Source organism: Procambarus clarkii, chromosome 8 (assembly GCF_040958095.1).
Source record: "Procambarus clarkii isolate CNS0578487 chromosome 8, FALCON_Pclarkii_2.0, whole genome shotgun sequence".
Lineage (NCBI taxonomy): Eukaryota > Metazoa > Arthropoda > Malacostraca > Decapoda > Cambaridae > Procambarus > Procambarus clarkii.
The window spans coordinates 40703574-40847752 of NC_091157.1; the positions used below are offsets into that span (position 1 = coordinate 40703574).

Sequence of the window (144179 nt, forward strand, 5' to 3'; positions counted from 1 at the left end):
CTACTAAATAACATCATTCCCACCTTACTACTCACTATCACTACCACACTACTCACCAACATCATCACTATCACGCAACTCACTAACATCATCATTACCACACTACTCTCCATCATCATCACTACACTACTCACAATCATCACTACCACACTATTTACCATCAACGTTACTTCCACACTATTCACCATCACGACCGCAGTCCTCATCATCACTTCCACACTACTCACTCTCACTACCACACTGCTCATCACTACCACACTACTCACCAACATCATCACTACTCACAATCATCACTACCTCACTACTCTTAATCATCATCCCTACCTCACTACTCACAATCATCATTACCTCACTACTCACCATAATTATCATTACCTCACTACTCACCATCATCACTACCACACTACACACCATTATCATCACTACCACACTACTCACCAACATCCTCACTACCACACTACTCGCAATCATCACTCTAACAGTAGTCACCATCATCATCACTACTACAGTAGTCACCATCATCACTACCACACTACTCAGCATCATCATCACTACAACACTATTCACAATCATCAATACCACACTACTCATCATCATCACTACCACAAAACTCACCAGCATCATCACTACCACACTACTCATCTTCATCATCACTACCACACTACTAACCATCATCATCACTTCCACACTACTCACCATCATCCTCACTACTTACCATCATCCTCACTACTCACTAACACCTCACTACTCACTATCATTACTACCACATTATGAACAATTATCATCACTACCACACTACTCACCATCATCACTACCTCACTACTCACTATCATCGTCACTACCACACTATTCACTATCATCATCACTACCACACTATTCACTATCATCATCACTACCACACTATTCACTATCATCATCACTACCACACTATTCACTATCATCACCACTACCACAGTACTCAATATCATCACTACCACCTCGCTACTCACCATCATCATCACTACCTCTTTATTCACTAACATTATCACTACCTCACTTCTCACCATCATCACTACCTCACAATCATCATCATTACCTCACTATCCTCATCACTACCACACTACTTACCATCATCACTACCACACTACTTACCATCATCACTACCACACTACTTACCATCATCACTACCACACTACTTACCATCATCACTACCTCACTACTCACTATCATCACTACCTCTCTACTCAACATCATCATCATTACCTCACTACTCACAATCATCACTACCTTACTACCCACCATCATCATCACTACCACACTACTCATAATCATCATCACTACCTCACTACTCACCAACATCACTACCTCACTACTCACCATCATCACTACCACACTGCTCACCATCATCACTACCTCACTACTCACCATCATCACTACTTCTCTACACACCATCATCATCACTACCTCACTACTCACAATCATCACCACTACTTCACTAATCATCATCACCTCACTACTCACCATCACCACTACACTAATCATCATCACCTCACTACTCACCATCATCATCACTACCACACTACTCACCATCATCATCACTACCACACTACTCACCATCATCACTACCTCACTACTCACCATCATCATCACTACCTCACTACTCACCATCAGCATCACTACCACACTACTCACTATCATCACTTCTCACCGTCATCATCACCACCACACTACTCACCATTATCATTACCACACTATTCACCATCACTATCATCATCACTAGCTCACTACTCACCATCATCATCACTACCTCACTACTCACTATCATCATCACTACCTCACTACTCACAATCATCATCCCTACCTCACTACTCACAATCATCATCCCTACCTCACTACTCACAATCATCATCATTACCTCACTATTCACCATAATTATCACTACTTAACTACTCACCATCATCATCACTACCACACTACTTACCATCATCACTACCTCACTACTCACCATCACCACCTCACTACTCACCATCATCATCACTACCTCTCTACTCACCATTATCATCATTACCTCACTACTCGCCATCATCAATACATCACTACCCACCATCATCATAACTACCACACTACTCATAAACATCATCACTTCCTCACTACTCACCATCATCATCACTACCACACTACTCACCATCATCCCTACCACACTACTTACCATCATCATCACTACTTCTCTACTCACCATCATCATCACTTCCTCACTACTCACTAACATCATTACTACCTCACTATCACCATCATCACTACTTCACTACGTCATCATCATTACCTCATCACTCACCATCATCACTACCTCACTACTCACCATCATCATCACTACCACACTACTCACCATAATCATCACTACCACACTACTCACCATCATCATCACTACCACACTACTTAGCAACACCATCACTACCACACTACTCACCATCATCCTCATCAATACCACACCAATCAACATCATCATCACTACCAAACTACTCGCCAACACTACCTCACTACTCGCCATCACTACCAATCTAATCATCATAACTACCACATTTCTCACAATCATCACTACCACACTACTCACCATCATCATCACTACCACACTACTCATCATCATCATCACTACCACACTACTCATCATCATCATCACTACCACACTACTCATCATCACTACCACACTACTCACCATCATCACTACTACACTACTCACCATCATCACTACTACACTACTCACTAACATCACTACCTCACTACTCACCATCATCATCACTACCTCACTACTCAATATCATAATCACTACTCACCATCACTACCACATTACTTACCATCATCATCCCTACCACACAACTCTCCATCACTACCACACTCCTCACCATCAGTACCACACAACTCACCATCATCATCACTACCACACCTACTCACCATTATCACTACCACACTGCTCACCATCATCACTACCACACTACTCACTATCATCACTACCACAATACTCACCATCATCATCACTACCACACTATACACCAACAGCATCACTACCACACTGCTCACCATCATCACTACCACACTACTCACCTTCATCGCCAATACCACATTACTCACGATCATCATCGCTTCGTCACTACTCACCAATATCATCACTACAACACTTCTCACCATCATCATCATTACCTCACTACTCACCATCATCACTACCACACTACTCACCATCATCACTACCACACTACTCACCATCATCACTACCACACTACTCACCATCATCACTACCACACTACTCACCAACATTATCACTACCACACTACTCACCAATATCATCACTGCCACTCTACTCACTATCATCACAACTACCTCACTACTCACCATCATCATCACTACAACACTACTCACCAACATTATCTTTACCACACTACTCAGCAACATCATCACTACAACACTTCTCACCATCACTACCACTTTACTCACCATCATCACAAGTACCACACTACTCACCGTCATCATCACTGCCACTCTACTCACTATCATCACAACTACCACACTACTCACTATCATCCCTACAACACTACTCACCAACATCATCAATATCACGCAACTCACTATCATCATCACTACCACACTACTCACCATCATCACTACAGCACTACTCACAATCATCACTACCACACTATTCACCATGAACGTTACATCCACACTATTCACCACGACTGCAGTCCTCACCATCACTTCCACACTACTCACTCTCACTACCACACTACTCACCAACATCATCACTACCACACTACTCACTATTATCATCACTACCACACTACTCACTATTATCATCACTACCACACTACTCACTAACTTCATCACTACCACACTACTCACTAACTTCATCACTACCACACTACTCACTAACTTCATCACTACCACACTACTCACTATTATCATCACTACCACACTACTCACTAACATCATCACTACCTAACTACTCACTAACATCATCACTACCTTACTACTCACCATCATCATCACTACCTCACTACTCAATATCATTATCACTACCACATTTCTTACAATCATCATCACTACCCCACTACTCACACTCACCAACATCATCCCTACCACACTACTCACCATCACAACCTCCCTACCCATCATCATCATCACTACCACACTACTCACCATCACTACCACACTACTCACCATCACTACCACACTTCTCACCATCACTACCACACTACTCACCATCACTACCACACTACTCACCATCACTACCACACTACTCACCATCACTACCACACTACTCACCATCACTACCACACTACTCACCATCACTACCACACTACTCACCATCACTACCACACTACTCACCATCACTACCACACTACTCACCATCACTACCACACTACTCACCATCACTACCACACTACTCACCATTACTACCTGACTACTCATCATCACTACCACACTACTCACCATTACTACCACACTACTCAATATCACTACCTCACTACTCACCATTACTACCTCGCTACTCACCATCACTACCACACTACTCACTATTAATACCACACTGCTCACCATTATTACCTCACTACTCACCATTACTACCACACTATTCACTCACTACTCACTATCACTACCACACTATTCACTATCACTACCACACTATTCACTATCACTAGCACACTACTCACCATCATTGCCACACTACTCAGTATCACTACCGCACTACTCACCATCATTACCACACTTCTCACTATCACTACCACACTACTCACTATCACTACTAACCATCATTACCACACTACTCACTATCACTACCACGTTACTCACCATCGTCATCATTACCACACTACTTCACAGTTGCCGTCAAACTGCACTTGACAACTTGAGGATAAAGTCCTGTCAATGATGTGTACGGTGTTGGTAAGACAAGTTGACGGGTGATCAAAATGGTGTGACGACCATGAGCATTTTCCTTTGCCTGCCTCTCTGGCCAGCCCTGGTGATCCTCTTGACTATATTGTCTGGCATCTAGGATATTAACACCTGCTGGACTAGCTGGACATCTAGGACTGGAGCAGGGAACATGGAGCGTCTTGGGGCTCACGACGTGGCGCAGCTCCTGAGGAACGAGATAAAAACTCTGGGGTCTGGCGGCTACGGTACAGTGACCCTTGTTAACTGGCACGGAGAGCAGGCCGCACTTAAAGTGGCCAACTGTGCTGACCCCGCTAACAGCTTCAAGCGCGAAGCCCAAGTGCTGTCGGCGCTGAAGGGGGCTGGCGGCGCGCCCCTCCTACTGGGGGTGTCCCACGACTCCCCAGCTCTTCTCACGACATATAAAGGGGATACCAACCTGGACAACGTTATATGCGACCCACGATACGACGTAGTGCAGATTGGGTTCAAGATTGGACTAAAATTACTACATATCCACACAAAAGGCTATATCCACAATGATATAAAACCGGATAATGTTATGATTTAAGGATCACACGATCACCCAAAAATTAGCCTAATCGATTTCGGCTTGTCATGTAAGAGTGGTAAAACGATCATTGCGGAAGGTGATCCCGAGGATAAACCGACCTACGCCCCTGAAGTCCTGGCTGGTGAACCCAGCACCTTCGCCTCAGACGTGTTCCAATACGGGCGTCTGATGCAGGAGATCCTGGAGGTGACAGGTACCAAACATCCAGCACTAGTGAACTTGTTCCAGGAAGCGACACTGTCCAACCAAGACTGGCGGCCGTCCCTACCCAACCTGCTCCACCGCCTACAGGACCACATCAGAGACACCACCACGGACTCCACCTACCACCGAGACCGCAAGAGGATTGATCGGTATGAAGCAAAGTGCGCCAAGTGGAGGCTTGAGAGTGGCGGACTGAGGATGCCTAAGGAGCAGGTTATGAGGGACAAGGCACGGACGGAGGACTATTTGCTCAGTATAAGGGAGTTCCATGGTATGCTCGCCCTGTGAGAAGGATATGTATGGTATCCCCGCCCTGTGAGAAGGATATGTATGGTATCCCCGCCCTGTGAGAAGGATATGTATGGTATCCTCGTCCTGTGAGAAGGAAGTTTTTCAAAACATCATTAAGTTTAAATTAAAAGAGGGCTTCTTTTTTCTACATTTATTTAAATTTTTACTTTAATCTTATTGTAATTTTGTACAAGAATCTTTATTGTCAATTGTATATAAAAACCTTCGCTGTACATTTATTTTTGTAAATAAATTGTTATTAATATGTGTGTGTGTGTGTGTGTGTTGATAATTGTTTAATATTGTAATTTTGAGAGAGAGACGACCATCCACAGAGCCACACCAACGACCATCCACAGAGCCACACACTACTTGATAATGGTCTAGAACGGACCTAAACGTGGTCGTCTTCTGGTGTGTGTTTGGTCATCATATCTTCAGCCCCGTTATTGTGACTCATCGTCTGCGTACTCATGAAAGAGTCAAGCAATCCTTCGACTGTTTCAATTTTAGTCCAGGAGCACCTCGAGTTGTTTTTAAGGATGGTGTGTGAGGATGGTGTTTGAGGATGGTGTGTGAGGATGGTGTGTGGGGATGGTGTGTGGGGATGGTGTGTGGGGATGGTGTGTGGGGATGGTGTGTGGGGATGGGGTGTGAGGATGGGGTGTGAGGATGTTGTGTGAGGATGTTGTGTGAGGATGTTGTGTGAGGATGTTGTGTGAGGATGTTGTGTGAGGATGCATGGACAAAAACACTAACATCTTTGTCATTAACCTTTGCTATAAAATCTCTGGCCTACACCTACTTGACTCACCAGTAAACACAAACGTTTCAACAGGATCAACGACACTGGCAGAGGGTCGTGTAATAGTTTACTTGGTAGTTAGTTTCAACTGCATTACATCAAAGACAAAGAAGACAAAGAAGCCACAGCTTTGCTGTGTAACACTGGGGGGGGGGGGGGTTATCAGCTCTGCTCCGTCCTTACCTCTACCCGTATCTACCGTAGAGCTACTGCTCTAAGCCGAAGCCCACGCCACGTGGTCTTAAGCCGTGTGACCGGCTAGGATTCTACAGCCTCACGATGTGGCACTAGATTTCTAGAAAACTCACGGATCTCCCTTACGCCGCCACCACCAGACCATTAACACGGAGCAATAACCGGGGCCTGGACCGATTATGCTCTCAAAAAGCCTTGAGGCTTGATCCCCAGTTATTTGGAATAGGAGGGAAGAATCTGCGTTAAGTGTGGTAAATTAAAACAAACAAAGGGATAGCTGAACTCTTAATTGTTGTTGGGCTGGCGGCCCAACTAGACTCAGACTCGTGGGGACCACATGTCAAGGACAATGAGACAATGGAAAACATGAAATGGAAATAATAAAAATGCAAATTACTAACTAAATAATTTATTCAAAATCTAAAACAAAATCTAAATCAAAGCACTCCATATACTTAACACTCCCTGACTTAGGCATGAGATGAACTAATTTCCTGTACAAAACTACAGCAGACTCTACCTTTGACCGCAACTAGCTAGATGTAATGCTGATCTATATAGGGAGAGGGTGAGAGTGGAGGACTTCCCTCAGTTGATGACCGGTCTACACTGAATTCTCCTCCCTCTCCTCACCACAAGGTTGGATAGGAGGGGAGGGGGGGGGTTATTCCTGCGTCAGGTTCACTAAGTTTACTTACCGGGTTTAAGTTGAACAACTAATCTCTGTTGCACTGAACCCCCCAGATGGTTGACCTCTTTTAAACTGAAGGTAATTGCACAGGCATCTTAGGAAAAAGCTATTTCCAATTACAAAATGGCTATTTGACCCTTGAGAATTACCAAAATATGGAAGGCTTCGGTGACCCCTATGACCTAGGGTCGCGCAAATCGCTCCGCGACCGAGGCTAGTCCTGGCTAGTGACGTCACTGATGGTGACTTACTAAAGTATTACGACAATTGAGGATACTCTTGATACTTTAAACAGAATACTATTGAATACAATTTGAACGAAGACTTGAATTTCTCTAAATTACTGAATTCTTTAAAATTATTCATTATATGTTGTTTTAAGACAACGGTGGCGGCCATTTTGTGACCTAAGCCCTAATCCCAGATGCCTCGTGCTTCCAGAGTCAGGTCAACTACCCCTTGACACCAAACTTTCCAAACCCCCGTAGTCTATGAGAAACCATACTGAATAATTCCTACAACAAACCTAGTTTGTTACTGCTGGAGGCAGCAATAACCCCCAGTGATCGGGCACACCTCACAGCTGTGCAGGCTTCCCATGCAGGGGACTTCCATTTGGCAGTCCCTATGTCTGCTACAGGCACACATGTTGATCCGCAGGAGCTCCGTATTGCAGTCGCTCTCCGCCTTTCTGCCCCTATCCACACTTTCATAGGTGTATTTGCGGCGAGGCAGATGCTGAAGAATATGGATTGCATGGCCTGCACTGTGGAAAATCTGGTGGTTGGCACACTAGACACGACGAAGTCAATGACATCATTAAAAGAAGCCTTGCCTCTGCTCAGTGTCCAGCAGAGAGAGAGCCCTGCAACCTACTGAACCGTGACTCTGTTAGCTTTGCCGGCCGACCAGACGGAATCACACTGCGCCCGTGGAAGGGTGGCAGACAGTTGGCATGGGACTATACTTGCGTATCCACCCTGGCAACCACATACATCAACCTCTCTGCCGGCCAAGCAGGAGCCGCGGCGACACGCAGAGAAAGACACAAGTCAGCCAAGTACAGGCAATTAGATCATCGGTACAACTTTGTTCCAATAGGGTCTGAGACCCTAGGTCCATGGGGAGAGAGTGCAAGAAGGTTTCTTAAGGATCCTGGTTCCAAGCTCATTGACACTACAAGAGACCCTAGAGTAGCAAGTTTTCTCTTTCAGCGCCTCAGTGTTGCAATCCAGAGGGGGAATGCCCGCTGCATCCTCGGTTCCTGCCAGGCGTCGGAGGAGTTCGAGGAAATCTACAGCCTCTAGGAAGCGAACTTTTTCTTGTGTCCTCTTAATGTTAATTTTTTTTTTCATAAAATCAGATATGTAACTGTATAACCTTGCATAATAAAGTGTACACCATAAAAAGGGGGGGGGGGTAGGAGAAGCGAATACTCATACTTATTCAGAGTTAAATGACAAGTTTTTTCTGAATGCTTTGTGTTCCCTTCTTTGAGGCTGGTAGACAAATGAGGATGGTAGCCGAGGTTAATTCCCCATACCCCCGCCGGCACTCTGATGGTAATCTTGGGCATGGTATTTTATCAAATCACTTCATTCTTTGGGGCACACGTGAGGAACACAAATGCGAACAAGCCTGAACGGTCTTCAGGCATATATGCAACTGAAAACTCAGTTATATATATATACTTTTTTTTACCAAAAAGGGGTACCACCTCTGCTGCAAGTGTAGGGACTCATAGCCTCGAAGAAGAAAATAATGAGTACTCAGAGAAGACCTTGTGGATCCTCACTGAACACTTTGATATTTTCTTCCCCTACCACCCCTATTCTTTTAGTTTGTGTGTATATATATATCTAACTTTATTTTAAAATTTCATTACACAAAAAGGGTTACAACACTGGTTACATGCAAGGCACAAAACTACCTGTCACAAGTTGTACAGCTCCTCAGATGGCGGGCAGGAATCATGGATGCAGTGAGCATTTCCTCTCTGGATCGCCACACTAAGGCGCTGAAAGAGAGAGAAAACTGGCGGCTCTAGGGTCTCTAGTTGTTTCAATTAGCTTGGACCCCAAGCTAATTATATATATATATATATATATATATATATATATATATATATATATATATATATATATATATATATATATGTCGTACCTAGTAGCCAGAACTCACTTCTCAGCCTACTATTCAAGGCCCGATTTGCCTAATAAGCCAAGTTTTCCTGAATTAATATATTTACTATAATTTTTTTCTTATGAAATGATAAAGCAACCCTTTTCTCTATGTATGAGGTCAATTTTTTTTATTGCAGTTAAAATTAACGTAGATATATGACCGAACCTAACCAACCCTACCTAACCTAACCTAACCTATATTTATAGGTAAGGTTAGGTTAGGTAGCCAAAAAAAGCTAGGTTAGGTTAGGTTAGGTAGGTTAGGTAGACGAAAAAACATTAATTCATGAAAACTTGGCTTATTAGGCAAATCGGGCCTTGAATAGTAGGCTGAGAAGTGCGTTCTGGCTATTAGGTACGACATATATATATATATTATATATATATATATATATATATATATATATATATATATATATATATATATATATATAATATAATATATATAATATAATATGCAATTAACGATCACAAAACACTGATCATTTTATGCGGAAAATCCACAGAGAAATATGAAATGAGGTGAACGTTTCGGCTTGTTAAAGCCTTTGTCAACACCAGACTGACTAGAGGAGAAGGGAGAAGGGGGAGGATATACAGGCCGACACCTGACCAACCCATCCCTAGGGAAAGAATTAACCAGAAACAGGTATAGCTTAGCTTAGAATGGTCCAAGAGGATTAAGCGGTCAGAGAATAAGGATGAAAGATTAAAGAAAAGCCTCATGAACACACAATATATGAATATAAAATTATAATGAGACATTGTAAGCCTCTCTATCAGAGTTTTTTCTTAAACTGTTGTGCAATATTATAACTTAAAAATGGATCAAGTTTGTACATTCCAGTACTAACATTAAGAAGATTTGGACACTGACTGATTAGAGCAGACTCAATTAAATTCCGTTCCACGAAATTCACACAATTGGTAATACTTTTTGCCCCATTCCAGTTAATATTGTGATCGCATAAACTCGTATGTAGATACAATGCATTAGACGTTTGGGCAGTTCTAATACTATAAGCAGGTTGTGACAACCGCAATTGTAAAGACTTTCCTGTTTGTCCAAGGTACACAGAATCACAATCATTGCAGGGAATCGAATAACATGTCGGTGTGTGGTGTGGCAGTGATGACGGTAAGTAGTGTGATAGTGATGATGGTGAGTAGTGGAATCAAGACACACACGGAATCAAGACACACACGGAATCAAGACACACACGGAATCAAGACACACACGGAATCAAGACACACACGGAATCAAGACACACACGGAATCAAGACTCAAACGGAATCAAGACTCAAACGGAATCAAGACTCAAACGGAATCAAGACTCAAACGGAATCAAGACTCAAACGGAATCAAGACTCAAACGGAATCAAGACTCAAACGGAATCAAGACTCAAACGGAATCAAGACTCAAACGGAATCAAGACTCAAACGGAATCAAGACTCAAACGGAATCAAGACTCAAACGGAATCAAGACTCAAACGGAATCAAGACTCAAACGGAATCAAGACTCAAACGGAATCAAGACATGTACGGAATCAAGACACACACACGGACAGAGATAAAAAATTTAAACATCAAAGGAATGTGGCGTTTCTTGTTTGTCAAAAACTGTTTTAAATTTGTTAACGTGAGACCTGCCAGAAGGTCAATCATCCAGAGAATCTATCGAAAGTGATGCTGCTACAGGAGAGGGATCTGTGCCCTGTAATTGCAACCGTTTCGACAAGCTCGAACGCAGCCTGATCATCCGGATTAAGAACACGGCCTATCCGACTAGACCGAGTAGACTCTAGTCTTGTTACTAGTTCAAAGTAAGGACATTTCTAACTTGTATAAAGAAGAAGTAACCTTTTTAAGTAACCTATGGGAGACAAATCATTGAATATGCAGCCCCAGCCTTGTTTCCAACAGAGCTGAGAGTTATGAGTTCTATAACTTCTGGAAAAACTACTTGAGCAATTGAGATGGTTGAGAGGTGGGACCAAAGATCTGAAGGTCAAACCTAGCAAACACAATTAGGTGAATACAACTAGGTGAGAACAAACTTACAAAAACCCACAGTTGTAGATGCAAACTCCATTCATAATTTTAAAAGTTGATATGACAGAGAAATAGACCAGGAATCATTGCTTTAAACAACCGGCGGCTATAATGCCAACGTTCAAAAACTGTTGCTCGGTCCTGCAAGTAGAAATAGGTGAGTACAGTTAGGTGAGCTAGTTAGGTTAGGTTAGGTTAAGTTAGGTTAAGTTAAGTTAGGTTAGGTTAGTTAGGTTAGAACAGTTAGGTTAGATTAGTTAGGTTAGTATAGTTAGGTTTGGTTAGGTTAGTTTAGGTTAGGTTATGTTAGGTTTGGTTAGATTAGGTTATTTAGGTTAGGTTAGGTTTAGGTGTAGGTTAGGTTAGGTTTAGATTAGGTTAGGTTAGATTAGGTTTGGCTATAGATTGGGGTAGGTTATAGGTTAGGGATGTGGGAACCGACCTGTGAGATTTATATTTATTTAATTTATATGAATTTATATTTACGTTAATTTATATACTTCGATAGCAATTTGTATAATGATAAGTGGACTGTATTTCTGCAATAATCTCAATCTCACAAATCGATCCTCTACACATTAGGGGGGTTTATATTTATATATATGCAGCCAATCAAACTACAGTATTAACTACATACATTGAAAAGGTTCCTTATCTTATAGTACAGCAGGTTAGTCCACCAGGTATAACTAGGGTGTAGACACCAAATTATCCTCTTTGAGGTAGCTTCCATCACCCAGTAACTGGTGCACAAAATCTTGCTTCCTCGTCTTGACCTGTCAAAAGTGCGCTAGCTGTGAAGCCAGAATCCTATATATGACAAGCTATATCAGAGAAAACACTATACATGGAACAATAAAGACCTGGTTTAATTACCTTTAGTATGAGGCGATTTCGTGATCTAACTGGGTCACCCTACCCAATGACATTAATGGCCACTAATGATAGATAATGGGTTTCGGAAAGAACACTTAACTTGATTTGTAGACAGCGTGTTGATAATGGTACACTTCTGGTTTCCATAACACTACGTCCAAGTAAATTAACAGGAGCCGAATTTGCTCCCGTGTGAGCCTCTGGTCTAGTCTCAACAATGGCTGCGTCTAACACTCCATACTATTGACGCCTGGCCGACATTGTCCAGATATGATAGGAGCCGAATTTGCTCCACGCGTCTCGGATGTGACACAACAATGGCTGCCCTCCTTCCCCACTGACGCCTGGCCTACATTGTCCAAATTTCAGAAAGTGATAGAAGGGTCACATTTACTCTACTTTAATATTGATAATTAAGTTAATTTATATGAGATGTTTTATGATGGTAAAGTCCAAAGACTAATGTATTTAAGAATAATTCCCAGCAGAATAGCTGGTGAATTATAATAGTATGTGGTGATGATATCCCGTTTTCTTTAGACGGTAATTCCACTACAAGTTACGTTTTCTATGGGTAACTTGTTTATACAACACAGCTCTTATCTGTCTGTATTAAATGGTGTCGGATTTTCCGACAAGGGAAGGGTATAGGTTAGGCTTGGTTAGGTTAGGAAATAGGCCAGGAGTTATTGCTATAAACAACCGACGGCTTAAAAGGCAGACTCCAAGATTAATGCTCGATCCTCCTGACACAAATAGGTGAATACACATAGATACGTAACATGAATGATGTGTTCCTTCTCGACTCACAATATGGGATTCCAGGGTTCGAATCGCGGTCGGGCAGGGCTGTAATTGTTCGTAGCGTTTCCTATCACCTAATGCACCTGTTCACCTAGCAGTAAATAGGTATCCAGGAGTTGGTGACCCACTGGCATCCTGGTGAATGAGGGTTAGTTTGACCTTGTGAGGTGGGGTTTTCGAGACCACTATATAAGCCTAACATGTATATACATAGACTGCCTGTCTCCCGACTTAAAGAAGTTATAAGTACTGTCAATGAAGCCTAAGAGAGCATAAACCAAGGCCTAAGAGAAGTCATTCGTTCTCTGAAGAGGATTATTTAGGTTCTTTAAATACCAGCGTGTGGCATTTATGAGCAATTTGTGCGAGATCAATGGCATCCAAACATTTCCATGTTGGTGCAATAGTCCACTTTTGGTTGGTTTGTTTGACTAAATAGTTGCTATAAGTATTATCATTAATGGAGAATTGGCTGGTATGTGTGAGTATCCTCCGCCGCAGTTACCATTATCATCATCACTTGGTTTTATCAAAGGCAAAAGTACTGCGGATTGTCTCTTAAAGTGTTTGTCTAATGTGGATGACAATTGTAGAGTTTTTGTTGATCTACAAGGAGCATTTGATAAAGCCAATGGGGAAGTAATCTTATACGAATTAGCCAATCTGGGAATAACAGGGAGATTGCTACACTGGATAAGGGATTATCTACAAGGCAGAAAAGGTCAGATGTATTACCAGGGATACATGTCTGAGGAACGGAGGTTTCAGTTAGGTACCCCACAAGGGGGAGTATTAAGTCCCACCTTATTCAATGTATTAATGAACAGATTAGCATCAGAGATGTATCCTCCAGGGGTCATGACGATCATATATGCTGATGACATTCTTATACAAGGCACTTCTGGGAACAAAATTCAAACTGCTCTTAACATACTTGGTACAACCTGTCACAAGTTAGGCTTAGTTATAAATGCAGATAAAACCAAATACGAGTATAGGAAACGAAGAAATATAACACTTACTCTAAATGGTGTGGAACTGAGCCGTGTTCAGAAGTACAAGTATCTGGGCATGTATGTTGGATACACATGTGAGAGTAAAAATGCTGAAATAAATCATATCAGCACCTTACGTAAAGCCCGTCTGCATCCTCTGAAAGCACTGGCTTTTTCTGGTAAAGGTGTTGGGGTACCTATCTTGCGGATGTTATACATAAGCACTGTTCGGTCCCTGATAGACTACGCAGCACCCGTATTGTCTTACACAGGCCAAGGCAGAATTCAAAAAATAGAGCTGATACAGAACGAGGCTATGAGGATTATTCTTGGATGTCAAAGAAATGCAATGATTGAAATAATGAGAATGGAATTAAATTTACAGTGTGTGTGTGATAGAGTCCTTAAACAGTCGAAACCCAGTCTTCATGTCTATAGTTGAGGACTGTAAGAGAAAAATAACTGAGATACAGCTGAAAGGTTATAGTGTGAAATTCATGTGGATTCCATCTCATGTTGGAATAGTGCTCAACGAGGTGGCGGATGACTTGGCCAAACGTGCCACATCAAAACCACAAGTTGGCATTGAATGTGAATTCACAATGAGACAAATAAGAATCAAAATCAGAAATATTCAGGCACAGGCGGGAGTGGAGAGGAGAGATAATGTATGAGAGAAGTCAAACCATGCAACACTACATGTATGTGAGTCAAAACACCCATTTCACTTATGGTAAAAGGAGAAATGCTTGGAGTGACTCTGTGTACATGCGGCTCAGGCTTGGGTACAAATATTACTGGGAATATGGGATAGATGTTCATGATAATGACACGAAGTGTAAACTATGTGGTATGTTAAGGTCTCACACCCTTGCCCATTATGTTCTTGATTGTCCGTTGATTAATGTATATAGAAACACTGAGATAAGGACTGTTCCTGAACAAATAGCCTTGATGTGTCACAACGGAAAGGTTGATGATATTCTTGAGAGATATAAGAATTTTGCACCAAGATTGTAATATTTTGTTGAATTATCTGCAGGTGTCTTGCAAATTGTCTATACAGTATACCTAGGTCATAAAAGTATTTGTGTGTACGTCTGATACCATACTACTTGTGAAGGAGGAAATGTATATGTTTACCTCTCAGAATGTTTGGTAATATGTTTATTTGTGATGTGTGTCTATGTATATATTAACACGTTGTACATAATGGGGTGAGAATAGCTTGAGCTACCTCATCCCTTTGTGTGTATTTTACCTCAATAAACTTATTTCAATTTCAATTTCAAACCACATCACTTCACAATTCCATTTGTCAACCACTCTGACACTAAAAAAGTTCTTTCTAATAACTCTGTGGCTCATTTGGGCACTCAGTTTCCACCTGTGCCCCCTAGTGCGCGTTCCCCTTATGTTAAATAGCCTGTCTTTATCTACCCTATCAATTCCCTTGAGAATCTTGAATGTGGTGATCATGTGCCCCCTAACTCTTCTGTCTTCCAACGAAGTGAGGTTTGATTCCCGTAGTCGCTCCTCGTAGCTCATACCTTTTACCTCGGGTACAAGTATGGTAGCAAACCTTTGAATCTTTTCCAGTTTATTCTTATGCTTGACTAGATATGGACTCCATGCTGGAGCTGCATACTTCAGGATTGGTCTGACATATTTGGTATATAATGTTCTGAAAGATTCCTTTCAGTGTGTGTGTGTGTGTGTGTGTGTGTGTGTGTGTGTGTGTGTGTGTGTGTGTGTGTGTGAATATTTTGTAAGAAAGAGACAAATCAACATGTAAGTGAATGAATATGTACACCAATTAATAGTGAATGGGCTGGCATGTGTGAATATTAATGTATACTATGGGTCACACTCACTGAAATATGTTGTCTGTGTGTGTAGATACGTGTAAATGGAGTGACTTATCGACGTGAATTTTTCTGTGTGTATATATCCAATATGAGTGATCCTTGTCATAATTGTGACAGTTTCTGCAATTTGACTGTCGAGACTGTATGTATGTTAGTATATATGTGTGTGTGTGTGTGTGTGTGTGTGTGTGTGTGTGTGTGTGTGCGCGCGCGCGCAAGAATGTCGCACTTTGAAATATGTACCTATGATTATTAAAGTTTACCATTCGAGAAAAAAAATGTATACCTATTTATTAGTCCATTCTCTCTCTCTGCCTGCCTGCCTACTAAAACTTGTCCACTCAATATGATGTTGAATATCTATCTCCAATGGTCCTTTACCGTTAATTATAATAATAATAATAATAATAATAATAATAATAATAATTTTTATTTAGGTAAGGTACATACATAAAGAGATTTTACAAAGTTTGTTGGCTTTATAGATAGAGCTAGTACATACAATGCCTAAAGCCACTATTACGCAAAGCGTTTCGGGCAGAAATATATACTATAATTAACACATTATTAAGCAAATAAAGTCAACTACAAATCTCTACACCTTTTTAAGCACGTATCTTCCTTCTAACATGAATCACTATAACTCATATACTTACATCAGTTCGAAACACTTTTCTTATTCCTTCCTGAACACCTTTCCATATATAACCTATCTCCACAAATTAATATCTTAATCACTAAACTGGCAACCCCATGCCATTCAGTCCCCCAACCCCTCATTACCCCCACAAACAATCAGATGGAGTGGTTACAATCAGATGGAGTGGTTGGACCTTGTTGTTGGACTACCCCAATCAGATGGGATTGTTGGACGCTGTGCACGATGAATGTGTGTGTAGCACAAATTCCTTGTGCTACCCAATCCGTCAACTCAAACTTTGCTACAATGTACCTTTTAATATGTGTTACATACTCTCACAACCCAATGTACCTTCTTGTATATAAATAAATAGATTTCAATTGTAAGGGGTATGGTTTGCACCTTTTCTAATAATAGAAACCTCCCTCCCTTAACCTGACCCCTTCCACGTGCTATATAGTCTTAATGACTTGGCGCTCTCCCCCTGATAGTTCTCTTCCCTCCCCTTCTCTGATAAGAGTTCACTTTATTAACAAACACAGTAACTCAAACAGTGCGCTAAGCACTGTTAATGGAAGCGCTAATTATATAAGAATACATACATAGTATATTTGCAATCTTGTAAAGCTACTAAACGAAACCACTTGCCCGAAACGCTATGCGTACTAGTGGCTTTAGGAATTGTATGTACTAGCTACCTTTATTTTATTTTATTTTATTTATATATATACAAGAAGGTACATTGGGTTTGTGAGAATACATTGGATAGTACAGTATTTACATTCTTGTAAAGCCACTAGTACGCGCAGCGTTTCGGGCAGGTCCTTAATCTAGCAGATAATATTAAGTAGGTAAGTTCAATCAGAATTGATAAATGAAAGATACATTACAAGAGAAAAATGAGATGAGAGAGATAAGTAAGTATATTAAAGCACATTGTTATATTAAAGCTCTGATTACATTGACAGCTTGATTAGTAATTTAAACAAGATTAATAGACACCATACAGCAGATTGACAGCACATATAAGACAGCAATGATCACAATGGTAAAGATGTTCAGAATGGGTACATAAAGATTGGGAGACTGGGTAGCAAAAGATACAGATAAACAAGATTTATAAACACCATACAATAGAATGGCAGCACATATAAGAAAACAGCAATGATCTCAATGGTAAAGATGTTCAAATTGGGAACAAAAAGTTTGGGAGATTGGGTAGCAATAGATACAGTGCAATTTTAAGGCAATTATATCTACCTACTATCTACCTCCTCCTACTAATATCTACCTCTATCTTTAAATCTAACAGAATGTTTGTACTGTAACGCTGCAACTATGTATGTACTGTTCCTAAATAAATTATTATTATTATTATTATTACTATCAAATTACAATTAAATTTAAAAAAATAACAGGGTAAGATTATATATATGAGTAAAATTTTACTATGACACTGAAGTAGATTCTTACATAAATACTAAATCTGCTGTAATTAGAGAATTATATGATCAAGTGCCATGTATTTATTCAGACGAGAACACAGCAGCGAACACAAACCAGCGCATATACGAACGAAAGGGTATAAATGTATAAAATTCTCAGTGAATAAAGTTGTTATCCGAAACTGCAGTCGACGACTTGACCAGTCCCTCTGGATGCCTTCATAATTGAAAGCTTACTGAAAATCTTCACAACTTCATTAGAACCTTAAATATTTCCGTCTTAAAGTGTTTAAAATGAAGCTTATATTTCTATTTTTTACGAGACATATAAAACATCTATGTTTATTCAAGAATTTACGTGAAATATACATTGTTCTGAGTTGTTCCGTCGATCGATCTGTGCTGGGCCGATGCTCGGCGATTATAAAATACACGTATCTTCGCTTTAATTTCAAATATTCCCATGTTAAGGTATTTAAAATGAAGCTTATATTTCTATCTTTCTTGCAACATATAATACTATTACGTTTATTAACGAATCTGCGTGAAATAAGCATTGTTCTGAGATGGGCATTGCGGGTTACGAGCTCGACGAGCAATGAAAACTGTTACTTTTATACAACTACAAATATCTTCGGTTTTATTTTAACAATTGTCCTGGTAGAGGTTGGTCATATTGATCCCATTTCCGTCGTTCTTCTGACATATAAAGATTTTTTGTTTAATGAGTTATCAAGATGTTTTCAACAATATTTTTTGGACATTCGTCTATTCCAACTAGGTTGACCATTTTGAAAATCCAACATATGGGCTGACCCATGTGATACTTGGGTCAACTTCCAATATGGTTCAAAACACATCCACCAAGGGATGTGGATGTGCATGTGCATCTATTTTCTTCAAAAATTATATAACCGTGTGCTATTATATTTAAAGAAACAATTGAAAGAATATTTTCTAATTGAAAAACATGTGTTAAATAGAAAATCAATTATAAAGAAAAAGAAGTAGGAAAAATAAGATAAGGAACCAGAAAAATATTGGAATGCTTAGGTGATAAAAATGTAAGCACTTATCGCCATTTTATCAATAACTCTTACTAGTGAGTGTTTAGACATAAGCATAAACCTTCACACAAACTGCACTTATCATATAGAAGAAGCACCAACATTGATCGCCAAGTTCTCACATTAAGTCTAAGAAACTACATTCAAGCCTTGCCAAACCGTCAACATTGACGCTCCTGATCCGTCTCCCAAAATCACCATTCGTGCAGGCATCGAGAGGAGAAAACCTGTATACTGAAAACCTATCATTAAGAAGATGAAAACACGCCAGTGTCCAGAGTGTGGGAAGGAGTTGCGTGTTGGACGCGGTCGTGTTTGGGTGTGTGTTGAGTGAGCTCCCGCGGAGGTGGCCGGTGTCATGGCGGCGGCTGGAGGCGCACATGGCGTCTCTCGTACAACCATCGACGATACCTTAGAAGATGTTGGAAAACCACTACTGCATACCACAAAATTGAATCCTGAACGTCACCCGGTCATAGAAGAGGAGCCCGAAGGAGAATTCATAGACAGCAAACACCATAGTAAGGCAAACAGACTGGAGGCAAAGCGCCGCCATTTATCAGAGGTAAACAGAAATGAGGCCGACGCCACGCGGCCTCAATATCCACACCCACCGCTCAACCAAGGTAGGCCAAGCTCTTCTGAGTTACAAACCTTTATCATTGCTTTTGAAGGCGAAAATGAGAATATTTTCCGAAATAGTAGGGCACAAAGCATCCTATATAATGCCATTCCCCACAAATTCGGAATCGACGTGCACTATATCAGACCAAACAAACTAAAGAACCTGATCGCAGTGGATCACAATCACAGCGCGGAACTGGAGATTTCAAACATTACTGACATCTGTGGTTACAAAGTTAGGTGTTATAAACCACTAGGAGACAGATTAGTGAAATATGTAATCCGGCATGTTGTAGACATCAGCGCAGAAGACATTAAGGCACAACTCGACACAAATGGCATCCCACTCTATGAAATAAAAAAATTTATGCGACGCACGAACGGAGAACTGAGTGATACAGGCACCGCCCTGCTTACTTTTTCTGGACTACGTTCCCCCTGATAGGATTTGGTTAAACGGCTTCCTCCACAAACTAGAGGTGTATGTTCCGTGTCCCACCCAATGTTTCAAATGTAAGGGTTTTAACCATACCTCGAAGGGCTGCACTAAAGATATCAAATGTGGGAAATGCTCTGGTTCCCACTACACACAAACCTGTGCATCGGATACACTCACCTGCTCAAACTGTGGTGGCGAGCATGACATCACATTTAAACAATGTCCTTCTTACGTAGCAGCAGCAGCGAAAATGAAGGTTCCCCCTACCACCAACCTGCTATACAGCAGCGCATTAAAAAAAACCTTCCTCAGCCCATCACCAACCTCTACCTCACACTCAACCACAACCTTCGCTTGTACCGGATATCCCTGTCTCCGACAATCCCGCAACCCCAGGGTCCAACCATCTCTCACAAAACGCGCAACTGAATCCTGATTTAGTTGAAACTCTCGTCACTCGCCTCGAAAATGATCTTATTGAAACGATCGTCACTCGCATCGAAAATGCACTGGAAAAGACCCTGGACCGACTCCTAACAAAATTTTTTGCCCAAGTACCACAACCCACCCCTGAGGCTGACCCAACAGACCCCCCATCAACAGTTACGGACACTGACATCCGCCCAAATAAAGCTACCAATGCTGGACACACATTGTTTGATCAGATGATGGAAAAACTCCTAATTACCTCCTTAGCGCGCCTCACCAAAACCACTCCCCAGGCTGACGTGCCACAAACCCCAACCACCAGTACCAAGAGTAAGACACAGCCCCCATCCACATCTAGGTATCCAACTCGTACCACTATGAGCGCACCAAAGAAAACACACACATCCACAACCCAAACATCCTAAATGGCTCCCCTAACCTTCATGACTTGGAACGCAAAAAGCATCAAAACATCCCTCACAGAACTTAAACAATTCCTCTACTCATCCAAACCGGACTTGGCATTCATCACCGAATCCTGGCTCATTCCCAAACAAAATCCCGTATTTAAAAACTTTCAGATGCAGAGACTGGACAGACCCAACCGTATGGGGGGTGGTATTTTCCTTCTAACACGAAGTAATATGACATGTAAACCTGTAACACTAACGTATTTTGTGAACGGTAAATTAGAAGTTCTAGCATGCCTAATACCTTATAATGGTACACACATATCCTTTCTGGGTATATACAACCCTGGAGGCACCATAAACTCAAATGAACTGGAATTTTATCTTAACCAATTACGACACCCGATCATTGTTACAGGTGATCTCAATGCTAACCACCCCACATGGAGTAGAGGTACCCAAAATACTGCAGGCACCGATTTGTACAACTACTTGGACACTACACCATATGCTCTTCTTTCGCCGCCCTACCTTGCAACCTACTTTAACTACAGAACCAATTATGAAGCCTCACTGGACATCTGCTTTGGCTCTGCACACTTTCAACATGAACTACAGTTTCATACTGGACCAGATATTGGTAGTGACCACAAACCCCTCATTATAAAATTTACTAACTTTCACCCACCAACCCACCCGCTTACGCTTCCCAAGTGGAACATTAAGTACCTAGACAAGAAAAAATGGGCTGATATTGTCCGCCTCCCAGACACAGACGAAGTAGACCCTAACAAGCGCCTGTCCACAATCACCTCGGCCATAAATTCTGCAGCCACCCACATGCTTAAGAAAACTTCAGGACATAGGTCCAACAAACCACTTAAACCGTGGTGGAACGCGAAATGTGCACGAACAGTCGCTTTACGCCGACGAGCCATTCAAAAACAAAGACGTCAACCCTCCCTACAGAACTGGGTCAATCTCCGGCGGGCTACAGCAGCGGCCAAAAAACCAAACTATCAGCAAAACGAGCATCATGGGCAACATTCTGTGATAGCCTCACACCCACAACGCCGCACTCAAAAGTCTGGGCTACTTTTAACAGCATTAAAGGTCGCCCAACATTCCCCCTGATGATCAACGGTTCACTCTGTCAAACACCTCAGGAGCGTGCAAGTGTTCTCGCTGAATGCCTTAAAGTTACCCTCTCAACACCCTTCCTTCATGCCCAAGAACTCTCCCTCAGACAAGAAATTGACCGTGCCATACCGCTGCCCATGCTCGGCGTCGACAACGTGTACACCTTAAGCGAGCTACGATTGGCCTTAAACCGCCTACCTCTTGGCAAGGCACCTGGAGAGGATGGAATTCCATATGAGCTCATCAAATATCTTCCACCGACTGCACACAGCACTCTTCTAAACTATTACAATCTATGCTGGACTCACGGAAATATTCCTTCACGATGGCAGACCAGCATTATTCTTCCGTTCCTTAAACCAGGAAAAGACCCATCCCAACCTGCGTCATACAGACCTATCTCCCTACTATCATGCCTCAGTAAAGTCATGGAAAGGCTAGTACATACTCGCCTCCAATGGTACCTAGAGTATAACAATATTATACCGTCACTCCAAGCTGGATTTCGACCGCAATGCTCCACGCTAGATCAAATACTCTGTCTTGAACATGAAATCCGCACCTCTCTCAGAAGCAGTAAATATTGTCTTGTTGTCTACCTAGACCTCAAAGGAGCTTTTGATAGCATTCCTCATACTTGCCTCCTCGCAAAGCTTGCACGTTTAGGCGTACAGGGAAGATTACTTTTATGGTTACAGTCCTATCTCACAAACAGGACCTCCAAAGTCTTTATACAAGGCGAGTTTTCCGATGGCATCCCAATACAAACAGGTGTTCCACAAGGCTCCATACTAAGCCCAACCCTATTTGCCGCATTCTTAGCAGATTTGCCTAACACCCATCCTGTTCACCTCTCGGCGTACGCCGACGACTTAACATTGTATTATTCAGACAATGCCCTACCAAATACAGTCTCTACAATGCAAACAGCACTGGACCACCTCATAGATTGGACACAACAATGGGGCCTTCAAGTCAGTACTACCAAAACCTGCTATCAGATTTTCACTAAAAAAAGACTACTTCATCTACCCACCCTCACAATACACAACACTCCCATCAAACACGTACGAGAACATAAATATCTTGGCATGCGCTTAGACTCCCCCTTACTTACATGGAAAGCACACATTCAACACCTTAAACAGACGACACAACCCCGACTCGCCATACTTAAAGCCCTCACTGGCACCACCTGGGGAGCACACCATAAAATCTTGCTCCGTTTCTATACAACCTACATTCGCAGCCAACTAGATTATTGTTGCCAAGCATATGCGTCGGCGGCGCTCACTAACCTACAGAGCCTCGAGGTCATACAAAATAATGCCATGCGACTTATATGTGGCGCAATGCGTTCAACTCCAATCCACGGACTTTACGGGGAAACAGGCCTCACAAGCCTAGCCACCAGACGAGACATTATGTAATAATAATAATAATAATAATAATTTTTATTTAGGTAAGGTACATACATAGAGATTTTACAAAGTTTGTTGGCTTTATAGATAGAGCTAGTACATACAATGCCTAAAGCCACTATTACGCAAAGCGTTTCGGGCAGGAAAAACATTAATGACTAAAGCTTAAAACTAATGGGTAAAAAGAATAAGATGTGTTGAGTACAAATAAAAATAGAGGTAAAAGAGGGGGGAACATTGTTGAAAAAGTAGCACAAATACAATTACAAATTATTACAGAAAATTACATTCAAACAGCGTTGATTTGAAAAACAAAAAAAACAAAAAACATACATGGTTTGACAACAGAGGGGTAAGGTGAGTTACAGGGAATTTATTAGGTATAGCTTCGCTTTTAACTTAAACTGGTTGAGAGAGGTACAGTCTTTAACATGGTTGGGAAGGTCATTCCACATTCTGGGCCCCTTGATTTGTAGAGCATTTCTGGTTTGATTAAGTCGTACTCTAGGAATATCAAAACTGTATTTATTTCTGGTGTGGTGCTCATGGATTCTGTTACAACCTTCTATGAAGCTTTTGAGATCAGGATTGGCATTATAGTTTAGCGTTTTATATATGTATAATACACATGAGAGAATGTGCAGTGACTTAATGTCTAACATATTCAGAGATTTGAGTAGGGGTACCGAGTGATGTCTGGGGCCAGAATTGGATATTGTCCTAATAGCAGCTTTGTGTTGAGTAATTAGAGGACGTAAGTGATTTTGGGTAGTAGAGCCCCAAGCACAAATACCATAGTTGAGATATCCCCCAACTCATAGTTGGGGATATCATAGTTCTCATAGTTCTCATAGTTCTCATAGTTGAGAACACCCCACTGCTGTTAGCTTCCTCAACTGTATGAATTCCTGCTTCCTCATACCCTTAATCACTAGACCTACTAGAATCACTGATAGCACTGCCACGACGCTCGATCACATCTGGACAAACATAACCTCTCCGCTTACTTCAGGTATAATCACCGATAGCACTACAGATCATTACCCCACATTTCTCTTAACTAACATTAGCAAACCACCTCTTGAGTCAAGAGTGATACGTTTTAGACTACACAATGAAACTGCTATAGACAATTTTATAACTGCTGCTGATAATGTCAACTGGGAGTCCGAGTTAGGTAACATAGTGGACATCAACCTAGCAGTGCAATCTTTTCTTCAAAAAACTCTTAGCCTTTATAATACCCACTGTCCTATGCTTACAAAACAAGTCTCAACCAAAAGGCTTAACAATCCCTGGCTTACAAAGGGAATACTTAAATCTATTAATAAAAAACATGACCTTGAGAAGAAGTATAGGTTAGGAATTGTCTCCAAAGAATTCTCAAAGAATTACTCATTATTGCTGTCTAAGATAATTAGACGAGCCAAAACTAAATACTACGAAGATAAATTTACCCAAATAAAGAGCAACATTAAACAAACTTGGAGAACAATTTCTCAAATATTGGGATCAAAGAAGTCTTTAAATAACAAACCGACTCTCCTGTCTAATAACGATGGTCAGCTTTCAGCCTCTGATTTTGCTATTGAGTTCAATAGGTTCTTCTCTTCCATTGGTTCATCCCTTGCAAATGATATTCCATCTTCCAGTACAGACATTAATGACTATCTTTCAGGTAACTATCCACAGTCTCTGTACCTAAAGCCTATTAATTCCACTGACGTCAATGAGATAATCCTTTCCCTTAAAACCAAGTCTGGTGCCCTTGAGGAGATACCAACTTTAATTTACAAAAAAGCCTCCAAATCTTTAGCCCCTGCTATTGCTTTGCTCTTCAACAAGTCACTTGAACTCCAAACCTTCCCAGATATTCTAAAAAAAGCGAGAGTAACGCCTGTCCACAAATGTGGTAATCTCACAGATGTTAACAACTACAGACCTATATCTATCCTGCCAAACTTGTCAAAAAATTTTGAAAAACTAATCTATAAGCAGCTTTACTCATATCTAGCCAAACTCAATATACTTAGCCCTTGCCAATATGGCTTCAGACCCAAAAAAGCACTAACGATGCACTTATTAGTATGCTTAACTCGATTCATACAGCTCTTGATAAAAATGAGTTCCCTGTTGGGTTGTTTGTGGACCTGCGTAAAGCTTTTGATACTGTCAACCACCAAAACCTTCTTAAATTACATCATTATGGAGTCAGAGGACACTCCCTACAATACCTCAAATCCTACCTTACTGACAGGCTCCAATATTTTTCTGTGAATAATACAATTTCTCCCACCCTACCCATCAACATTGGTGTTCCCCAGGGCAGCATACTTGGCCCTCTCCTCTTTCTCATCTACATTAATGACCTTCCAAATGCCTCCCAACACCTCAAACCAATTCTATTTGCTGACGACACAACCTTCATTTACTCCAGTCCTGATCCCCTTGCTCTAAATGCCACAGTAAATACTGAGCTAAATAAAGTCCATCTGTGGCTAACTGCCAACAAACTCACCCTTAACATTGACAAAACCTTCTATATTCTGTTTGGCAATAAATCCTCTAATCAAATAAATCTCAAAATAAACAATACCCAAATTTGTAACAAATTAGATGGCAAATTCCTTGGCATTCTCATTGACCACAAGCTGAATTTCCAGGGACACATTCTAAACATATCAAAAAAAGTTGCAAAAACTGTGAGCATTCTTTCTAAGATCAGATATTATGTACCACGCCCTGCCCTGGTGACTCTCTATTACTCCCTTATCTATCCATATCTCAACTATGGTATTTGTGCTTGGGGCTCTACTACCCAAAATCACTTACGTCCTCTAATTACTCAACACAAAGCTGCAATTAGGACAATATCCAATTCTGGCCCCAGACATCACTCGGTACCCCTACTTAAATCTCTGAATATGTTAGACATTAAGTCTCTGCACATTCTCTCATGTGTATTATACATATATAAAACGCTAAACTATGATGCCAATCCTGATCTCAAAAGCTTCATAGAAGGTTGTATCAGAACCCATGAGCATCACACCAGAAATAAATACAGTTTTGATATTCCTAGAGTACGACTTAATCAAATTAGAAATGCTCTACAAATCAAGGGGCCCAGAATGTGGAATGACCTTCCCAACCATGTTAAAGACTGTACCTCTCTCAACCAGTTTAAGTTAAAAGCGAAGCTATACCTAATAAATTCCCTGTAACCTACCTTACCCTTCTATTGTCAACCAATGTCTGTTTTTTTCTTTAAAGAGCGCTGTTTGTCGACATAATTGTATTTGTGCTGCTTTTTCATCTATGTTTTCATTTCTTGTTTTCATTCTACTCATTATGCTCAATTAGTATTAAGCTTGTAATTTAAGTTTATCATGCCCGAAACGCTTTGCGTAATAGTGGCTTTAGGCATTGTATGTACTAGCTCTACCTATAAGTCAAACAATCCTTGTAAATATTTATTGTATGTATGTACCTTACCTAAATAAAATTGTATTGTATTGTATTGTATTGTATATGGATAGATAAGGGAGTATCATACCAACTATCTGTCACTCTGCACCACTGCTCACCAGACACACCCATACAGATCAAAAATTAACCCAACAGTTAACCCATATAACCCCCGCTCCCCAACCATTCACTCGCAACCTTTCCTCACACGGGCTACAAATAACCTCAATATAGACCTCTCCCTACTTCAAAACTGTGAAACCCAACCTCCTGTTCCCCCCATTCCACCTTGGCTTTATACAACTCCTAATACAGCAATACAACTCGAGGACAACATTCCAAAATCTGCACCAAACTCAGCCATAGCCTCAGTCTTTGTCTCAACAATGAAAAATTGCTACCCAAATACCACAGAGATTTACACAGATGGGTCTCGCATCTTCATGAACAACGTACCCTCGGTCACTTGCGCTGTATGGATACCGGAATACTATCTCAAGCAGGGATGGCGGTTACCAAACCAACTATCTATTTTCACAGCGGAATTATATGCCTTGTATCAAGCTCTCCAAATCATCACAACATTACCAGTTGGGATATATACAATCTGTAGTGACTCTAAGAGCGCGATTCAAGCAATTTCGTACTCTTCGAAAACATGCAAGGAGATTGTCTACCCATGCCTTCAACTTCTTCACAAACATCAATTGAACGGTTATGACACCTCTATCCAATGGGTCCCAGCACATTGTGGTATTCTCCATAATGAACTTGTAGACCAACTAGCCAAAGCAATGCACGACACGCCTCACCTCACCCGTCATCCAATTCCCCATGTTGCACGTAAAGGAGCCTTCAAAGATACCATCTCCCAGGATTTTGCAACAAACTGGAAAACGTTATGCTCACCTTTGCACTATGGGTCGATTAAAAAGAAATGGGAAACTAGGAAACATGTCCGATATAAAAGCAGAGAAATTGATGTAACGATGACCAGATTAAGGCTGGGACACACCAAACTAGCAGCACACAGCTCTAAGTACAGAACAGACATCAACGAACTCTGTACTCACTGTCAGGTGCCTGAAACAGTCGAACACTATCTCCTGCACTGCTTCCGACATTATAGTGCCAGAGTAAATTTCAAACAAGTCTTTATCGCACTTAAAATACCCTTCACCATCGAGCATATATTAGGAGGCGGTGACCACTCGTCACAAGAAAAATACCAAATAGTCAAAGCACTGGCTAAATATCTCCAATCGACCAACAAATTGGGTCACATCTGACCCGCGCCACATTTATACCTGGCGCCACCAACAGCTAAACACAGAAAACAACGGATACAAGACACTCCGTACATTGACAACATCGCACACTAATATTTTTACCACTTCGGACACCAGCTTTCGATGTTTCGCATATGTGTACGTGTTCCACATTAAAACGACAATATAATGTTATTAACAATTAAAATCTTCTATTTAACAGGCATATAGTTATTAAATGAAGTTTAGTGATGTAATGGACATAATCCGGAGTTGGTAAGGACGCCGCCCGCCAGCGTAAACACAACACACCCGAATGCCCACAAACACGATACAACGCACAAAACACAACACTTCTGTCAGTTTTTAGATAAACTCCTTTTATATTTATTATGTGAGAGTTATACTTGTATAAAATGATAACTATTATAGGTAAGCGCCTAATATTTAATATTAATCAATAAAAAAGAAGTCAGAATTAAGCCACACGCCTGTCTGTACATGTCTTTTGTGTAAAAGTATTTTGGGCGCTCATGTACTTGTGTGCTGGCTGGCGTTCACAACTGTTCTCGCCTACAAGCATTAGAATTAAACAAACGAATTTATTTTTTAATTTATATACAAGAAGAGAAGGCTACCCTTGAGTCTGTAATATTCATCTGATCACTGGTCTCCCATTTGGTCCTCATTGCTTTATCTTACTATTATTGAATGTCAATAACCGTATTATGCAATTTCAATTTCTTCTATTTCTTTCTTTATTATGCACCCCATACCCATCCCGTGGGCCGTGGTGTAAAGGATTACAGAGGCACATAATCGGTTCAGGAACTGAACCCTCTAGTTCGTTTAGCTAAGCAAATAACAATGTTTGACGCTAGTTACAAAATTATTAATGTTGTATACACATGTACACACACACTCATACATACATATATATATATATATATATATATATATATATATATATATATATATATATATATATATATATATATATATATATATGTCGTACCTAGTAGCCAGAACGCACTTGTCAGCCTACTATGCAAGGCCAAATTTGCCTAATAAGCCAAGTTTTCCTGAATTAATATATTTTCTCTAATTTTTTTCTTATGAAATGATAAAGCTACCCGTTTCATTATGTATGAGGTCAATTTTTTTTTATTTTAGTTAAAATCAACGTAGATATATTACCGAACCTAACCAACCCTACCTAACCTAACCTAACCTATCTTTATAGGTTAGGTTAGGTTAGGTAGCCGAAAAAGTTAGGTTAGGTTAGGTTAGGTAGGTTAGGTCGTCGAAAAACAATTAATTCATGAAAACTTGGCTTATTAGGCAAATCGGGCCTTGCATAGTAGGCCAAAAAGTGCGTTCTGGCTACTAGGTACGACATATGTCTATATATATATATATATATATATATATATATATATATATATATATATATATATATATGTCGTACCTAATAGCCAGAACGCACTTCTCAGCCAACTATGCATGGCCCAATTTGCCTAATAAGCCAAGTTTTCATGAATTAATGTTTTTTCGACTACCTAACCTACCTAACCTAACCTAACTTTTTCTGCTACCTAACCTAACCTAACTGATAGAGATAGGTTAGGTTAGGTTAGGTAGGGTTGGTTAGGTTCGGTCATATATCTACGTTAATTTTAACTCCAATAAAAAAAAATTGACCTCATACATAATGAAATGGGTAGCTTTATCATTTCATAAGAAAAAAATTAGAAAAAATATATTAATTCAGAAAAACTTGGCTTATTAGGCAAATCGGGCCTTGCATAGTAGGCTGAGAAGTGCATTCTGGCTATTAGGTACGACATATATATATATATATATATATATATATATATATATATATATATATATATATATATATATATATATAATTATACCAGTATAATCTAATAATATATACTGGTCTAATAAAATAATTAGACCAGTTAATACTATCACTCGTTGTGTTAGGATATGTTAGCTTGATAAAACTGACTGTTCATTGTTGAGAAATGTGTTAACAAACAATATATCTGACTTATCAAGACTGTAGCTTGCTTAGCAAAAGGAACTTTTTTTAAATTTGGGTTCAGTTTAACTACCGCTCAAGGGATGAGTAATTGGGGCATAATAAAGGAACTAAGCTGATAAAATGAAAGATGGGAAAACAACATTAGAAAGATAAACTCGAGAGACGTTTTCATGTTAACCCGAAAATTATTTGAGGAGCAAGACGGACTGCGGGTCAGGCAATTGGTCTTTATGCTATCGTGATGGGGGATCAGCCATTACACGTGTTAATGACTCTTGTATAGTTGTGTAGTTAAAGACATCAGGGTAAAGGGGTAATGGGCATTGTGGTTGATTGTTCTACCTGGGAATCCTCCACTGTTTTATATCTTATGTATGTATGTACTAACCTAGTTGTGGTTGCAAGGGTTGAACTTTGGCTCTTTGGTCCCGCCTCTCAACCGTCAATCAACTGATGTACAGATTCCTGAGCCTACTGGGCTCTGTCATATCTACACTTGAAACTGTGTATGGAGTCAGCCTCCACCACATTACTGCCTAATGAATTCCATTTATTAACTACCCTGACACTGAAAAGTTCTTTCTATAATCTCTCTGTGGCTCATTTGGGTACTCAGCTTCCACCTGTGTCCCCTTGTGCGTGTACCACATGTGTTAAATAAATGTATGTATGTATGTATGTATGTATGTATGTATGTATGTATGTATGTATGTATATATGTATGTAAGGAGAGAGAGAGAGAGAGAGAGAGAGAGAGAGAGAGAGAGAGAGAGAGGAGAGAGAAGGAGAGAGAGAGAGAGAGAGAGAAAGAGATGAAGATCGAGACAGAGAAATAGATATAGACAGTCAGGGAGAGAATGTTAGACACAGAGACGTATAGATAAGGATATGCAAAGTCAGTGAGAGAATGACAGAGATAGAGCGAGGAAAGAGACAGAGAGATAGGCTGACACAGAGAATGTCAGAAACGAGGAGAGGCAGAGACAGAGGGACAGGGACAGGAGCAGACGGACAGGGCCAGAGGAGGGACGGGGGAACAGAGGGGGGCAGTGGGACAGGGAGGGAGACAGGGACAGAGAGGGGGACATGGACAGAGACAGAGGGACAGGAACACAGGGACAGAGACAGAGGGACAGGGTCAGAGAGGGGGACCGGGGGACAGAGGGAGGAGAGGGGGGCAGGAGACCAAGAGAGAGGGGACAGAGGAGAGACAGGGGATAGAAAGAGTGGGCAGGGGGACAGAGGGAGGGACAGGGACAGACAGAGAAGGACAGGAACAGAGGGACAGAAAGGGCGGACAGAGAGAGGGACAGGGGGCAGAGATAGGAACAGGGGAAGAGAGACAGGGACAAGGGGACAGAGATGGATAGGGGGACTGGAGGAAAGGGAGGGGGGACAGATGATGGACAGCGGACAGAAAGAGTGGGCAGGGGGACAGAGAGGTACAGGGGACAGAGAGATGGACAGGGGGACATAGAGGAACAGGGGGACAGAGAGTGACAGGGGGACAGAGAGAGGAACAGGAGGACAGAGAAGAACAGGGGGATAGAGAGAGACAAGGGGGACAGAGAGAGGGACAATGGGATAGAGAGGGACAGGGGGACAGAGAGATGGAAAGGGGGGACAGGGGGACAGAGAGGGGGACAGGGGACAGAGAGGGGGAAAGGGATCTGGGACAGAGGACAGAAAATGTGGGCAAGGGGACAAAGATGGACAGGGGGACAAAGATGGACAGGGGGACAAAGATGGACAGGGGGACAGGAGGAAAGGGGGGAGATGTATGAGGGGAAATGTTTGCGGAAGATGGAGAAGGGGTATTTAGAACGGTAAGTTAGAGAGGGGGCAACTAAGGCCCATCATTGAAAAACAAATGAGCAGCATTGCAATAGCAGGAGCCACGCACATCTTTAGCCTGCGTTGTTGAGACATTGTCAATTAAGCGGTGTCCAATAGCAGTATCTTCGGTATTTAAGCGATACCTTAAAAAATACTGGAAATATTAAAAGATATTAATCCAGATATTAATCCCCTTGTGCAACGCACACAAGAGGCAACAGCTTCTAGCTCTACAAGCGGCAATATAAAATAGAATAGGCGATTGTTTTCACTCATAGTGTAATAAACCCACGGACCCGCCCACCCGCTGAAGCCGTAAATGCCAAGACATTACTTCCGTTTAAAATTAAGCCGGAATAATCCTCAGGTATGTGGAGGATGTGGGAGGCCTTTGATCAACCGCCGACTTCCTGCCCCGTCGACGGGGCCACCAGCCCTCAGTGTGCCCTCAGCCAAAATAATGTGAAACATGTATGTGGGTGTATTAAATATTTTAATTTATTATTTCCAAGATTTAGCTGTTAGCTCTTGGACCCCGCCTTTCTAAGCGTCGGTTGTCTAATGTACCGACTCTCGGCCTCTTTTCCTCCATCATATCTAAATAACATATATTTTTATCAAACACACTCACACATCCCCCAAGATGCAGCCTTTAGCAGCTTCCTGACTTTCAGGTTCCTATTTACTGCAAGGTGAATAGAGGCATTAGTGTGTGTATGTTTGTGTGTGTGTGTACGTGTGTACGTGTGTGTGTTTGTGTGTATACTCACCTAGTTGTGGTTGCGGGGGTTGTGTGGGAACCGACCTGTGAGATTTATATTTATTTAATTTATATGAATTTATATTTACGTTAATTTATATACTTCGATAGCAATTGTATAATGTTAAGTGGACTGTATTTCTGCAATAATCTCATAATCTCACAAATCGATCCTCTACACATTAGGGGGGGTTATTAAATTAATATATATGCAGCCATGTCAAACTACAGTAACTACATACATTGAAGAGGTTCCTTATCTTATAGTACAGCAGGTTAGTCCACCAGGTATAACTAGGGTGTAGACACCAAATTATCCTCTTTGAGGTAGCTTCCATATCACCCAGTAACTGGTGCACAAATCTTGCTTCCTCGTCTTGACCTGTCAAAAGTGCGCTAGCTGTGAAGCCAGAATCCTATATATGACAAGTATTTCAGAGAAAACTGTACATGGAACATGAAGACCTGGCTTAATTACCTTTAGTTTGAGGCTTCCACGTGATCTAACCGGGTCACCCTATATCCTGACATTAATGGCCATAAATGAATGATAAACGGGTTTCGGATAGACACTTAACTTGAATTTGTAGACAGCGTGTTGACAATGGTACACCTTTGGTTTCCATAACACTACGTCCAAGTAAATTAACAGGAGCCGAATTTGCTCCCGTGTGAGCCTCTGGTCTCAATAAACAAAGGCTGTTTAACACTCCATACTATTGACGTTACTGGCCGACATTGTCCAGATATGATAGGAGCTAAATTTGCTCCACACGTCTCGGAGGTGACACAACAATGGCTCCCTCCTTCCTCCCTGTAACTGGCCTACTTTGTCCAGATTTCAGAAAGTGATAGAAGGGTCACATTTACTCTACTTTAATATTGATAATTAAGTTAATTTATATAAGATGTTTTTATGATGGTAAAGTCCAAAGACTAATGTATTTAAGAATAATTCCCAGCAGAATAGCTGGTGAATTATAATGGTATGTGGTGATGATATCCCGTTTTCTTTAGATGGTAATTCCACTACAAGTTACGTTTTCTATGGGTAACTTGTTGGTAATACAGCTATTATCTGTATGATTATTAAATGGTGTCGGATTTTCCGACATAATTCCCCAGGGGGCTGCTCACGGGTCGAAGTCCTATTTAGAACAGACGAACACCGATACTCCTCCTTCGAATTATTTGATTAATTTGATGTTAGTAGTTAGTAATCACACATTTGTGTGTCTGTTCGTACAGGACGGATGTCCCGTACTAGAGTTGCAGGGGTTAGAAGTCTAATGCGATTTCATTTCCCTGTCAACTCTTGAAAGGCTAATATTCAAGCCTTATTACATATTATTTAACCCAGAAGACTGGATGTGATCAAGTACTACAGTCAAGTATGATTCAGGGACTGCAGTGAGATCAGTGACATTAGATATAACTTGAAGTTTCTTCAGGTAACTGGTCACTGATATATAAACACTGAGGCCCATGGAATACATCTTGATTAAATAATAAATGTATCAAATCAGTCATCAGATTTATTGGGGTTTAATTTAATTAATTGATTCAGAGGATTGAATAGCTCATCATTAAAGTAAAGTATGGTTCTGAGACTGCAGTGGGTTCAGTGACATTGGTCGCAGTGACTTGTAGCTGTTTTAGGCTACTGTTCACTGATTTGCCACTGAGGCCTCATGAACTCATCTCCAGCTTTAAATGATGATACTAACATCAACCTCTGTTACTATAGTCAGCTGTAATCTCCTTAGTATAATGCTACTGGAGAAATATAATCAGCTGACAAATTTAGGTTTCTACTGGTATTGTTTATCTGCAGGCATAGGTCTCCTCAGGCTTGATACTGGGCCTGAGAGTAATTTACCTCCTGCAGAGTTTAACATGGTTATGCCCTGATATTTAGTAGGGCTACCAATGAATTGATGGTAGTAGTCTGTCCCCACAAGGACAGCCATTTGGCATTTGATTTGCTCAAATTTACCTGCAGCTGCTTGATAATAGCTTTCCAGGTCAGCATAATCAACTTGAGATTGTTGTGACAAATCTTCACATTTCTTGATCTGTCTTGTTAAGTGGCCTTTAAGACCTGCAAGGGTTCTTTTCATTCTCCCTGCATTATCCATACTGGCTAGTTGGTGAAGCCTTGTGGGGCTTGTACTTGGGCTGCTCATAATACTGAACAAGCTCTAATGGTAGCCTAGGGTAAATTCTGCACTCACTAGGCAATAATCCTACCTCTACTAGAGGTTAGCACTTAAAATTAATACACATTATATATATATACAATCATACACACTAATGATTTGAGTGATAAACCAGTGTCACTGGAAGTACCTTTAGGTTAGCTCCTCTATATCACCCTAGGATGGAAGAGACACTAATTAATCACTCAAAGGTGTAATATGATCATAAGTAAATTATTATATATACAACTCAATTCGAGTTGATAAAAATTACACCCAAAATAGGGTCTGGACCATTCATTAATGGTGTTAGGTTGATCAATATAGTACAACTGACTATGATAATAATGGGACTAGGATGAGCAATAATAGTTCAACTAGTCATATCCTACCCTGTTGTGGGTTGGCAATTAGTAAATATTATACTGTGATCACTAGTGCAATTTATATTAAATAATTCTCTATTTTGGAGAAATAATATACACAATTATTGATAATAGCCTCTTAATTAGCCTCTATGAAACTTCTAATATTATCTAGAAGTATTAAATATTATTAGTGACCTCGCGAAATAAACTCCACAAAATTCGTAGATAATCTCTCGCGAAATGTAACACCACGAAATCCGTGAACAATCTCGCGAAGACACAGTCACTAATTTGGCTGGCTTCTATATTAGCGCTGTCATTTCACGAAATAACACGCCACCAAATATCTGTGGGTGTGCATGAAACCGCTGACGAAGCTGAACTCAGTTGAGGGGGGGCTCCTGAGCTCCCACGAGGCAACGCCGCTGCCTATGGCTGGCTGGCCTTTGTTTAAATCACACTGCACTAGTATATTTAATGAATCCACTGGATAACTGGTTCATCCGGTACTAAGATGACCAAATATGGGTTCAAAGAATCAAATAATCCGTCATCCGGTTCGAAGGACCAAATAATGTGGGAACCGACCTGTGAGATTTATATTTATTTAATTTATATGAATTTATATTTACGTTAATTTATATACTTCGATAGCAATTGTATAATGTTAAGTGGACTGTATTTCTGCAATAATCTCATAATCTCACAAATCGATCCTCTACACATTAGGGGGGGTTATTAAATTAATATATATGCAGCCAATCAAACTACAGTAACTACATACATTGAAGAGGTTCCTTATCTTATAGTACAGCAGGTTAGTCCACCAGGTATAACTAGGGTGTAGACACCAAATTATCCTCTTTGAGGTAGCTTCCATATCACCCAGTAACTGGTGCACAAATCTTGCTTCCTCGTCTTGACCTGTCAAAAGTGCGCTAGCTGTGAAGCCAGAATCCTATATATGACAAGTATTTCAGAGAAAACTGTACATGGAACATGAAGACCTGGCTTAATTACCTTTAGTTTGAGGCTTCCACGTGATCTAACCGGGTCACCCTATATCCTGACATTAATGGCCATAAATGAATGATAAACAGGTTTCGGATAGACACTTAACTTGAATTTGTAGACAGCGTGTTGACAATGGTACACCTTTGGTTTCCATAACACTACGTCCAAGTAAATTAACAGGAGCCGAATTTGCTCCCGTGTGAGCCTCTGGTCTCAATAAACAAAGGCTGTTTAACACTCCATACTATTGACGTTACTGGCCGACATTGTCCAGATATGATAGGAGCTAAATTTGCTCCACACGTCTCGGAGGTGACACAACAATGGCTCCCTCCTTCCTCCCTGTAACTGGCCTACTTTGTCCAGATTTCAGAAAGTGATAGAAGGGTCACATTTACTCTACTTTAATATTGATAATTAAGTTAATTTATATAAGATGTTTTTATGATGGTAAAGTCCAAAGACTAATGTATTTAAGAATAATTCCCAGCAGAATAGCTGGTGAATTATAATGGTATGTGGTGATGATATCCCGTTTTCTTTAGATGGTAATTCCACTACAAGTTACGTTTTCTATGGGTAACTTGTTGGTAATACAGCTATTATCTGTATGATTATTAAATGGTGTCGGATTTTCCGACAGGTTGAGCTCTGGCTCTTTGGTCCCACCTCTCAACTGATGTACAGATTCCTGAGCCTACTGGGATCTATCATATCTGCATTTGAAACTGTGTATGGAGTCAGCCTCCACCACATTACTGCCTAATGCATTCCATCTATTAACTACTCTGACACTTAAAAAGTTCTTTCTAACATCCCAGTGGCTCATTTGGGTACTAAGTTTCCACCTGTGTCCCCTTGTTCGCCTACCACCCGTGTTCACCTGTGTCCCCTTGTTCGCCTACCACCCGTGTTAAACAGTTTATCTTTATGTACCTTTATCTTTATGTACCTTTATGAGTACGTGTGTAACACACACGTACCTATGTGGTACGTATGCACTACATAATTGTAAGGCGTTTGCTGAATTAGAAAAGTCGGCTAGCAGTCCACCCTTAACGACACAATTAACTCATTACATAAAAAAATACGCGGCTATGCAACAGTGTGTGAGAATTGGGGAACTGGTGTGCATTTAGACGACTGGTGAGGACCAACAATGACGTAGAAGGATGGCACTAGCGTCTGAATCAAAGGGCAGTGAGGGACAACTTGGCTTTATATATTTTAATCCCCTTACTATACCGTGAGGCGTCCCTGGTAACCTTGCAATACCAACTGGTTTCTGATCAAAAGCTAAAGTCCAGTCGCCGCAAGGGCAATAAAGAGAAACAGGAACATTTGTGGAAGCTTTGGGACCGTTACGAGGAAAAACAGATAAGCACCTCACAGTTCCCCAAGGAATGTTCGCGTTTTATCCCAGGAAGTGCCTGAACTAGAATTAGAAAACAGCAGTCTGTTTACTGGTTGTTATTTAACTTAAGTTAGTTGTAAATGATAATGTAAAAATAGCCACTGAGAACTGATGAGTTGCCCAAGACTTTTGCTCGTAAAGAGGGAATTGATTACAAACTTGGACTGCCTTTGAGCAGCCTGAGGGCAGCAATATCCCAGGAACATCAACTAAATTTCGGAGACTTGAGGCAAAGTGAAATTCAAACCAGTTACTCCATCTATCATCATTCTATTATGCAGGAAGAACCGCACGTCTATGGGTCATCCAATAATGTTAGCAGACTTCTAGATGTTACCACTGCTAGGCTTAGGCTCGGCTACAAGTACCTCTGGGAGTTTGTAACATCTGCTGATGTAGATTTGACTAAATGTAAACTCTGTCAGCAGAACTATTCGCATCCTTTGCGTCATTATATAATGGAATGTGAAAAATCGCGGAATTTAGAGATAACACCATCAATAGTGTCCAAGAAATGTGTAAGTACTTCATTCATAATGATGTGCTGCTCGAAATCTTAGCGAAGTATCCAAAATTTGCTTACTGTAGGTAATGCATGCACATGACTGTAAAGCTGCCGCCCAGTTGGGTGGGTGTGCAGCAAGACTAGTAACTGTGTGACTCACCATAGATGTAAAGTGCCTTGTATAGTGACTGTTGTGAGCCTCTTGTTGATCACTTGTGACACAAAGATTATTGATGTGTGTATTTGTGTAGGTGATTAGATATGTATGTGTATGTATATATGTATACGTATATATATATGTACATGTATGTATGAGAGTGTGTACATGTATATATAATATTAATAATTTTGTAACTAGCGTCACAAATTAATATTTGCTTAGCTAAACGAACTAGAAGGTTCAGTTCCTGAACCGATGTGCCTCTGTAATCCTTTACACCACCGCCCACGGGATGGGTATGGGGTGTATAATAAAGAAAGAAATTGAATTGAATTGGTCTGATTAAGACTTTATGACCATGTAATCTATGTTTTGCTCCACTACTTACTGGTTGAGTATGGGGTGCATAACAAATAATAGCCTCCTTCGGGGGCGCCTTGTTTCTAAACGTGTTAGTCTTAAATCCTTTAATCTCAAATCTTGCTACAATGTACCTCTTAATATATGTTATGTACTCTCGCAACCCAATGTACCTTCTTGTATATAAATAAATAGATTTCAACTGTAAGGGGGTATGGTTTGCACCTTGTTATTCTAATAATGGATAAATAATTCTAATAATGGAAGCGCTAATTATATGAACAAGTGCCATGTATTTATTCAGACGAGAACGACAGCGAACACAAACCAGCGCATATACGAACGGAATGGTTTGTATGTACAAACTTCTCAGTGAACGAAGTTGTTTCTAGCCCGGTATCCGAAATTGCAGTATACGACTTGACCAGTCCCCAAAACGGATACCTCGTCGCAACACCAAGGATCAGCTGACGCCATAAACACAACACACCGCCCTGCGGTGCGGCAAGTCTCCCTCTAACACACACCTGTTTTAATCACCGTTCCTCTATCTACAGCACAAGCAACAAGCACCTTGGTAGCTCCGATCATCTTCAACATAAACGCGTCCAACAACATCAGTACTGGTGCAGTCATCGGGAGGACAAACCCTTCATGCAAACTGCACCTACTATCAACAAGAAGAAGAGTGTGGGAAGACATTCAGTGATCATGGAAATATGACGAGGCACATGTTAGTGCATTCAGCTGATAAGCCTCATGTGTCCAGAGTGTGGGAAGAGATTCAGTAGGCTTGAAAATATGAAGACTCACATGTTATTGCATTCAGGTGACAAACCACATAAGTGTCCAGAGTGTGGGAAGGGATTCAGTCAACTTGGAAATATGAAGACTCACATGTTAGTGCATTCAGCTGACAAGCTTCATAAGTGTCCAGAGTGTGGGAAGAGGTTCAGTAGGCTTGAAAATATGAAGACTCACATGTTATTGCATTCAGGTGACAAACCACATAAGTGTCCAGAGTGTGGGAAGGGATTCAGTCAACTTGGAAATATGAAGACTCACATGTTAGTGCATTCAGATGACAAACCTCGTGTGTGTCCAGTGTGCGTGAAGAGATTCAAACGGCTTCAAGATGTGAAAATACACATGTTAGTGCATTCAGGTGACAAGCCTCATAAGTGTCCAGAGTGTGGGAAGAGATTCAATGTGCATAAAAATATGAAGAGGCACATGTTACTGCATTCAGCTGACAAGCCTCATAAGTGTCCAGAGTGTGGGAAGAGATTCAATAATCTTGCAAATATGAAGGCTCACAGGATGGTCCATTCGGATGAAAGGCCTTTCAAATGTGCTGAGTGTGACAAAAAGTTTAAGAACCGTGGAGCTATAATAAAACACATGTTAGTTCATTCAGGTGACAAGCCTCATGAGTGTCCGGAGTGTGAGAAAAAATTCAGTACGCTTTCAAGTATGAAGGCTCACAGGATGGTCCATTCAGATGAAAGGCCTTTCAAATGTGCTGAGTGTGACAAAAAGTTTAAGGACCGTGGAACTATAATAAAACACATGTTAGTGCATTCAGGTGACAAACCTCATAAGTGTCCAGAGTGTAGGAAGGGATTCACTTGGCCTGGAAGTATCAAGATTCACATGTTAGTGCATTCAGGTGACAAGCCTCATAAGTGTCCAGAGTGTGAGAAGAGATTCACTAATCTTGCAAATATGAAGGCTCACAGGATGGTCCATTCGGATGAAAGGCCTTTCAAATGTGCTGAGTGTGACAAAAAGTTTAAGGACCGTGGAACTATAATAAAACACATGTTAGTGCATTCAGGTGATAAACCTCATAAGTGTCCAGAGTGTGGGAAGAGATTCAGTTACCTTAGAAGTATGAAGAGGCACAAGTCAACACATTCAGGTGGTAAGCTAAACACTTTGAGTGTGGGAGCTGATGCAGAGAATGCTGAAGATACTGAGGCACTTGTACAATAACATACTTTTTAATAAAGTATACACTTTTGAAATTGAGCTTCATTATAAAAATATTATGCTATCTCGTTGTCAGTCGAATGTCCTCCAAAGGTATTTGTTACATTTTGTTTGAGAAATATGCTTCACCATGAAAGGTAAAGATCTAAAGATATTTTATTATTTTGTTCATTTATTTTTTGAGATATATACAAAAGTTGTTACATTCTAGTACAACCACTAGTATCCGTAGTTTTTCGGGCAAGTCCCTGGAATATGACCCCCACGAAGAATTGTTTTTACAACCAATTCAGTACCCAATTTACTGTTGAGTTAAACAGAGGCTACAGTTAAGGATTTGCGCCCAGTAAATCCTCCCCGGCCAGGATATGAACCCATGACAAAGCGCTCGCAGAAAGCCAGGTGAGTGTCTTACCACTACACCACGGAGACTGGTTATGAATGTTAAGTACTTCTCATACACCAAGCAAGAACAAGAGAAGCTGTCAATGTAGAAAAACTCAAAATTACTGATAAGTAAAGTAATTTGCTAATATTTCTATTAGCAAAAATTCAGCAAATTTTTAATTAGTTTTTCTTCAAATTTATATATATAATATATAATAATAATAATTTTATTTAGGTAAGGTACATACATAAAGAGATTTTACAAAGTTTGTTGGCTTTATAGATAGAGCTAGTACATACAATGCCTAAAGCCACTATTACGCAAAGCGTTTCAGGCAGGAAAAACATTAATGACTAAAGCTTAAAACTAATGTGTAAAAAGAATAAGATGTGTTGAGTACAAATAAAAATAGAGGTAAAACAGGGGGAAACATTGTTGAAAAAGCAGCACAAATACAATTACAAATTATTACAGAAAATTACAATCAAACAGCGTTGATTTGAAAAACAAAAAAAAACAAAAAACATACATGGTTTGACAACAGAGGGGTAAGGTGAGTTACAGGGAATTTATTAGGTATAGCTTCGTTTTTAACTTAAACTGGTTGAGAGAGGTACAGTCTTTAACATGGTTGGGAAGGTCATTCCACATTCTGGGCCCCTTGATTTGTAGAGCATTTCTGGTTTGATTAAGTCGTACTCTAGGAATATCAAAACTGTATTTATTTCTGGTGTGGTGCTCATGGGTTCTGTTACAACCTTCTATGAAGCTTTTGAGATCAGGATTGGCATTATAGTTTAGCGTTTTATATATGTATAATACACATGAGAGAATGTGCAGTGACTTAATGCCCGAAACGCTTTGCGTAATAGTGGCTTTAGGCATTGTATGTACTAGCTCTACCTATAAGTCAAACAATCCTTGTAAATATTTATTGTATGTATGTACCTTACCTAAATAAAATTGTATTGTATTAATGTCTAACATATTCAGAGATTTGAGTAGGGGTACCGAGTGATGTCTGGGGCCAGAATTGGATATTGTCCTAATAGCAGCTTTGTGTTGAGTAATTAGAGGACGTAAGTGATTTTGGGTAGTAGAGCCCCAAGCACAAATACCATAGTTGAGATATGGATAGATAAGGGAGTAATAGAGAGTCACCAGGGCAGGGCGTGGTACATAATATCTGATCTTAGAAAGAATGCTCACAGTTTTTGCAACTTTTTTTTATATGTTTAGAATGTGTCCCTGGAAATTCAGCTTGTGGTCAATGAGAATGCCAAGGAATTTGCCATCTAATTTGTTACAAATTTGGGTATTGTTTATTTTGAGATTTATTTGATTAGAGGATTTATTGCCAAACAGAATATAGAAAGTTTTGTCAATGTTAAGGGTGAGTTTGTTGGCAGTTAGCCACAGATGGACTTTATTAAGCTCAGTATTTACTGTGGCATTTAGAGGAAGGGGATCAGGACTGGAGTAAATGAAGGTTGTGTCGTCAGCAAATAGAATTGGTTTGAGGTGTTGGGAGGCATTTGGAAGGTCATTAATGTAGATGAGAAAGAGGAGAGGGCCAAGTATGCTGCCCTGGGGAACACCAATGTTGATGGGTAGGGTGGGAGAAATTGTATTATTCACAGAAACACATTGGAGCCTGTCAGTAAGGTAGGATTTGAGGTATTGTAGGGAGTGTCCTCTGACACCATAATGATGTAATTTAAGAAGAAGGTTTTGGTGGTTGACAGTATCGAAAGCTTTACGCAGGTCCACAAATAACCCAACAGGGAACTCATTTTTATCAAGAGCTGTATGAATCGAGTTAAGCATACTAATAAGTGCATCGTTAGTGCTTTTTTTAGGCCTGAAGCCATATTGGCAAGGGCTAAGTATATTGAGTTTGGCTAGATATGAGTAAAGCTGCTTATAGATTAGTTTTTCAAAAATTTTTGACAAGTTTGGCAGGATTGATATAGGTCTGTAGTTAACATCTGTGAGATCACCACATTTGTGGACAGGCGTTACTCTCGCTTTTTTTAGAATATCTGGAAAGGTTGGGAGTTCAAGTGACTTGTTGAAGAGCAAAGCAATAGCAGGGGCTAAAGATCTGGAGGCTTTTTTGTAGATTAAAGTTGGTATCTCCTCAAGGGCACCAGACTTGGTTTTAAGGGAAAGGATTATCTCATTGACGTCAGTGGAATTAATAGGCTTTAGGTACAGAGACTGTGGATAGTTACCTGTAAGATAGTCCTTAATGTCAGTACTGGAAGATGGAATATCATTAGCAAGGGATGAACCAATGGAAGAGAAGAACCTATTGAACTCAATAGCAGAATCAATGGCTGAAAGCTGACCATCGTTATTAGACAGGAGAGTCGGTTTGTTATTTATAGACTTCTTTGATCCCAATATTTGTGAAATTGTTCTCCAAGTTTGTTTAATGTTGCTCTTTATTTGGGTAAATTTATCTTCGTAGTATTTAGTTTTGGCTCGTCTAATTATCTTAGATAGCAATAATGAGTAATTCTTTGAGAATTCTTTGGAGACAATTCCTAACCTATACTTCTTCTCAAGGTCATGTTTTTTATTAATAGATTTAAGTATTCCCTTTGTAAGCCAGGGATTGTTAAGCCTTTTGGTTGTGACTTGTTTTGTAAGCATAGGACAGTGGGTATTATAAAGGCTAAGAGTTTTTTGAAGAAAAGATTGAACTGCTAGGTTGATGTCCTCTATGTTACCTAACTCGGACTCCCAGTTGACATTATCAGTAGCAGTTATAAAATTGTCTATAGCAGCTTCATTGTGTAGTCTAAAACGTATCTCTCTTGACTCAAGAGGTGGTTTGCTAATGTTAGTTAAGAGAAATGTGGGGTAATGGTCTGAAGTGCTATCGGTGATTATACCTGAAGTAAGCGGAGAGGTTATGTTTGTCCAGATGTGATCTAGAGTCGTGGCAGTGCTATCAGTGATTCTAGTAGGTCTAGTGATTAAGGGTATGAGGAAGCAGGAATTCATACAGTTGAGGAAGCTAACAGCAGTAGGGTGTTCTGGCTCTCAGAGGTCAATATTAAAGTCCCCTGCGATAATTAGGTGGTTTTTGTTCAGTCTGTTATCAAGTATTAGATTTCTAAGGTTTGAGTTGAATTCGGACACATCAGTGTTAGGAATTCTATAAACTGCACCCACAGACAGGACAGACTCGGCACCCTTGACTCTGAAGCTGGCGAAGATATACTCCCCATAGCAGTCTCTAGTTCTAATTTCTTTTAAGCATGTTAGTTCTTGGTGGTAGTAAAGAGCAGTGCCACCACCTCTCTGAAGTTGACGACAGTTGTGAATTGCTGAGTAGTTAGGCATGTTAAAGAGTTGAGTAGTATCCTCTTTCAACCATGTTTCAGTAAGTATAATAAAAGAGAATTTGTTGTCAATAGCTTCAATCAAGGCACTAACATCATCGAAGTGTTTACCTAGGGATCTAACGTTCAAATTGATTACAGAGATATTGTGATAATGAGTTACTACATTGTTTACATCATGTGCTGCAAAATATCTGCAATTTAGATCATTAAAGTGATTATTGTCATAGATAGTGGATAAGAGGTTAAGTTCAGGGTCTATACTTGACTGCATAAAAAAAGCTGATTGCAGGAAAAACAAGGAAAGAAAGGCAAATTACAAGGTAGAAATAAGCTATAAAATAGGGGAAAAAAAAAATGTACACAATACTGTGCAAAACAAACACAAAAGGGGCTTACAGGGGTACAATGGAGTAAGGGAGTATGGCTAGGCTAGGCAACCTAGGTAATAAATGAGATTAAAGAAAAAACATATAAACATGGACCATACAAAACACAAGATATAGATATACAAAACAAAAATATAAACAAGACTAAGCAATACAAAAACAAATTGAGCAAAAATGAAAAATGAGGTAGATTGCTTACAAGTACTCTCAGGTACACTGTAACAATAGATAGATAATATATATCAATATAGATAAGAATGTCACGATACAATAAGATAAGCAGTTACAGGAACAGATGAAAACAAATCTGCTGTAAAATAGAAAGTAATTATAGCAAAACACAACAATATAATAATATAACAATACAATAAGAGCTTACAAAGTATTGAGTCTGCTAAATTAGAGAATAATTAGGGCAAAACACAACAATAAATGCAAGTAAACAAAAGAATTGAAACAATTAGAGGTAGAATTAAGGTCACTAGATAGCCATGGAGGATACACAAGTTTGGTGGAGAGAACAAAAAATCAGTAGAGACTGACAAGATGAATATATAAAAAAATTTGACAAATGATAATTGTAAAGTAAAATAATCTTAGATAATAAATTTTATTAAGCTTAGTTTTAAACTTATAATTAGTATGAATTTAATTAAAAGAACAAAAATGAGATCAATAATTGATTTCAATAAATGATATAGGTCAATACAAATAAATTTAAAATATAAATGGAATAGGGTAAGATTAGATTTAAGAGTAAAATTTTACAACGAAACTGAGGTAGATGCTTGCATAAGTGCATGGAGACTTGATGGATTATTAGTAAAATTATATGAATGAGAGAACATTAGGTAAAAGGTAAGGCAGAGACAGCACCTTAGACAAAGGTAGATTAAGTTAGGTTAGGCTCAGGCACTGAAAGAGTTATTTTAAGTACTGGCATTGGTTGGGTTCAGGTTTTCAGATATACCACAATCACTTAAGAAGGCCAGGAGTTGTTGGTCACATTTTATTTCATATCTTTTTCCTGTAATTTCCTTCTTCGCAAAAATCGTACCATTCCTAGTGTAGCACTGCTTGATAAGACCAGGTTTTTGTTTGCGAATTTGGCGCAGCCTGTAGAGGAGGGATCCACGCTGCTTTGTAAGACACTCATTTATATAGAGGTTGGTTTTTTGCTTAGCAGCTGATTGTATGAGGTCAAACTTCGCAGAGGGATTTGCAAGTTTGATGAGCATTCTCTTACTGGTACGGGGATTGTACCAGTAAGTACATATATAATAATGTGCTTTCTATTTATGTTCTCTTTAGTAATTTAATTCAAATGTAATATATATAATCTTTGTAACAAAGTTAGGGACATTTTTGTTGTAATATTATTTAGCATTGGAGCTGTTGTAGACAGTTACGAGAATTGATTCAAAGAAGCAAAAGGCAACTTGAAAAGCACACGGAGAACCATCTCTAACATCCTAGGAGCTAAACAACATTCACATAACCAGATAAAAATCTCGAAGGATGGTTATACACCTGCAACAGATCTTGAAACAGCAACTGAATTTAATAGCTTCTTTTCATCGATTGATGCTAACCTTTCCCAAAAAATCCCACATACCAAGACACATGTAGCGAGTAGATTATCCCAATAATATACTCGCTCCAAACGCATTAGCCTAATGACAGAAGGAAAGCTCTTCTTGGTACTAATTATGGAACTCAAACCTTTACCAACTTCCACATACTATTCCTGTCAACCTTTGGAGAATGGTGAGGTGTTGCCCGAGCATAATAGCAGCAGAGTGGCGAATAATAACTAGTCTTCTTTCAAGTGTGGTCTAGAACAGACACTTGCGAGATACTGTACCGACGCTCAGTGCGCTCAACTCACACCAACGTATCACCTGCGTACTTCTGTATATTCGACCAAATATATATATTATCTTAGTGTTTGTGTTTATTGTCACCATACTTTACGTAACAATAGAACCGTTACATTGGTGACCCAGTGAGTGAAAAGAACACCTAGTCGCAAACTAGATTTTCGTCATGGATTTATCTACCAGGTTTCCAGCATATAACGCAGATGAACCAGAATTTTGGTTCATGCAGATGGAGGCTATTTTCGACCTTCACGAAATTACGACTGAGAAAGCCCGATATGCCTGTACCCTGCCAACACTTTCCTCGGAGGCTATGCACACTATGCCTCTGCTGTCATCACCGCACCATCACCAGACGCCAGGACGTACACTGCATTTAAGGCCGCTCTTCTACAGGCAGCGATGAAATGCCGCATTCAACAAAGGGACCAACTTCTCACTGACAAAAGATTAGCAGACAAAACACTAGCCCAGCTTCTGTGGCATATTCTGTATGTAATGCATACTTCAACTGGTCCAGCCCCCAGCAAGATTGTGAAATCACTCTGAATACAACTGTCCAAAACACATTCAACCAGCCCTATTCAGTATGGCTGACGACACCCCATTAGCTCAGCTGGCTACACTTGCAGACCGGCTTCATAAGACGCCTGATAACGTTACACTATACGACCCTAGTGTTACACAGCAGACTACAGACACACAACAACTCGCCGTCCTTCAGAACCGGCGTTTCTTCCGCCCAGGGAGGATGTACCATGCGAATCCAGTATCAGTCTCTAAGGGACAGCGAGAACACCGGGGAGAGCTTTGTTCTTACCACCAGAGGTTCGGACACCAAGCCCGCAACTGTAGGGCTCCTTGTTCCTGGTCGGGAAACTACTTCGGCGGTGACTGTTAATGGCCAGTGATCCCACCATTTCAAACACTACACTGCTCTACATATCTGACATCATAACCAAATGCCATTTCCTCATTGACACAGGTGCAGAGCTAGTGTGTTGCCTCCCCCACTGGTCAAACCAACCCGTACTCCTGGTTTGGACTTACGTGCCGCCAATGGTACGTCCATCCGTACATATGGGACCCGCGTCCAGGTTCTTGATTACGCCTCTCTGGGTCGCTTTATGTGGACTTTCCTCATAGCGGATGTGGAACAACCCATTCTTGGATGGGATTTCCTGCAACACCATCGACTTATTGTGGATCCTGCAGGTGCAGTACTTCGAGCCTCTCCTAGTATCTCTACACAGGTTAACAGCGTCACCCCAGTCGCATCTACGGAACTTCAAGCACTCCTGGATGAATTCAAAGATGTGACCCAACCCGCCAGCCCTCGACCTGAAGTGCAACATATGATTACGCATCACATTACTACAACAGGAGCACCTACCTTCGCCAGACCACGCCGCCTGGCACCAGAATGATTGGTGGTTGCACGTGCTGAGTTCAACAAGCTACAGGAGGCAGGAATAATCCACCCTTCGAACAGTCCATGGGCTTCACCTCTCCATATGATCCCGAAAACAGCCCCAGGGGAATGGCGCCCTTGCGGGGACTACAGGGCTCTCAACATTTGTACTCTGCCGGATTGCTACCCAATACCACACATCCAGGATTTCTCACAGGGATTGAGTAACGCAACCGTTTTTTTGAAAATTAACCTTGTGCGGGCATTTCACCAGATCCCTGTAGAACCGACAGACATTCCGAACACAGCGATCACAACACCTTTTGGACTGTTTGAATTCATCCGGATGCCTTTTGGTCTACGGAATGCAGCCCAGACATTCCAACGCTTCATCGACCAAGTAGTTAAGGACCTTCCTTTTTGCTATGCCTACATTGACGATCTGCTGGTGGCCAGTACATCACCAACAGAACATCTGCTACACCTCTGACTCCTCCTCACCCGTCTGCGCAACTTCGGCTTGCAGCTCAACTCCGAGAAGTGTATTTTCCATGTTCCAGAGCTGGATTTCTTGGGACACCATGTGTCAGCAGCAGGGGTCCAACCACTAGAGAAGAAAATCGAGGCAATTAAGGAATTCCCACGCCCATCCACTTCAAAGAAGTTGCAAGAATTTCTTGGTGTGGTGAATTTTTATCATCGATTCATCCCACATTGTTCGGACATCTTGCGACACTTGTACGACTTCTTATGTGGTCAAAAACACACGTCCTGTCTTCGTTGGAGTGGACTCCCCTGGTAGAGACAGCATTCACCAACATAAAACACAAGCTGGCGGAATTCACCTTACTCGCACACCCTGTGTCTGACACTCCCACCAATCTCTCTACCGACACTCCAAACACAGCTATTGGTGCTGTACTACAACAGCTCATTGAAGGAGAATGGCGCTCAATTGTATTCTTTCAGCGCGCCTGTCACCCACTGAAGAGAAGTACAGCACTTTTGATAGGGAACTGCTCGCCATCTATGCAGTCATACAACATTTCTGGCACTTCCTCGAGGGGCGGAATTTCCACATCCTCACAGACCCCAAATCCCTCACGTATGCTTTGGCGGCCAAGGGTGATGGTCACTCTCCTCGAGTAGCCAACCACCTGGGATTTATCTCCCAATTTACCTCGGATATCCACCATGTCAAAGGAACTGACAATATCAAAGCCGATGCTCTGTCTCGACCCACCGTAAACCACGTCATGAAAAACACAGCTCAGGTGGACTATTGTGTAATCAGCAAAGCACAACGGGAAGACCCTGATCTGCAGTGATTTCGAACATCTGATACAGCTCTCCGGTTCATCGAGATTCCCATGGAAAGTGGTGGTAGTATAATCTGTGACACCTCAAGGACAGGAGCACTTAGGCCCTACATTCCAGCACAGTTTCACTGGAAAACGATCTCAGCATTTCACTCCCTAGCACACCCAGGTGTACGTGCTTCCCAGAAATTACTAACGGAGCGTGTCGTATGGCCAGGAATCAATGCCGATGTTCGACGATGGACTCGCTCATGTCTCCAGTGCCAGTGAGCGAGAACACATAGACACACAAAGAGCCCGCTTCAACAGTTCCCGTTATCTTCTGACCGTTTCGAGGTGGTGCATGTAGACGTCGTTGGACCGTTACCGTCGGCAAGAGGATATTCTTATCTACTCACCTGCATCGATCGATTCTCCAGATGGCCAGAAGCAATCCCATTAATCAACATCTCAGCTGAGTCAGTGGTCCAGGCTTTCCTCTCTGGATGGGTCGCCCGTTTTGGCAACCCCTCTGTCCTCATCACTGACCAAGGACGACAGTTCGAATCATATCTATGGAAGGAACTTATGGAATTCCTCGGCACCACACACAACCGAACCACAGCATACCACCCTGAGTCGAACGGAATGGTAGAACACTTTCATAGACAACTAAAATCCACCCTAAGAGCTCAAGCTTGCCCTGATGATTGGACCGACCACCTTCCATTAGTCTTGCTTGGCATTCGTTCGGCCATGAAGGAGGGCAGTGGATTCTCGGTAGCAGACTTAGTATACGGATCTAGCCTAGAGCTTCCGGGCGAATTCTTAACCCCGACGCCACTCATCACACCCCCAGACCCCACTTTTGTTCAGAAATTATGGGCGGCCATGACAAACATTCGGCCTACACCACCACGCCAACCGACAACTCGTGCTACATATGTGCCTCGTGAGCTCCACACAACTGAACACGTGTTTGTAAGAATCGACGCTGTTCGACGCCCTCTACAGTCACCTTACGAAAGACCATTTAGAGTAGTTTCTCGAACACCGAAGTTCTTCACCATTGAACGCCGAGGACAGCGGGGAAACATCTCCAGCGATCGCCTTAAACCAGCACACTGTGAAGCTGCCCCAGACATCCCTCCAGAGACACATCCGCCAACTACGCCGTTCACTTTTCAACCACAGTTACCAGCAGCACCGCCAGCTACGACAATGGACGACCCTGTACGACCTCCCATCCTACAACCTCAGTTACCAGCTGCACCACCACCTGATTCTACGACGACGGACGATCCTGTGCGACCTCCCACCCTACGACTCCAGTTAGATGACATCAGCAAAGAGGAGGACGTTAACTTTGAGGGTTATACAAAGCGAGCAGGGCGTACAATTCACCGACCAGCTAGGTTCCTTGATCAAGTATTTTTCCTTTCATTTCCTGGGAGGTGGAGTTCTGTAGCAAGTAGATTATCCCAATAATATACTCGCTCCAAACGCATTAGCCTAATGAGAGAAGGAAAGCTCTTCTTGGTACTAATTATGGAACTCAAACCTTTCTCAACTTCCAAATACTATTCCTGTCAACCTTTGGAGAACGGTGAGGTGATGCCCGAGCATAAAAGCAGCAGAGTGGCGAATAATAACTCAGGGAGGACGGGAGAGACATCTCCCGCCAACACATCACAAGGCGCAGTGTGGTCACAATGCGACTCAAACGTCTTAAGGTCAGAGCTACTCCACTTGACGGTCATGCTATCGGAAGAAGCAATACTTTAAAGGTCCTGAAGGACGTAACTGGCCTCAAACCCGCTGACATTAGTCAGGAAGATGAAGATATCGTGCTCTACTTTTCATGTGAAGAGGAGCTAGAAAAACTCCTCACTAACGATGCCTTTTTTCGCAAAGAGCACTACCTACATCCTCACTTCCCACGTCAGTTCCTGGCTGGAAGAACTGTCTTTATAAGCAGGACTAGCCAGTGGATCGCTGAGCGACCTCAACATCATATCATAAACAATATCGAGGACGAAAATCCAAACCTGTCGGTATTCAACCTAGAGTTCTGCAACACCAACAAAACATCTATGAAAATTACGTTCACCACCATAGCTGCGGCCACCCAGGCTGCCACACAAGGATTCTACTGCTTCGGCCTAAAAATACCACCCCACCAAATAAAAAAGGAACGATACCATGAGATCCAGCAGTGCTTTAAGTGCTACGAGCTCTCCCACCCGACCAACAAGTGTCAGCACCCTGTCCAGAGGTGCAGCCTGTGCGCACTGGACCATTACTACTCCATATGCAAGGCAACAGTCCATCACTGCTTGCTCTGTGATGGCAATCACCCCGCAATTTCCTACCGCTGCCCCCGCAGACAGGAAATCATCAAGGCCCTGGTTGAAGCCAAAAGAAACAACTCGTCTACCTCCTCGACCAGAGCCCCAAGCGTTCAACTCACCACCTTAGCTCTCACTAGTCGACCAGAAGACTTTCCGGTCGTACCAACATGTGGCTCCTCCCAGCAGGCGACACAGCCTTCTCAATGGGGACCCAAGGTCCCACAGGCTCCTTTACAGCCCCCTGCATCACGTGCAGGCATTATCCCTGGTCTTCTTAAACTAGCGGAAAGGCTTGCAGGACCAGACAACCAGCGCTTTGTCAGTAAACTAAACGCATTATACATAGACAATGGGCTGGCCCCCATCATAGCCACTAGCGTAAATCTCACTGCCTCCTCTACCACTTCGGAGACTACCACCAGGACGACCATGCGGTCAACTTCAACACCGACTCCAGAACCGCCCATGACCCGGGTGACACAGAGGTAATTCTTTCTCCAGCTCCCAACACTCCTACCATCACTATCTCAGCAGCCGCGCTAGCAGACGTGCTGTCTACAAACGATAACAGCACCACCAGCGTTCCTGAAATAGCTACAACCACCAATCAATGACACCTAAACCTACTTAAGGCTGCGAGGCGAAAGACAAAAATGCCCACTACGGAGGTTACGGACTCCTCAGACGAGGAAATCATAGTAGGAGCTCCACCGCCGCATCACAAATACGACACCAACACGGTTCAAGACTTCCTCATGGAGGCCACGTCACCAAACTCTAACGACAGCACTGCTCAGCCAAAGTCGCAGGCAAAGAAAAAACGGAAAACCTAGAGGTCTACGCTAACCCCACCAGCTCCATAACTGGTATAGCCAGCCCTCCAGGCTGAAAACCATCATGAAGACCCCCATCCATCGCCACATCTCTAGTATCAGCCACTGATACAGATAACGGCTCCAAAGAGCCTCTACTTACGGGCTCACCATAGCCCGTGCTACTGGAACTTATCGTTCTGAGTAGCGAATCTTAAACAACAACAGAATAATAACTAGTCTACTTTCAAGTGTGGTCTAGAACAGACACTTGCGAGATACTGTACCGACGCTCAGTGCACTCAGCTCACACCAAAGTATCACCTGCGTACTTCTGTATATTCGACCAAATATATATATTATCTAAGTATTTGTGTTTATTGTCACCATACTTTACGTAACAATAGAACCGTTACACACATGTTACCACATCTTTCAGGCAGCTATCCAAACACACTTCTCTCACCGATAAGCCCTACAGATGTTGTGACCATCATTCACTCACTTAAAACCAAAGCTGGGAACATTAGTGAAATACCATCCATGGTATACAAGAGTGCCTCCCATGCCCTTGCACCACCCATAATTTTGCTGTTCAATAAATCTCTAGAGTGTCATACCTTCCCTGATATCCTTAAAAAAGCAAGAGTAACGCCAGTTCATAAAGGAGGTAACACGGCAGACAAATAATTACAGACCCATATCAAATCTACGTATATTATCAAAAATATTTGAAAAAATTATTTACAAACAGCTCTACTCCTATCTTAACATAAGAACATAAGAACAAAGGCAACTGCAGAAGGCCTATTGGCCCATACGAGGCAGCTCCTATTTATAACCACCCAATCCCACTCATATACATGTCCAACCCATGCTTGAAACAATCGAGGGACCTCACCTCCATAATGTTATGCGGCAATTGGTTCCACAAATCAACAACCCTGTTACTGAACCAGTATTTACCCAAGTCTTTCCTAAATCTAAACTTATCCAGTTTATACCCATTGTTTCGTGTTCTGTCTTGTGTTGATACTTTTAATACCCTATTAATATCCCCTTTGTTATGTCCATTCACCCACTTGTAAACCTCTATCATGTCACCCCTAACTCTTCGCCTTTCCAGTGAATGCAACTTAAGCTTTGTTAATCTTTCTTCATATGAAAGATTTATAATTTGGGGAATTAACTTAGTCATCCTACGCTGGACACGTTCAAGTGAATTTATATCCATTCAATAATATGGCGACCAAAACTGAACTGCATAATCTAAATGGGACCTAACTAGAGCAAGATATAGATTGAGAACCACACCAGGTGTCTTGTTACTAACGCTGCGATTAATAAATCCAAGTGTCCGATTTGCCTTATTACGAACATTTATGCATTGATCCTTTTGTTTTAAATTCTTACTAATCATAACTCCCAGATCCCTTTCGCAATTCGACTTCGCAATCTCAACACCATCTAGCTCGTATCTTGTAACCCTATCATCATTACCTAACCTCAGAACTTTACATTTATCAGCATTAAACTGCATCTGCCAATCCTTCGACCATTTCAAAACCCTATCTAGATCAACTTGAAGTGATAGTGAGTCCTCCTCCGAATTAATTTCCCTACCGATTTTCGTATCATCGGCAAATTTGCAAATGTTGCTACTCAAACCTGAATCTAAATCATTTATATATATTATAAACAACAGAGGTCCCAGGACAGAGCCCTGAGGCACCCCACTTACAACATTTTCCCACTCTGACTTGACTCCATTTATACTAACTCTCTGTTTCCTTTGGTATAGCCATGCCCTAATCCAGCTTAATATAGCACCCCCAATGCCATGAGACTCTATCTTTTTAATCAGTCTTTCATGTGGCACTGTATCAAAAGCTTTGCTAAAGTCAAGGTACACAACATCGCAATCCTTACCACTATCAACTGCCTCAACAATGCTAGAATAAAAAGATAACAAATTTGTTAAACATGAACGGCCATTTATAAAACCATGTTGCGACTCAATTATTAATTTATTTTTTTCAAGATGAAGACGAATTTTATTTGCTATTATAGATTCGAGTAACTTTCCTACAATAGACGTTAGGCTAATTGGTCGATAGTTAGTCGCAAGTGATCTATCTCCTTTCTTAAAAACTGGTATCACATTAGCAACTTTCCAAAACTCTGGCACTCTGCCTGACTATTGGTTTATTAAATATGGTTGACAGTGGGTCACAAAGCTCCTCTTTGCATTCTTTAAGCACCCTGGCAAACACTTCATCAGTCTGTAGCGAGTAGATTAACCCAATAATATACTCGCTCCAAATAGTGTTAATATTCCTGTCAACCTTTGGAGATGAATGAGGTGAGGCGTTGCCTGGGCAACACGGTGAGGTGTTGCCCGAGCAATATAAGCAGCGGTGTAGCGAACATTGGCTAGTTTACTTTCAAGTGTGGTCTAGAGCAGACACTTGCGAGATACTGTGCCAACGCTCAGTGCGCTCAACTCACAGCAACGTATCACCTGTGTACTTCTGTATATTCGACCAAATATATATATAGTATCTTAGTGTCTGTGTTTATTTGTCACCATACTTTACGTAACAATAGAACCGTTACATTGGTGACCCAGTGAGTGAAAAAGAACACCTAGTCACAAACTAGATCTTCGTCATGGATTTATCTACCAGGTTTCCAGCATACAACGCAGATGATTCAGAATTTTGGTTCATGCAGATGGAGGCTATTTTCGACCTTCACGAAGTTTCGACGATACCCAGCCACGATGGACTACAACATGGACTCTCACTAGACCTCTACTGTTACTGTTAGCTGTGATGGAACGCTGCCAACACCCTCGCCACAGCTATGATTTTCATCGCGATCATCTCTGCATTTTCATCTACTACGGCTTGCTGCTCCACGATCACTACTCACTCATCTGGCAGCTTCATCAGTAACTACATAATGTGGGATCTACAGCCTGCCCTGCCGACTCTCCGTCGCTGCCAGGGCACTGCTTGTTCTACAGGGGCGCCCACGAAAGCTGCTCTTTCGTCAGATTCATCTACACGTTCACTGCATTTTGATACTCTGCCGACTCAAGCCCTTTGCGCAGTACAGGACTTACAGCTTGCGTTTCCGACTCTTCAGGACAATTCAGCTCTAGCAGTGATTCCCTCGTTGTCCTAACTACGTGCCTACATTACCTCCTAATGTCCTGGTGCCCGAGCCCATCCGCCCCGGATCTAAATGCTCCACCAGCGACCCAAGGACGCAACAATTATGCACATTCTTCTCTCCTGCTACACCGAGCTTGTCCACACACTGCCTACATCTTTTAGTACCAGACTACAATTTCCACAGTCAACAATGTAGTACTCGGCGTGTACAGTCCTAATCAACCCAAGACGCTACAGCTTCGACACAGAGCAGACAGCAGACTACGACCGCATTGAGCCGCCACGCTCTCGCTCCCCGAGTTTAGACACTCACAATTCTCAATCGAGCCGCCACGCTCTCGCTCCCCGAGTTTAGACACTCACAAATCTCAATCGAGCCGCCACGCTCTCCCACATAGAGCTCCACGACTCCGGCCTCACTCAGCTCTCTGCTCTGCTCCAGGCTTCGTCTCAACGTCTGCGACACTGCTAAATCCAGAGACACATCCGCCGCCGACTACGCAGTTCACTTTTCGACCACAGTTACCAGCAGCACCGCCTCCTACGACGACGGACGATCCTGTGCGACCTCCCACCCTACGACCCCAGTTAGATGACATCAGCGAAGAGGATGAAGTTAACTTTGATGGTTATGTAACGCGAGCAGGGCGTACAATTCACCGACCAGCTAAGTTCCTTGATCAAGTATTTTTCCTTTCATCCCCTGGGAGGGAGAGTTCTGTAGCGAGTAGATTATCCCAATAATATACTCGCTCCAAATAGTGTTAATATTCCTGTCAACCTTTGGAGATGAATGAGGTGAGGCGTTGCCTGGGCAACACGGTGAGGTGTTGCCCGAGCAATATAAGCAGCGGTGTAGCGAACATTGGCTAGTTTACTTTCAAGTGTGGTCTAGAGCAGACACTTGCGAGATACTGTGCCAACGCTCAGTGCGCTCAACTCACACCAACGTATCACCTGTGTACTTCTGTATATTCGACCAAATATATATATAGTATCTTAGTGTCTGTGTTTATTTGTCACCATACTTTACGTAACAATAGAACCGTTACAAGGCCCTGGGGATTTGTTTGGTTTGAGTTTTACTATTTGTTTAAGAACATCCTCCCTGGTAACTGCTAAACTCTTCAACCTGTCCTCGTCCCCACCCACATAGACTTGTTCGGCTGAAGGCATATTGTTAAGTTCCTCTTTAGTAAATACAGATACAAAATATTTATTAAAAATACTACTCATCTCTTCATCACTATCTGTTATTTGACCTGTCTCAGTTTTTAATGGACTTATCCTTTCCCTAGTGTTAGTACGATATAACTGAAAAAACCCTTTAGGATTTGTCTTTGCTTGCCCTGCTATGCGAACTTCATAGTTTCTTTTTGCTTTCCTTATCTCTTTTTTAACATTTCTAACCAGTTGTACGAATTCCTGTTCTAAAGTGACCTCCCCATTTTTAATCCTTTTGTACCAAGCTCTCTTTTTACCTATAAGGTTCTTCAAATTCTTTGTTATCCACTTTGGGTCATTAGTATTCGATCTATTCAATTTGTATGGTATACTACGTTCCTGTGCTTTGTTTAGAATATTCTTAAATAAGTTATATATTGAATCCACATCGAAATCCCCATTTACGTCACCTATCGCTGGGTACATGTCTCGCTCCAAGACCGGCCCGCACCCCATACCCAAGACTTTCCAATCAATTTGACCCAAAAAATTTCTTAGGCTATTAAAATCAGCTTTTCGAAAATCTGGCACTTTAACAGAATTTTCTCCTACAGGTCTATTCCATTCTATGCTAAATCTGATTTCTTTGTGATCACTGTTCCCTAGCTCACTCCCTATTTCGATGTCATTAATTTGTGTTTCCCTGTTAGTTAACACTAAATCTAAAATATTATTTTCCCGTGTTGGTTCCTTAATGTGTTGCGTAAGAAAGCAATCGTCAATTAATTCTAGAAAATCTTCTGCTTCACTATTCCCTGTTTTGTTCAACCAGTTTATTCCACTAAAATTAAAGTCACCCATGACGTAAATGCAGTTGATCTAGATGCCCTAGATATTTCATCCCATAGATGCTTTGCTTCCATTCTGTCTAAATTTGGTGGCCTATATATAACTGCTATTATAATATTATTTGCTTTTTCGTATAATTCTATCCAAATAGTTTCTGTGTGTGGCTCAGTTTTGATTCCCTCTTTGAGACTACATTTCAAATTGTCCCTAACATATATGGCTACTCCCCCTCCTCGTCTAATATATCTATCTGTGTGAAATAGTTTAAATCCATTTATTTGATATTCAGCTAATAGTTCTCTATTTTCTACATTCATCCACGTTTCGGTAAGTGCAATAATATCTATTTTTTCTGTGCAGACAAGAGCATTTAATTCGTTAATTTTATTTCTTAGACTTCTACTGTTAGTGTAATATACCCTAAGTGAATTGTTATTTTGAGGCCCTTCTCTTTCCCTGATCATTTTGCCAATTCCTTTCTCCCACAAACACCTACTTTTATTATCTCCTTCCTCCAAATCAATTCCATACCTCTATCTACTAACAGTTTAAACCCAAACAAACACATCTAATTCCACTTTTTCCAACGAGTTCGCAAGAGCAACAACCCCAGCTCTCGATAGATGCACCCCATCACGAGCATACATTTCATTTCTTCCATAGAAGTGTTCCCAGTTGTCTATGAAAGATATTGCATTTGATTTGCAATATCTTTCCAGCCGGCAATTGACACCAAGTGCCCTTGACATCCATTCATTTCCCACCCACTTTCTTGGAAGAATGCCACATATGATCTGGATTCCTCCCTTGCTCCTAACTAATTCAATGGCTGTCCTGAATCTCTGTATTAGTTCCTCACTCCTAACTCGTCCAACATCATTACCCCCTGCACTAATACAAATAATGGGTTTGTTTCCATTTCCCGTCATAATATCATTCATGTTTCCAACAATATCACCAATTCCAGCTCCCGGATAGCAAACCCTTAATCTGTTCCCCCTGTCTCTGGCACAAAACGTTCTGTCTAAATACCTCACCTGGGAATCTCCCACAGCCAAAATTCACTTCGATTCTCCCTTTTCCTTTCGAGCAGTTTGATGGACCTGCGCTTCAATACTCCTCGTTACTTTGTCTTTGCCACTTTGTTGAACAACAGGTTCAACACAGCACTCGTCCTCTAATACGTCAAATGCGTTAAAAGTTCTTAGGTGTAGACTATTAGTTGTCGGTTTTGCCAAGGTCTTCTTAAGACCTCTGTCTTTCACAACTTGCCAAGACGAGGTCTTCTTATTATTGGTCCCGTCAGTCCTTCTTAATGAGGTCCCGTCAACACTGACCTCCTCCTTCGTTTCCTCTCGAAGTCTCAGCCGTCGTACCTCCTCCCGCAGGGAATAACAACATAAGAACAAAGGCAACTGCAGAAGGCCTGTTGGCCCATACGAGGCAGCTCCTATTCTATAACCACCCAATCCCACTCATATACTTGTCCAACCCGTGCTTGAAACAATCGAGGGACCCCACCTCCACAATGTTACGCGGCAATTGGTTCCACAAATCAACAACCCTGTTACTGAACCAGTATTTACCCAAGTCTTTCCTAAATCTAAACTTATCCAATTTATACCCATTGTTTCGTGTTCTGTCCTGTGTTGATACTTTTAATACCCTATTAATATCCCCCCGGTTATGTCCATTCACCCACTTGTAAACCTCTATCATGTCACCCCTAACTCTTCGCCTTTCCAGTGAATGCAACTTAAGCTTTGTTAATCTTTCTTCATATGAAAGATTTCTAATTTGGGGAATTAACTTAGTCATCCTACGCTGGACACGTTCAAGTGAATTTATATCCATTCTATAATATGGCGACCAAAACTGAACTGCATAATCTAAATGGGGCCTAACTAGAGCAAGATATAGCTTGAGAACCACACCAGGTGTCTTGTTACTAACGCTGCGATTAATAAATCCAAGTGTCCGATTTGCCTTATTACGAACATTTATGCATTGATCCTTTTGTTTTAAATTCTTACTAATCATAACTCCCAGATCCCTTTCGCAATCCGACTTCGCAATCACAACACCATCTAGCTCGTATCTTGTAACTCTATCATCATTACCTAACCTCAGAACTTTACATTTATCAGCATTAAACTGCATCTGCCAATCCTTTGACCATTTCAAAACCCTATCTAGATCAACTTGAAGTGATAGTGAGTCCTCCTCCGAATTAATTTCCCTACCGATTTTCGTATCATCGGCAAATTTGCAAATGTTGCTACTCAAACCTGAATCTAAATCATTTATATATATTATAAACAACAGAGGTCCCAGGACAGAGCCTTGAGGCACTCCACTTACAACATTTTCCCACTCTGACTTTATTCCATTTATACTAACTCTCTGTTTCCTTTGGTATAGCCATGCCCTAATCCAGCTTAATATAGCACCCCCAATACCATGAGACTCTATCTTTTTAATCAGTCTTTCATGTGGCACTGTATCAAAAGCTTTGCTAAAGTCAAGGTATACAACATCGCAATCCTTACCACTATCAACTGCCTCAACAATGCTAGAATAAAAAGATAACAAATTTGTTAAACATGAACGGCCATTTATAAAACCATGTTGCGACTCAATTATTAATTTATGTTTTTCAAGATGAAGACGAATTTTATTTGCTATTATAGATTCGAGTAACTTTCCCACAATAGACGTTAGGCTAATTGGTCGATAGTTAGACGCAAGTGATCTATCTCCTTTCTTAAAAACTGGTATCACATTAGCAACTTTCCAAAACTCTGGCACTCTGCCTGTCTCTATTGATTTATTAAATATGGTTGACAGTGGGTCACAAAGCTCCTCTTTGCATTCTTTAAGCACCCTGGCAAACACTTCATCCGGCCCTGGGGATTTGTTTGGTTTGAGTTTTACTATTTGTTTAAGAACATCCTCCCTGGTAACTGCTAAACTCGTCAACCTGTCCTCGTCCCCACCCACATAGACTTGTTCGGCTGAAGGCATATTGTTAAGTTCCTCTTTAGTAAATACAGATACAAAATATTTATTAAAAATACTACTCATCTCTTCATCACTATCTGTTATTTGACCTGTCTCAGTTTTTAATGGACCTATCCTTTCCCTAGTCTTAGTACGATATAACTGAAAAAACCCTTTAGGATTTGTCTTTGCTTGCCCTGCTATGCGAACTTCATAGTTTCTTTTTGCTTTCCTTATCTCTTTTTTAACATTTCTAACCAGTTGTACGAATTCCTGTTCTAAAGTGACCTCCCCATTTTTAATCCTTATGTACCAAGCTCTCTTTTTACCTATAAGGTTCTTCAAATTCTTTGTTATCCACTTTGGGTCATTAGTATTCGATCTATTCAATTTGTATGGTATACTACGTTCCTGTGCTTTAGAATATTCTTAAATAAGTTATATATTGAATCCACATCGAAATCCCCATTTAAGTCACCTATCGCTGGGTTCATGTCTCGCTCCAAGACCGGCCCCCACCCCATACCCAAGACTTTCCAATCAATTTGACCCAAAAAAATTCTTAGGCTATTAAAATCAGCTTTTCGAAAATCTGGCACTTTAACAGAATTTTCTCCTACTGGTCTATTCCATTCTATGCTAAATCTGATTTCTTTGTGATCACTGCTCCCTAGCTCACTCCCTATTTCGATGTCATTAATTTGCGTTTCCCTGTTAGTTAACACTAAATCTAAAATATTATTTTCCCGTGTTGGTTCCTTAATGTGTTGCGTAAGAAAGCAATCGTCAATTAATTCTAGAAAATCTTCTGCTTCACTATTCCCTGTTTTGTTCAACCAGTTTATTCCGCTAAAATTAAAGTCACCCATGACATAAATACTGTTAGATCTAGATGCTCTAGATATTTCATCCCATAGATGCTTTGCTTCCATTCTGTCTAAATTTGGTGGCCTATATATTACTCCTATTATAATATTATTAGCTTTTTCGTTTAATTCAATCCAAATAGTTTCTGTGTGTGGCTCTGTTTTGATTCCCTCTTTGAGACTACATTTCAAATTGTCCCTAACATATATGGCTACTCCACCTCCTCGTCTAATATATCTATCTGTGTGAAATAGTTTAAATCCATATATTTGATATTCAGCTAATAGTTCTCTATTTTCTACATTCATCCACGTTTCGGTAAGTGCAATAATATCTATTCTTTCTGTGCAGACAAGAGCATTTAATTCGTTAATTTTATTTCTTAGACTTCTACTGTTAGTGTAATATACCCTAAGTGAATTGTTATTTTGCCGACCTTCTCTTTCCCTGATCGTTTTGCCAATTCCTTTCTCCCACAAACACATACTTTTATTACCTCCTTCCTCCAAATCAATTCCCATACCTCTATCTACTAACAGTTTAAACCCAAACAAACACCTCTAACCACTTCTTCTAACGAGTTCACAACAGCAACAACCCCAGCTCTCGATAGATGCACCCCATCACGAGCATACATTTCATTTCTTCCATAGAAGTGTTCCCAGTTGTCTATGAAAGATATTGCATTTGATTTGCAATATCTTTCCAGCCGGCAATTGACACCAAGTGCCCTCGATATCCATTCATTTCCCACTCCCTTTCTTGGAAGAATGCCACAGAAAGGGAGTGGGAAATGAATGGATATCGAGGGCACTTGGTGTCAATTGCCGGCTGGAAAGATATTGCAAATCAAATGCAATATCTTTCATAGACAACTGGGAACACTTCTATGGAAGAAATGAAATGTATGCTCGTGATGGGGTGCATCTATCGAGAGCTCTGCTCTCAGAGCTCCAACCAGACTCACCAAATCCTTCCATTATTGCAATAATAATGTTATTAGAATCAGAGCTCCAGCTAACACAACCTCTCACTGTGACTGCACCTGACTGACTCTTAAGTTTTTTATTCTAGCATAGTTGAGGCAGTCGATAGTGGTAAGGATTGTGATGTTGTGTACCTTGACTTTAGCAAAGCTTTTGATACAGTGCCACATGAAAGACTGATTAAAATGATAGAGGCTCATGGTATTGGGGGTGCTATATTAAGCTGGATTAGGGCATGGCTATACCAAAGGAAACAGAGAGTTAGTATAAATGGAGTCAAGTCAGAGTGGGAAAATGTTGTTAGTGGAGTGCCTCTAGGCTCTGTCCTGGGACCTCTGTTGTTTATAATATATATAAATGATTTAGATTCAGGTTTGAGTAGCATCATTTGAAAATTTGCCGATGATACGAAAATCGGTAGGGAAAATAATTCGGAAGAGGACTCACTATCACTTCAAGTTGATCTAGATAGGGTTATGAAATGGTCAAAGGATTGGCAGATGAAGTTTAATGCTGATAAATGTAAAGTTCTGAGGCTAGGTAATGATGATAGAGTTACAAGATACGAGCTAGATGGTGTTGAGATTGCGAAGTTGGATTGCGAAAGGGTTCTGGGAGTTATGAATAGTAAGAATTTAAAACAAAAGGGTCAATGCACGAATGTTCTTAATAAGGCGAATAGGACACTGGGATTTATTAATCGACGCATTAGTAACAAGACACCTGGGGTGGTTCTTAAGCTATATCTTGCTCTGGTTAGGCCCCATTTAGATCATGCAGTTCAGTTTTGGTCGCCGTATTATAGAATGGATATAAATTCACTTGAACGTGTCCAACGTAGGATGACTAAGTTAATTCCCCAAATTATAAATCTTTCATAAGAAGAAAGATTAACAAAGCTTAAGTTGCATTCACTGGAAAGGCGAAGAGTTGAGTGTGACATGATAGAGGTTTACAAGTGGATGAATGGACATAACAGGGGGGATATTAATAGGGTATTAAAAATATCAACACAAGACAGAACACGAAACAATGGGTATAAATTGGATAAGTTTAGATTTAGGAAAGACTTGGGTAAATACTGGTTCAGTAACAGGGTTGTTGATTTGTGGAACCAATTGCCGCGTAACGTGGTGGATGTGGGGTCCCTCGATTGTTTCAAGTGCGGGTTGGACAAGTATATGAGTGGGATTGGGTGGTTATAGATAGGAGCTGCCTCGTATGGGCCAATAGGCCTTCTGCAGTTACCTTTGTTCTTATGTTCTTATAACCACCGAATCCCACTCATATACATGTCCAACCCATGCTTGAAACAATCGAGGGACCCCACCTCCACTATGTTACGCGGCAATTGGTTCCACAAATCAACAACCCTGTTACTGAACCAGTATTTACCCAAGTCTTTCCTAAATCTAAACTTATCCAATTTATACCCATTGTTTCGTGTTCTGTCTTGTGTTGATATTTTTAATACCCTATTAATATCCCCCCTGTTATGTCCATTCATCCACTTGTAAACCTCTATCATGTCACACTCAACTCTTCGCCTTTCCAGTGAATGCAACTTAAGCTTTGTTAATCTTTCTTCTTATGAAAGATTTATAATTTGGGGAATTAACTTAGTCATCCTACGTTGGACACGTTCAAGTGAATTTATATCCATTCTATAATACGGCGACCAAAACTGAACTGCATGATCTAAATGGGGCCTTTACCAGAGCAAGATATAGCTTAAGAACCACCCCAGGTGTCTTGTTACTAACGCTTCGATTAATAAATCCCAGTGTCCTATTCGCCTTATTATGAACATTCATGCATTGACCCTTTTGTTTTAAATTCTTACTAATCATAACTCCCAGATCCCTTTCGCAATCTCAACACCATCTAGCTCGTATCTTGTAACTCTATCATCATTACCTAGCCTCAGAACTTTACATTTATCAGCATTAAACTGCATTTGCCAATCCTTTGACCATTTCAAAACCCTATCTAGATCAACTTGAAGTGATAGTGAGTCCTCCTCCGAATTAATTTCCCTACCGATTTTCGTATCATCGGCAAATTTGCAAATGTTGCTACTCAAACCTGAATTTAAATCATTTATATATATTATAAACAACAGAGGTCCCAGGACAGAGCCCTGAGGTACTCCACTAACAACATTATCCCACTCTGACTTAACCCCATTTATACTAACTCTCTGTTTCCTTTGGAATAGCCATGCCCTAATCCAACTTAATATAGCACCCCCAATACCATGAGACTCTATTTTTTTAATTAGTCTTTCATGTGGCACTGTATCAAAAGCTTTGCTAAAGTCAAGGTACACAACATCACAATCCTTACCACTATCAACTGCCTCAACTATGCTGGAATAAAAAGTTAGCAAATTTGTTAAACATGAACGGCCATTTGTAAAACCATGTTGCGACTCATTTATTAATTTGTTTTTCAAGATGGAGACGAATTGTATTTGCAATTATTGATTCAAGTAACTTTCCCACAATAGACGTTAGGCTAATTGGCCGATAGTTTGACGCAAGTGATCTATCTCCTTTCTTAAAAACTGGTACCACATTAGCTACCTTCCATGACTCTGGCACTCTGGCTGACTCTATTGATTTATTAAATATGGTAGACAATGGCTCGGAAAGCTCCTCTTTGCATTCTTTATGCACCCTGGCAATCACTTCATCCGGCCCTGGGGATTTGTTTGGTTTTAGTTTTTCTAATTGTTTAATTACATCCCCCCTGGTAACTGCTAAACTAGTCAACCTGTCCTCATCCCCACCCACATAGACTTGTTCGGCTGAAGGCATATTGTTAAGTTCTTCTTTAGTAAATACAGATATAAAATATTTGTTAAAAATACTACTCATCTCCTTGTCATTATCCGTTATTTGACCTGTCTCGGATTTTAATGGACCTATCCTTTCCCTAGTCTTAGTTCGATATAACTGAAAAAAAAACTTTAGGATTTGACTTTGCTTGCTCTGGTATGCGAACTTCATAGTTTCTTTTTCTTTCCTAATCTCTTTTTTAACATTTCTAACCAGTTGTATGAATTCCTGTTCTAAACCTACTTCCCCATTCTTAATCCTTTTGTACCAAGCTCTCTTTTTACCTATAAGGTTCTTTAAATTATTTGTTATCCACTTTGGGTCATTAGTATTCGATCTATTCAATTTGTATGGTATACTACGTTCCTGTGCTTTGTTTAGAATATTCTTAAATAAGTTATTTATTAAATCCACACCGAAATCCCCTTTTACGTCACCTATCGCTGGGTTCATATCTCGCTCCAAGACCGGCCCACACCCCATACCCAAGACTTTCCAATCTATTTGACCCAAAAAATTTCTTAGGCTATTAAACTCAGCTTTTCGAAAATCTGGCACTTTAACAGAATTTTCTCCTACAGGTCTATTCCATTCTATGCTAAATCTGATTACTTTGTGATCACTGTTCCCTAGCTCACTCCCTATTTCGATGTCATTAATTTGTGTTTCCCTGTTAGTTAACACTAAATCTAAAATATTATTTTCCCGCGTTGGTTCCTTAATGTGTTGCGTAAGAAAGCAATCGTCAATTAATTCTAGAAAATCTTCTGCTTCACTATTCCCTGTTTTGTTCACCCAGTTTATTCCACTAAAATTAAAGTCACCCATGTCATAAATACTGTTAGATCTAGATGCTCTAGACATTTCATCCCATAGATGCTTTGCTTCCATTCTGTCTAAATTTGGTGGCCTATATATAACTCCTATTATAATATTATTAGCTTTTTCGTTTAATTCTATCCAAATAGTTTCTGTGTGTGGCTCAGTTTTGATTCCCTCTTTGAGACTACATTTTAAATTGTCCCTAACATATATGGCTACTCCCCCTCCTCGTCTAATATATCTATCTGTGTGAAATAGTTTAAATCCATTTATTTGATATTCAGCTAATAGTTCTCTATTTTCTACATTCATCCACATTTCGGTAAGTGCAATAATATCTATTTTTTTCTGTGCAGACAAGAGCATTTAATTAATTTATTTTATTTCTTAGACTTCTACTGTTAGTGTAATATACCCTAAGTGAATTGTTATTTTGAGGCCTTTTTATTTCCCTGATCATTTTGCCAATTCTTTTCTCCGACGAACACATACTTTTATTACCTCCTTCCTTATAAGTAGGAGCTGCCTCGTACGGGCCAATCGGCCTTCTGCAGTTGCCTCTGTTCTTATGTTCTTAATTAGAGGACGTAAATAACTTTGGGTAGTAGAACCCCAAGCACAAATACCATAGTTGAGATATGGATAGATGAGGGAGTAATAGAGAGTCACCAGGGCAGGTCGGGGCACATAATATCTGATCTTAGAAAGATTGCCAACAGTTGTTGAAACTTTTTTTGATATATTTAGAATGTGTCCCTGGAAATTCAGCTTGAGGTCAATGAGAACGCCAAGGAATTTTCCATCTAATTTGTTACAAATTTGGGTATTGTTTATTTTGAGATTTATTTGATTAGAGGATTTAGTGCCAAACAGAATATAGAAAGTTTTGTCAATGTTAAGGGTGAGTTTGTTGGCAGTTAGCCACAGATGGACTTTATTTAGCTCAGTATTTACTGTGGCATTTAGAGCAAGGGGGTCAGGACTGGAGTAAATGAACGTTGTGTCATCAGCAAATAGAATTGGTTTGAGGTGTTGGGAGGCATTTGGAAGGTCATTAATGTAGATGAGAACGAGGAGAGGGCCAAGTATGCTGCCCTGAGGAACATCAATGTTGATGGGTAGGGTGGGAGAAATTGAATTATTCACAGAAACATACTGGAGCCTGTCAGTAAGGTAAGATTTGAGGTATTGCAGGGAGTGTCCTCTGACTCCATAATGATGTAATTTAAGAAGAAGGTTTTGGTGGTTGACAGTGTCAAAAGCCTTACGCAGGTCCACAAATAACCCATCAGGGAACTCATTTTTATCAAGAGCTGCATGAATCAAATTAATCATACTAATAAGTGCATCGTTAGTGCTTTTTTGGGGTCTGAAGCCATATTGGCAAGAGCTAAGTATATTGTGTTTGGCTAGATAAGAGTAAAGCTGTCTTTGAGCTTGTCTATGTCTTTAAGGTTCTTAGTATTACCAATGGACTGAGCAAAGTCTTGCCAGTATCTGTCCCGCTCCTCCTTCCTCACCTGACTGCATTCCCTAGCCACTTCCAACATTGTATTTTTCTCTTCATCCCTCATTCCATTTTTTAACCATTCTTTATGTGCACTCCGTAGCATTCTCTCCCACCCCTTAACTTGCTGATCATTGGAATATTTAAATTTCTTAGGTCCATGCATCTAGTTTCCCCTGCCCCCGTTATTTTCCCACTGTACTAATTTCTCTGTACTAATACTCCCCCTTGTGGGGTACCTAACTGAAACCTCCGTTCCTCAGACATGTATCCCTGGTAATACACCTAACCTTTTCTGCCTTGTAGATAATCCCTTATCCAGTGTAGCAATCTCCCTGTTATTCCCAGATTGGCTAATTCGTATAAGATTACTTCCCCATTGGCTTTATCAAATGCTCCTTGTAGATCAACAAAAACTCTACAATTGTCATCCACATTAGACAAACACTTTAAGAGACAATCCGCAGTACTTTTGCCTTTGATAAAACCAAAGAGATTACTGGACATGTTATCACCTACAAGGTAGAGTAGCCTATTTAACAAAATCCTTTCCATCATTTTACAAAAGCAGGATATTAAGGAGACAGGTCTGTAGCCTCCGTTTGACTTAGGGATAGGAATGATGACAGCCTCTTTCCATTTTCTTGGTAACTTTCCCTCTCTATAACTCATATTAAACAAATCAAGTAAGGGACTAGGTTTCATACCGGCTAAATAATTAAGTATGTCATACGTTACTCCATCTTTTCCCGCAGCAGTAGAGCTGCCACTTTTTATAGCATCCAGTAGCTCATCGTGAGTTATCTCAGTGCATGTTATAGATCTTGTATTTAAGGCACATAAAGTTACTCCATTTCTAATATTTTCCCATGACTCAATGGTGACTCTCGTGTCTGCAGGTAAGGACTCCATACCAGCAGCACTTGCCCATTTATCTACTAACTCATTAGCAACTTTCCCTGGATCTGAGTGAGCAACGAATTTGGTCTTACAACCTCTGATTTTGTTTACTGCTCTCCATATGTCTTTAAGGTTCTTAGTATTACCAATGGACTGAGCAAATTCTTGCCAGTATCTGTCCCGCGCCTCCTTCCTCACCTGACTGCATTCCCTAGCCACTTCCAACATTGTATTTTTCTCTTCATCCCTCATTCCATTTTTTAACCATTCTTTATGCGCACTCCGTAGCATTCTCTCCCACCCTTTGACTTGCTGATCATTGGAATATTTAAATTTCTTAGGTCCGTGCGTCTTGCTTCCCTTGCCCCCGTTATTTTCCCTCTGTACTAATTTCTCTATGTTCTCGACCATGTCCTCGTAAAAACTATCAACGCAGAGCGGCGTGTAATGTTGATACCAATCTCCCATATTTTGAATAAAATAATTTTTCATATCTTTATTAATATTGAGCCTTTTCCTTTAAAAGGGGACTCGTTTTTTTCCCAGTGGTAATTCAACGTTCAAGGCAAAGTGGTCACTAAGTAGTTCCCGAACAACCCGAGCCTCCCCCCTAATCCCCTGAGAGTTTAAAATGCAGGCATAGTCAAGCCGTCCTCCCCTGATGTGAGTTGGTTCATTGTTTCCCAAGAGACAGGTATCTGGATGATTTTGTAGAAACTGTAACCACTTGACCCTATTAGCATTAATACTACCCACTGTCCCAAGGCTTGTGTGCCGAGCGTTAAGGTCCCCAATGACCAGTGAAGGACTATTATAAATACAGTCAGGTAGATAGTGAGGGTCGCACTGGGAGCCCCCATGTGGACCAGGCTTGAAACTCTTAGACTGGAGACGGGTTTGCCCTCTCTACAAGAAAGAATATCACAAAGGACAGTTACAATTGTCAGTAAGATAATTATTTCTTCTGATCCAATCCCAGTACGGCAGGCCTTGGTGGTTGGACTAGGCCAAAACAATGGAAACTCTTGGTTTGCAAGAGCAGGAAAAGTCCTAAACAGTCTACATTTAAAAAACATGATTCTTGATAGAGAGGGTGATCATCCACACCCAAATTACACTCCTTCCGCGCCGTGGGAAGAGCCTACTTTAAAAATAGTAATAGAAAGTCTCCCAATGAAAAAGGCTGCCTATGATCCGACAATCCTAAGACGCATAATAGAAGAGCAAATGTATAGCATAGCAGGAGCCACCCACATCTTCACAGATGGATCGATAGCCTATGACGGAGCGCACATAGGCTGTGTACATCATTTTAAGCACGGCAATAGAGGCTCCATGTCCATTCCAGTTCATAGCTTTCAGTGCCCTGAGTCGACTTTTGCATGTTCCTATGAGTTGGTTGAGCTCCCCCTTGTTAGAGCCGACAGTGACGCCAAGGTACCGATAGTGGTCAACCCATTCAAGTGTTACACCATTAATTTGCAGTTCTTCATTTGCTCTCCGCTTGTGATGGGAGTATGCCTTCGTCTTATTTGTGGAGAGAGTGAAACCGAGCTCCAAGGAAACCGAGCTGCTCCTTCCGAGGAGTTCAATGGACTGTTAAATTTTTCCCAGGGTGGGAGCTTGTATTAGGACATCATCTACATATCCCACTTGTTGTGTTCCTTCCGGAAAATCAATATTTTGGAATGGTGTTCATAAGTACATTGAATAGTGTAGGGCTTAAGACTCCTCCTTGGGGGGTCCCGAATTCCATATTCATTGTTCTGGAGACTGCTCCATTGAAGCAAACCTTGGCTTTCCTTCCTGTGAGGTAGTCTTCAACCCATTTCATGAGTCTCCCCTTGACACCCATATAAGTAAACTGCAGATAGAACTAAGTTCAGCGCAAGAGGAAATAAATAAGACTAAAATCAGGTAAACCAGGCCCAGGTAAACAGCCCCCAGGTACCAGGAGATGTAGCAATGGCAGGGACCCCCTACAATGGGTGCCTCCTTTGCTGAAATACTGAAGAGCCTGGATGCCATGTCCCAGTCAAGGAAGTTGTAATGAAAGCAGTAACCTTACAGGAGGCAGCTAGATGCACAAGCAAGCTATTGGAAAGGAAAAAGAGCTGTAGTAGTGGTAGGAACAAGAAGGTTCCAGGAAGGAAGAATGGAGGACGAAAGCTGCAGTGTCAGGGATAGTAATGAAGATAAGAATGGTAGGGGCTGAACGAGACATAGAATAGTTTTCCCGGATTGGCCAGTATAACAAAGACAAAAAAGATTGATCAAGGTAGTATTCAGGAACGAAGGCACCAAAGAGGACATAATAGTAAAGAATAGCAAACTGGAAAATGCAAGGAATTACAGAGAGGTATACCTTCAGAGGGACATGACCAGGGACGAGATAATAAGGGCAGCAGATGCAAGGAAAAGGCACAGGGAGAAGGAAGGAAGTCAGGGAACCTCAGCCTCCAAACCAGCAATCCCAGAGGAGAGTGGGGAACCCCCCCAATTCAGAAATTCAGGAACCCCAGAGGGGACTGCAACACCCCAGCCCACCACCCCATAGTGCCCCCCCACCCCCAGCACAAATCTTTCCCTGCCCCAGCACAATGCCCACCATATCATTAAATCCTCCCTCCCCTTACCCCTGCTTTCCCATCCCCTGGTCTTCTTCCTGCCCCAGGCAGGCCCAGGCAAGCCCAGGCAAGACCTAGGCTCTCCATCCCCCACTCCACCTCTCCACAAACCCCTGTCTACTACACCACAGGAGGGCGTGCCCTCTCCCCAAGCAATCCCTGCCCCCTCACCCGCAGGACTTCTTCCTGCCCCTAGCAGGCCTGAGCAAGACCAAAGCCCTCCATCCCCCACTCCACCTCCCCCTGAACCCATTGCAACTACCTCACAAGAGGATGAGCCTACCCAAGTAGCAATGACCATGGAACAACTTCCTACACTTGTGGGGAGCGAGGGTGAAAATGGATATAGGAAAGTGAGCTTCAAGGTAATATACTCAAACATTGATGGGATTACCAATAAAGCAAGTGAACTGGCAGAAAGGGTGCAAGAAGAAAACTCAGATGTAATAGAACTCATAGAAACAAAATTGTCAGGAGTCATAAGAGACACTGTGTTTCCAAAGGACTACTATATAGTAAGGAAAGAGAGGGAAGGGAGAAGAGGTGGAGGAGTGGCCCTGCTGATAAGGAAGGACTGGAGTTTTGATGAGATGGAAATTCCAGGCTGTGACGGGTTCAGAGATTACATAACAGGAACTATGACAATGGGTGGACCTAAGATAATAGTGGCAGTCATTTACAACCCTGCCCTAAATGACAGAAGACGCAGACAGGAGTTTGATAGGAACAACATGTCAACAAATAATATAATAGAGAGAGCAGCTTCAGTTGCCTGCAGGAATGGCTCAAGACTTTTAATAATGGGCGATTTCAACCATGGACAGATAGACTGGGAGAATGAAGAACCACATGGAGGTGCAGATACATGGAGAACTAAACTCTTGGAAGTGACAACGAGGAACTTTCTGAGCCGGCACGTCAGAGAACCCACAAGAGTGAGAGGCAATGATGAACCAGCTAGACTCGAGCTGATATTCACCTTGAATGAATTAGAAATAAAGGAAGTCAAATTTGAAGCCCCCATAAGAATGAGAGACCACATTGTATCGACATTTGAGTATTTGGTGGAGGTAGGGTTAACATATCCTCTTCCCTTTCACAGTATATACTCAAATTCTCTAAACTTTCTAACAAGCGTGACCTAACATAAGCTTACCCTTCCATTTAAATTTCTTTCTCCTTGCTTTTTTTCATTTTCTTTCCGTTGCTTTCTCTTTCGACCCCTTGCTTTTTCCTATTATTTTCCCCTTCTTATTCCTATTACTATCCCCTTCTTATTCCTATTACTGTTCCCTTCTTATTGGGTGGTTATAAATAGGAGCTGCCTCGTATAGGCCAACAGGCATTCTGCAGTTACCATTCTTCTTATGTTCTTATGTTGTTATTCCTATTAATATCCCCTTTATTTCACCTTACCTTTCATACCTTTTACCTTGCTTTTTCTTCCTCTAAGATTTTCTTCTCCTCCCCTCTCTCTTGCCTATTTATTGCCTTCACGTCCTTCCCTCATCACAATCGATGAGGTACTCATTCCTGGCCCTCTGGTACCTCTCCCTGCTCTCTGGTGTTCTGTTTTTTCTCTAGTTTCTCCATGTTCTTTTACTCAATTGCTTCGCTACCTTACATTCCTGGTTGAACCATGGATTCTTCTGTGATTTTCGTTTTTCTCCTTTTGGACTGGGATAAACCTGTTTGCAGCTTGCTGGCACTTCTGGGTGACATAATCCATCATATCCTGCATAGTCTTCTCTCTGAGTGCTGTTTCCCATTGTATTCCCCTCAGAAATTTCCTCATCTCATCATATTTTCCTTTTCGGTAATTTAGTCTTTTCCCTTCCGATCTCATCCTTGGATATGCTGACCAGACCACACACTAGAAAATGAAGGAACTACGACGTTTCGGTCCGTCCTGGACCATTCTCAAGTTTTTCTGATCTAGAAACGATCTAGTTGATATCACACCAGACCTCTCTCTCCTGAAGCCCACATCCGGAGAATAACATCTGCGGCGTATGCGAGGCTGACTAACATCAGAACTGCCTCTAGGAACCTATGTAAGGAATCATTAAGAATCTGGTATACCACATATTTAAGACCAATCCTGAAGTATGCGGCCCCAGCATGGAGCCCGTACCTTGTCAAGCACAAGGCGAAGCTTGAAAAAGTTTAGAGATATGCCACTAGGGTAGTCTCAGAACAAAGAGGCATAAGTTACGAGGAAAGGCTGCGAAAAATGCATCTCACGACACTGAAAGACAAAAGAGTAAGGGGAAACGTGATCACTACCTACAAAATTCTCAGAGGAATTGACAGGGTAGATAAAGATAAACTGTTTAACACGGATGGTATGCGAACAAGGGGACACAGGTGGAAACCCAAATGAGCCACAGGGAACGTTAGAAAGAACTTTTTCAGTGTCAGAGTAGTTAACCAGTGGAATGCATTGGGCAGTGATGTAGTGGAGGCTGACTGCATACACAGTTACAAATGTAGATATGATAGAGCCCAGTAGGCTCAGGAATCTGTACACCAATTGACAATGTTCTGAGGCGGGACCAAAGAGCCAGAGCTCAATCACCGCAAGCACAATTAGGTGCGTACAAATAGGTGAATACACACACACACACACACACACACACACATACATACATACATACATACATACATACATACATACATACATACATACATACAGACCAAAGAGCCAGAGCTCAACCCCCGCAAAAACAACTAGGTGAGTACATACATACATACAGTCACGAGAGTCAAATTGCAGTAACTGCCACTATTATGACAAGGATCACTCACATTGGATTTACTCACAGATAATTTCACGTCGATAAGTCACTCCAATTACACGTATCTACACACACAGACAACATATTTCAGTGAGTGTGGCCCATAGTATTCATTAATACTCACACATGCCAGCCCATTCACTATTAATGGGTGTACATATTCATTCACACATGTTAATGTGTCTCTTTCTTATAAAATACACACACACACACACACAGTTGATTGACAGTTGAGAGGCGGGACCAAAGAGCCAAAGCTCAACCCCCGCAAGCACAAATAGGTGAGTACAAATAGGTGAGTACACACACACACACACACACACACACACACACACACACACACACACACACACACACACACACACACACACACAGCAATAGGAAGCAGAGAGTTACAGTGAGGGGTGAGACCTCAGAATGGCGTGAAGTCACCAGTGGAGTCCCACAGGGCTCTGTACTCGGACCTATCCTGTTTCTGATATACGTAAATGATCTCCCAGAGGGTATAAACTTATTTCTCTCAATGTTTGCTGACGACGCCAAAATTATGAGAAGGATTAAGACAGAGGAGGACAGCTTGAGTCTTCAAGAAGACCTGGACAAGCTGCAGGAATGGTCGAACAAATGGTTGTTATAGTTTAACCCAAGCAAATGTAATATAATGAAGATAGGGGTAGGAAGCAGGAGACCAGATACAAGGTATCATTTGGGAGATGAAATACTTCAAGAGTCAGAGAGAGAGAAAGACCTGGAGGTTGATATAACGCCAGACCTGTCCCCTGAAGCTCATATCAAGAGGATAACATCAGCAGCATATGCCAGGTTGGCTAACATAAGAACGGCCTTTAGAAACTTGTTAGGAATCTTTCAGAACATTATATACCACATATGTCAGACCAATCCTGGAGTATGCGGCTCCAGCATGGAGTCCATATCTAGTCAAGCATAAGACTAAACAGGAAAAGGTTCAAAGGTTTGCCACCAGACTAGTACCCGAGCTGAGAGGTATGAGCTACGAGGAGAGACTACGGGAATTAAACCTCACTTCGTTGGAAGACATAAGAGTTAGGGGGGACATGATCACCACATTCAAGATTCTCAAGGGAATCAACAGGGTTGATAAAGACAGGCTATTTAACACAAGGAGCACACGCACTAGGGGACACAGGTGGAAACTGAGTGCCCAAATGAGCCACAGAGATATTAGAAAGAACTTTTTTAGTGTCAGAGTGGTTGACAAATGGAATGCATTAGGGAGTAATGTGGTGGAGGCTGACTCCATTCACAGTTTCAAGTGTAGATATGATAGAGTCCAGTAGGCTCAGGAATCTGTACACCTGTTGATTGACGGTTGAGAGGCGGGACCAAAGAGCCAGAGCTCAACCCCCGTAAGCACAACTAGGTGAGTACACACACACACACACGCACACACACACACACACACACACACACACACACACACACACAGGTTTTGAGGACCCAGTAGGAATGAGCGACCACAGTGTACTGGTGTTTGAGTACTTGATTGAAGAAGGGTTATTGAACTCGAGGAGGGATACCGAAACCAAAAGGTTAGCATACCGAAAGGGAAACTATGAGGGGATAAGAAAATTCCTAACAGATATAGCATGGGAAACAGAGCTCAGGGGAAAGACGGCCCAAGATATGATGGATTACATCACGCAGAAGTGCAAGGACGCAGCAAACAAGTTTGTCCCAGTCCAAAAGGAAAACAGAGAAATGAAGATGAGAAACCCATGGTTTAATCAAAGATGTAGGCTAGCTAAGCAGCAAAGTAAAAGGGCATGGAGAAACTATAGGAATAACAGGACACTGGAGAGCAGAGAAAGATACCAGAATGCCAGGAATGAATATGTCAGGATGAGAAGAGAGGCAGAAAGACAATACGAAAATAACATCGCAAGCAAGGCAAAGACTCAGCCTAAATTGTTGCATAGCCACATTAGGAGAAAAACAACAGTAAAGGAACAGGTTATGAGATTAAGGATAGGGGCGGAAGGATTCACTACAAATGACAAGGAAGTGTGTGAGGAATTGAATAAGAAATTCCAGGAGGTCTTCACCTTAGAGCAAGGAGAAATTCCAGAGGTAAGTGAGGGAATAGCTAACCAGGAACCACTGGAAGAGTTTGAGAGAACCAGTGGGGAAGTAAGGAAGTGTTTACTAGAGTTGGACGTGACGAAGGCTATAGGCCCAGATGGAATCTCCCCTTGGGCTCTAAAGGAAGGAGCAAGAGAACTGAGCCTACCACTCTCCATAGTGTATAACAAATCACTGGCAACAGGGGAACTGCCAGATATTTGGAAAGCAGCTAACGTAGTCCCGATATACAAGAAAGGGGATAGACAGGAGGCACTGAACTACAGGCCAGTGTCCCTAACCTGCACACCATGCAAGCTGATGGAGAAGATTGTGCGAAAAAAACTAGTGGAGCATCTGGAGCGAAGGAACTTTGTAACACAGCATCAACATGGGTTCAGGGATGGCAGGTCCTGCCTCACAGGGTTACTTGAATTCTACGACCAGGCAACAAAAATAAGGCAAGAAAGAGAAGGGTGGGCAGACTGCATATTTTTGGATTGTCAGAAAGCCTTTGATACAGTGCCACACAAGAGGCTAGTGCGAAAGTTGGAGATGCAGGCTGGAGTGAGAGGGAAGGTACTCCGGTGGATAGAGGAGTACCTAAGCAACAGGAGACAACGAGTCTGTGTGAGGGGTGAGGTCTCAGATTGGCGAGACGTCACAAGTGGAGTCCCGCAGGGGTCAGTCCTTGGATCTATACTGTTTCTGGTATATGTAAATGATCTCCCAGAGGGTATAGATTCGTTCCTCTCAATGTTTGCCGACGATGCAAAAATTATGAGGAGGATTGAAACAGAGGATGATAGTAGGAGGCTACAAGATGACCTGGATAGACTGAGTGAATGGTTCAACAAATGGCTGTTGAAGTTCAACCCGAGTAAATGCAAAGTAATGAAACTAGGCAGTGGAAACAGGAGGCCAGGCACAGGATACAGAATAGGAGATGAAGTACTTAATGAAACAGTCAGAGAGAAAGATCTAGGAGTTGATATCACACCAAACCTGTCTCCTGAAGCCCACATAAAGAGAATAACGTCTGCGGCATATGCGAGGCTGGCTAACATCAGAACGGCGTTCAGGAACCTGTGTAAGGAATCATTCAGAATCTTGTACACCACATATGTAAGACCAATCCTGGAGTATGCGGCCCCAGCATGGAGCCCGTACCTTGTCAAGCACAAGACGAAGCTGGAAAAAGTCCAAAGGTATGCTACTAGACTAGTCCCAGAACTAAGAGGCATGAGTTATGAGGAAAGGCTGCGGGAAATGCACCTTACGACACTGGAAGACAGAAGAGTAAGGGGTGACATGATCACAACCTACAAAATCCTCAGGGGAATCGACCGGGTAAACAAGGATGAACTATTCAACACTGGAGGGACGCTGAGTACCCAAATGAGCCACAGAGACATTAGAAAGAACTTTTTCAGTGTCAGAGTAGTTAGTAAATGGAATGCACTAGGAAGTGATGTGGTGGAGGCTGACTCCATACACAGTTTCAAATGTAGATATGATAGAGCCCAGTAGGCTCAGGAATCTGTACACCTGTTGAGAGGCGGGACCAAAGAGCCAAAGCTCAACCCCCGCAAGCACAATTAGGTGAGTACACACACACACACACACACACATTGGATTGGAGAATTGGAATAGGAAACAAACATGGTAGGGAGAAGACGAAACACAGAGAGAGGAGGAGAAGAAGATGTCTCGCTTCAGAGGACAGTCTTTCAAATGTTGCGAGAAATCAAAGAGGAACTAAAGGTAATGGAGTAAAAGGTAGCCAACCTGCAGGTTGAAATGATTGAGGCAAGGGAGGAGATTAAAAAGCCAGAAAGAGAATCCCCAATATCAGCCACAAACCAGCCCCCAGAAAGATGGTAATGTATCTATAGAAGGGACTTCTACAATACAACTCTCATTTGCAGACATACTTAGGAGGACCCCAGAAGTTGTCTCTGCAGTACAGGAAATTACCATGAAAGTTGCTACGTCTCAGGAAGCAGCAAGATGCACTACCAGACTGATAGAGAGGAAAAGAGCAGTAGTCATAGTAGGTATTAAGAAGCAAATAGGGGCCAGTCCAGGGATTATCTTGAGATGATTTTGGGGCTTTAGTGTCCCCGCGGCCCGGTCCTCGACCAGGCCTCCACCCCCAGGAAGCAGTCCGTGACAGCTGACTAACACCCAGGTACCTATTTTACTGCTAGGTAACAGGGGCATAGGATGAAAGAAACTCTGCCCATTGTTTCTCGCTGGCGCCTGGGATCGAACCCAGGACCACAGGATCACAAGTCCAGCGTGCTGTCCGCTCGGCCGACCGGCTCCCTTTTGATGGTGATGAGAGATATGGACAAAGCCATAGTCAAATAGATCCTTGAAGGGGGTACAGATGGAAGGGGAAGCACAGAATATAGAAAAGGTTTTCAGGCTTGGCCGGTACAACAAGAACAAAGATCGAATGATAAAAGTGGTTTTCAAAAGCAAGGACACAAAAGAAGAAATTCTAGCAAAGAAGAGCAGCCTATTCAATGTACAGAAGTTCAAAAAGTATTCCTGCAGAGGGATATGAACAGGGAGGAGAGACAGAGGGCAGCAGCACCAAGGAAGGAGCGCAAGGAGAGGGAAAGGAATCAGGGAACCACAGCCTGGAACCCTTCAGCTCCAGAAGGGAGTGGGAAACCCTCCACAGGCAGTTCAACAGCCTCAGTGGAAGGAAGATCACACCCACTGCCCACCCAATAGAAGCCTTACCTGCCCCAGCCCCTACAATTCCCCACCACCTTAAGCCCTCTCTTCTTCCCCACCCCACTATTCCCCACTTCTCCCCCCCCCCCATAAGCCCTGTTGGAAATTTCCAACACTGATACATTACTATTGTATCATAATACAACACTATGGTATGCTATGTACAGTAACTATTACTCTACTAACTGTAGTACAAACATAAATTATTATTTCTTTATCTGTGCATTTATTGCTGAAATTCTCACGACATCCAGAGGCAGGAGTGCATCAGATAATGTCTATCTAAACATATTTATTACCAATATGTTAGAGAATTGAATATGGTTCTCTAATTTATTAGTATTCTGTACAATAATTAACTACGGATAATATAACTACTAATGATCCAACACCCGAGAGTTATTAACCAAGATTATCACTAAATAACAGTTTTATCTGTTACATACGAACGCTATGGAGGAAAGAGAAATTCTCTCCATTTCTCGATTAACACCATTTAACGAGAATATAGATATTATTTAATTCCCTACAATTGCAATCCTGTTCTCATTAACGCATTACGCAAAGTTATTACGCGAAAAGAATCTTCTGTCCGTTACTAAATTCTATTGCGAATGCGTGAGGAGGGTTGGGGGAGACGGAGGCGTGGAGACACCACTTCCGACTGGGATTCAGAGTGGACTAGCGACGCCATCAAAGTACAACGTGCGTCCCGGGAGAGTAGAATTTCCATCAATTCTACGATATGCCCTTGCAGTTAATCGGCCTAGGAGCGTGCAATTGCTCCAGTAGCAATCTAAGGATTGCTTCGGTGGACAACCAGCAGGTTAAGTGCTCTAGTATTATTTATATTATGAGATCTCTGTATAATTTTTACTGTGTATTGTCCATCGTTACGCTGCACGACCTCCCCAAACAACAAGTACATCTACGAGGAATTAATTCTATTCCTTCTATTGAATAGTGATGATACAGGATATTTGGAGTAAACAATTGGTACATTTAATTGGAATTTCAGCTTGTGTTGAAAGCAGCCGTGGACCTCTCACTTTCCCACGCCACGCTCGGGCACACGTGTTGCAGCAAGTACCAGACGACGCCATCACACCTCTACCTCTCCGTTCACTATTACAGCTAAGCAGCTGAATCCTTTTCAAATTATTTTCTTTCATTAAGTGACGTTGATAATTAATCACCAGTCAGGAAGATTTCGTTTATATGATTTGAGACATCTAGTACAATTGGATAGCCTCATGAACTTTAAATGAGAATGATTTCTTGTTTAACCATCATATAATATTCTTGTTACTAACCAATTTATTTGATGTTTATTTGTATATAACTTAGTAAGAATTACTAATTTTATTCGAGGAAGAACCAGCCTCTATGAAGCGTACTGGGAGTATTTTACTTCTGGTATTAAACCCCCATTTTGTGAAGGACGGAAAGTTTATTTTCGAACATTAATTTAATATACAGTCCATTATTAAAGAATAACTCTTTAATAGTTTGATTATCCATAGGCACTGGTATTTCAGTCCTTATCTATTATTCCTTTATCTGTTTCCCTTTTCAGTAAAAATAGGGTGGTCCTTCGATTAATTTAAATTAATCTATTAATTAAACATCAATCCATAAATAGAGAGTAAGCTTTCTTCCCAACAAGCTCTCCCTTCTCCCCCACCCCACTAAGCCCTCTTTTCTCCCTCACCCCCGCCTCAAGCCCTCCTTCCTCTCCTGCCCTCCTTTGTCCCCCTCCCCCCCATTCCTTTTTTTTTCCTCCACCCCGCCCCCCCCCCAAGCCCTCCCTCCTCCCCTACCAACCCAAGCCACTCTCTTTCCCCCCCTCCCTTCAAGCCCTCCCTTCTCCCTCACCCCCTCCAAGCCCTCTCTAACAGCAAACACAAAACGTTTGTGGATGTTAATAAAATCATTAGAGATAACTAAAAACATATATTCTTGAGACAGTTTTTTTAGATTTATGTATAAAATTAAAAATAATAGTGAATGCTATGGAATTATAATGTTTTTATGTTTTATATTTAAAAATAAAAAAAATTCAGTCAACATTTTTTTTTTTTTTTTTACTTTATGTAAACCTATCCAATTTACGTTCTTTGTGGGAACCGACCTGTGAGATTTATATTTATTTAATTTATATGAATTTATATTTACGTTAATTTATATACTTCGATAGCAATTTGTATAATGATAAGTGGACTGTATTTCTGCAATAATCTCATAATCTCACAAATCGATCCTCTACACATTAGGGGGGGTTTATATTTATATATATGCAGCCAATCAAACTACAGTAACTACATACATTGAAAAGGTTCCTTATCTTATAGTACAGCAGGTTAGTCCACCAGGTATAACTAGGGTGTAGACACCAAATTATCCTCTTTGAGGTAGCTTCCATATCACCCAGTAACTGGTGCACAAATCTTCCTTCCTCGTCTTGACCTGTCAAAAGTGCGCTAGCTGTGAAGCCAGAATCCTATATATGACAAGTATTTCAGAGAAACTGTACATGGAACATTGAAGACCTGGCTTAATTACCTTTAGTTTGAGGCTTCCACGTGATCTAACCGGGTCACCCTATATCCTGACATTAATGGCCATAAATGAATGATAAACGGGTTTCGGATAGACTTAACTTGAATTGTAGACATCGTGTTGGAGATGGTACCTTTGGTTTCCATAACACTACGTCCAAGTAAAATTAACAGGAGCCGAATTTGCTCCCGTGTGAGCCTCTGGTCTAGTATAAACAATGGCTGTTTAACACTCCATACTATTGACGTTACTGGCCGACATTGTCCAGAATGATAGGAGCTAAATTTGCTCCACACGTCTCAGAGGTGACACAACAATGGCTGCCCTCCCTCACCCTGACGCCTGGCCTACTTTGTCCAGATTTCAGAAAGTGATAGAAGGGTCACATTTACTCTACTTTAATATTGATAATTAAGTTAATTTATATAAGATGTTTTTATGATGGTAAAGTCCAAAGACTAATGTATTTAAGAATAATTCCCAGCAAAATAGCTGGTGAATTATAATAGTATGTGGTGATGATATCCCGTTTTCTTTAGACGGTAATTCCACTACAAGTTACGTTTTCTATGGGTAACTTGTTTATACAACACAGCTATTATCTGTATGATTATTAAATGGTGTCGGATTTTCCGACATTCTTATAACATATATATATATATATATATATATATATATATATATATATATATATATATATATATATAATATATATATATATATATATAAAACATTTATGTGTCGCCAATATAACGTTATTTACACGACATCGTTACGTTATTATGATGGTGTATTAACGTATAATTCCTGTATAAAAAACAGAATATTATATTGAGCTTTATATTTTAAACCTTGTAAAATTGTCGTAAAACTTGGAATAAGACAGTAAGTATGCTTTATTTATGAAAATATAGAAACAAATCAACAAAAACATTTAAAATAAGAAACATATATGTAACATAAATTAACTGCATGCATGGGATCGAGTTAATTAGAACTCTCTAACATTACATACATGAAAGTTGAGGTACAAACCCAGTGTATTTACCGATGCAAGTCTTTCCTAAATCTAAATTTTTCCAATTTATACACGTTGTTTCGAGTTCTGTCTTGTGTTGCTTCTTTTAATACCCTATTAATGTCCCCCCTTTGTTATGTCCATTCATCCTATTGTACACCTCTACCACATGTCACCCCTAATTCTTTGCTTTTCTAGAGAATGTAATTTAGGCTTTGACAATCTTTCTTCATATGGCAGGTTTCTAATTTGGGGGATTAACTTTGTTATCCTACACTGGACGTATTCTAGTGAATTTATATTCATTCTACAGTACTGTGACAAAAAGTGAAGTGCATATATATCTAAATGGGGCCTAACCAGAGCAAGATATAGCTGAAGAACAACAGATGTCTTAATTATTACTAATCATAATAATAATAAATAATAATAATAATAATAATATTTTATTTAGGAACCGTATATACATAGACGCAGATTGACCAGACCACACACTAGAAATTGAAGGGACGACGACGTTTCGGTCCGTCCTGGACCATTCTCAAGTCGACTTGAGAATGGTCCAGGACGGACCGAAACGTCGTCGTCCCTTCAATTTCTAGTGTGTGGTCTGGTCAACATACTTCAGCCACGTTATTGTGACTCATCGCCTGCATAGACGCAGAGTAACAAACATTCTGATTGATTTATAGATAGAGCTAGCACATACAATACCTAAAGCCACTAATACGCATAGCGTTTCGGGCAAGGTGAGGCGGGGAAAAAACCCTTAGACTTAGAAAAAACTTAATAGTAATTGAGCTTAAAGTATAAATTGCGTTGAAAGAAAAAAAATAAAAGATAAAAAAGGATGGAACATGGTAGAAAATAGCCAATATACAAGTTGGTCAGCAAACAGCATTGTTTAAAAAATAGTTAGACATGGGTTGACATTTAGGGGTAAGGTATGTTACATGGAGTTAATTAGGTAGTAATTAGTTTTCATCTTAAATTGGTTGAGAGGTACAGCCTTTGACATGATTGGAAAGGTCATTCCACATTCTGGGTCGCTTGATTTGTAAAGCATTTCTAGTTTGATTAAGTCGTACTCTTGGAATATCAAATAGGTATTTGTTTCTGGTGTGGTGCCCATGGGTTCTGTTACAACCTTCTAAGAAACTTTAAGCTCAAGATTGACATTACAATTCAGAGTTTTAAATATATAGAGGACACATGAGAGGATGTGCAGTGACTTAATATCTAACATATTCAGAGATTTGAGTAAGGGTACCGAGTGATGTCTGGGGCCAGAGTTAGATATTGTTCTAATAGAAGCTTTATGTTGGGTAATTAGAGGACGTAAATGATTTTGGGTAGTAGAACCCCAAGCACAAATACCATAGTTGAGATAAGGATAGATGAGAGAATAATAGAGCGTCACCAGGGCAGGGCGAGGTACATACTATCTGATCTTAGAGAGAATGCCAACAGTTTTCGAAACTTTTTTTGCTATATTTAGAATGTGTCCCTGGAAATTCAGCTTGATATCACCAAGGAATTTACCATCAACTTTACTACTAATTTGTATAATGTTTAGTCTTAGTTTAATTTCATTTGAAGATTTATTACCAAACAAAATATAAAAAGTTTTGTCAATGTTAAGGGCGAATTTGTTAGCAGTTAGCCAAAGATGACATTATTTAGTTCAGCATTCACAGTGACATTTAGAGCAAGCGGGTCAGGACTGGAGGAAAATGAAAATTGTGTCATCAGCAAATAGGATTGGTTTGAGGTGTTGAGAGGCATTTGGAAGGTCATTAATGTAGATGAGAAAGAGGAGAGGGCCAAGTATGCTGCCCTGTGGACCACCAATGTTTATGGGTAGTGTAGGAGATATGGAATTATTCACAGAAACATACTGGAGCCTGTCAGTAAGGAAGACTGTAGGTATTGCAGGGAGTGACCTCTGACTCCATAATGATGTAATTTAAGAAGAAGGTTTTGGTGGTTGAGTGTCAAAAGCCTTACGTAGGTCCACAAATAACCCAACTGGGAACTCATTTTTATCAAGAGCTGTATATATCAAGTTAATCATACTAATAAGTGCATCGTTAGTGCTTTTATTGGGTCTGAAACCATATTGGCAAGAGCTAAGTATATTGAGTTTGGCTATATATGAGTAAAGATGCTTGTAGATTAGCTTTTCAAATATTTTTGACAAGGTTGGCAGAATTGAGATAGGTCTGTAATTGTTGACATCAGTGAGATCACCACATTTGTCGACATGGAATACTCTCGCTTTTTTTTTAGAATATCCGGAAAGGCTTGAAGTTCAAGTGATTTATTGAAGAGCAGTGCAATGGCAGGAGCTAGAAATTTGGATTTTTTTTTGTAAATTACAGATGGTATCTCATCAAGGGCACTTGACTTAGTTTTAAGGGAAAGGATTACCTCATTAACATCAGAGGAAGTAGCGGGAGCTAGGTACAGAGACTCTGGATAGTTACCTGTGAGGTAGTCTTTATTAATTAATAGTAGTGAGTGAGGATGGAATATCATGAGCAAGGGATGTACCAATGGATGAAAAGAACCTATTGAATTCAATAGGAGTGTCTGAGGTCGAAAGCATACCATCGTCATTGGATAGGAGAATTGTTTTTTTATTCAAAATCTGTTTGAACCTAATATTTGGGAGATAGTGCTCCGTGTTTTCTTAATGTTGCCCTTAATTTGGGTAAATTTATTTTCCTAGTATTTTATTTTGGCTCTTCTAAATATTTTAGACAGCATGGATGAGTAAATCTTTGAAAATTCTTTGGCGACGACTCCTAATCTATATTTCTTCTCAAGGTCATGTTTTTTATAAATAGATTTAAGAATACCCTTTGAAAGCCATGGAGTGTTTAACCTTTTATTTGTAACTTGTTTCGTTAGCATTGGACAGTGGGAGTTATAAAGGTTCAGAGTTTTCTGAAGAAATGTTTGCACTGCTAGGTTGATGTTCACTATGTCACCTAATTCAGCCTCCCAGTTGATATTAGCAGCAGCAGCAGCAATAAAGTCGCTTATAGAAGTTTTATTGTGCAGCCTAAAGCTTATCTTCCTAGTATCTAGAGGTGGTTTACTAATGTTGGTTAGGAGAAATGAGGGGTAATGGTTCGTGGTCCTATCAATGATTATCCCTGAAGTAAGTGGGGAGGTTATGTTAGTCCAGATGTGGTCAAGAGAAGAGGCAGTACTATCAGTGATTCTAGTAGGTCTAGTGATTAAGAGTATGAGGAAACAGGAATTCATACAGTTGAGGAAACTAGCAGCAGGAAGGTTTTCAGGCTCGCAGAGGTCAATATTAAATTCCCCTGCGATAATTAGATGGTTTTTGTTCAGTCTGTTATCTAGTATTAGATTTCTAAGGTTAGAGTTCAATTCGGACATATCAGTGTTAGGAATTCTATAGACTGCTCCCACAGTCACGACAGACTCGGCACCCTTGACTCTGAAACTGGTGAAGATATACTCCCCACAGGAGTCTCTGGTTCTAATTACCTTTAAGCATGTTAGTTCTTGGTGGTAGTAAAGAGCAGTACCACCACCTCTCTGAATTGGTCGACAATTGTGAATTGCTGAGTAGTTTGGCATGTTAAAGAGTTGAGTAGTATCCTCTTTTAACCATGTTTCGGTAAGTATAATAAAAGAGAATTTGTTGTCAATAGTTTCATTCAAGGCACTAACATCATCGAAGTGTTTGCTTAGAGATCTTACATTCAAGTTAATTACAGAGATATTGTGATTATGTGCTAATACATTGTTTACATCATGTGCTGTATAATATCTGCAATTTTGATAATTAAAGTGATGATTGTCATAGGTACTGGATAAGAGGTTTAGTTCAGGGTCTATACTTGTTTGCATAAGAGGGCTGGTTGTAGGAAAACAATCCAAAAAAGGCAATTACAAAATAAACAAATTTTGATATAAAAGGGTAGGGGAAATATAAATATATACAAAACAAACACGAAATGAACAAAAATAAAAGAAATGAGGTAGATTACTTACAAGTACTCTCAGGTACACTGAAATTAATAATTTGCAATTTGAGACACAGGCAAAGCCAGGGGTACAATGGAGTAAGGGGTACAATATTATATATATATATATATATTTTGTCGGGGTTACTCGGTGAGCGACAGTATAAGTACTTAATCCTGGCAAGGTCGCCAATGTCGGGGTTCACCTCCAATGAGAGGGGAAAGGGGCGAGTAACAGTACACTCAAGGTCACTCACCGTAGCCCTGCGGGTCTTCACTCGATCCTCGCGGCGCCACTGTACGCCAGGAGAGTATCCCAGTCAATCCCAACCGGCCTCTGATCAAGAAGGAGTGGGAACACAACTTGTTCACTTAACTGTTGTATGCCCGCCCCAACATAGGGCTCTACTACTAACCACAAGGTCGCCAACTGGTGTTTTCGGTGTCCAGTAACACGTCAGTGGTTTTGTTGAATTGTGGTAACAGTGGCAAGAACACACACAATATGTCTGATATCAGGCAAGTATTTACTTCTATCACGATCTGCTGTCAGGTATTATATAGCCACAAGAAATATGGAGGGGATGATATAAACACCAATGTACTTTGTATTTTACTTAAAACTCATTCACAGACATCACAAGATTATATCAATAAGCAAACAGCTGTTTCAGGCGGGAGTCGCTCGTTCCCACACATATAATATGAACTCACCAAGCCGGCAACGCTCCCCCTCACGTCAATGTCAAAATCAGCTGGGCGACTACCCCCGCGCGAATGTCACTTTATCTGTTTGCTTGTTTTCCTGGTGTCACGCGCTCTGTTTCTTTAAGTTCTCAAAGATCACTAGAAGATCGAACACACAATATTTGCGACAACAGCACGTAAACACTTAGCTACACTGATCTTGTGCTCAATCAAACATTTCTATATTAAAGGTGAGAATAATTCACTGTCATGGTATTACACACTGCCCTTCATTTAATGATAACGTATGCAAGTATATATCACTGGAGTCCTCAGTAATTCCTTCCGTGGGCGATAACACAATTAATCACTGCACACATGAATGATTATTCAATACACAAGCATAGACATATATATATATGTGGATGAGTCATAGACGTCAATAATGGTAATAACATAGTTACTGGGCACATAGCCTAACTCCCAAATACTGGCATATTTATATATATATATTCTCTCACTATATGATCATATTAAAGTCTCATTAAAGACATTATCAACACAGTAAATTCATCAATTGCTCTGGGTGCCTGCATACACCAATAATTATCATAAATATCGTGAGTACTCTTTATAGTCCCACTGCACACTTGTGCCTTACTGTGACATAGGTGAGCCTTGCTCACGACATACAAAATACTCAGGCTAAATAATATAGCTGACTAAAGGGGAATTGGGAGGGAAACTAGAATCACCTACTTCCACCTATCCTCCGATGAGAGTTGAGTTGTAGCTCCTGGTCCTGGCTCCTGCCTCGTGTAGGGAACGCCCCCACACACTGTCGTGTCCTCCTGGAACTCAATCAACGTCCCACCGTAAGCGCGTCGTCTCCATGCCTTTTCACTGCAGGTCCGTGCTCCTCCTCGACTTCTTGTAGGGTTGGAGTCGGTCTCCCGGCCGTCGACTTCTCCTCCCAGCTACGGCTGCCTGCCTACGTCTCGGCTGCAGTCGTTCGGATTCCCGAATAGTTTTCTTCTTCCACTGCTTCCCGGTGGCTCGGTCCAGCCACTACGCCACCACAAATGGGAGAACTGCCTCAGACGTCGCATACGTCACTGCCCAGACTTCACTTCTTCTTGCACAGTACCTGTCCTGGAGCACTTGTTGCTCAATATCCTGTCGATTCCCTCTCTGGTCCAACACATGAACGAAGGAAGACCTCACAGAGTACTGGCAGACTTCGGGTGACGCGTAAAATCCACGGGAACGGGAAACAACTGTCAAACTGACAGGACCAATCTTCGCACGTCCAACCACCTTGACGTGTCGTGTCAGACTGATTCCCTCCGGAGGATTAGCTCAGCAACTACGTCATCACTGTGGAGCTATCAGCCGTCGCATACGTCGCTGCCTAGACTCCACTCTTGCACAACACCTGTTCCTGGAGCACTTGTTGCTCAATATTCTGTCAATTCCTTCTCTGGTCCAACACATGAACGAAGGAAGACCCCACATGTGATGGCAGACCACGGGTGATGCGTAAGTCCTCCGGAGACGGGGTAAACTGTCCAACTGACAGGACCCCCCAGCGCACGTCCGACCTCCTTGACGTGCTGTCTTAGACTGATGGCGCCAGCGCGGCGCGATGACCGGACCCCTTTTCCTTCGTGACGTCATATTCGCCACGGGAGGTTTTCATTGGCTCCCTGTGCCACGTCGCTGTCGGTGACCAATCTGGTGTCACTGACGTCACACAGTTTTGGCGGGAAAACAGAAGAGCCAGAGCCATATTGGCTTCCTAAAGGGCCTAAACCACAGGCCAAAATACTCTTCTTTTATCAATTTCTCGGCACTTCGAGAACACTACATTCTCCTACACATATCAAACTGATGCCTGCGACGTAGAGAACGCTCGGGTAAAGTGGACATGACTCTTACTGCAGGCGTGGGAGAAATATAAGGGGGGGAACACCGTCACAATATATATATATATATATATATATATATATATATATATATATATATATATATATATATATATATATATATATATATATGTCGTACCTAGTAGCCAGAACGCACGTCTCAACCTACTATGCAAGGCCCGATTTGCCTAATAAGCCAAGTTTTAATGTATTAATATATTTTCTCAAATTTTTTTCTTATGAAATGATAAAGCTACCCATTTCATTATGTATGAGGTCAATTTTTTTTTATTGGAGTTAAAATTAACGTAGATATATGACCGAACTTAACCAACCCTACCTAACCTAACCTATCTTTATAGGTTAGGTTAGGTAGCCGAAAAAGCTAGGTTAGGTTAGGTTAGGTAGGTTAGGTAGTCGAAAAACAATTATTTCATGAAAACATGGCTTATTAGGCAAATCGGGCCTTGCATAGTAGGCCGAGAAGTGCATTCTGGCTACTAGGTACGACATATATATATATATATATATATATATATATATATATATATATATATATATATATATATATATTTATATATATTCACAAAAAAATAAAAAAGGAAGGGGGTGGTAGGAGAAAAGCACACAGAAACTGTATTGGAGGGGATCTAAACATTCCCTCTAATGCGTTATGCGTGGTTTCCTCCGAGGCTATGGGTCCCCCTTCTTCCAGCTAGAGGTGGTACTCCCTTCCATATATATATATTTATATATATATATATATATATATATATATATATTTATATATATATATATATATATATATATATATATATATATATATATATATATATATATATATATATATATATATAAAGAAAATAAAGAGTATTCAAAGAAGACCTTGTGGATTCTCACTGTACAATTTAACGTTTTCTTCTACAACCTCTATTTTTTTTAAATTTTTGTATAACATTGCTACAGTTTACAGAAAACATAAAGATAATAAACTAACCCAGCCTTCTCCTACCACCCGTATTCTAATTTTCTTGGCTACTGCTGGACACCCAGTTGTAGCCATTATTAAATGATCAAATTATTATAAAACAATCACCGTTCAAAGACCCCATCCAGCTCTTCGGAGAGTGGGTGCGTACCCAAGATACAGCACGCATTTCCTCTCTGGATAGCAGCATTGAAGCGCTGGAACAGGAAACTGGCGGCTCTTGAGTCTTTAGTTTCCCAAACGAGTTCCTCATTTATCTCCCTTAGGAACTTAAGTGCACATTTACCCCAGGCGCCCAGAGTCTCCGAGCCTTTCGGCACGAACCTGTAACAACGTTCTAGGCCCCTGTACTTGTTTCTTTACTTGGGTCTCCCTGAAGGAGGCCGCCCTGCCTCCATCAGCTGTACTGTGAGGTAGATAGGCTTCAGCCAATGTAGATGCACAGGTGTAGTCCCATACGACCTGTTTACCTTCCCTCCATGGCTGCAGGGTGACTCTATCTGGCCGTTTGTGGCTGTTGTCAGATCTGCACAACTGAGGTTTCCTTTGTGTTGGACACCCAGCTGAAGCCAAACTTCTCTTGATGATGTCATTGACTGCTTCGTGTCTGGCAAACATTCCTGGTGACCTACGACAGCTGAGACCATGGCTGCCGTGTACACAGGAGTTCGGTGGAGATAGGAGCGGCAAGGTTCAGGGCAATACCAATCCTTAGCCCCCGATGGTCTAGGCGGGTGCCCAAGCCGGAATTAGGGACAACCAACAAGAAGTCCCCGGCATAGGGGGCTTGTACAGCTATGAGACGAACTTTGTTCTTCCCAGAAGCTGCCTCCAGCAATGCTGTGGCAATGTTCTTCACTATGAGGCTATCCCATTTGGCCTGTTTGCAGTGATTTGGAAAAGTTGGTCGAGGTTGAGAGTTGACAAGATTGTCCCCTGGCCGGCTCCGTCTGTGAATTTGGTATCATGAATCCCAATGGAGTCTCTTAGGTATTCTGGTAGTATTTCATTCACTAATTCACCTGTAGCACTGGTCGATGATAAGAATGCCGGCAATGTTAACTGTGTCGCCTTGTGAATACCTATTCCCCTGAGTCTGATTTTAGCCTATTCCCTGATCGTCATATTCTGTTAATTTTGGACTGTCGAAGGAGGGAGCACACCTTAGGAAATAGGTAAGCCTGGGAAAAGCCAGGCACCTTGTGAGAAGGTACAAAGCATCGTGGGCGTCTAAAGCCCCTATTCTTCCCTCCATCCTCCTCAGGTCGTTCAGCTTTTCTTCAAGGACTACTTCAATGGCGCTCGAGCTCAGAGGCGCCCCTAGCAGCACACTGTTGGTGGGAGCGATCACTGGGGCTCCTGGCAACATGGTTCGTACTGTATCTATGATTGGTTGGCTGGATGAGATGATTTCACACTTTGATGGGTTTAGGGTGAGTCCTAACTCCTCGCCCTTAGATTTCACTAGCTGTTGTATTATCTACTAGCATGTTGCTAGTGAGTGTTGTGTACACTTTGCATATGGTGTCTAGGGGCACCTGCTTGTAGACGGCAGATCAGTCTTCTCGAAAGCTTTGTGGTGGTCATACCAATTAAAGTAGATCGAAGGTGACATCCATCACTGTGGCAGGTAAACTGGTATACCAAGTTTGCTTTATGAGAGGTTTGTATTGTTTATTGGGGCTGTTCTTAAGTATTAAATCAACGGTCCTTTTTTGTTTTGTAGTAAATAATAAAGTCCAATCTTTGGTCTGGGCCTATCGGTTTCACTCCATTTGAAATTATATTTTTGATTATTCTTACTTTTGTTTTATGCCCATTCTGTTCTGAATGCCCGGTCTTATGTCAGTCTGGGTTTCAATCTACTCAACAATGATGGTGGGTTTAGTATAGACGTGTGTGGGGAAGAATTGTCTCTGGTTCTCACGCAGACATCGTGGATGGGGAGTGTACCATCGATGCCAAGTTAATCTTGATAACCTGAGATTGGGGGATTAAGTGGGGGGCTGTACCCCGATTAAGTGGGGGGCTGTACCCCGATTAAGTGGGGGGCTGTACCCCGATTAAGTGGGGGGCTGAACCCCGAGCGCTGTACACTGAGCCTGACGGCTGAGTGTACAGCGCTCGGGGTTCATATTCCTAAGGGTACGGCTCGATCCCCAGAGGAGGCGAAAACAAATGAGCATAGTTTCTTTCACCCTATTGCTCCTATTCACCTAGCAATAAATAGGTACCTGGGAGTTAGACAGCTGCTACGAGCTGCTTCCTGGTGACGTATGTGTGTGAAAATTAGGATTTTCTTTTTAGAAAATTAGGACTTGCCCGAAACGCTATGTGGGTTAATCCTAGCAGGCAGTTTGTGCTTTTAAATAGTGATTATTTATTTTCTATTTTTTATTTTACTTCAATATTGAATTATGATTCTAAGTGGAGTTTATTTTAGATTCAGCCTGCCAGTTTTACCTGCTACACATAGTGGGTGTAAATGTGGACAACTTATCCCACAACTGGTGGTGATCTAATAAGCCATATACATTTATTATTTGTCATATAAATTATACCACACATGGTGGCTTATAACAAGCTACAGTGGGTTAATACTACAAATGTTATAATAACGTTAGTATAACTGTGTAAGTTTATCTGAGTAGGTGGTTATGGCTTGTCCGGCTTAAACATCTAATTAGTGTGTGGCACATGTAGTCTAGGAGCCGGTGGCTGAGCGGACAGAACACTGGACGCGTGATCCTGTGGTCCCGGGTGCCGGTGAGAAACAATGGGCAGAGTTTCTTTCACCCTGATGCCCCTGTTACCTAGCAGTAAATAGGTACCTGGGAGTTAGTCAGCTGTCACGGGCTGTGTCCTGGGGGTGGAGGCCTCGTCGAGGACCGAGCCGCGTTGACACTAAGCCCCGAAATCATCTCAAGATAATCTCAAGATAGGTGTGCCAGGTAATGGGGGCTGGCACTGTGAGGCAGCTGCTGAGGGCAGGTTATAGGTGGTCACCTCAATTAATATCTCCAGATCACAAGTTTACCTGTAAATGAATGGGCTTTAATAATGGCTCATTAACATATAAAGTGCAGGTGTGACATGAATTATTTGTGTGAAGTAAAGAGCTTACTCTGGAGTGGGGCTACGCCTGCAGCTTAACCAACTAACCTGTCTAATATTTAATAATGATCACTACCAATAAAAGATGTATAGAAAGACGGGAACCCTAGCTCTTCTCTTTGTTATTGAGGTCAGTATGGAAATTTCTCGGTTGGTCGGATTGTAGAGGATCCTTTACCGAGTTATGTGTACCGTGATTCTCAGAAGCAGCCCTCTCCTGTCCTTTTGTTTTGTGTGTGTGTGTGTGTGTGTGTGTGTGTGAGAGCATGACTCGCTCTCCTCCAGTCTCTTTCGTTCCAACAATATTTTTCCCCAATATTCTAATTTTATTTAACAGTAACAAGGGGCCTATAGTTTTATGTTGTATTTCATTAAGTTAAAGCATAGCTAACAGTTTTCTGTTAATTTAAATGCTTAAACTAGTGGTGTAAAGATATGTGAAGTGTATATATAATGTTTGTTATTATGACGTCACGTAATCTCCCATTTTCTTTAAAGTTTCGGTATTGGCTAACTATAGAAAATAACTACATTGCTAATGCTTACTATACAAGAATGTAAGACCTCTTGTATATATAAATAATAATAATAAAAAAATGGGTAAAGTTTTGGGCGAGAAGATTCTTTTACTTGTAATAATTCCTGGAGGTCTTTCACACAAACGAACATATCATCGATGTATCTGCAGTAGACGCAGAGGTTCCCCTGTGGGTTGAAGATGGCGTCTTCTAGATTTTCTACATAGAAGTTAGCGAAGAGGACTCCACATGGGGACCCAGTGGCTATTATGTATACATATACACTCCGTGGTGTAGTGGTAAGACACTCGCCTGGCGTTCCGCGAGCGCTATGTCAAGGGTTCGTATCCTGGCCGAGGAGGATTTACTGGGCTCAATTCCTTAACTCTAGCCTCTGTTTAACGCAACAGTAAAATGTGTACTTGGATGAAAAAACTATTCTTCGCGGCGGGGATCGTATTCCAGGGACCTGCCCGAAACGCTACGCGTACTAGTGGCTGTACAAGAATGTAACAACTCTTGTATATGTCTCACAAAAATACATGTCTCCCCAAGGGGTTGTGAATGGAGCCAATTTGGTGCAACTCTCCAGGTGATTACGGAGGGCAGACTCTGGAATATCTTCGTGAGACACCCTCACGAAGTGAAGGTATCAAGTACTGTACTCAACCATGTAAAGTGCAGTGTTTATGTATATGTAACACAATTAATGTTACTTAAGGTTTGGATGTTACTTAAGGTTTTGGTCAGATAATGGCCATGCGTGGGCTGGCCATGCGTGGGCTGGCCATGCGTGGGCTGGCCATGCGTGGGCTGGCCATGCGTGGGCTGGCCTTGCGTGGGCTGGCCTTGCGTGGGCTGGCCATGCGTGGGCTGGCCATGCGTGGGCTGGCCTTGCGTGGGCTGGCCTTGCGTGGGCTGGCCTTGCGTGGGCTGGCCTTGCGTGGGCTGGCCTTGCGTGGGCTGGCCTTGCGTGGGCTGGCCGTGCGTGGGCTGGCCATGCGTGGGCTGGCCAGCAAATTCAGGACTGGAGGAAAATGAAAATTGTGTCATCAGCAAATAGGATTGGTTTGAGGTGTTGAGAGGCATTTGGAAGGTCATTAATGTAGATGAGAAAGAGGAGAGGGCCAAGTATGCTGCCCTGTGGACCACCAATGTTTATGGGTAGTGTAGGAGATATGGAATTATTCACAGAAACATACTGGAGCCTGTCAGTAAGGAAGACTGTAGGTATTGCAGGGAGTGACCTCTGACTCCATAATGATGTAATTTAAGAAGAAGGTTTTGGTGGTTGAGTGTCAAAAGCCTTACGTAGGTCCACAAATAACCCAACTGGGAACTCATTTTTATCAAGAGCTGTATATATCAAGTTAATCATACTAATAAGTGCATCGTTAGTGCTTTTATTGGGTCTGAAACCATATTGGCAAGAGCTAAGTATATTGAGTTTGGCTATATATGAGTAAAGATGCTTGTAGATTAGCTTTTCAAATATTTTTGACAAGGTTGGCAGAATTGAGATAGGTCTGTAATTGTTGACATCAGTGAGATCACCACATTTGTCGACATGGAATACTCTCGCTTTTTTTTTAGAATATCCGGAAAGGCTTGAAGTTCAAGTGATTTATTGAAGAGCAGTGCAATGGCAGGAGCTAGAAATTTGGATTTTTTTTTGTAAATTACAGATGGTATCTCATCAAGGGCACTTGACTTAGTTTTAAGGGAAAGGATTACCTCATTAACATCAGAGGAAGTAGCGGGAGCTAGGTACAGAGACTCTGGATAGTTACCTGTGAGGTAGTCTTTATTAATTAATAGTAGTGAGTGAGGATGGAATATCATGAGCAAGGGATGTACCAATGGATGAAAAGAACCTATTGAATTCAATAGGAGTGTCTGAGGTCGAAAGCATACCATCGTCATTGGATAGGAGAATTGTTTTTTTATTCAAAATCTGTTTGAACCTAATATTTGGGAGATAGTGCTCCGTGTTTTCTTAATGTTGCCCTTAATTTGGGTAAATTTATTTTCCTAGTATTTTATTTTGGCTCTTCTAAATATTTTAGACAGCATGGATGAGTAAATCTTTGAAAATTCTTTGGCGACGACTCCTAATCTATATTTCTTCTCAAGGTCATGTTTTTTATAAATAGATTTAAGAATACCCTTTGAAAGCCATGGAGTGTTTAACCTTTTATTTGTAACTTGTTTCGTTAGCATTGGACAGTGGGAGTTATAAAGGTTCAGAGTTTTCTGAAGAAATGTTTGCACTGCTAGGTTGATGTTCACTATGTCACCTAATTCAGCCTCCCAGTTGATATTAGCAGCAGCAGCAGCAATAAAGTCGCTTATAGAAGTTTTATTGTGCAGCCTAAAGCTTATCTTCCTAGTATCTAGAGGTGGTTTACTAATGTTGGTTAGGAGAAATGAGGGGTAATGGTTCGTGGTCCTATCAATGATTATCCCTGAAGTAAGTGGGGAGGTTATGTTAGTCCAGATGTGGTCAAGAGAAGAGGCAGTACTATCAGTGATTCTAGTAGGTCTAGTGATTAAGAGTATGAGGAAACAGGAATTCATACAGTTGAGGAAACTAGCAGCAGGAAGGTTTTCAGGCTCGCAGAGGTCAATATTAAATTCCCCTGCGATAATTAGATGGTTTTTGTTCAGTCTGTTATCTAGTATTAGATTTCTAAGGTTAGAGTTCAATTCGGACATATCAGTGTTAGGAATTCTATAGACTGCTCCCACAGTCACGACAGACTCGGCACCCTTGACTCTGAAACTGGTGAAGATATACTCCCCACAGGAGTCTCTGGTTCTAATTACCTTTAAGCATGTTAGTTCTTGGTGGTAGTAAAGAGCAGTACCACCACCTCTCTGAATTGGTCGACAATTGTGAATTGCTGAGTAGTTTGGCATGTTAAAGAGTTGAGTAGTATCCTCTTTTAACCATGTTTCGGTAAGTATAATAAAAGAGAATTTGTTGTCAATAGTTTCATTCAAGGCACTAACATCATCGAAGTGTTTGCTTAGAGATCTTACATTCAAGTTAATTACAGAGATATTGTGATTATGTGCTAATACATTGTTTACATCATGTGCTGTATAATATCTGCAATTTTGATAATTAAAGTGATGATTGTCATAGGTACTGGATAAGAGGTTTAGTTCAGGGTCTATACTTGTTTGCATAAGAGGGCTGGTTGTAGGAAAACAATCCAAAAAAGGCAATTACAAAATAAACAAATTTTGATATAAAAGGGTAGGGGAAATATAAATATATACAAAACAAACACGAAATGAACAAAAATAAAAGAAATGAGGTAGATTACTTACAAGTACTCTCAGGTACACTGAAATTAATAATTTGCAATTTGAGACACAGGCAAAGCCAGGGGTACAATGGAGTAAGGGGTACAATATTATATATATATATATATATTTTGTCGGGGTTACTCGGTGAGCGACAGTATAAGTACTTAATCCTGGCAAGGTCGCCAATGTCGGGGTTCACCTCCAATGAGAGGGGAAAGGGGCGAGTAACAGTACACTCAAGGTCACTCACCGTAGCCCTGCGGGTCTTCACTCGATCCTCGCGGCGCCACTGTACGCCAGGAGAGTATCCCAGTCAATCCCAACCGGCCTCTGATCAAGAAGGAGTGGGAACACAACTTGTTCACTTAACTGTTGTATGCCCGCCCCAACATAGGGCTCTACTACTAACCACAAGGTCGCCAACTGGTGTTTTCGGTGTCCAGTAACACGTCAGTGGTTTTGTTGAATTGTGGTAACAGTGGCAAGAACACACACAATATGTCTGATATCAGGCAAGTATTTACTTCTATCACGATCTGCTGTCAGGTATTATATAGCCACAAGAAATATGGAGGGGATGATATAAACACCAATGTACTTTGTATTTTACTTAAAACTCATTCACAGACATCACAAGATTATATCAATAAGCAAACAGCTGTTTCAGGCGGGAGTCGCTCGTTCCCACACATATAATATGAACTCACCAAGCCGGCAACGCTCCCCCTCACGTCAATGTCAAAATCAGCTGGGCGACTACCCCCGCGCGAATGTCACTTTATCTGTTTGCTTGTTTTCCTGGTGTCACGCGCTCTGTTTCTTTAAGTTCTCAAAGATCACTAGAAGATCGAACACACAATATTTGCGACAACAGCACGTAAACACTTAGCTACACTGATCTTGTGCTCAATCAAACATTTCTATATTAAAGGTGAGAATAATTCACTGTCATGGTATTACACACTGCCCTTCATTTAATGATAACGTATGCAAGTATATATCACTGGAGTCCTCAGTAATTCCTTCCGTGGGCGATAACACAATTAATCACTGCACACATGAATGATTATTCAATACACAAGCATAGACATATATATATATGTGGATGAGTCATAGACGTCAATAATGGTAATAACATAGTTACTGGGCACATAGCCTAACTCCCAAATACTGGCATATTTATATATATATATTCTCTCACTATATGATCATATTAAAGTCTCATTAAAGACATTATCAACACAGTAAATTCATCAATTGCTCTGGGTGCCTGCATACACCAATAATTATCATAAATATCGTGAGTACTCTTTATAGTCCCACTGCACACTTGTGCCTTACTGTGACATAGGTGAGCCTTGCTCACGACATACAAAATACTCAGGCTAAATAATATAGCTGACTAAAGGGGAATTGGGAGGGAAACTAGAATCACCTACTTCCACCTATCCTCCGATGAGAGTTGAGTTGTAGCTCCTGGTCCTGGCTCCTGCCTCGTGTAGGGAACGCCCCCACACACTGTCGTGTCCTCCTGGAACTCAATCAACGTCCCACCGTAAGCGCGTCGTCTCCATGCCTTTTCACTGCAGGTCCGTGCTCCTCCTCGACTTCTTGTAGGGTTGGAGTCGGTCTCCCGGCCGTCGACTTCTCCTCCCAGCTACGGCTGCCTGCCTACGTCTCGGCTGCAGTCGTTCGGATTCCCGAATAGTTTTCTTCTTCCACTGCTTCCCGGTGGCTCGGTCCAGCCACTACGCCACCACAAATGGGAGAACTGCCTCAGACGTCGCATACGTCACTGCCCAGACTTCACTTCTTCTTGCACAGTACCTGTCCTGGAGCACTTGTTGCTCAATATCCTGTCGATTCCCTCTCTGGTCCAACACATGAACGAAGGAAGACCTCACAGAGTACTGGCAGACTTCGGGTGACGCGTAAAATCCACGGGAACGGGAAACAACTGTCAAACTGACAGGACCAATCTTCGCACGTCCAACCACCTTGACGTGTCGTGTCAGACTGATTCCCTCCGGAGGATTAGCTCAGCAACTACGTCATCACTGTGGAGCTATCAGCCGTCGCATACGTCGCTGCCTAGACTCCACTCTTGCACAACACCTGTTCCTGGAGCACTTGTTGCTCAATATTCTGTCAATTCCTTCTCTGGTCCAACACATGAACGAAGGAAGACCCCACATGTGATGGCAGACCACGGGTGATGCGTAAGTCCTCCGGAGACGGGGTAAACTGTCCAACTGACAGGACCCCCCAGCGCACGTCCGACCTCCTTGACGTGCTGTCTTAGACTGATGGCGCCAGCGCGGCGCGATGACCGGACCCCTTTTCCTTCGTGACGTCATATTCGCCACGGGAGGTTTTCATTGGCTCCCTGTGCCACGTCGCTGTCGGTGACCAATCTGGTGTCACTGACGTCACACAGTTTTGGCGGGAAAACAGAAGAGCCAGAGCCATATTGGCTTCCTAAAGGGCCTAAACCACAGGCCAAAATACTCTTCTTTTATCAATTTCTCGGCACTTCGAGAACACTACATTCTCCTACACATATCAAACTGATGCCTGCGACGTAGAGAACGCTCGGGTAAAGTGGACATGACTCTTACTGCAGGCGTGGGAGAAATATAAGGGGGGGAACACCGTCACAATATATATATATATATATATATATATATATATATATATATATATATATATATATATATATATATATATATGTCGTACCTAGTAGCCAGAACGCACGTCTCAACCTACTATGCAAGGCCCGATTTGCCTAATAAGCCAAGTTTTAATGTATTAATATATTTTCTCAAATTTTTTTCTTATGAAATGATAAAGCTACCCATTTCATTATGTATGAGGTCAATTTTTTTTTATTGGAGTTAAAATTAACGTAGATATATGACCGAACTTAACCAACCCTACCTAACCTAACCTATCTTTATAGGTTAGGTTAGGTAGCCGAAAAAGCTAGGTTAGGTTAGGTTAGGTAGGTTAGGTAGTCGAAAAACAATTATTTCATGAAAACATGGCTTATTAGGCAAATCGGGCCTTGCATAGTAGGCCGAGAAGTGCATTCTGGCTACTAGGTACGACATATATATATATATATATATATATATATATATATATATATATATATATATATATATATATATTTATATATATTCACAAAAAAATAAAAAAGGAAGGGGGTGGTAGGAGAAAAGCACACAGAAACTGTATTGGAGGGGATCTAAACATTCCCTCTAATGCGTTATGCGTGGTTTCCTCCGAGGCTATGGGTCCCCCTTCTTCCAGCTAGAGGTGGTACTCCCTTCCATATATATATATTTATATATATATATATATATATATATATATATATTTATATATATATATATATATATATATATATATATATATATATATATATATATATATATATATATATATAAAGAAAATAAAGAGTATTCAAAGAAGACCTTGTGGATTCTCACTGTACAATTTAACGTTTTCTTCTACAACCTCTATTTTTTTTAAATTTTTGTATAACATTGCTACAGTTTACAGAAAACATAAAGATAATAAACTAACCCAGCCTTCTCCTACCACCCGTATTCTAATTTTCTTGGCTACTGCTGGACACCCAGTTGTAGCCATTATTAAATGATCAAATTATTATAAAACAATCACCGTTCAAAGACCCCATCCAGCTCTTCGGAGAGTGGGTGCGTACCCAAGATACAGCACGCATTTCCTCTCTGGATAGCAGCATTGAAGCGCTGGAACAGGAAACTGGCGGCTCTTGAGTCTTTAGTTTCCCAAACGAGTTCCTCATTTATCTCCCTTAGGAACTTAAGTGCACATTTACCCCAGGCGCCCAGAGTCTCCGAGCCTTTCGGCACGAACCTGTAACAACGTTCTAGGCCCCTGTACTTGTTTCTTTACTTGGGTCTCCCTGAAGGAGGCCGCCCTGCCTCCATCAGCTGTACTGTGAGGTAGATAGGCTTCAGCCAATGTAGATGCACAGGTGTAGTCCCATACGACCTGTTTACCTTCCCTCCATGGCTGCAGGGTGACTCTATCTGGCCGTTTGTGGCTGTTGTCAGATCTGCACAACTGAGGTTTCCTTTGTGTTGGACACCCAGCTGAAGCCAAACTTCTCTTGATGATGTCATTGACTGCTTCGTGTCTGGCAAACATTCCTGGTGACCTACGACAGCTGAGACCATGGCTGCCGTGTACACAGGAGTTCGGTGGAGATAGGAGCGGCAAGGTTCAGGGCAATACCAATCCTTAGCCCCCGATGGTCTAGGCGGGTGCCCAAGCCGGAATTAGGGACAACCAACAAGAAGTCCCCGGCATAGGGGGCTTGTACAGCTATGAGACGAACTTTGTTCTTCCCAGAAGCTGCCTCCAGCAATGCTGTGGCAATGTTCTCCACTATGGGGCTATCCCATTTGGCCTGTTTGCAGTGATTTGGAAAAGTTGGTCGAGGTTGAGAGTTGACAAGATTGTCCCCTGGCCGGCTCCGTCTGTGAATTTGGTATCATGAATCCCAATGGAGTCTCTTAGGTATTCTGGTAGTATTTCATTCACTAATTCACCTGTAGCACTGGTCGATGATAAGAATGCCGGCAATGTTAACTGTGTCGCCTTGTGAATACCTATTCCCCTGAGTCTGATTTTAGCCTATTCCCTGATCGTCATATTCTGTTAATTTTGGACTGTCGAAGGAGGGAGCACACCTTAGGAAATAGGTAAGCCTGGGAAAAGCCAGGCACCTTGTGAGAAGGTACAAAGCATCGTGGGCGTCTAAAGCCCCTATTCTTCCCTCCATCCTCCTCAGGTCGTTCAGCTTTTCTTCAAGGACTACTTCAATGGCGCTCGAGCTCAGAGGCGCCCCTAGCAGCACACTGTTGGTGGGAGCGATCACTGGGGCTCCTGGCAACATGGTTCGTACTGTATCTATGATTGGTTGGCTGGATGAGATGATTTCACACTTTGATGGGTTTAGGGTGAGTCCTAACTCCTCGCCCTTAGATTTCACTAGCTGTTGTATTATCTACTAGCATGTTGCTAGTGAGTGTTGTGTACACTTTGCATATGGTGTCTAGGGGCACCTGCTTGTAGACGGCAGATCAGTCTTCTCGAAAGCTTTGTGGTGGTCATACCAATTAAAGTAGATCGAAGGTGACATCCATCACTGTGGCAGGTAAACTGGTATACCAAGTTTGCTTTATGAGAGGTTTGTATTGTTTATTGGGGCTGTTCTTAAGTATTAAATCAACGGTCCTTTTTTGTTTTGTAGTAAATAATAAAGTCCAATCTTTGGTCTGGGCCTGTCGGTTTCACTCCATTTGAAATTATATTTTTGATTATTCTTACTTTTGTTTTATGCCCATTCTGTTCTGAATGCCCGGTCTTATGTCTGTCTGGGTTTCAATCTACTCAACAATGATGGTGGGTTTAGTATAGACGTGTGTGGGGAAGAATTGTCTCTGGTTCTCACGCAGACATCGTGGATGGGGAGTGTACCATCGATGCCAAGTTAATCTTGATAACCTGAGATTGGGGGATTAAGTGGGGGGCTGTACCCCGATTAAGTGGGGGGCTGTACCCCGATTAAGTGGGGGGCTGTACCCCGATTAAGTGGGGGGCTGAACCCCGAGCGCTGTACACTGAGCCTGACGGCTGAGTGTACAGCGCTCGGGGTTCATATTCCTAAGGGTACGGCTCGATCCCCAGAGGAGGCGAAAACAAATGAGCATAGTTTCTTTCACCCTATTGCTCCTATTCACCTAGCAATAAATAGGTACCTGGGAGTTAGACAGCTGCTACGAGCTGCTTCCTGGTGACGTATGTGTGTGAAAATTAGGATTTTCTTTTTAGAAAATTAGGACTTGCCCGAAACGCTATGTGGGTTAATCCTAGCAGGCAGTTTGTGCTTTTAAATAGTGATTATTTATTTTCTATTTTTTATTTTACTTCAATATTGAATTATGATTCTAAGTGGAGTTTATTTTAGATTCAGCCTGCCAGTTTTACCTGCTACACATAGTGGGTGTAAATGTGGACAACTTATCCCACAACTGGTGGTGATCTAATAAGCCATATACATTTATTATTTGTCATATAAATTATACCACACATGGTGGCTTATAACAAGCTACAGTGGGTTAATACTACAAATGTTATAATAACGTTAGTATAACTGTGTAAGTTTATCTGAGTAGGTGGTTATGGCTTGTCCGGCTTAAACATCTAATTAGTGTGTGGCACATGTAGTCTAGGAGCCGGTGGCTGAGCGGACAGAACACTGGACGCGTGATCCTGTGGTCCCGGGTGCCGGTGAGAAACAATGGGCAGAGTTTCTTTCACCCTGATGCCCCTGTTACCTAGCAGTAAATAGGTACCTGGGAGTTAGTCAGCTGTCACGGGCTGTGTCCTGGGGGTGGAGGCCTCGTCGAGGACCGAGCCGCGTTGACACTAAGCCCCGAAATCATCTCAAGATAATCTCAAGATAGGTGTGCCAGGTAATGGGGGCTGGCACTGTGAGGCAGCTGCTGAGGGCAGGTTATAGGTGGTCACCTCAATTAATATCTCCAGATCACAAGTTTACCTGTAAATGAATGGGCTTTAATAATGGCTCATTAACATATAAAGTGCAGGTGTGACATGAATTATTTGTGTGAAGTAAAGAGCTTACTCTGGAGTGGGGCTACGCCTGCAGCTTAACCAACTAACCTGTCTAATATTTAATAATGATCACTACCAATAAAAGATGTATAGAAAGACGGGAACCCTAGCTCTTCTCTTTGTTATTGAGGTCAGTATGGAAATTTCTCGGTTGGTCGGATTGTAGAGGATCCTTTACCGAGTTATGTGTACCGTGATTCTCAGAAGCAGCCCTCTCCTGTCCTTTTGTTTTGTGTGTGTGTGTGTGTGTGTGTGTGTGTGAGAGCATGACTCGCTCTCCTCCAGTCTCTTTCGTTCCAACAATATTTTTCCCCAATATTCTAATTTTATTTAACAGTAACAAGGGGCCTATAGTTTTATGTTGTATTTCATTAAGTTAAAGCATAGCTAACAGTTTTCTGTTAATTTAAATGCTTAAACTAGTGGTGTAAAGATATGTGAAGTGTATATATAATGTTTGTTATTATGACGTCACGTAATCTCCCATTTTCTTTAAAGTTTCGGTATTGGCTAACTATAGAAAATAACTACATTGCTAATGCTTACTATACAAGAATGTAAGACCTCTTGTATATATAAATAATAATAATAAAAAAATGGGTAAAGTTTTGGGCGAGAAGATTCTTTTACTTGTAATAATTCCTGGAGGTCTTTCACACAAACGAACATATCATCGATGTATCTGCAGTAGACGCAGAGGTTCCCCTGTGGGTTGAAGATGGCGTCTTCTAGATTTTCTACATAGAAGTTAGCGAAGAGGACTCCACATGGGGACCCAGTGGCTATTATGTATACATATACACTCCGTGGTGTAGTGGTAAGACACTCGCCTGGCGTTCCGCGAGCGCTATGTCAAGGGTTCGTATCCTGGCCGAGGAGGATTTACTGGGCTCAATTCCTTAACTCTAGCCTCTGTTTAACGCAACAGTAAAATGTGTACTTGGATGAAAAAACTATTCTTCGCGGCGGGGATCGTATTCCAGGGACCTGCCCGAAACGCTACGCGTACTAGTGGCTGTACAAGAATGTAACAACTCTTGTATATGTCTCACAAAAATACATGTCTCCCCAAGGGGTTGTGAATGGAGCCAATTTGGTGCAACTCTCCAGGTGATTACGGAGGGCAGACTCTGGAATATCTTCGTGAGACACCCTCACGAAGTGAAGGTATCAAGTACTGTACTCAACCATGTAAAGTGCAGTGTTTATGTATATGTAACACAATTAATGTTACTTAAGGTTTGGATGTTACTTAAGGTTTTGGTCAGATAATGGCCATGCGTGGGCTGGCCATGCGTGGGCTGGCCATGCGTGGGCTGGCCATGCGTGGGCTGGCCATGCGTGGGCTGGCCTTGCGTGGGCTGGCCTTGCGTGGGCTGGCCATGCGTGGGCTGGCCATGCGTGGGCTGGCCTTGCGTGGGCTGGCCTTGCGTGGGCTGGCCTTGCGTGGGCTGGCCTTGCGTGGGCTGGCCTTGCGTGGGCTGGCCTTGCGTGGGCTGGCCGTGCGTGGGCTGGCCATGCGTGGGCTGGCCTTGCGTGGGCTGGCCTTGCGTGGGCTGGCCTTGCGTGGGCTGGCCTTGCGTGGGCTGGCCTTGCGTGGGCTGGCCTTGTGTGGGCTTGGACCACTGAAGCGGGCGCGGTAATGCCCCTTAATGTCGCGGAAATGCACTCTGCGACAAATGCTCGGGAGCTCGTTGCTGGGTGTGAGGTTAATGGTCACAGATGAGGCAACACCCGCTGCTCAGGATGCCGTGAAATTACTTACAGAACTTTGATGGTTCCAGGAGAGAGGTAATTAGTTTCAACGTAAGACGCCTATACACGATTAGAAAGTTTATTGGGAATCAGCACGGGAGAAGAGGCCAGCGTGTGCTTCATGGGCCAGCGTGTGCTTCATGGGCCAGCGTGTGCTTCGTGGGGCAGCGTGTGCATCCTTGGGCCGGCTTGTGCACCCTGGGGCAGCATGTGCACCCTGGGGCAGCTTGTGCACCCTGGGGCAGCTTGTGAACCCTAGGGCAGCTTGTGCACCTTGGGGCAGCTTGTGCACCCTGGGGCAGCGTGTGCACCCTGGGGCAGCGTGTGCACCCTGGGGCAGCGTGTGCACCCTGGGGCAGCTTGTGCACCCTGGGGCAGCTTGTGCACCCTGGGCCAGCTTGTGCACCCTGGGGCAGCCTGTGCCAGCCTGTGCACCCTGGGACAGCTTGTGCACCCTGGGACAGCTTGTGCACCCTGGGACAGCTTGTGCACCCTGGGGCAGCCTGTGCCAGCCTGTGCACCCTGGGGCAGCTTGTGCACCCTGGGGCAGCTTGTGCACCCTGGGACAGCTTGTGCACCCTGGGGCAGCTTGTGCACCCTGAGGCAGCTTGTACACCTTGGGGCAGCTTGTACACCTTGGGGCAGCTTGTACACCTTGGGGCAGCTTGTGCACCCTGGGGAACCTTGTGCACCCTGGGGCAGCTTGTACACCCTGGGGCAGCTTGTACACCCTGGGGCAGCTTGTACACCCTGGGGCAGCTTGTACACCCTGGGGCAGCTTGTGCACCCTGGGGCACCTTGTGCACCCTGGGGCAGCTTGTGCACCCTGGGGCAGCTTGTGCACCCTGGGGCACCTTGTGCACCCTGGGGCAGCTTGTGCACCCTGGGGCACCTTGTGCACCCTGGGGCAGCTTGTGCACCCTGGGGCACCTTGTGCACCCTGGGGCAGCTTGTGCACCCTGGGGCACCTTGTGCACCCTGGGGCAGCTTGTACACCCTGGGGCAGCTTGTACACCCTGGGGCAGCTTGTGCACCCTGGGGCACCTTGTGCACCCTGGGGCACCTTGTGCACCCTGGGGCAGCTTGTGCACCCTGGGGCAGCTTGTGCACCCTGGGGCACCTTGTGCACCCTGGGGCACCTTGTGCACCCTGGGGCACCTTGTGCACCCTGGGGCAGCTTGTGCACCCTGGGGCAGCTTGTGCACCCTGGGGCACCTTGTGCACCCTGGGGCAGCTTGTGCACCCTGGGGCAGCTTGTGCACCCTGGGGCACCTTGTGCACCCTGGGGCAGCTTGTGCACCCTGGGGCACCTTGTGCACCCTGGGGCACCTTGTGCACCCTGGGGCAGCTTGTACACCCTTGTAACAAACTAGGCTGTTGTAAGAATTATCCAGAGTGGTTTATCGACAAAAGAGAATGGGAAGCTGAGCCGCATGGTGACCTGACCCCCAGGGGAATTCGCGGTGGAAATAACCAACGCTTTGTTCATAGCTGCGTATAATGAATCATCTAGGGCAGCTAGGTGAGAGCAGCAGCAGCAGCAGCACTAGTGGCAGCTAGGTGAGAGCAGCAGCAGCACTAGTGGCAGCTAGGTGAGAGCAGCAGCAGCACTAGTGGCAGCTAGGTGAGAGCAGCAGCAGCACTAGTGGCAGCTAGGTGAGAGCAGCAGCAGCACTAGTGGCAGCTAGGTGAGAGCAGCAGCAGCACTAGTGGCAGCTAGGTGAGAGCAGCAGCAGCAGCAGCAGCACTAGTGGCAGCTAGGTGAGAGCAGCAGCAGCAGCAGCACTAGTGGCAGCTAGGTGAGAGCAGCAGCACTAGTGGCAGCTAGGTGAGAGCAGCAGCAGCAGCAGCAGCACTAGTGGCAGCTAGGTGAGAGCAGCAGCAGCAGCAGCACTAGTGGCAGCTAGGTGAGAGCAGCAGCACTAGTGGCAGCTAGGTGAGAGCAGCAGCAGCAGCAGCACTAGTGGCAGCTAGGTGAGAGCAGCAGCACTAGTGGCAGCTAGGTGAGAGCAGCAGCAGCAGCAGCAGCACTAGTGGCAGCTAGGTGAGAGCAGCAGCAGCACTAGTGGCAGCTAGGTGAGAGCAGCAGCAGCAGCAGCAGCACTAGTCACGCAGATAACGAAACCAAATTAATCCAATCGTGGCACCAATCATTCCTATCGCTATATTCATCACCGTCATTTCTGGAATCACCGTGGAAATGCGTCCGACAATTCATATTTAGCGCGAAAAACCAGAAGCGAGGTAAAAATTGGCTGAAATTCTAGAATTTTTTTTGCGTGTGGAATTACCTGTCATCAATATTGCAGAAAAATTACTAACAATAATGAAATGTGGCGAGCAGGTTGCATGTTTTCCATAAATATTGATAAATCAATGAATCCGTGAAAGTATTTGTCTATGTCGGTTCCTATTATGTATGTTGTATCTCGGGTTTTGATATGACTTTCCCTGAGAGAACATACTGATGGATTCATGTACAGAGAGGCAGACTGGCTGAGGGCGGGTGCGGGCGGCGGGTTTTATAGATCCAATTTTAGATCCGATTTTTCAGGTGTTAAGAGCGTGATACTGGTGCTAAGTGGCAGATAAACACACAAAGTGTTCAAGCTGTGATTGGTCTTGAACTGTGAACTATAGAGCTGTGATAGATCTAATTATCGTCTAAAGTGATATATAAGTGGAAAAAGAAGCCTACGGCCTGAAAGATACTCCAGCGAATATTACAATTAAAAGCACCCACAGTGTCAGCTAAGTGAACTAGCGTGTGTATACAGTGGATTTTATATGGTTAAACACACTATTAATGCAACAAACAATATTGAAAAATAAATAAATTTATATATATAGAAATAAATACACAAGGAATATATTTTGGATGGGTAGCCCCTTGGCGTGAAAGTGTAAACAAACTGTCACGTGGCGGCGGAATCCCAAAAAGCTTCTCAGTGTCAAAAAAGTAAGTAAATAGTAACATAAGTGAAGATAAATGCCGAAAAGCTATGATAAGTGTGGCGTGTGTCACTGTGTAGGTCCCAGGACACGTGTGTCACTGTGGTGTAGGTCCCAGGACACGTGTGTTTCACTGTGGTGTAGGTCCCAGGACACGTGCGTCACTGCTGTAGGTCCCAGGACACGTGTGTCACTGTGGTGTAGGTCCCAGGACACGTGTGTCACTGTGGTGTAGGTCCCAGGACACGTGTGTCACTGTGGTGTAGGTCCCAGGACACGTGTGTCACTGCTGTAGGTCCCAGGACACGTGTGTCACTGCTGTAGGTCCCAGGACACGTGTGTCATTGTTGTAGGTCCCAGGACACGTGTGTCACTGTGGTGTAGGTCCCAGGACACGTGTGTCACTGTGGTGTAGGTCCCAGGACACGTGCGTCACTGCTATAGGTCCCAGTACATAACGTGGGATCGAGTGTGCACATTGCAATTTAATAAATCACTGCACCTGTCTTCATATTTTGGACGCCTTGTGTGAAGTAGGGAAGTATCAGGGGGAAAGCGCAAAGCCATTACGACTACACACACACAGATCACACTAACGTGATGCATCAAATGAACAAATCCAAAAGGGCAGTGACGAGGATTCGAACCTGCGTCTGGGAGCATCCCAAACACTGCCTTAATCGACTGAGCTACGACATGGTTAAACGGGTTGAAACCGAAGTTCTACTGAACTTACTGGATCCCGTAGCCTCTCCGAGGCACAAACCAGGCTTTTACACAACCAGTGTTACAGTGTCTGGGATGCTCCCAGACGCAGGTTCGAATCCTCGTCACTGCCCTTGTGGATTTGTCCATTACGACTATATAGCACTTGAAAGGGGTCAGGATATGGATTTGGGATGAGACGGGGGGAGGGGGAGAAGGAATGGTGCCCAACGACTTAGACGCTCGGAGATTGAACGCCGACCTGCATGAAGCGAGACCGTCGCTCTACCGTCCAGCTTAAGTGGTGTGACGACGCCTATGGTGAGACTCACCATAATGAGAAACCTGAAAGGTAAAGCCTCATTAACATATATTGCATCACTTGCAATGATAAACTAAGGAAACATAGCAGCCTGTTCTATACACACTCTTTATATCACTGTAATCATATTCTATACACACTATTTATATCACTGTAATCATATTCTATGCACACTATTTATATCACTGTAATCATATTCTATACACACTATTTATATCACTGTAATCATATTCTATACACACTATTTATATCACTGTAATCATATTCTATACACACTATTTATATCACTGTAATCATATTCTATACACACTATTTATATCACTGTAACCAAAAGATCATCCATGCGGTCTTGTTCTTTCGGATCTTTAGACATTTGTTCTATATCCATTTCAAGCGCTGGTAGCCGTAATACCTTGGCGTTTTCTCCTCATAGTTCCCTTTCCCTTCCTCATAATAATTATATTGAAATTACACACCTAACTCGGAGGCAGTGAGGACTTCAGCTTTTCAATTCTACTGACCGACTTTGAATTTTGATGTCTTGGTTTAACGCATTATCCGTATTGCTCTTTAATGTGTATCGTCCGGGTTACTGGTGAAACCTAGTCTGGGTCTCCTTCTGAATAACAATTGTTCATACTCGATAGCCGTTGTTCTGCTGTTAATCTGTTTGAAACATGCGCGGGCATGTTTCAACTACAAGAAATTAAGGTAGGTGCGCATGCTTTTTTGTGACATTAGGAGGGAGATCATGTGGTGAGGTCTGAGTACAGTACTATGACCACGTCCTCACTGATCGTCCTGTGGTGAGGTCTCAGAGGGAGCAAGAACCATATTCCAGGCAGTGGAGGGGTGTCCCAGGGCTTCTAGGAGGAAGACATCAGGATGTCAAGGTTACCAAGATGATGCTACGTATCTATAACAACCAATTAACGTCGTGGAGGACCGTGACGTCTTACAAGGAAATTGCGGAGATTGGCAGAGACACTTCATTTGTGTCTGAGTGACCAGCCAGAGCAGATCTGCCAACTGTCGCTCCACTACTGCTGGGTGTATATCTTCATCTGGAAGTGTTGTCAGGTGGTCCAATCTACATGAGTATTAGGATGGTATCCAGCAGCGAGTGTGGGGCCCAGGAATTGATCTTGTCGTAGAGGTTTCGTCGGATCTTAGTAGAAGAAGGCATTGAGAATTAGCAAGCTGTGGCATACGTGAGGTAGACCTGATGTGAGAGGTCGTCGTCTTTGTTTCGAGATTGAAGGCATGAAGGGGCAGGCCGCCATGCTCCTCCACAGGAATTGTGCCGAGTGCTTCAAGGTGGGTGGCACTATTCTTGTGCAGTCAGAGGTTGCAGTCGCGACTTTCCCACTGAGAAGAAAACTCTGGATGGCATAACAAGACGAAGGTTCATAGTGATGGAATCTGTAATAACTCGCCTGGCGCCATGCGTACGCACAGCCCGTCTTCATCAACAAAGGCAAATTCTCCTTAGTCCAGCCACCAAACCCCTGTTTGTGAAAGAAAAACGGTTTACAACTGACTCACAACTGACGACGTCCGTAGTTTTCTCGAGCAGTGCTTCGCTTGACGTCCTCTGCTCGAATAGCAACTCTGTAAACGCTTCACATACGTACTGCAAATACAAATGATCGCCAACAGAATCTAAACACCTAACATAACCTATTCCTAACTATACATAAAATATTATGTGTTGTTAGGAATAAGTTATGTAAAATATATGAGACTCAACATACATTTATTACATAGTATGTTAAATGCGTCTTGGGGGAAGGTAGAAGCTCTAACAAGCCTGACCTGAAGACAGATTGCTGAAGACAAGCCTGGCCTGAAGACAAGCCTGGCTTGATGACAGGTTGTTGAAGACGAGCCTGGCCTGAAGACAGGTTGTTGAAGACAAGCCTGGCCAGAAGACAAGCCTGGCCTGAAGACAAGCCTGGCCTGAAGACAAGCCTGGCTTGATGACAGGTTGTTGAAGACAAGCCTGGCCTGAAGACAGGTTGTTGAAGACAAGCCTGGCCTGAAGACAGGTTGTTGAAGACAAGCCTGGCCTGAAGACAGGTTGCTGAAGACAAGCCTGGCCTGAAGACAGGTTGCTGAAGACAAGCCTGGCCTGAAGACAGGTTGCTGAAGACAAGCCTGGCCTGAAGACAGGTTGTTGAAGACAAGCCTGGCTTGATGACAGATTGTTGAAGACAAGCCTGGCCTGAAGACAGATTGTTGAAGACAAGCCTGGCCTGAAGACAGGTTGTTGAAGACAGGCCTGGCCTGAAGACAAGCTGTTGAAGACAACGCCATTGAAGACAAGCTGTTGAAGACAAGCCTGGCCTGAAGACAGGTTGTTGAAGACAAGCCTGGCCTGAAGACAGGTTGTTGAAGACAAGCCGGGCCTGAAGACAGGGTGTTGAAGACAAGCCTGGCCTGAAGACAGGTTCGTGTGGAACATCAGCGAGCAGGCAGACCCAGAAGGTACACACACCTACGGTTTGGTCTACAGGTGAACCCAGAGGGTAAGTATGGCTCCCGTAGTCTTTAAGTGAGCACTGGTAAAGTTGGGTACCAATGTAGCAGTTCCGGGCAACAAAGATTGACCCATAGTGATAAAACAGTGTTATTTATGCTGCTGCAGTCGGGAGCCAGAGGTTGGATCCCGCAAGTTAGTTATGGATACTGGCCAATATTAGTGCAGAAGCAGTGTGGCAGTTACTGAAACCAGCCTGACAGCTGACAGCTGGGTGGACAGCGCTTCGGATTCGTAGTCCTAAGGTTTCGGGTTCGATCCCCGGTGGAGGCGGAGACAAATGGACAAAATGTTTCTTTCACCCTGGTGCACCCTGTTACCTAGCAATAAATAGGTACCTGGGAGTTAGACAGCTGCTACAGGATCCTTCCTAGGGGTGTGTAACAAAAAGGAGGCCTGGTCGAGGACCGGGCCGCGGGGACGCTAAGCCCCGAAATCATCTCAAGAAGCCCAATTTTGTGTAGTAGCAGTTGAAAGCCAGAGGTCAGAATCCGCGGGGAATGTGTGAGAATCGGCACATTAAAAGTGTTATAATTTCCAAAAACATTTGACGAAAATCGAAAATTGTGAACAATATTTTGGAACAGCAGCTCACTTTTGGCAGCGCTGGTAAAGTTCTTATGGTTATATCTGTTATATTAACGAAATTATACAAGCCACCCTTCCCCCCGCCCCTTCATCATGTGAAAAATGACGTGCCACGCCATCTCTCATGATTGCAACGCGTAATTTCGTTCCAAATCTCGCGTTTTTTTGTAAAAGTAAATTGGATTTCTTTAGGATTTATTCTGGTGGTGTTTGGCATCAGACCCTAGTGTTGTGAGGTAAGAAGAACTACCGCCTCAGTGTGCCTCCAGCTGCCATGGAGGAGATATGCTGTTTTTTTTTTTTGGGGGGGGGGGCGTCGCATCCGCTGTGACGTGCCGTGTACTTTGTTCTTTCCTTATGTTATACACTATAATATTGTCACTATATTAATATTGATACACGTTAGTGTAGGGGTAAGCAATGTGTCTTCAATAGAGCAATAATATAGCAGACAAACTGGAACTTGGGATACCGACACCACTCTGTGACGCGCCATATTCAAATCCTCTCGCTACTGTCACGAGAAATTTCACTTATCTGAATATTATTACGATATTTACGATAGCTGTTTGTGCATTATAGATGTATTATGGAGTAAATGATTCATATTCACGCCTTGTAGGCAAAGATCTTCATAAAACAATATGATTCAAGCGAGTTGCAACATTAATGGGATAATATTACAGAAGTAATGCAAGACTTTATGCTAGTGAATAACTAATACATCGGGGCTAATAATGTTATTGTATATAAAACAAATGTAAAGACATGTATTAATACATGAATTAATAATAATATTAATATTAATAATCGTTATTATTATTATTATTAATCATAATTATTAATATTATTAATTATTTATTAATAATAAAATTATTATTAATATTCATTATTATTAATAATTATTCATATTAATAATTAATATTGTTAGTATAAGTGAACTTAATGTGTGAACTCCATTCTCCTGGGCTGTATGGGACTCGAACCGCTGATCCCATGTGTCTTAGACCGACACTCACGCGACACTTTTATTTTAATGTGTGAATTTACGTATGAATACAATAGAAATTGACGGAAATAATTAGTGTTTGGGAAGGGGGGTGATAAATATATATTTTCTCTAGGTTCGTACATGCGAAATTTGCATGAAATATTTACTTGATAAAATATATATTCCGAGCAACAGGTATGACAATTTAAACTGAAATCAACAAATTAGAAGTGCCCTGAAATATTGCCGGAATAAATATTTGACTTTTAATTTTAGTTCGTAACTTTTTACAACTTAAAGCTCGTGGCGGGGGCTAACTTTCGAGCAATTGCCATGAACCCTACAGAATGGGTGAAATACTCAGCTATACAAAAGACATTGGCAGAATTATAATTCAATGTAGAAATCTTAGCGTTAAACGTTTACATCTGTTTAAACCTAATGCAATTCTTTTTTTTGTGTGGAGGGGGGGGATTTATTTTTTTTCACTTCAACTAGACACATACTGAATAAACAAAGCAATGTAAATTCAAAATTAGTCGATATTACGATAGCTAAGTGCAATATATATTTAATTTAATTTAAATTTGTATTCGAGTCAGATTTTTTAAAATGTGGATTTTTCGTTGAAAATCGTCGTTTTTGTTTGTTATCCTAATATGTGTCTTGTGGGCCTGAAACTTTTGTCAGTAGGTCTTACCAGTTCTATTTTTGTAAAATAAAAAATAATAGAAATTAAACAACTAAGATACAGGGAAGTTTTTAAAGCAGCCTTTGGAGACAGTGGTCGAAGCAGCAGGCAGTCAGTTGAATAAACGAGTGAATGAACTATACGAGCAACAGTGACAGCAATATTGAGGGTAACCACGTGTGAGGTGGAGGCCATGAGCTAAAGTCTATTGTGCAGAGTAACTGTACACACATACCAGGACTAATTGTAATTTGTAGGCAAGCAGAAGTCAGTTGTTGTGGTTCACAGGACACAGGGTACAAGTCCAAACTTGTGCAGACTTGTACAAACTGTACAAGTCTACGGTGACCAAGAGGACGTGTTGCTTCTCCCAACGTCGTTAAGGAACTGAGGTCTTGAGGAGATTTGCAAGCAAGAGATGCAAGGAGTGGCCAGATGGGTATTTGACCAAAATAAACATTTATGTGATTGTCATTCTGAGCTCCTGGCAGTACCACGGTAGTTCTGGTGTGACCAATTGGGCTTAGTTACAATCGGCTCATAGAGCCCATTCTAACGATACCATGCAAACATGCGATTTCAAGTACATTAGTTTTAATAGCACGAGAGCTATTTGTCACATGAGCTACCTGGTAGTGGGAATTCAAGATGTTGGATGCTGATTTCCTTTGGAGGAATTATTTTATTTGATATTCCAGTGTCATTACACACTACACATACACGCGCACAAATACAGTCACAAACACAAATATACACACGTAAACAGATACACAAACACACACATTAAAGGCTTCTGATTACAGGGAGCCTTTGGCTGAGTGGTCAGCGCTCTGTACTCGTAATACTAGGGTCCGGGTTCAATCCCCAGCAATGGCGGAAACAAATGGACAGAGTTTCTTTCACCCCTGATACCCCCTGTTACCTAGCAGTAAATAGGTACCTGGGAGCTAGACAGCTTCTACGGGCTGCTTCCTGTGCGAGTGTGTGTGTGTGTGTATTAACCTAGTTGTGCTTGCGGGGGTTGAACTCTGATCTTTCGGCCCGCCTCTCAACTGTCAATCAATCAACTATTTCTGACTACTAACCAACTTTTTTTCACACACACACACACACACACACACACACACACACACACACACACACACACACACACACACACACACACCTGTTGATTGACAGTTGAGAGGCGGGACCAAAGAGCCAGAGCTCAACCCCCGCAAGCACAACTAGGTGAGTACACACACACACACAAACTTGTGTAAGGAATCGTTCTGGACCCTGTATAACACTTATGTAAGACCAATCCTGGAGTATGCAGCTCCAGCCTGGTGTCCATACCTAGTTAATTAAACACAAGACGAAGTTAGAGAAGTTTCAGAGGTATGCCACCAGACAGGTCCCGGAACTGAGAGGAATGAGTTACGAGGAAAGGCTGAAGGAGCTGAACCTCACAACCCTGGAAAACAGAAGAGTAAGGGGAGATATGATAACCACCTACAAATTTCTCAGGGGAATTGACAGGGTGGACACAGACAAACTCTTTATCACGGGTGGAACACGAACAACGGGACATAGGTAGAAACTTAGTACCCAGATGAGCCACAGAGACGTTAGAATTTTATCAGTGTCAGGGTAGTTAACAAACGGAATGCATTAAGTAGTGTTGTGGTGGAGGCAGACTCCATACACAGTTTCAAATATAGATGTGATAGAGCCCAATAGGCTCAGGAATCTGTTCACCAGTTGATTGACAGTTGAGAGGCGGGACCAAAGAGCCAAAGCTCAACTCCCGCTAGCACAAATAGGCGAGTACACACACACACACACACACACACACACACACACACACACACACACACACGTCAGGAAATGACGAACCAGCGAGACTCGACCTGGTCTTCACCCTGAACGACTCTGACATAAAAGAAATCGGTTTTGAGGCCCCAGTAGGAATGAGCGACCACAGTGTATTGGTGTTTGAGTACCTGATTGATGAAGGGTTATTGAACTCGAGGAGGGATACCGAAACCAAAAGGTTAGCATACCGAAAGGGAAACTATGAGGAGATAAGAAAATTCCTAACAGATATAGCATGGGAAACAGAGCTCAGGGGAAAGACGGCCCAAGATATGATGGATTACATCACGGAAAAGTGCAAGGACGCAGCAAACAAGTTTGTCCCAGCCCAAAATTAAAACAGTGAAATGAAGATGAGAAACCCATGGTTTAATCAGAGATGTAGGCTAGCTAAGCAGCAAAGTAAAAGGACATGGAGAAACTATAGGGATAACAGGACACTGGACAGGACGAGTGGAAAGGAGAGAGGACAAAAACGAAGTTATTGAAATCTTTAAAGGGATAAAGATGGAGAGAGCTGACCAAGATATTGAAAAGGTTTTCAGGGTTGGACGGTACAACAAGGACAGAGGCCATGTGATACAGGTGGTACTCAAGAGCGAGAGAACAAAAAAGGACTTGCTAGCAAGGAAGAGCGGACTAGCAACCGTACAGAGGTTCAAAAAGGTATTCCTGCAGAGGGATCAAACAAGGGACAAGAGAGAGAGGGCCGCAGCTGCGAGGAGGGAACGCAGGGAGAAAGAAAGGAATCAGGGAGCCACAACCCCGAGCCCTACAATCCCAGACGGAGCGGGGAACCCTCCACAAGCGACTCAACAGACACAGTGAGAGAAGTACCTCTCCCATCCTCCACCCAATAGATGCCCTACCTCCCCCCTCCCCAGGATCTCCCATCTCCCCCACCCCCCCCAAGCCCTCCCTAATCCTCCATGCCCTCCCTTCTCCTCGAACCCCAAGCCCTCCATTCTCCCCCGCCCCCCCTCCTAAACCCTCCAGTATCCTCCACCCTCCTGAGCCCTCCCTTCTTCCCCACTCTCCTGAGCCCTCCCTTTTTCCTCATCCCCCTCGGCACTCCCTATCCCCCAACCTCCCCCCCCCAAGCCGTCCATCCTTTTATGCCCTCCCAATCCCCCCACTTCCCCTCATACCCCCAAGCCCTCCCTCCTCCCATACCCTCCCCCCCCCCCAAGCCTCCCCTTCTCCAAGACTATCCAAAGCCTCCCCTATCACGCCTCCCCCACTCACCCTCCCCCCCCCCAAGCCTTCCCCGCTCACCCACCCCCGAAAGCCCTCTTTTTTCCCCAACCCCCCCAAACTCTCCCTCCTACACCACCCTCCCCGTACCAGATCCTCCCAGCCCCCACACACCCCAGAACCCCCAGGTCCCCCTTCATAGGCCCCCCCCATCCCGGTACCTCCATGTTTCCCTGCTTCAGGGGAAGCAATAGGATATGAGAAAGGACGGAAGAGAGTCAGCTTCAGGATGATGTACTCGAACATAGATGGGATCACCAGCAAGGCAAGTGAACTACGGGAAAGAACACAAGTGAACCCAGATGTAATCGAACTCACAGAAACAAAACTCTCAGGTATCATAACGAATGCGGTGTTTCCCCAGAACTACACTGAAATAAGGAAAGAGAGGGAAGGACGGGGAGGAGGTGGAGTGGCCCTACTAATGAGAAAGGAATGGAGCTTCAAGGAGATGGTCATCCCGGGCTGCGAGGGATTCAGAGACTACATAACAGGCACCATAGCATTGGAAGGACCAAAAGTAGTAGTAGCAGTGATATATAACTCTCCACCAAGTGACAGAAGACCCAGGCAAGAGTGTGATAACAACAACATGGCAGTTAACACTAAAACTGAGAAGGCAGCCTCTGCTGCCTGTAGAAATAGATCCCATCTGCTCATCATGGGAGACTTCAATCACGGAAAGATAGGCTGGGAGAACAAGGAACCGCATGGAGGAGAGGATGCACGGAGAGCCAAACTAATGGAGCTGGTGACAAGAAACTTTCTAAACCAACATGTCAGGGAACCCATTAGGATGAGAGGAAACGATGAACCAGCGAGACTCGACCTAGTCTTCACTCTGAACGACTCCGACACAAGGGAAATCGGCTATGAGGCCCCAGTAGGAATGAGTGACCAAAGTGTACTGGCGTTTGAGTATCTGGTTGAGGAAGGATTATTCAACTCGAGGAGGGGTACTGAAAACAAAAAACTAGCATTCCGAAAGGGAAACTATGAAGAGTTAAGAAAATTCCTAACAGATATAACGTGGGAAACAAAACTCAGGGGAAAGATGGCCCAGGACACGATGGACTTCATCACGCACAAGTGCAAGGAAGCAGCGAACAAGTTTGTCTCAGTCCAAAAGGAAACCAATGAAATGAAGAGGAGAAACCCATAGTTTAATCAGAGATGTAGGCTAGCTAAGCAGCAAAGTAATAGGGCATGGAGAAACTATAGGAATAACAGGACACTGGAGAGCAGAGAAAGATACCAGAGTGCCAGGAATGAATATGTCAGGATGAGAAGAGAGGCAGAAAGACAATACGAAAATGACATCGCAAGCAAGGCAAAGACTTAACCCAAGTTGCTGCATAGTCACATCAGGAGAAAAACAACAGTAAAGGAACAGGTAATGAATATAAGGATAGGGGCAGAAGGGTTCACTACAAACGAGAAGGAAGTGTGTGAGGAACTAAGTAAGAAATTCCAGGTCTTCACCGTAGAGCAAGGAGAGATTCCAGAGATAAGAGAGGGAATAGTTAACCAGGAACCACTAGAAGAGTTTGAGATTACCAGTGGGGATGTAAAGAAGTCTTTACTAGAGTTGGATGTGACAAAGGCTATAGGCCCAGATGGAATCTCCCCTTGGATACTAAGGGAAGGAGCAGAAGCACTGTGCCTGCCCCTCTTTATGGTGTATAACAAATAACCAAATCACTGGAAACAGGGGAACTGCCAGAAATTTGGAAGGCAGCTAATGTAGTTCCAATATACAAGAAAGGGGATAGGCAGGGGAGACTGAACTACAGGCCAGAGTCCCTAACCTGCTTACCATGCAAGCTGATGGAGAAGATTGTGCGAAGAAAGCTAGTGGAACATCTGGAGCGAAAGAACTTTGTAACACAGCATCAACATGGGTTCAGGGATGGCAAGCCCTGCCTCACAGGGCTAATTTAATTCTACGACCAGGCAACAAAAATCAGGCAAGAAAGAGAGGGATGGGCAGACTGCATATTTTTGGATTGTCAAAAGGCCTTTGATACAGTACCACACAAGAGGCTAGTGAGAAAGCTGGAGTGAAAGGGAAGGTACTCCGTTGGATACGGGAATACCTAAGCAACAGAAGACAACGAGTCACTGTGAGGGGTGAGGTCTCGGATTGGTGTGACGTCACAAGTGGAGTCCCGCAAGGGTCGGTCCTTGGACCTATACTGTTTCTGATATATGTAAATGATCTCCCAGAGGTTATAGAATAGTTTCTCTCAATGTTTGCTGTTAATGGCTGTTAAAGTTTAACCCAAGTAAATGCAAAGTAATGAAACTAGGCGGTGGAAACAGGAGGCCGGACACAAGATCCAGAATAGGAGATGAAGTACTTAATGAAACGGAGAGAGAGAAAGACCTAAGAATTGATATCACACCAAACCTGTCTCCTGAAGCCCACATAAAAAGAATTACGTCTGCGGCATATGCTAGGCCGGCTAACATCAGAACAGCCTTCAGGATCCTGTGTAAGGATTCGTTTAGAATCTTGTATACCACATACGTAAGACCAATCCTGGAGTATGCGGCCCCAGCATGGAGCCCGCACCTTGTCAAGCACAAGACAAAGCTGGAAAAAGTTCAGAGGTATGCCACTAGACTGGTCCCAGAACTAAGAGGCATGAGTTACGAGGAAAGACTGCGGGAAATGCACCTTACGACACTGGAAGACAGAAGAGTGAGGGGAGACATGATCACTACCTACAAAATCCTCAGGGGAATTGACAGGGTAGACAAGGATAAACTATTCAACACTGGAGGGACGCGAACAAGGGGACACAGGTGGAAACTGAGTACCCAAATGAGCCACAGGGACGTTAGAAAGAACTTTTTCAGTGTCAGAGCAGTTAATAGGTGGAATGCATTAGGCAGCGATGTGGTGGCAAACCTTTGAACATTTTCCAGTTTAGTCTTATGCTTGACTAGATATGGACTCCATGCTGGAGCCGCATACTCCAGGATTGGTCTGACATATGTGGTATACAAAGTTCTGAAAGATTCCTTACACAATTTTCTAAATGCCGTTCTTAAGTTGGCCAGTCTGGCATATGCCGCTGATTTAAAATTTAAATTTGTTTTTAAATTTTGCCCCGAGGGGCGAGTTTATTGGGCAGCGCCACTCATCTTGTGAGTGGACACACCGCCATAGCAGCATGTACAATACTCCCCAATAGGAAGAAAACCCGCTGGTTTGTTCTTCCTGTTACTTGTTCCCAGACACAGCTGGGACTTGCCGAACTGTCTCAAGTGAACAGCTCCTCAAACAAGAAGATTAACATCTATCAACCCTTAAAAGCTTACGTTATCTTGCGGGTGCAAAATGGGGAAATCTTTTAAGAACAGTATCAATATTTGACAAATAGTGTTTTCCTAACTCAAACAATGTGGGGTTTATTATTCTACACACATTTATAATGTCAGGTGTTCACATTCACGTAGATAGTAGTCAAGGCGGTGTCCATCTCTCTCACCACAGTTTCTGCAACTTCGCTGATCAACTGTTGTTTCCATTCCATATCTCCATGGATATTTGTATCCAAGGCGGATTCTCGCTATTACTGACTCTCTACCTCGTTCATTAGTGTTCCGTTCAAGAAACCTTAACGCCATAACAATGGCAGTTAGTTCTGCTTGCGTTAAAGAGCCATAGTTCTCAATACGCGCTTTTTCTTCATTTTTGCGTTGGAAAGTATTATCCTTGATTACCGTGTATGCTGCACCAGCCCTTCCATTGACAGGATTAGATGACCCGTCAGTGTAGATTTGATCTAGTTCAGCTTCGGCTTCTTTATAAATTTCCTCGAGATACTTGTGCTTCATTTCTTGTGGTAACATTTTGGATTTTTCCATTGCCATTTCATTGATGATAATCTTGCATGAGTCATCCTCCCAGGGAGGTAACCTCTCTACAGGCAGGAGCTCACAGGCTTGCTCAAGCAGGTGAAGCTCTTCGAGGTAGCAGACTGATCTGTGATGCTGATGTTATCCTCTTGATATGGGCTTCAGGGGACAGGTCTGGCGTGATATCAACCCCCAAGTCTTTTTCTATCTCTGACTCTTGAAGAATTTCATCTCCCAAATGATACCTTGTATCTGGTCACGTGCTTCCTTCACCTATCTTCATTACATTACATTTACTTGGGTTAAACTCCAACAACCACTTGTTCGACCATTCCTTCAGTTTGTCTAGGTCTTCTTGAAGCCTCAAGCAGTCTTCCTCTGTCTTAATCCTTCTCATAATTTTGGTATCGTCAGCAAACATTGAGAAGAATGAGTCTATACCCTCCGGGAGATCATTTACATATATCAAAAACAGAATAGGCCCGAGTACAGAGCCCTGTGGGACTCCACTGGTGACTTCACGCCAATCTGAGGTCTCACCCCTCACTGTAACTCTGCTTCCTATTGCTTAGGTACTCCCTTATCCACTGGAGCACCCTACCAGTTACTCTTACCTGTTTCTCCAGCTTATGCATCAGCCTTATGCATCATGGAGTACTGTGTCAAAGGCTTTGCGACAGTCCAAGAAAATGCAGTCCGCCCAGCCTTCTCTTTCGTGTTTAATCTTTGTCACCTTGTCGTTGAACTCCATTAAGCCTGTAAGGCAAGATTTACCCTCCCTAAACCCATGTTGGCGATTTGTCATGAAGTCCCTTCTCTCCAGATATAGTCTCCGTGGTGTACTGGTAAGACACTCGCCTGGCGTTCCGCGAGCACTTTGTCATGGGTTCGTATCCTGGCCGGGGAAGATTTACTGCGCGCAAATCCTTAACTGTAGCCTCTGTTTAACTCAACAGTAAAATGGGTACTTGGTTGTAATAAAGATTCTTCGAGGCGGGGATCGTATTCCAGGGACCTGCCCGAAACGCTACGCGTACTAGTGGCTGTACAAGAATGTAACAACTCTTGAATATATCTAAAAAAATAAAGTGTTACTTGGTTTTTTCTCACGATCTTCTCCATCACCTTGCATGGTATACAAGTCAAGGACACTGGCCTGTAGTTCAGTGCCTCTTGCCTGTTACCCTTTTTGTATACTGGGACCACATTAGCCGTCTTCCTTCCATATTTCTGGTAGGACTCCCATCTCCAGTGACCTACTATACACTATGAGAGTGGCAAGCAACGTGCCTCTGCACACTCAATTCCCATTGTGAAATCCCATCTGGACCAACAGCCTTTCTCACATCCAGATCCAGCAGGTGTCTCTTGACCTCATCTCTCGTAATTTCGAACCCTTCCAAGGCCGCCTGGTTTACTGCTTCCTCTCCTAATGCAGTAACCTCACCTTATTCTATTGTGAAGACCTCCTGGAACCTCTTGTTGAGTTCTTCACACACCTCTTTGTCACTCTCTGTATACCTGTCCTCGCCTGTTCTAAGTGTCATTACCTGTTCTTTCATTGATGTTTTCCTCCTGATGTGACTGTGAAGTATTATAGACTGTGGGTTGGTTGGTGTTGTCGTGTTGTTCCTCCTTCTCTACGGACAACCCAACCCACAACTCGGTAGAGTGCTTATACCTCGCTAGGAGATCACACTAGGCGCTTCTGGCCCTTGGAGAGGGGCTCAACGTCACACATTTAGGGGATGCGGCTCCAACACTTAGCCTCGTTGTCACGTGCACACACCCACTTGAGCCGCTGTGACTCCCCACTCTCTCCTTAGGTGATATGATCTCCTCAATCCCCCTTTGACTTATTAGTATTACCTTCTACCCTGTCCACAGCAGTGGTTCTTGGTTCTTTCTCTCTCTCCTTCTTTACTACCTCCTGGGAAGCCTCACTAGGACAAGGGCAAACACCAGCAAATTGGGATACATTTACTGGACAAAGCACATACACGATACATACACACATATAATAATAATGAATCCTATACTCTATACTATTACAATCAGGTTGCTCTCCAACACAACCAGAACTCTACCATCAGCTTATCGAGTGGTATCCTATCTCCTGGTTCACCACCTGATTCTATCAACCTCCTCAAGTTGATCAAGTCTACATACACTGTTGCACTATCAACAAGAGGAATATATATATGTATATATAAATGTGTACAAAGAAAATCAACATTTGAATGCAATAACATATATCAGTATAAATGTTCATTGATACACTGCAATGATCAATCGATCACCCTATCAATCCTAGAACGCATACATCTGTAGGTAATCCAGCCTACGCCTGCAACTCTAAACTTCAGTATAAAACACTCCTTGACATAAGAATGCAAACAACCACTCACCTCTCACTGCGTCTTGCACACTAATGACAACCAAACACTATCAACTCCCTACAAGTAATCCACCAGAACTTCCCTTCCACCTCTGGAAGTTCACTACCCTGATCTTTAGGTTCTTCCGGGCTTCACTACCAGGATCCTCTGCAGCTCCTCCAGGCTGCTACCATGAAGTTTCCTTGAGCAACTACAGTGCTTCACCCTTCTGCTAGGTTCCTCCACAGCTCTCTTGGCTGCTACACCATGAAGTTTCCTCGAGCAACTATGGTGCTTCACCACCTCTACAGAAACACGTGACACTCCTCTTCACTGCTTCTCCTCACAGCTCGAGGTTCTCTGCTTCACTACCTTGCAGTCTCATCAATTACTTCATCTATGCTGGCTTCGAAGTTCTCAGCAACTTCTTCCCCAAAGACAAACCTGCAACCCATCGACACTCCAATAAAATGTTTCCCCTTTAACACATAAACAAAAATAATCACACAATATGTTTGCATCAAATCTCTATCTGTCCTCTACATACAGTGAGAGTGGACTCCCCCGTTTTGGGCGGGTCCATACGCCACCTCGCCTGGCGGCGGTCCTCACTCGCTGGGAGGGTCTTCCTCCGTCAGGAGCCGGGCTCCCTCAGTCGTCTGTCAGAGCTCAGAGGGGACGGACGTCGCTCCGTGTTCCTCCCTCTTCACTCTCCTATTTCAGGCTTTCTGCCTTATTAAAACATGTCTAACTTATAAATAAACATTGCTACTGTCGCTGGGCACACGACCAACTACAAGCAATCACTATGAACTGGCGTATATCGTGCTTACCACAGATTAACTGGTCGAGGGCGCTCGCCCTCTGACGGCGTCTGGTCAGGGCGCTCCACACAGCCCACGAAAATGCCTCTGGGCGATTCAATATCTGCTCGTCGACCAGGACTTGAGACCACAACGTTCCCAGCTCGATTCCACAGCTGGTACGTCTGCACACTTCTCTTCTCTTCGAGATATATCACTAGGGGTTCCCTTCTGACGGGAGCTCGAACGGAGCGCGGCTTTCCCCTGCGATGTCTGGCACTCAAGTGAGGTCAAAGCCCCTCCAGAAGCGAGCCTCACGCCTCCAGCAAAATGTCCACATCTCCTAGCCAGTCATTTATCTGTTTCCTTACTTACTGCCCATAATCTTAAACTGCTCATTGAATCCAACATACTATTTTTCATATGGGTTATCACCTCAATATTTGCTAGACCTTCTAATCAGGTCAGGCATGCTGAATAACTCTCAAGGAGGGAGACTCGTTTCTCCTGTAGGCTGAGATCATAACAGAAGTAGCTTTGGTTCGGTCTTGGCTTTGCTTGCTATATCATTTTCATAATTTTTCTCTGCTTCTCTTCTCACCCTGGCGTACTCATTCCTGGTTCTCTGGTATCTCTCTCTGCTTTCTGTTGTCCTATTATTCCGGACGTTCCTCCACGCCCTTTTGTTCAGTTTCTTTGCTTCCATACATGCCCTATTATACCATGGACTCTTCTTTTGCTTCTCGGATTTTTCTTGTTGGGCCGGAATGAACCTGTTTAATGCCTACTGACACTTTTGGGTGACATAGTCCATCATATCTTGTACAGACCTGTGTGTGTGTGTGTGTACTCACCTATTTGTACTCACCTATTTGTGCTTGCAGGATCGAGCATTGACTCTTGGATCCCGCCTTTCCAGCTATCGGTTGTTTACAGCAATGACTCCTGTCCCATTTCCCTATCATACCTATTTTTAAAAGTATGAATAGTATTTGCTTCCACAACCTGTTCCCCAAGTGCATTCCATTTTTCCACTACTCTCACGCTAAAAGAAAACTTCCTAACATCTCTGTGACTCATCTGAGTTTCCAGTTTCCACCCATGTCCCCTCGTTCTGTTACTGTTACGTGTGAACATTTCATCTATTTCCACTTTGTCAATTCCCCTGAGTATTTTATATGTCCCTATCATATCTCTCTCCCTTCTTTTCTCTAGTGTCGTAAGGTTCAGTTCCTTCAGACGCTCTTCATATCCCATCCCTCGTAACTCTGGGACAAGCCTCGTCGCAAACCTCTGAACCTTCTCCAGTTTCTTTGTGTTTCTTCAGGTGGGGGCTCTATGATGGCGCGGCATACTCTAAGACGGGTCTCACGTAGGCAGTGTAAAGTGCCCTAAAAGCCTCCTCATTTAGGTTTCTGAATGAAGTTCTAATTTTCGCCAGTGTAGAGTACGCTGCTGTCGTTATCCTATTTATATGTGCCTCAGGAGTTAGATTAGGTGTCACATCCACTCCCAGGTCTCTTTCTCGAGTCGTTACAGGTAGGCTGTTCCCCTTCATTGTGTACTGTCCCTTTGGTCTCCTGTCACCTGATCCCATTTCCATAACTTTACATTTACTGGTGTTAAACTCCAGTAGCCATTTCCCTGACCATCTCTGCAACCTGTTTAAGTTCTCTTGGAGGATCCTACAATCCTCGTCTGACACAACTCTTCTCATTAATTTTGCGTCATCCGCAAACATTGACATGTATGATTCCATTCCTGTAAACATATCATTTACGTAAATTAGAAAGAGGATTGGTCCCAGCACCGATCCTTGAGGTACTCCACTTGTTACTGTTCGCCAGTCCGACTTCTCGCCCCTTACCATTACCCTCTGGCTCCTTCCTGTTAGGTATTTCTTCACCCATACTAGGGCCTTTCCGCTTACTCCTGCCTGCCTCTCAAGTTTGTATAGCAGTCTCATGTGCGGTACTGTATCAAAGGCCTTTTGGCAGTCAAGAAATATGCAGTCTGCCCAGCCTTCTCTGTCCTGCCTTATCCTTGTTACTTTATCATAGAATTCTAAAAGGTTTGTTAGGCATGATTTCCCTGTCCAGAACCCATGTTGGTGCTTGTTTACAAACCCAATGCTCTCCAGGTGCTCAACAAGTCTTAGCCTAATTATTCTTTCAAGTATTTTGCAGGGGATGCTTGTCAGTGATACGGGTCTGTAGTTAAGTGCCTCCTCCCTATCACCTTTTTTGAAAATCGGTACGACATTTGCCTCCTTCCAGCAACTGGGCAATTCTCCCGACATAAGTGACTCATTAAAGATCATTGCCAGAGGCATGCTGAGAACCTGCGCTGCCTCTTTAAGTATCCACGGTGATACTTTGTCTGGTCCAACAGCTTTATTTGCATCCAGTGTTGTCAACTGTTTCATTACATCATCTGCTGTCACCTCTATATCTGATAGTCTTTCATCTTGGGTAATCTCTTCTAACAATGGGAGCTGCTCAGGCTCGGTTGTGAACACTCCATGGAATTTTGCATTCAGTACCTCGCAGATTTCCTTGTCGCTTTCTGTATATGCCCCTTCTGTTTTCCTCAGTCTTGTCACTTGGTCATTTACCGACATCTTCCTTCTTATATGTGTGTGTGTGTGTGTGTGTGTGTGTGTGTGTGTGTGTGTACTCACCTAATTGTACTCACCTAATTGTGCTTGCGGGGGTTGAGCTCTGGCTCTTTGGTCCCGCCTCTCAACCGTCAATCAACTGGTGTACAGATTCCTGAGCCTACTGGGCTCTATCATATCTACATTTGAAACTGTGTATGGAGTCAGCCTCCACCACATCACTTCCTAGTGTATTCCATTTACTAACTACTCTGACACTGAAAAAGTTCTTTCTAATGTCTCTGTGGCTCATTTGGGTACTCAGCTTCCACCTGTGTCCCCTTGTTCGCGTCCCTCCAGTGTTGTGTGTGTGTGTGTGTGTGTGTGTGTGTGTGTGTGTGTGTGTGTGTGTGTGTGTGTGTGTGTGTGTGTAAAAATTAATCTTTGACACTTGAGAGGCGGGCCGAAAGAGCAGCGCTCAACCCGCACAAGCACAACTAGGTGAATACAACTGGGTGAATACACACACACACACACAAACGCATGCACATTCACACAAATGTACACTCAAACAATTACACACACAAATACACACAAACATACTCACGTATATACACGTAACAAGACAAAGTTATAGAAGATTCAGAGGTATGCCACCAAACTAGTCCCAGAACTAAGAGGTATGAGTTACAAGGAAAGACTACGGGAGCTAAACCTCACGTCCCTGGAAGACAGAAGGGTAAGGGGAGACAGGATCATCACCTACAAAATTCTCAGAGGAATTAACACGGTGAGCAAAGACAAACTCTTTAGCACGGGTGGAATATGAACAAGGGGACACAGGTGGAAACTTAGTACCCAGATGAGCCACAGAGACGTTAGAAAGATCTTTTTCGGTGTCAGAGTAGTTAACAAATGGAATGCACTAGGAAGTGATGTGGTGGAGGCTGACTCTATACACAGTTTCAAATGTAGATGTGATAGAGCCCAGTAGGCTCAGGAACCTGTACACCAGTTGATTGACAGTTGAGAGGCGGGACCAAAGAGCCGAAGCTCAACCCCCGCAAGCACAACTAGGTGAGTATACAAACACACAAGAATCAGAATCATACACACACACAGTAAATAATCATACACACACACAGTAAATAATCATACACACACAGAGTAAATAATCATACACACACACAGTAAATAATCATACACACACAGTAAATAATTATACACACACACAGTAAATAATCATACACACACACAGTAAATAATCATACACACACACAGTAAATAATTATACACACACAGTAAATAATCATACACACACACAGTAAATAATCATACACACGCACAGTAAATAATCATACACACACACAGTAAATAATCATACACACACACAGTAAATAATCATACACACACACAGTAAATAATCATACACACACACAGTAAATAATCATACACACACACAGTAAATAATCATACACACACACAGTAAATAATTATACACACTTCATAATACGTTCATTAAACGTCATTTGTGCGGTTGCAAAAATGTCTAAAAAGATTTTGTTGACTGAAAATGACTTATTTTAAACGTTATTAAAACGACGTTACATAAACAGTGTTACCTTTCTACAACCAATTAAGAATGTTCGAAAACATTTGTCAATGTTTGAAGGTTTGTTGGGTTAGGCTATAATAGTCGGAGCCCTGGAAACACAAACCGAAACTGTCTCTATTTTCCGCTTGTTACAACTTGTAATAAAGTTGTTACATCTTGGCTTAACGTGTTTATGACGTATTAGAACGTTGTTACAACTTGCTATATTGGTTGTTATAACTGGTTAGGAGGTGTTAAAACTTGTTCGAACGTTGTACCAACGTCGTAGTTTCGGTGTGTGTTTGGCGGGAGGGATTTACAGAAACATTGTTGCCACATATGAGCAATGAGGACATGAAATAAGTTATGTGAAGAGTCAGTAAAGGTTAACTATAAATTGTTGCAGACGTATCTATGCTACGTGGCTAAGTGGTCGGGAGTCACTGAATTTGAAGATCAATGTTCAGAAAGGCGGGGCCCAGGAACCCAAGCTCACAATGCAGATTCAACCAAATATGTCCAGCTAGGAACTTAAACTTTGTCTTATGGTGTATCAGAGCGCCGTGGGCAGCTCTGTAGGCCTATATATAACCGTCTTGCCCAGGGACAGGTTTTCAGTTCAAGCAGAGCCGGTACCCGAGAGCTAGGCCACTCTTGTGGATCCCATGCTGGAAAAGATCACCCTGACCTAATGTGTCCTTTATACAGGACTTTATACAAACCGCCTAAGGTTTCTAAACTTCAAGAAACTGTTATACTAAAGTGCCCTTATCCTAACCTACTAGAGGACCCAAAACAGAAAACGGGACAGTATGTCAATTTTGCGACCCGCTACTATTTTCTAGTACGAGAATTTTTCGCCTTAGTAGAATATACGTCAAAATGCGACGAGTTATTAGGAGGACGGGTTGCATAATAAGCCTAACAGGCTTCATATCCTCGGTAATGGAACCAGGGGCCAGATTCACGAAGCAGTTACGCAAGTACTTATGAACGTGTACATCTTTTCTCAATCTTTGACGGCTTTGGTTACATTTATTAAAGAGTTTACAAGCATGAAAACTTGCCAATCAACTGTTGTTATTGTTATAAACAGCCTCCTGGTGCTTCGGAGCTCATTAACTGTTTAATAATTGTAAACAAAGCCGCCAAAGATTGAGAAAAGATATACAGGTTCGTAAGTGTTTGCGTAACTTCTTCGTGAATCTGGCCCCGGATCTGTAACGCTAGCATATATGGGGGACCAAAAATCTAAGCGGGATAAACTGACAAAATTTCTTATGTTCTCCAATTTAACATTTTTATGATCCTGGGATCATCTTCCAGCACATCTCTTTATATATGGTATCATGACCCAATATATCATTTCATATATGGCATCATCATCCAATATATCATTTCATATATGGCATCATCATCCAATATATCATTTCATATATGGTATCATCATCCAATATATCATTTCATATATGGCATCATCATCCAATATATCATTTCATATATGGCATCATCATCCAATATATCATTTCATATATGGTATCATCATCCAATATATCATTTCATATATGGCATCATCATCCAATATATCATTTCATATATGGCATCATCATCCAATTTATCATTTCATATATGGCATCATCATCCAATATATCATTTCATATATGGTATCATCAGCCAATATATCATTTCATATATGGCATCATCATCCAATATATCATTTCATATATGGCATCATCATCCAATATATCATTTCATATATGGCATCATCATCCAATATATCATTTCATATATGGTATCATCACCCAATATATCATTTCATATATGGCATCATCACCCAATATATCATTTCATATATGGTATCATCACCCAATATATCATTTCATATATGGCATCATCACCCAATATATCATTTCATATATGGTATCATCACCCAATATATCATTTCATATATGGCATCATCACCCAATATATCATTTCATATATGGCATCATCACCCAATATATCATTTCATATATGGCATCATCACCCAATATATCATTTCATATATGGCATCATCACCCAATATATCATTTCATATATGGTATCATCACCCAATACATCATTATCTGTCGAAATGTTTATGAAATTAATGTGTAGTATTGTGGTGAGTCGAGTGTTGACTTATGATAATTCCATGATCAGGGTAAAGCAAAATATTGATTAACTAAATTGTCACTAAATATTGATATGTAAATCGCGATGTATATATTAATTGCACAGAGTTGGCAACGTTAATATAATTTGCTGAAAATTATATTTTAGCATAATTACCTTAGCGAGAACACACGTGGGCTATGTATTTAAACTTTTGTTTTTCTTATTTATATATTTCTATTCATAATTACCGAATGTATTTTATTTCCGACATAGTTTAGTAATATTATTATTTTGATCAATATTTGTGCTCTCAGTCGGAACAAGCTCGATGGCAAGGTGTCCAATATATAATGTAACTATTTATTTATTTATTTATTTATTTATTTATTTATATACAAGAAGGTACATTGGGTTTGTGAGAATACATAGCATAGTACAGTATTTACAATCTTGTAAAGTCACTAGTACGCGCAGCGTTTCGGGCAGGTCTTTAATCTAACAGATAATTTTAAGTAGGTAAATTGTATCAGAATTAATAAAATGATAACAAATACATTGCAAGAAAAAAATGAGATGAGAGAGATTAGTAAGTATTTTAAGCACATTGGTATATTAAAGCTCTGATTACATTGACAGCTTGATTGGTAATTTAAAAAAGGTTAATAGACACCATACAGCAGATTGACAGTACATATAAGAAGACAGCAATGATTACAATGATAAAGATGTTCAGATTGGGTACATAAAGATTGGGAGATTGGGTAGCAATAGATACAGTGCAATTTTAAAGCAAAAGGTAAAAAACTAGGAAGATGAAATTAGGTACTTTTTAGTATTTTTTTGAATGATGCAAAAGTTGGACAGCTTTTCAATTCAATAGGGAGTGAGTTCCATAGACTGGGTCCCTTTATTTGCATAGAGTGTTTACACAGATTAAGTTTGACTCTGGGGATATCAAAGAGATATTTATTTCTGGTGTGGTGATAATGGGTCCTATTACATCTGTCCAGGGAGAGTTTCAGAGCAGGATTTGCATTTAAGAACAGGGTTTTGTAAATGTAGTTGACACAAGAGAATTTGTGGAGTGAGATTATGTTTAGCATGTTTAGGGAGTTAAACAAGGGGGCTGAGTGTTGTCTGAAAGCAGAATTTGTTATTATTCTGATAGCAGATTTTTGCTGGGTGATGATGGACTTGAGGTGGTTTGCAGTGGTTGAACCCCATGCACAGATACCATAATTAAGATAAGGATAGATTAGTGCATAATATTGAGAGATGAGAGCAGAGTTAGGTACATATCTGATTTTGGAGAGTATACCAACTGTTTTAGAGACTTTATGAGTTATGTGTTGTATGTGGGTACTGAAGTTGAGTCTCTTGTCTAGGAATAAGCCGAGAAACTTTCCATCATTTTTATTGCTAATGTTTACATTGTCTATCTGAAGCTGAATTGCATTTGTAGATTTGCTTCCAAATAAGATGTAGTAGGTCTTTTCTATGTTAAGTGTTAGTTTGTTGGTTGACATCCATAAGTGGACTTTTTTTAGTTCATTATTAACAACATTATTTAGTGTATGTGGGTTGGGGTTAGAGTAGATGAAGGGTAGTATCATCAGCAAACAAAATAGGTTTCAGAATGTTAGAGACATTAGGCAGATCATTGATGTATATAAGAAATAGGAGAGGTCCCAAAATGCTGCCCTGTAGCACTCCAACGGTTATTGGTAGAGTGGGAGAGGTTATATTATTGATATCTACACATTGGTGTCTATCACTAAGATAGGATTGGATATAGTCCAGTGAATGGCCTCGGATTCCATAATGATGTAGTTTACGTAAGAGGTAATTGTGATTAACAGTATCAAAGGCCTTTCTCAGGTCAATGAAGAGTCCAATCGGAAACTCATTTTTGTCAAGGGCTGAGTAAATTATATCAAGGAGACTAATAATTGCATCGTTGGTACTCTTTTGGGAGCGGAAGCCAAACTGACAGGGGCTAAGAATGTCGAATTTTACGAGGTAGGAGTAGAGCTGTTTGTAGATAATTTTTTCAAATATTTTTGATAGTATGGGTAGGTTTGATATTGGTCTGTAGTTGTTTATGTCTGCCGGATTACCTCCTTTATGAACTGGCGTTACTCTTGCTTTTTTAAGAATATCAGGGAAGGTATGACACTCAAGGGATTTGTTGAACAGCAGAGCTATAGGTGGCGCAAGGGCTTGGGAGGCGCTCTTGTATACAATGGATGGTATTTCACTGATGTTCCCAGCTTTGGTTTTTAGTGAGTGTATGATGGACACAACATCTGACGGGCTGACTGGTGAAAGGAGAAGAGAGTTTGGATAACTGCCTGAGAGATATGTGTCTGAGTCTGTGGGATTTTACTGGCAAGGTTAGCACCAACCGATGAAAAGAAGCTATTAAATTCATTCGCCATTTCTAAATCAGATGACGGTGTAAGGCCATCCTTAGAGAGTGTTATCTGGTTGTGGGAGTGCTGTTTAGTTCCTAGGATATTAAAGATGGTTTTCCATGTGCTTTTCATGTTGCCTTTTGCTTCTTTGAATCTAGTCTAATAATATGAAAGTTTAGCTTTTCTTATGATACTGGTAAGCACTGATGGGTACCTCTTAACTACTTCCTTTGTAACTAGGCTAATCCTAAATTTCTTTTCATATTCATGTTTTTTGTTGATTGATTTGATTATGCCACTTGAGAGCCACGGGTTATTTTTTCTTTTATCAGTTACTTGTTTGGTAAGGAGGGGACAGTGAGTGTTGTGCAGGCTTAGAGTTTTGGAGAGAGAGGTTAGTTAATGAGTTTATATCCTGTGTATTATTAAATTCAGATTCCCAGTTAATATTATGAAGTGCATTAGAAAGATTGCCTAAATCTGATTCACTGTGTAGCCTGAATGAGAGTTTCTTGCTTTCTGGTGGTGTTGTGTCCATGTTTACTATGAGGAAGGCAGGATAGTGGTCAGTTGTTCTGTCATAGATTACCCCAGATGTAAGTGGAGCTGTTTTATTAGTCCATAAGTGATCCAGGGTAGTGGCAGATGTTTGAGTGACTCGGGTGGGCTTGGTGATTGTGGGGATTAGCATACAGGAGAGCATGCTGTTACGGAAATAGTCAACTTGAGGGTTGTTTTGAAGACCCAGGTCAATATTGAAATCACCTCCCAGAATGATGTGATTTTTGTTGAGATTGTTATTTATGATAAGATTCCTTACGTTGTCTGAGAATGAAGCTATGTTGGTATTAGGAAATCTATAGATGGCACCGATAGTCAGAGAGGATTTAAGGGATTTACTGGAGAACTTGGCAAAGGTATTTTCACAATAGTCATCTCTATCACTGATGACACTATTGCAGATGAAGGTATCTTTGTAATATATTGCTGTGCCACCTCCTTTTTTATTAGGCCTGCAGTTATGAATGGCTTTATAACCAGCTAAATTATAGAGATGGGTATAGTCTTTACTTAACCAAGTTTCTGTTAAAATTATGAATGATAATTTAGTACCTAGTGCTGTGAGTAGTGCATTTATATCATCAAAATGTTTACCAAGTGACCTAACATTTTGTTATAAGCTGATAAGCAGGTGCTATTTAGGAGTTTGTTTTTTGCAAGATTTGCTGTGTAATACCTGCAATAATGATGATCAATGTGCTGATTTGTGTGGATATGGGACAGAAGATTTCGATCAGGATCAATATCAGTAAGCATATAGATACAATAATGTCACGATACAATAAGATAAGCAATTACAGGAACAGTTAAATACTAAAACTGCTGTAAATAGAAAGTAATTGTAGCAAAACACAACAATAAACGTAGATACACAAAAAATAAAAATAATTAGAAGTAGAGCCAAGATCCCCGTAGATAGCCAGGAAGGCTACAGTAGTTAGGTTAAGAGAGAAGAAAAAATCACTAGACTTACAAGAATAATATATAGCAAAAAATAGAGACAAATAATAATCGTAAAGCAAAGAGAATCTTAAAAATCAAATATTTAATGTAGCTTAGTTGTGAACCTATAATTAGTATGAACTTAAGAAAAAAATATGAGCTAAGTAATTAATTACAATAAATGACGTATAAATCAAATTACAATTAAATTTAAAAATTAAAAACAAAAACAAAAATAACAGGGTAAGATTATATTTATGAGCCAGATTTTACTAAGACACTGAGGTAAATGCTTACATAAATACAAAGTCTGCTATAATTAGAGAATAATTATAGCAAAACACAACAATAAATGCAAGTAAACAAAAGAATTGAAACAATTAGAAGTAGAATAAAGGTCACCAGAGAGCCATGAAGGATACACAAGTTTGGTGGAGAGAACAAAAAAAAATAACAGTAGAGACTGTCAAGATGAATATATACAAAATTTGACAAAAGATGATTGTAAAGTAAAATAATCTTAGATAATTAATTTTATTTAGCTTAGTTTTTTAACCTATAATTAGTATGAACTTAATTAAGAGAACAAGATGAGATCAATAATTAATTTCAATAATTGACATAAATCAGAAACAAATATTGATTAATTAATTGATTAATATAGTTCATTGAACATAACATTGATCAGTTTGAACACTGTCAGCAACATTTCCCACAGCTGCAGAAGTAAGAGAATGATGAAACTAAAGATAACTTTCTATTAGTGATTTGGAAAATAGTGTTATTCTCATGATCTTCTAAGCGTAAGTTCTTGTTTTTTTAAAGTTCTTACTTGTGTTTCGCATCAACTTGGCGTATATTCATTTTAATGTTATCAACGGTTCTGAGATAAATAATCTGATAACTGTGAGCCTTCTGTGGTGATGCTGACATTAACCAGAGATCCATCTTTGGTGCTTTTGACGTCCCCCTATAATCTGTTTGAGGTGTTGGTGACATTAACCACTGATCATGGCTCAGACTGTGTTAACTCTAAGAAAAATTGTAGAAATTCATACTCCATTTGTACTCAACTAGTTGTACTTGCGGGGGGTTGAGCTCTGGCTCTTTGGTCCCGCCTCTCAACCGTCAATCAACTGGTACTCACCTAGTTGTACTCACCTAGTTGTGTTTGCGGGGGTTGAGCTCTGGCTCTTTGGTCCCGCCTCTCAACCGTCAATCAACAGGTGTACAGATTCCTGAGCCTATCGGGCTCTATCATATCTACACTTGAAACTGTGTATGGAGTCAGCCTCCACCACATCTCTTCCTAATGCATTCCATTTGTCCACCACTCTGACACTAAAAAAGTTCTTTCTAATATCTCTGTGTCTGTGGCTCATTTGGGCACTCAGTTTCCACCTGTGTCCCCTTGTACGTGTTCCCCTTTTGTTAAATTGACTGTCTTTATCTTCCCTATCAATTCCCTTCAGAATCTTGAATGTGGTGATCATGTCCCCCCTAACTCTTCTGTCTTCCAGCGAAGTGAGGTTTAATTCCCGTAGTCTCTCCTCGTAGCTCATACCTCTCAGCTCGGGTATTAGTCTGGTGGCAAACCTTTGAACCTTTTCCAGTTTAGTCTTATCCTTGACTAGATATGGACTCCATGCTGGGGCTGCATACTCCAGGATTGGCCTGACATATGTGGTATACAAAGTTCTGAATGATTCTTTACACAAGTTTCTGAATGCCGTTCGTATGTTGGCCAGCCTGGCATATGCCGCTGATGTTATCCGCTTGATATGTGCTGCAGGAGACAGGTGTACAGATTCCTGAGCCTATTGGGCTCTATCATATCTATATTTGAAACTGTGTATGGAGTCAGCCTCCACCACATCACTACTTAATGCATTCCATTTGTTAACTACTCTGACACTGAAAAAATTCTTTCTAACGTCTCTGTGGCTCATCTGGGTACTAAGTTTCCACCTGTGTCCCCTTGTTCGTGTTCCGCCCGTGCTAAAGAGTTTGTCTTTGTCCACTCTGTCAATTCCCCTGAGAATTTTGTAGGTGGTTATCATGTCTCACCTTACTCTTCTGTTTTCCAGGGTTGTGAGGTTCAGCTCCCTTAGCCTTTCCTCGTAACTCATTCCTCTCAGTTCCGGGACCAGTCTGGTGGCATATCTCTGAATCTTCTCTAACTTCGTCTTGTGTTTAACTAGGTATGGACTTCAGGCTGGAGCTGCATACTCTAGGGTTGAGTATGGCTGCATACTTTATGCTGGCTGCATAAAGAGTTTGTCTTTGTCCACTCTGTCAATTCCCCTGAGAATTTTGTAGGTGGTTATCATGTCTCACCTTACTCTTCTGTTTTCCAGGGTTGTGAGGTTCAGCTCCCTTAGCCTTTCCTCGTAACTCATTCCTCTCAGTTCCGGGACCAGTCTGGTGGCATATCTCTGAATCTTCTCTAACTTCGTCTTGTGTTTAACTAGGTATGGACTTCAGGCTGGAGCTGCATACTCTAGGGTTGATCTTACATAAGTGGTATACAGGGTCCTGAACGATTCCTTACACAAGTTTCTAAAGGCAGTTCTTATATTGGCCAGTCTAGCATATGCCGCTGATGATATCCTTTTGATGTAGGCCTCTGGGGACAGGTTCGGTGTGATATCGACCAACAGATCTTTCTATTTGACTCTAGCAGGATTTCACCTCCCAAATGGTACCTTGTGCTCAGCCTTCTGCTCCCTTCGCCTAATTTCATTACTTTACACTTTCCTGAGTTGAACTTTAGCAGCCATTTTCTAGACCATTCCTCCAGTTTGTCCAGGTCGTCTTGTAGTCTCTGTCTATCTTCATCTGTTTTGATTCTTCTCATAATTTTTGCATCATCAGCAAACATTGAGAGGAATGAGTCTAAACCCTCTGGAAGGTCTTTTACATACACTAGAAACAGGACGGGTCCGAGTACAGAGCCCTGTGGAACCCCACTGGTGACATCTCGCCACTCTGATGTCTCCCCCTCACAGTTACGCGCTGTTTCCTATTGCTTAGATACTCCCTTATCCACTGGAGCACCTTACCTTTACTCCTGCCTGCTGCTCCAACTTTTGTAACAGCTTTTTGTGTGGTACTGTATCAAAGGCTTTCTGACAGTCCAAGAAAATGCAATCTACCCACCCTTCTCTTTCCTGCCTAATTTGTGTTGCTTGGTCGTAGAATTCTATTAGGCCTGTGAGGCTGTGTATGGAGTCAGCCTCCACCACATCACTGACTAATGCATTCCACCTGTTAACTACTCTGACACTGAAAAAGTTCTTTCTAACGTCCCTGTGGCTTATTTGGGTACTCAGTTTTCACCTCTGTCCTCTTGTTCGCGTACCACCCGTGTTAAAACAGTTTATCTTTATCTACCCTGTCAATTCCTGAGAATTTTGTAGGTAGTGATTATGTCTCCCCTTATTCTTCTGTCTTCCAGTGATGTGAGGTGCATTTCACGCAGGCTTTCCTCGTAACTCATGCCTCTTAGTTGTGGGACTAGCCTAGTGGCATACCTCTGAACTTTTTCCAGCTTCGTCTTGTGCTTGAGAAGGTACGGGCTCCACGCAGAATTTAGAGAACACCATCAATAGTGTCCAAGAAATGAGTAAGTACTTCATTCATAATGATGTGCTGCCCGAAATCTTAGCGAAGTATGCAAAATTTGCTTACTGTAGGTAATGCATGCATATGACTGTAAAGCTGCCGCCCAGTTGGGTGGGTGTGGAGCACATGACTGTAAAGCTGCCGCCCAGTTGGGTGGGTGTGGATCACATGACTGTAAAGCTGCCGCCCAGTTGGGTGGGTGTGGATCAAATGACTGTAAAGCTGCCGCCCAGTTGGGTGGGTGTGGAGCACATGACTGTAAAGCTGCCGCCCAGTTGGGTGGGTGTGGAGCACATGACTGTAAAGCTGCCGCCCAGTTGGGTGGGTGTGGAGCACATGACTGTAAAGCTGCCGCCCAGTTGGGTGGGTGTGGATCACATGGCTGTAAAGCTGCCGCCCAGTTGGGTGGGTGTGGAGCACATGACTGTAAAGCTGCCGCCCAGTTGGATGGGTGTGGAGCACATGACAGTAAAGCTGCTGCCCAGTTGGGTGGGTGTGGAGCACATGACTGTAAAGCTGCCGCCCAGTTGGGTGGGTGTGGAGCACACGACTGTAAAGCTGCCGCCCAGTTGGGTGGGTGTGGAGCACATGACTGTAAAGCTGCCGTCCAGTTGGGTGGGTGTGGAGCACATGACTGTAAAGCTGCCGCCCAGTTGGGTGGGTGTGGAGCACACGACTGTAAAGCTGCGGCCCAGTTGGGTGGGTGTGGAGCACATGATTGAAAAGCTGCCGCCCAGTTGGGTGGGTGTGGAGCACATGACTGTAAAGCTGCCGCCCAGTTGGGTGGGTGTGGAGCACACGACTGTAAAGCTGCCGCCCAATTGGGTGGGTGTGGAGCACATGATTGTAAAGCTGCCGCCCAGTTGGGTGGGTGTGGAGCACATGACTGTAAAGCTACCGCCCAGTTGGGTGGGTGTGGAGCACATGACTGTAAAGCTGCCGCCCAGTTGGGTGGGTGTGGAGCACATGACTGTAAAGCTGCGGCCCAGTTGGGTGGGTGTGGAGCACATGACTGTAAAGCTGCCGCCCAGTTGGGTGGGTGTGGAGCACACGACTGTAAAGCTGCGGCCCAGTTGGGTGGGTGTGGAGCACATGACTGTAAAGCTGCCGCCCAGTTGGGTGGGTGTGGAGCACATGACTGTAAAGCTGCCACCCAGTTGGGTGGGTGTGGAGCACATGACTGTAAAGCTGCCGCCCAGTTGGGTGGGTGTGGAGCACATGACTGTAAAGCTGCCGCCCAGTTGGGTGGGTGTGGAGCACATGACTGTAAAGCTGCCGCCCAGTTGGGTGGGTGTGGAGCAAGACTAGTAACTGTGTGACTCACCATAGATGTAAAGTGCCTTGTATAGTAACTATTGTGAGCCTCTTGTTGAATCACTTGTGATACAAAAGATTATTGATTGTATTTGTGTAGGTGATTAAATATGTATCTGTATATGTATATACTGTATATTTGCATGTATGAGTATGTGTACATGTACGTATATAACATTAATAATTGTGTAACTAGAGTCAAAACTTTTTATTTGCTTAGCTAAACGAACTAGAGGGTTCAGTTCCTGAACCGATTATGTGTCTCTGTAATCCTTTACACCACTGCCCACGGGATGGGTATGGGGTGCATAATAAAGAAAGAAATTGAATTTAATTGCTGGGCCGTATACTCCAGGATTGGTCTTACATATGTGGTATACAAGGTTCTAAATGATTACATGCACAGGTTCCTGAAGGTAGTTCTGATGTTAGCCAGCCTTGCATACACCGCAGATGTTATTCTTTTTATGTGGGATTCGGGAGATTAGTTTGGTGTGATATCAACTCCTATATCTCTCTCTCTGTCCGTTTCATGAAGGACTTCATCTCCCATTACGTACCCTGTGTCTGGCCTTCTGTTTCCACTACCTAGTTTCATTTCCTTACATTTACTCGGGTTGAACTTTAGAAACCATTTGTTGAATCATTCATTCAGTTTGTCTAGGCCATCTTTTTGCCTCATACTATCTTCCTCCGTCTTAATCCTCCTTATAATTTTCGCATCATCAGCAAACAATGAGAGGAACGATCCTATACCTCTCTGGGAGATCATTTACATATATCAGAAACAGTATAGATCCAAGGACTGACCCCTGCGGGACTCCACTGGTGACGCCTCGCCAATCTGAGACCTTCCCCCCTCACAGTGACTCGCTGTCGTCCGTTACCTAGGTACTCCCTTATCCAACGGAGTACCTTCCCTTTCAAATAAATAAGGCATAAGATAGGTTTCCTTTGATCCTGCTGAGTGTGACATAGGGGAGTACCTTAGACTACAGAGCTACTCTAGCCTAACTAGTGTTATTATCATTGGGAATAGTCTTTCCTTGGGGCCCCGGGGCCTCCCTATTCCCACTATCTTAGGAACTCTTTTAATCTTGTACTATCGGCCCTCTCAGTTTAATCACATACTTTTCCATAACATCCATCCTTTTGTGTATTGATATCGGCTGGCAATCCGAATATGGTGTGCTGATATCAGCCGATAATCCGTGTGCGGTGTGCTGTCATCAGCTGATTACATTTATGATAAGCTTGAGCTTGAGCCGCAGCTGGTCGGTTGTGTATAATCGTTTTATGTCTAGGCCACTGACAAGGCCTCGCCTCTCTCTGTTGCGCCATTCCGCAATGAGAGAGAACTTTGTGGTTTATAGAGTGTGTCCTGGCGGAGGTGTTGAGCTCCGCCCTGGGCGCCACCCGGGGCGCCACCACGCAGCTACACTGTCCTGGCATAATCGATGTGACAAATTATGATTTAGCCGGGAAGGCTTTGATGGGACGGAGGCGAGTTAGAGGCAGCATGAAGAGTTATTATACTGGCGGCGTGAGTTGCTGCGGTGTCCGCCTGCTGCCTTGATTCATGGCCGGGTCGGGCTGGGCTTATGGATGGAGAGGGGATGATTTCCTCCACCTAGTGTTCATCAACTCCCCCATTCCCCTTCTACGTTTGTGTCACCATGCTTCCCTCCCCCCTTTCATTGTTCTTAAGCAAGCTTATGCCTAGGAACCTGGTCATTTGAATCAGGAAAAAGTCCTAGGGACAACTGGGAACTGGGTTATTGTTCTTATTATATGTGTTCTTATGCTACGCTAAGTTTCCCCCCTCAGGAGAAGTAGGCTTCGGCCGCCATCTTGAAAAAATATCGGTGAAAATTAGTTTTTGTCCAATATCTCGTTTCCTGTCAACTTTAACTAAATAGGTAACGAATACTTTTTGAAACAAAAATTAAATATCTGCAAAAATAGTCCTTAGCATGTTCTATGTAGGGTTGACGGTTTCCCAGGAAAAAAAGACTAGAGTCGACAGATAGAAGCTTAATTAATCTAACTTGGAAGGTTAAGCCAGTGTATATTTATACCAAGGCTGTCTCCAATGAGCCGGTGGCTGAGCGGACAGAACACTGGATGCGTGGTCCCGGGTTCGATCCCGGGCGCTGGCGAGAGAGAATGTGCAGAGTTTATTTCACCCTATGCCCCTGTTACCTAGCAGTAAAGTAGGTACCTGGGAGTTAGTCAGGTGTCACGGGCTGATTCCTGGGGGTGGAGGCCTGGTTGAGGACCGGGCCGCGGGAACACTAAGCCCCGAAATCATCTCAAGATAAAAGGACACTGTGTGCTGTTACAGTATAACATAATACTTGCACAATACCGCTGTGTTGATTAATAGATGAGTAAACTGAGATTCACATTTCTGCGGCTGTGAGCAGCAGTACAGTTTGAATAGTGGCATAATTGATTGGTGGAAAGTTAATGAGACACAAGGTACCCAATGGGAGACGAAGTCCTCCACCAGAGAGAGTGAAAGATCAAGGAGTTGATATCACACCAAACCTGTCTCCCGAAGCCCACATCAACATGATATCAGCGGCGGTTGCGAGGATGGCTAAACATAAGAACGGCCTTTAGAAACTTATGTAAGGATTCATTCAGAACCTTTTATACCACATGTCAGACCAACCCTGGAGTGTGCGGCTTCAGCATGGAGTCAATACCTTGTCAAGATCAAATCGAAGCTGGAGAAGGTTCAAATGTATGCCACTAGACTAGTAACAGAACTAACAGGCACTAACAGTTATGAGGAAAGGCTGCGTGAATTGAATGAACCTCACGAATGCTGTACAACAAGAGTTCGAGGGAGACATGATTGCCACATTCAAAATTCTCACGGGAATTGACAGGGTAGATAAAGACTATTGAGCATGGGTGGTATTCGCATAAGAGGACGCAGGTGGAAACATGAGTATCCAAATGAGCCACAGAAAAAGTAACTTTGTCATCGAAAATGTTGCACACAGAAATTACAATTGCGTGATGCATCAAATGAACAAATCCACAAGGGCCGTGATGAGGATTCGAACCTGCGTCTGAGATCATCCCAGACGCTGCCTTAATGACTAAGCTACGACATGGTCAAAAGGAGTTGAAACCGAAGTTCTACTGAACTTACTGGATCCTGCAGCCTCTCCGAGGCACAAACCAGGGCGTTACACAACTCCCCCCATGCACTCGAGCTATGTCAATAGGCTCAGTCGATTAAGGCAGCGTCTGCGATGCTCTCAGACACAGGTTCGAATACTCGTCACGGCCCTTGTGGATTTGTTCATCGAAAATGTTCTTTTCGGTGTTTGGGGGGGGGGGGTGGTAAATTTTCGAACATGTTGTTAATAAATGGAATGAGTTAGAAAGTAGTGGAGGCAGACTCGATACACAGTCTAAAAAGTAGATATGACAGATCCCAATAGGTTAAGGAACCTATACACTAGTTGATTTACACATGAGAGGCAGGACCAAAGAGCCAAAGCTTAACCCCCCCCTCCACCCCGCAAGCACAGCTAGGTTAGTACAGTTTGGCCACTAAAGGCCCTCCCACTTGTACCCACCCCACATCTCACCCCAGACCCCCCACTTTACCCACCCCAGTTCCCCCACTTTACCCACCCTACACCACACCCGAGACCTTCCACTCTACCCACCCCACACCTCACTCCAGACCCCCCTCTTTACCCACCCCACACTTCACCCCAGACCCCC

At 42.2% G+C, this 144179-nt stretch overlaps 5 protein-coding genes across 5 annotated transcripts; 4 read left to right on the plus strand and 1 right to left on the minus strand.

Moving 5' to 3' along the window:
• The first annotated feature begins 5074 nt into the window (after positions 1-5074).
• On the plus strand, positions 5075-5476 carry LOC138360497 (uncharacterized). Its single transcript, XM_069320272.1, has one exon. The coding sequence runs from the start codon at positions 5075-5077 to the stop codon at positions 5474-5476; it is 402 nt and encodes a 133-aa protein (XP_069176373.1).
• A 34873-nt stretch (positions 5477-40349) lies between these two features.
• LOC123759880 (zinc finger protein 85-like) lies at positions 40350-41459 on the plus strand. Its single transcript, XM_069320280.1, has one exon. The coding sequence runs from the start codon at positions 40350-40352 to the stop codon at positions 41457-41459; it is 1110 nt and encodes a 369-aa protein (XP_069176381.1).
• Positions 41460-41832: 373 nt separating this feature from the next.
• On the plus strand, positions 41833-48893 carry LOC138360518 (uncharacterized). The gene is made up of 2 exons (XM_069320284.1): positions 41833-41858; positions 48452-48893. Exons 1-2 carry the CDS (start codon positions 41833-41835, stop codon positions 48891-48893), a joined length of 468 nt encoding a protein of 155 aa, XP_069176385.1.
• A 1930-nt stretch (positions 48894-50823) lies between these two features.
• On the plus strand, positions 50824-80863 carry LOC138360534 (uncharacterized). The gene is made up of 2 exons (XM_069320285.1): positions 50824-51603; positions 80744-80863. Exons 1-2 carry the CDS (start codon positions 50824-50826, stop codon positions 80861-80863), a joined length of 900 nt encoding a protein of 299 aa, XP_069176386.1.
• A 14421-nt stretch (positions 80864-95284) lies between these two features.
• LOC138360547 (histone H1-like) lies at positions 95285-102801 on the minus strand. The gene is made up of 3 exons (XM_069320289.1): positions 102632-102801; positions 102138-102382; positions 95285-95565 (listed from the first exon to the last, which is right to left on the minus strand). The coding sequence occupies exons 1-3, from the start codon at positions 102799-102801 to the stop codon at positions 95285-95287; spliced, it is 696 nt and encodes a 231-aa protein (XP_069176390.1).
• Positions 102802-144179: the final 41378 nt, after the last annotated feature.

Bases quoted from the DNA above. Each gene is read 5' to 3' on its own strand.
- LOC138360497 (XM_069320272.1), top strand. From the start codon at position 5,075: ATGGAGCGTCTTGGGGCTCACGACGTGGCGCAGCTCCTGAGGAACGAG.
- LOC123759880 (XM_069320280.1), top strand. From the start codon at position 40,350: ATGAAGACTCACATGTTAGTGCATTCAGCTGACAAGCTTCATAAGTGT.
- LOC138360547 (XM_069320289.1), bottom strand. From the start codon at position 102,801: ATGTTGCCAGGAGCCCCAGTGATCGCTCCCACCAACAGTGTGCTGCTA. The intron at 102,383-102,631 runs GTGCCTGGCTTT...CCAAATTCACAG, and splicing joins GCTTTGTACCTTCTCACAAG to ACGGAGCCGGCCAGGGGACA. The intron at 95,566-102,137 runs GTATTGCCCTGA...ATTTTCCTCCAG, and splicing joins CCATCGGGGGCTAAGGATTG to TCCTGAATTTGCTGGCCAGC.
- LOC138360534 (XM_069320285.1), top strand. From the start codon at position 50,824: ATGGTAGAACACTTTCATAGACAACTAAAATCCACCCTAAGAGCTCAA. The intron at 51,604-80,743 runs GTATTTTTCCTT...TTGGAATTTCAG, and splicing joins CAGCTAGGTTCCTTGATCAA to CTTGTGTTGAAAGCAGCCGT.
- LOC138360518 (XM_069320284.1), top strand. From the start codon at position 41,833: ATGACAAAGCGCTCGCAGAAAGCCAG. The intron at 41,859-48,451 runs GTGAGTGTCTTA...TCATTGACACAG, and splicing joins AAGCGCTCGCAGAAAGCCAG to GTGCAGAGCTAGTGTGTTGC.